The 144,179-nt window shown below is 36.8% G+C and overlaps 1 non-coding gene and 2 pseudogenes across 1 annotated transcript; 2 read left to right on the top strand and 1 right to left on the bottom strand.

Annotated features, from left to right (window-relative positions):
• Positions 1–34,821: 34,821 nt before the first annotated feature.
• LOC118615465 lies at positions 34,822–116,717 on the bottom strand (annotated as a pseudogene).
• A 10,036-nt stretch (positions 116,718–126,753) lies between these two features.
• Positions 126,754–126,833, top strand: LOC118622539. The gene has a single exon (XR_004958082.1). It is a non-coding gene; the product is annotated as a small nucleolar RNA U2-19 (small nucleolar RNA).
• Positions 126,834–126,973: 140 nt separating this feature from the next.
• LOC118622534 lies at positions 126,974–127,038 on the top strand (annotated as a pseudogene).
• Positions 127,039–144,179: the final 17,141 nt, after the last annotated feature.

Here is a 144,179-nt window from a genome sequence, read left to right as displayed (position 1 = left end):
CATAAAGCATACTTACACAAACCTAGATGGTATAGCCTACTGCACACCTATGCTATAGGGTACACCACTATCGAATATGCTGTCCATCATTGACAGAAACGTTGCTATACAGTGTGTGACTGTATACCTCATATATTTATAACCTGCCTGCAAATAACATCTGCAAACAATGATACTCCAGCAACAAGCACACCCAGTGCCCAGATCTCAGTTTCTAAAGGCCATTCTCAAATAAAAGTAGCCAGATTCCTTGGAGAAGTAGTTGGTTCTAGTGCTGAAGCAGGAAAAATACAAGGTGAGCTTTAAGCATCTTAGAAGACTAGAAAGTAAGAAAGGGCTCAAAATACAAAGGACTGAGAGCATGTTATACTAAAAAAAAAGCCAACTGTAAAGAACCCCCACCAGCCCAAACTGGAACAGTATGAGCAGCAAAAGAAATAATGTACTTTAAATTATAACCAAGGTATAAAACAAATATACATGAGTCCATACTGATATAAGTAATGACTGAATAAATAAATGGTGAACAGATGACTCTTACAGAAGAATTCCATTCAATATATGTAGATACTCCAGCTTTCAGAGTTTGGAACTTTTCACACACACACACACACACACACACCCCTTTACAGTGGGCTTGACTTTGGAGTTTTCACACACACACACACACCTTTACAGTGGGCTTGACTTAGTAACTTGCTTCCAAAGGACAGAATAGGTAAGGAGAGAAATAATAACTTCGCATTGGAGAAACCTGGCAAACAATACCTTAACCAAGTGATAAAACAATATCCCCAGTGATGTCTGGTACATATCATTTACCCCCTGATATTGTGTAATGAAATAAGCATGTCACCTCTGTAGTATTCTTCCCATTAACCCATAAACTTAGTCTAACCACCAGAAAAGCATCACAAAAGCCAAAATTAGAGGATGTTCTACTGAATATTTGGTCAGTACTTCTTAACATTAAAGGTCATAAAGGAACAAGACTAAGACATGGTCACTGAGCAGAGGAGACTGAGAAGACAATAACTAAATGCAACATGGTGCTCTGAATTGGATCCTAGAACAGAAACAGAACATTAGTGGGAAAATTGGTAAAATGTTTAAAAGAAAACTGTACTTTAGTTAAAAAATAATGTACCAAGGTCAGTTTCTCAGATTTCACAAATGCACCATGGAAATGTAAAATGTTAACAATAGGGAAAACTGGACAAGGGATACTCTGGACCTCTCTCATTCTTTCCCATTTTTCTGAAAATCAAAAATTATCCCAAAAGAAAAGGTCATTAAAAAATCTATGTAATTGAAAAAATACTCCTCTCAGGATAAAAACATGGATAAAAACATTTAACTGTTACAGGCACCACAGAGATTCCTTCTTTTTCCACTGTTAAAGAGCATATTTTAAAAAGAAGGAAATGTGATAGCCATTAAAACCCAATTGCTCTTCCCCAATAACTATAATTGTATTTTATAGTTTTCCCAAAGCAGCTACTTAAGGACATGTGCTATGCTTGTTTTGGGTATAAATCAAGCATTGAAACTAAAAATCCATTTACATAAATGTTTCTTCAGAGCCTTTTTTTCCCCCTCACTATTCTGCGTATCTGAAAGTCTAAATACATTGAAGCAAAGGAAGTCAGCTGTCTAAATTCTTTGTCTTGTCACGAATTTAATAAATGGAATTTTATTTCTCTCAATATCTCTTGAAACAGATTTTAATTCTGCAGTTTTATTTCTTTAGAAGAAGAGTTTAGCTTAATGTTGCCACTGCTCCAGCATATATTGTTTCTATGAAATTTTACTTAGGTCTTAGAATCTTATTGGGTTAGGAAATGTTCCAGAAATTACATTTCAACTTTAAGTTTTAATTCAACTAAACCACAGTGGACCTAAGAATTGTGTAAGAGACTGCTGCATAACATTTAAGGCTTCAGTAGTCAAGATCTAGATATTAACAGTCAACTAAATGGATTCTCCCATAACTTAAAGCAAGAAGATGCTACAACCACAGGATAGCACAGATGCATATAATTATAATAAATTCAATCTCATAGATATATAATGACTAAACAAAGACAGTCCTCATTTTTATTTTGGTCTTTGAGTGTATGCATGTTTGCAGACTTTCCCACCTCTATCATACTCTCTTTCTTCTTTTTTCTTTAACTTATCTTTATTGTTGAATGTATTACAGATGTTCCTTATTTTTCCCCCACTGACCTCCTCCTCCCCATTTCCAGCCCCCTCCTGCCTTTCCCCACACTGTTGTCTGTGCCCATTTGTTATGCACATACTTATTTTGATGTATTGCTAGATCCCATTTGCTAGTATTTTGTTCAGGATTTTGGCGTCTATGTTCATCAGGGATATTGGCCTGTAGTTTTCTTTCTTTGTAGTGTCTTTTTCTGGTTTTGGAATTAGAATTATGCTGGCTTCATAAAACAAGTTTGGAAGTCTTCCTTCTTCTTGAATTTTTTGAAATAGTTTGAGGAGAATGGGTGTTAGTTCTTTATTGAATGTTCGGTAAAACTCCCCTGTGAAGCCATCCAGGCCTGTTTGTTTGCTGGGAGAGTCTTGATTACATCTTCAATTTCTTCTGTTGTTATTGGTCTGTTCAAGTTTTCTATCTCTTCCAGGTCCAGTTTTGGGAGACTGTGTTTCTAGAAATTTGTCCATTTCGCTTAGATTGTCGAATTTGTTGCCATATAATAGTTCATAGTAGTTGTTGACCATCTTTTGTATTCCTGTGGTGTCAGTTGTTATATCTCCTCTTTCATTTCTGATTTTCTATGTTTGGGTTCTCTCTCTTTGTTTCTTGATGAGTCTAGCTAATGGTCCATCAATCTTGTTTATCTTTTAGAAAAACCAGCTCTTTGTTTCATTGACCTTTGAATTGTTTTTTTTGGAGTCTATGTCATTTATTTCTGCTCTGATCTTTACTATTCCCTTCCTTCTACTTGCTCTACTGCTTTCTTTTTGTTTGCTTTCTAGTTCTTTAAGTTGTGAGGTTAGGTAGTCTATTAGAGATTTTTCTTGCTTCTTGAGGTAGGCCAGTAGTGCTATGAACTTCCCTCTGAGAACTGCTTTCACTGCATCCCATAGGTTTTGTGTTGTTGTGTATTTGTTTTCATTGGATTCGAGGAAGTTTTTAATTTCTTCCTTGATCTCCTCAGTAACCCATTCATTATTAAATGACATGCTATTTAGCTTACATGTGTTCAGATGTCTTTGCATGTTCTTGTTGCAATTGATTCCTAGTTTCATGCCATTATGATCTGAGAAGATGCTTGATATGATTTCAATCTTCTTGAACTTGTAGAGACTTAGTTTGTTTCCTAACATGTGGTCTATCTTTGAGACTGTCCCATGAGCACTTGAGAAGAATATGAATTCTGCAGTTTTGGGGTGTAATTCTCTGTAGATATCTATTAAATCCATTTGGTCTAGTGCTTCATTTAGAGTCTCTGTTTCCTTGCTAATTGATTGTCTAGAGTATCTATCCACTGATGTCAGCAGGGTGTTGAAGTCCCCTGCTATGACTGTATTGCTATAGATTTCTCCTTTGAAGCCTTCCAGAAGATTTTTGATATATTTTGGTACTCCTATATTGGGTGCATATATGTTTATCAAGATTATATCTTCCTGTTGGGTAGATCCTTTCAATATTATGTAGTGGCCTTCTTTGTCTCTAGTTATGATCTTCATTTTGAAATCTAATTTATCAGATATGAGTATTGCTACCCCAGCTTTTTTTTCCTTTTCGTTTGCTTGGAACATTTTTTTCCATTCCTTCACTCTTAACCTATGTGAGTCTTTTGTTGTGAGGTGGGTCTCTTGTAAACAACATATAGATGAGTCATGCTTTCATATCCAATCAGCTACTCTGTGTCTTTTATCGGAGGATTAAATCTATTTACATTTAAGGTGATTATTGATATGTATTGATATATATTTATTGCCATTTCTGTTTAGTGTGGTTTTATTTTTCTTCCCATTTCTCCTGCTTATTACAGCAGTTCTTTTAACATTTCTTGCAGTGCTGGTTTGGTGCTAATATATTCCCTTAGCCTTTTTTTGTCTGGGAAGCTCTTTATTTGACCTTCTATTTTAAATGATAGCCTTGCTGGATAGAGTAGTCTTGGAATCAGATCCTTGTTTTTCATGACTTTGATTACCTCATGCCATTCACTTCTGGCCTGTAGTGTTTCTGTTGAGAAGTCAGCTGAGAGTCTTATGGGGTTTCCTTTATAGGTAACCTGTTGCTTATCTCCAGCTGTTTTTAGGATTCTCTCTTTGTCTATAATTTTTGGCACTTTGATTACTATGTGTCTTGGTGTGGGCCTGTTTGGGTTCTTCTTACTTGGGGCACTCTGTGCTTCTTGAACTTGAATGCCTTCTTCCTTCACCAAATGAGGGAAGTTCTCTGTCACTATTTCTTCAAATATATTCTCTAATCCTTGCTCATTTTCTTCTTCTTTGGGGACTCCCATGATGCGAATGTTATTACGTTTCCAGTTGTCCCACAGTTTTCTTAAGCTGTCTTCCTGTTTTTTCATTGTTTTTTTTTTTTTTTTTTTCCTTTTGGTTTTCTGATTGGTTGATTATTTCTACCCTATCTTCTAAATCACTGATCCGGTACTCAGCTTCCTCTACTCTGCTATTTAGACCTTCCAATGTGTTCTTCATTTCTGATATGTCATTTTTCATTTCTTCTTGGTGGTTTTTAATTTCCAACTGGTTGATTTTCAAGATTTCTATGTCTTTACTCAGGTTGCTCATGTCCTTACACTTGCTGTTGAGTTTCCTCAAGATCATGGCTCTGAACTATAGGTCTGTTAACTTGCTTAACTGCACCACATTTATCTCATATTCGGTAGAAGTCTCTTGTTCTTTCATTTGGCTTTTGTTTCTGTGTTTTACCATTTTGACTATCACAGTGAGCTTTGGAGCCTGCCAAATTTTCCCTGTGGGTGTTGGTGTTCTGCAGTTTGTGGCTCCCTCTTCTGGGTTTGGAAGAGGCAGGGAGGACCCACTTTAAACACCACTGTCAAGTTTTACTTTCCTGGTTAGAGTTGCTAGCCCAGAGAATGGTAGTTATCCTCTAGCTTTTTGCCTGGAGGCTATTAGTAGCAGTCACCTGAAGAATCTAGGTTTCTGAGTTGAATGAAAAACTCCGTCAGGTGATCAGTGTAAGAGGATTTCCCGAGGGTGGGGCAGATGCTGGTTGGTAATGGGCCTCAATTAGCATTTCAATGGCCCCCGGGTGTGGTTGAATCTCCAAGGGAGGGCCCCTGGGAAGGAGTAAGATGACCACAGTCCTGCATGGCTGCAACTCAGCAAAAGCTCTGAGTGCCCTCCAAATCCCGAGTGTCCGCACATAGTTCCATTCCAGTCTGCCCTCCCTCTGCCAGAGCACAAGGTGAGTGGCTGCTGGTATTTTAGCCCCTGTCCCGGCTCTGCGCTGTGGAGCCACTTGGGAGTTTAACCCAAGGGCACCGCTCCCAGCTAAGGCTGTTGCTCCAGGCCGAGTCCGCAGCTTTCAGCAGAGGCCCCAGCTCCCAGCCGAGGGCACTGCCCCTCCCAGCGGAGGGCACAGCTCCCAGCCAAGGGTGCAGCTCCCATGCGAAGTCGCAGCTCCCATCCAAGGCTGCTGCCAACCGTGGGCTCCCGGCCTCCTCTCACATCTCCATAAGCCCACCCGGATTGAGTCAGTTTCCCTGGTTATGTGGTCCTCCAAGCTGATTTTTGGTTGCCTTTTCCTGATGATTTGTCTTTATTTTTGTTGTAATTCCAGTTGGTCCTGGGAGATGGTCTGTGTAGCTTCCATTCACTGTGCCACCATTTTCCAGCTCTCTCCAATTTGTACTTCTTAATCTCTTCACCTTTTTCACCCATTCCCCCAACCCCCCTCCCATCTGGCAACCAACAAAATTTCTCTGTATCTATGAGAATGTTTCTGTTCTGCCTGTTCATTTTGTTTGTAGATTCCATTGTTGATAGATATGTATTCATTGGCATTTTGCTTGTCCATATTTTTTATCTTTTTCTTCAAGAAGACCCTTCAACAGTTCATATAATAATGGTTTGGTGGTGCTGAACTCCGTTAGCTTTTCCTTGTCTAGAAAACTCTTTATATGGCCATCAATTCTAAATGACAGCTTTGCAGGATAGAGTAATCTTGGTTGTAGGTTCTTGTTTTTCATCACTCTGAATATTTCTTGCCACTTCCTTCTGGCCTGCAAAGTTTCTTCTGAGAAATTAGCTGACAGTCTTATGGGAACTCCCTTGTAGGTAACTGGTTTTCTCTTGCTCATTTTTAGACACTCTCTTTGTCTTGAACCTTTTGCATTTTGATGATGATGTGTCTTGGTGTGGGCCTCTTGGGGTTATCTTGTTTGTGCTCTCTGTGCTTCCTGGACTCGTATGTCTGTTTTCTTCACCAAGTTAGGGAAGATTTCTGCCATTATTGTTTCAAATAGGTTTCAATTTCTTGTTCTCTCTCTTCTCCTTCTGGTACCCCCAAGATGAGAATGTTGACATGCTTGAAGTTGTCCCAGAGTCTCCTTACACTATCCTTATTTTGTTGGATCTTTTTTTCTTTTTGCTGTTTCTGATTGGGTGTTTTTTGCTTCCTTATATTCCAAATCGATGGTTTGCTTCTTGACTTTACCTACTCTACTATTGAATCTGTGTAAATTATTCTTTATTTCAGTTAGTGCCTCCTTCATTTCTGACTGCTCCTTTTTTATGCTCTTGAGGCCCTCACTAAGTTCATTGAGGTTCTCATTAAGTTCATTGAGCATCCTTATAAGCAGTGTTTTGAACTCAGCATCTGTTAGGTTGCTTATCTCCATTTCGCTTAGTTCTTTTCTTGGGGTTTTGTTCTGTTCTTTCATTTGGGACCTGTTTCTTTGTCTCATCACTTTGGCTGCCTCCTTGCATTTGTTTCTATGTATTACTTAATGAGAGGTGTGGAGCTAGCTGAGACCAGATACTGCTTGTTTGAAAGAATTTAGGAAAACCTAAAGCAGGATCTACGACAGGACAATCCCATGATAAAGCAACTGGCAGCAGCTTGGGGGGTGGGGGGCTGAAAGTTGGGTGGGGCGGGGCCTCAGTGAATCACCAGGGTGGGGCAAACAGTGTGAGCCAGATTGCTGGTGTCTTAGATATGGCGGCTGTCTGCCGCCCCAGGAAAGGGCTCACCAAAGGAACAAAGGCTTCTGACATGTCTGTTCAGGAGAAAGCTTCTTCTCCAGTCCTTGCTCCAGTGCCAAACAACTCAGTTCTTCCCCATATGACTCTGGTGCCTTTCAAGCTGGCTCCCCTATGCTGGAGCGTGGAAGGTGTGAGTCCAAGTAAGTCCACATGGGGGCCTTTTTAGAGGAGCTGCCTGGGGCTCCAGCCACCTCAGCCTCCCTCAGCCTCAGCTCCTGCTGGTTTTTCCAGCCAGACATCATGGGGACTTCTCTTCCTGGCACTGGAACCCTGAGCTGGGCGCCTGATGTGGGATGGGGACCCCTCAGTGCTCAGGGAGGACCTTCCCAGCTGAGGTATCCTCCTAATTTTTATCCACCCCACGTGGGTGTGGAACCAGCTTGTCATGCCTCCGCCCCTCCTACCAGCCTCCATGTGGCTTCTTCTTTAATTCCATAGTTGTAGGACTTTAATTCAGCTTGATTCCAGGTGGTTTTGAATGATGGTTGTTCTGTAGCTTAGTTGTAACTTTGATGTGGTTGTGGGAGGATGTGATACCTCGTTTACCTACGCCACCATCTTTCCTAGAAGCCCACACTCTCTTTTTATTCATTCTCTTGTGCTGGTTTATATGTCTATTTCAAATAAGAGAACCATTTTTTGTTTGTTTTCTAATAATCAAATAGTTGATAGATAAAAAATAAATAAATGTTAGAAGAGAAATGACAGTTAACTAAAAGGCAAAATCAACTTCTGAGTAACTACCTTCACGTCTCTGAACATGTATGGTGGACTTTTACTTTGGTGATTCCACGTTGCCCAGATTTCAAGCCTTAGGAAACACTCCTCGTACTACTGTGAATGTTTTGTCACAGAAAAAAGCAGTAGAAGTGACACTGTGCCAGTTCTGGGCCTGGCCCTTAATTGCCATGACAACTTTCTACTTTCTCCTCTTTGGAATGCTTGCTCTAAAAAACTGCTTCTTAAAATCTAGCCACCCTACTATGAGGCAGCCCATGCAGCCACGGGGAGGAGAACCGTGGCTCCTGACTGATGTGCCCATCTGAGATGCCAGTTGTCTCCAGATGACTGTAGAAACCCCAACACCCCATCTGGCACTACATGATACAGAACAAACCACAGAAACATGGGGGAATACTAAAATGCTATTTTAAGACACCACATTTTGGAATGGTTTGTTTTACACCAAATAACTAAATACTTAGACTTATGGAAGAGCTATTGTTACACATGGCTTTTAGGATGGTTGCTTCTATTGTCAATGAGTCCTTGAGACCAAAAATAAATGATCATTTGAAAGGAGGCCAGAAAAAGTATACAATATGGTAATTCCTCTTAATATGATTGCTTTTCCAAGTTGTTATAAAAACAGCATTTTAAGCCCCACAGAGACCTTCTAAATTAGAATCTGCATTTTAGCATTATTCCTGGATGACTAGTTTGCACATGGATCTAAGAATACATAATCTGATAAAATTAAATCACATGATTATCTGATAGTATATAAATTTAACTTTCCAATCAAGTGACAATTTGCTTTCTATCCAAACTAATGATTCCTCAAATATAATTTACCAAAGTTAGCCCTGGCCGGTTTGGCTCAGTGGTTGGAACGTCTGCCTGCGGTCCGGAGAGACCTGGGTTCGGTTCCCACTAAGGGCATGTACCTCGGTTGCAGTTTGTCCCCAGCCCTGGTTAGTCGTGCAGGTGGCAGCCACTCGATGTGTCCCTTCACATCGATGTTTCTCCCTCTCTCTCTCTCTCCTCCTCTCTCTCCCTCCCGCTCTGTATGAACCAAAAATGGAAAAATGTCCTCGGGTGAGGATAAAAAAACAATTAAAAAAAAAATATATATATATATATATAATTTACCAAAGTCAGAAACCAATGTAATGACAGACTTCCCTCAGTCTCTCATTTGATGTGAAAACTATTAATTGTATGTCTTATACATGTGTTATATCTTCCGGAGGTCAATATCACCAATTGTTTGATCTATTCCAGTGGTCACTACTACCTTTAAATGGGCAAGTGAGGCCCCTGACCTGGGCCTTATGTCTTAGGAATTCTATGTTTTGAAGTCTTTTCTAAAAATGTTTAAGTCCTCTTCCGTTAACTGGGACAAACAAGGGCTAATAGTGCCATCTAGCAGAGCACGCAGAGATTGACCTATTGCCCACCTAGGGCCCAGTCTGGTCCTCTCCTTCAGTCTATACTTGCTCCTTTCCTTTTCCCCACACCCCTTACCTCAAGGGGTCAGTCAGATACTCCAAGGATTTTTGGAATTCATGCCTCTGGAGTCATCTGGAGCCCTAGTTCTCAAGAACATGTCTCTTGCTGTTAGGGGTGATACTTCTTTCATGGGATTAGGCTGCCAGAAAGGTGCATACATATTTTAGTGATTTATACTTATATTTGACATACAATGAGGTCAGAACCCTAGGCCTTAGATGCTATCACCAGTCCATAAATAACCCTTGGGCTTAACTGAATATGCAGTTCCATGGGTCAGCTTCCTCCTGTCTATCTCCCAACCTGGTGACATGTCCAGTCTACAGCACATAGGGTGGCATCAAGTGTCATTTCCCTACACCCACCTTCCTCACCCTTGCTCTCCCTCCCAGAGAGAGGAGACACACCGCATAAATGACCCCATTTTCTTACTCTACACATAGGCCCCATTTCTATATTCCTCACTGGTAGTACATGGAAAGTAGGGATGACATCAACTTTGATAGAGATTCTATTCTAGTAATCCACTGATTACAGCCTAAGGAGTTTAAGAGAAGACCTAGCTCTACCTTTACACTATAAAATAATAAAACTTGAACTTAAAATGACCAAAAGAAATTATCATTTATATATTAGTATATAGTCTGAGAAAGACTTACATTTGTAGTATTAATTTAGCAGAGTAACAACATTGGAGGGTCTTTGGAAGCAATTCACTGGTAACATGATAGATGATTCAATGTCATGACTAATGATATAACCAATACTAAATGGTTTTGATGATTGGCAGAGACAAGATCTATGCTGAGTCAGTAAACCACGGGAAGAGCTATAGTGTTGAAGCAAAAAGTTTTGCTACTATTTACTTAATGGTGGGAGCAATGAAACTAGTCAGAAATAACACACATGACAATGAAGAATGCAAGGAGGCAGTTCCTGGACCTTAACAGAGAGATATAGTACCCAAACACTGTAAAAAATCTTAGTGTGACTGGCTGGATTAAGTACTTCTTATGTCCCCACAATTATCCCTCCCTGTGGCTTTCCAAGCATCCCTAAATTTCCTGTTTGTCTAATTCTTACTGATTTTTGAAAATCCACATTATGTATCTTCTAATCCAGTAAACATTCCTTAAAAGTATTTAAGAAAAGATACTTCTTTATAAAACAGCCCCTTCATAAATATAGTTATAGATGAGGATATAATCTAGAGGGACATAGATACATATACAGCTGAGATGTGTGCCATATATGTGTCTACCACCCCTTCAGACTACAAGTTCCTTGAGGAACATTACTATGCATTGTTTATCACTTTATTTTCTAGACATGATAACTGATATACAGATAGAGGACAAAAACGAATTTTAAATAAGTGAATACACTTAAGTCTCTGGACCTCCTGTAAATTATTTTTGTAACATTTTGTTTCATTGATAATGCAGGATATACTTACTGTAAAAAAAAAAAAAATACTTGAAAGACATGGCACATTATAAAAAAAATGAAAATCATTCATAATTCTACCATAGTCAGGTTCACATATTTTCTTCTAATTTATTTATTAAAGCAAATATGTTTTTCTAAAATTACAAGGTGATTGCTAGACAACTAGACAGAAATAAAAGTGTACCCTGTTTTCTTTCAACTAGAGATTAGTAAGATTGAAATTAAAGTCATCCTAAAAATATTTTGGGGTTAAAGTTAAAGAGAAAAATGATCTGTTTTAACATTTCTCTTGTTTTTATACTATAAATGGGAGCAATTGTGGGTAGATGGCCCAGCCATGGGTATTGTTTTTAGCCTAGTTTTAATTGCATGGAGGAAAAAAGAGGAATAAGAAAATATCCATGAAATTTCTCTGCATATTAATATAAAATGCTATACTATCATGGGTAGCATAACTTTTTTAAAGATTCTGTTATCTCTTAGAGAAAATTTTACTTTCCTTAACATAAATTTGGACTGTGCCCTGACCGGGAATCGAACTGGTGACCTGTTGGTGCATGGGTCGATGCTCAACCAGTGAGTCACACCAGCCGGGCTCTAGCCTAATTTTAAAATATCACATTTCATTATATTGCTTCATTCATTCTTTATAGAAATAAAATATTACAGATATTTCTAAACCTTTCAGAACTCTCCATTCTACTTCCCATGGGAATAACTCCTCTGCTGAAGTTGTACAAATCATTCTGTGTTGGTTGCTTTTAAATTTTAACTATGCAATTCATTGTGCCTAAAATAAGATGTAGAATTATTTAGTATGTTTTTAAGATTTACTAAAATTATGTGTAATATTTTCTGAGTTGCTGTGTCAACTTGTCGTTATAGTAACTTACATTGCTCTAATTTGGTTTTTATTAGTTTTTAATCCTCACTTGAGTATATGTTTTACTGATTTGAGAGAGAAACATTCATGTATGAGAGAAACATCGATTGGTTGCCTCCTGTTTACACCCGCACCAGAACAAACTCGAAATTTAGGAATATGCCTCGACCGGGAATCAAACCAGCAACCTTTCATTGCACAGGACAGGACCACACATCAACCAATGGAGCCTCACCAGCCAGGTCTATTTAGTTTATTTTAAACACAAGTCTGAGTAGTATTTTGTAAGTACCCTACAATTTATCCATCCCTCACCTGTGAACTGCATCATATTTAATATTTCCCATTGCAAACAGTGTTGAAATAAACATCCCTTTCAGATTACTTTCTCCACATGTAAGATGTTTTTCAAAGCTTATATTTCTAAATAGAATTTCTAAGTTGTTTGTTATGTGCATTTTAAACTTCAGTATTTCTAAATTATTCTCCAAAGAGAAGCAATAGTACTGTGATTGAATGCAGAAGGGGAAAAAATATAATTTTTTTTTCCATTTCCCAAATACACTAGAACAGAGGTTCTCCAATGTGACTGCACATTTGAATAGCCAAGGAACTTTCCAATATTACCTAACATGCCATTATAATTGGGCAGGGGTTGGTCATGGCCATCAGTATGATTTTAAAGCCCTCATTTGAATGATTCCAGTGCAAAATCAGGGTGGAAAACCACTTCACCAGTGGTTCTCCAACATTAGCTTGCTTCAGAATCCCCTGGACCGGAGAGCTTGTTAAAATGTAGACTGCTTGGATCTACCCTCAGAGTTCCTGATCAGCATGTCAGGGGTGGGGCTTGAGAACCTCCCTTTCTAACAAGTTCTCAGGTGCTGCTGATATTACAGTCCAGCGCCCGCACTTTAAGAACTCCACATTGCAGTTTAGAGACAGGGGTAGCCTTGACAACTAGCACTAACAGCTAGGCTATGATGTCCCTATTTGAACAATTTCACACCCACCAAAGTAATTTGAAGTCACTCTGCATCCATAATGAACAAGACCAAAAAAAATTGTATAATTGTGTCTCAGTAGACAAAAACTGGAATTCAGTGCAAAGCACCAAAAATAATCAAGCATCTTCTTCTCTTGACTAACATTAGTGATTGCTTTCTTTATCAATTACAACTTTAGCCTCCTCCTTTCTGCCTCCTATATAAATATTCTTAAATTAATCATGGAATCACTTCACTTTCATACATGAACCAATCCAGCAAAAACTCCTAATACAAACCCAAATCACCTAACCCAAACCCAAATCCTGTAACAAAGCACCACCCATAACCTCTTACTAAGACACTCATGTTTCCCCATAATTCACTGTCTCCCCTTCATCAATAAGTAATAAACCCAAATTTGCTGGACTATAGATGTGTTTCGATTGGTCTTTGTTGCACTCTGATAAAGATTAGCAATAAAGCGGGTATGGGGATATATATATATATATGAAATACTACTGAACATACTTAAAAACATTTTACTTTTATAAATATTAAATAGTAAACGTATTCATAGTAGAATTAAAGAGGAATAATTCAACAGAGAATAAAAAAGAAAAACCATCAATCATATATCTGCTCAAAAATATCAATTGTCAAAGTGAGAATATTATTTTACTGTTTTTTCTCAATGTAACAATTATATAAGCAATTATTATCAAATTATTTATAATACTTAATTTTTTCAAAGTAGTCATAGACGTTTCCTATGTTATTCAATGGGAAATAACTAATTGATAATGTTAATATTAATATTAACTAGTGTTAAAATATACATTACATAATTTAATTGGCTCTAAACTTCAGCTTTCAGAGCAGGATGTCAATAGATTTTTTTCTAAGTATAAATAATTAATTTTAAATGACTAAATTCTTAATTTTTTCATTTTTTTTCTTTACAAAACAATTTTTTTCCATATTGGACTTTAGAAACATATTACTATTAGGAAAAAGAAAAACAACCTGAATTCAAGCCATTCTTCCATTCAAGCTTCTTCCTTCAAATGTAATAAAATAATAAATTTTATTATATAGATTCTGTGATTCCATTACAGAAATGCATCTGTATGTCTCTATGCATACATGCATATATACTTTTTTATACTGGGGATTGCTTGTAATAATATTTTTCTTACGGTTAGATGGTATTTTCATCTAGATGGTAAAGTTCAGACAAAGGCATAGTTTCATTGTTTTTATACATCTACATAATACTGAAATAGACACTCCATGGATTGGTGTAGTCTCATCCTATATTGCTGGGCTTGACTTAATAATTATGTTCAAGCCCTGGCCAGTTTGGCTCAGCGGTTAGAGCGTCGACCTGTGGTCCCGAGAGACCCGGGTTTGGTTCCCACTAAGGGCGCGTACCTCGGTTGCAGTTTGTCCCCGGCCCTGGTTGGTCGTGTGGGTGGCAGCCACTCAATGTGTCCCTTTCACGTCGATGTTTCTCTCTCTCTCTCTCTGTTCTACTCTCTCCCTCCCACTCTACCTGAACAAAAAATAAAAAAATGTCCTCGGGTGAGGATAAAAAAAAAAAAAAGAATTATGTTCAAAATTTTTATAATTATTCATCAGTAAAACTTTTCTAGTTCTTCCTATTTTTTGCTCTTTTGTCATATTTTAATGTGCTCTACTCATTCTGTAAAATGTGTGGGAAGTTTTTATGTCTTTATCATAACTAAACAATTTATGCAATGTAGTTATTTTCTATCATTCAAAGGATAGAAAGAAACCTGCCTTATTATCTTAACTATCTAGGACTAGCAAATTTTTTGGAGGATATTTTTTCACATCTTTAAAAAAATTTTTTCTGACAAAATTAATATATATTTTATAATTTTAAAAATAATGTAAGCACTTTTCCCTAAAGATATTATCTATATTTTACCTTCATTTCATTAATAATGATGAGACATAATAATCATACATGTCAGTAATCCCAGAGGCTTGGATTATTATTTTTTTCTACATTGAATTTATTCCCAAAGAGTTTGAGCGTCCACGCCATGCTGTCACCTAGAGAATAAAGGGCCACATGCGCATTCTTAATAGACTAAGAGCTCCCATGAAGAGAAACCCTTCATCAGTGATCAGAACCATTTAGAAGCTGTTAAGGTTTAGGAGGAGGCAGAAGAGATGATAAAGGGTGACTGAAGGAGACTTGCTTTGGGTGGTGACTACACAATGCCATGTACAGATACTGTATTATATAGTTGGACACTTGAAACCTATATAACTTTATTAACCAATGTCACCCCAATAAATTTAATAAATGTTTTAAATAATAAAAAAAATAAAATAAAATGATGGATTATACAACATCAAAAAAGAAGCTATTAAGGAAAAACAGCAGCACAGAGATTTAAAATTAGGTATTGTTTATGCACTGGCTGGTGTGATTCAGCTGGCTGGAGCACCATCCCATGCACAACAGAAGGTTATAGGTTCAATTCCTGATCAGGGTACATACCTAGGTTTTGGGTTCCATCTTTGGTCAGGGTGCTTGCAGGAGGCAACCAATCAATGTAGCTCTCTCACACTGATGTTTCTCTCTCTCTCTCTCTCTCCCCCCCCCTTGCTCCATGTCTAAAATAAATTTTTAAAAAATAATAATAATGTAGGTGTTGTTTCTAATATAAGACTATATCTAAAAAAGTTCTCTTGCTTCTCTACACTGAAAACAATTGCCCTGAGCCAATAAATTAATTATATATATACACACACATACATACATATATATATATAGCGCCACTGGGATCTTTTTCTAGTCCAAATTAATTGAAGTGTATGCAATTCAGGTATTCACTCCCTGTGGGCATAGGTACAGTTACCTCTTTTCCAATTCCGTTGCAGCCGTCTTCCCTCTGTGGAACCCTTTCTTCTCGACCTTCCATGGACTCCTCAGTCTCATTTGGCTTCTGCTCTCCTTACCTCTGATGGCTCAGCCTGCCCCTACTTCTGGTCAACCAGAGTTTTAGGCATCCTGTTCTATTTATTGTGTCACCTTTATTGACAGAGCTGGAAAAATCTTTTGATGTATGACAGTGGAAGAAAAAATGAAGTAGAGTTTCTTGTTCTTTTTAAAATTCATATTTAAATTCTTGTGAGACAACAATCATTTTTAGTGTGAAGAATGGCAAGTACTAACACCCAACCCCTTAGATCTAGTTTTCCCCTCACTGAGAAAGCTCAAGCATTTCTTTCAGACTTTCCTATTCTAGTCTTGCTTCTTATGTGAATGACATGTATACTAATAATCAGTATTGCACCTGTATTCACTTGAACAACAGTAGTGTGCTCACTGCCGAACACCATATTATTTCAATCTACAAAGTATACTTAAGATATATATGGATTCACAGATAACTACAGAAAGTGCTGTAGGAATATCCATAATAAGGGATTCGCCATAGTAAGAGACTCTCTTCCAATGCTATAACATAAAGGGAAAAGTGGTTGTTTTTCATTTATTCATCATCATCACTCATTCCTTTGCACAGTGGGAAGACACAAGAAGGTTACAGGTTAGCTCTTTCAAAGCTTTTTTCTGTCACGATGACCTCATTTTCATGAATCTTGTTACATTTTTTATAACGTTTCCATTTGTTGAATCGGAAATACAGAATGGTTTTTTGTTTTGTGTTGCTATAAACAAAAGAAATCCATTTCTGACGGTTCTGGAGGCTGCGAGCCCACGATCAAGGGGCCGGCGTGGGTGAGTTCTAATGAGAACCTTCTTCTGCCCTGCTTCTCGCGGTCCTCCCGCATGGCAACGCGGAGGGGTCTCTCTACAGGGGCCCATTTCCTTCACCAGGGCTGCTCTCTCAAGACCTAATCACCTTCTAAAGGTCCACCTCCTAATACCAGCAACTTGGAAATTGGGATTTTAACTTATGAATCAGGTGGGGGTGGGTGCACAAGCATTCAGTCCATAGCAGGCACCTCCATCTAATTGTCTGCCCATACAATCTGACTCAATATTTTAGCGGAAGAAAGATAACCCACAAAAAAGTTCATCCTAGAACCCCAATTTCAACTGCCATGAGCTCTTCAATGCCCTAAGGGTTCAGCTAAGGGCTTTATGCATTCTTGTTCCAACATGGTCATTTTTGCAGAAAAGGAATTAACAAACTTTTTTTAAAGGACATTTCCCCTAAGGCCTTATGACCATAAATTCAGGAGCTGCAGCCTTCCAAAATTGGGGAGGGGGCCAGAGGGAGAGGTCGAAGGGCTGCCACTCTGGGTCCCGGTCTGTGGAAGGTGGCTGAGCCAAGGTCTCTTGTTGCTCCTGTGGTGTTTGCAAAGCTCACCCAGGAACAGGACCTTGTGGTGTTTACAAAACTCACCCAGGAACAAGGCCCTCTGTTGTTTGCAAGGCTCACCCAGGATCCTGCCCAAGGTCTCTTGTTGATTCTGTGTGCTGGCAAGGTCCACGCAAGGAGCATTTTGAGCCGAGGTTAAGAATGTATCAACAGTCTCAACCTTGAGCTCAAAGGCCGGTGGAAACATCTGGCGTTTGAAGATAATGAAGCTATTAAACTCCCCCCTTCATTATTGCTACATAATAAACATGCTGAGCTAGCTCAGGGTCACTGTTCCTCCATCAGAGAGCAGTGTCCCACCTGGCCCCAGCTTTTCTATCTATAATGTCCCTGTGTCTTTCTTAATCTCTGGTCGCCCCGCCTCAGGTCTGGTTCGACTAGCACTAGTCCGCCTACAATCCAGAATGGTTTTTTGATGGTGTTTCTTTGCTTAACTATGCAATTGGTATGCCTCCTTGAGTAGGAAAAACTAAGACCATCTTATAAATATATTAATATTTTACAAGTTTTCAAAGCGGCATTCCAAAAGGGAGGTGAGGAGGTGTTTCATCAGAAATGTAAAATAAATTCTCCGGTAAGGATTTCTCACTTCTTAAATTAGGGGGAAAAAATTAAATATTTGTTACACACATGCCTTTGTTTTCTTCAGTATTTTATTCCTCAGACAGTCTAAGTTCCTCCACTCTGTGATTTGGTTTTATTTTACCCTGTTCAAGAGTTCTTTACTATTACTGTCATCTGGCCCTTTATTTTCTATGGCAAAAAAATTAAATTAATATTCTCTTACTGTTCATTAAGCTAATCTATTTTTCAGAAAAAAGTTTTTAAATACTGGCCTAACATGTTATTTATTTAAGCAATTAAATATTAGTTTAATTGGCTGTTAAGGCTAATAAATTTAGTACCATAAGACCCAGCAATTCCACTTCTGGTATTTATCTGAAGAAAACAATAACAGTAATTGAAAACAATATATGGAAACTTATGTTCAATTTCTTTATTTACAATAACCAAGATATAGAAACAAACTAAGTATCATTAATAGATGAATGGATAAAGAAGAAGTGGTACATATATACAATGAAATATTATTGATCCATAAAAAAAAGAATGAAATCTTACCATTTGCTACAACACAGAGGGCCTGAAGGGTATTATGCTAAGTAAAATAAATCAGACAGAGAAAAACAAAAAACAACCATATGATTTCATTTGTATGTTAGAACTAGAAAACAAATAAACAAAGAAAACAAAACAGAAGCAAACTCATAGATAGACACAGAATAATCTGATAGTTACCAGAGGGGAGGGAGCCGGGGAGATAGGTGAAAAAGGAAGGGGATTAAGAGGTATAAACCTCCAGTTATAAAATAAATTAGTCACAGGGATGCAATGTACAGCGTAGGGAATAAAGTCAATAATATCACAAAAACTTTGTACAGCAACAGATGGTTACTAGACTTGTGGTGATCACTTTGTAATGTATATACATGTTGAATTGCTATGTTGTACACCTGAAACTAATATAATATTGTATGTCAACTATAATTTTTTTTAAAAAAGGAAAGAAAAGGGACAAGTAAATTTTCAGTAAGATGGCTGTCTTTTAATAATTATGAGTATAAGCTTGGCCGAAATCTTGATCCTTTTTGTTTGCTTACTTAAGTGTTTGGTTTTGTACCTGCCAGAGTTTTTGTTGGCAGGAACCATTTGTTTGATTTAATCAGAAAAGGAAGCAATGGAAGGACTACTGGGTAGCTGACATAACCTCTGAGAAAGCAGGCGACCTCCAGGGAAGCTCAGACCAACTGAAAGCCTAGTCAGCCAGGTCTCGAGCTGAACACACTGCTGCCGCCGCCACTCCTCACAGGACCAGACACCAGGCAGGCTTGCTGCCCCACCGGGTTGCAGCTCCTGAAACCTGGGTGCAGCTGCACACGACTGTGTATATCTGAAGTGCAAAGGCTAAGTGCTGAGGAAACATATGAAAATGCACAATAATTTCCTATTCTTCTGGGGAATACACAGTAAGGAATGAAACCCACAAAACAAGTCATTGTATTCACTAGGTCAGGGGTCAGGGTCAGCAAACATTTTCTGTAAAGGTCAGATAGAAAGTGTCTTGGCTTTGCCGGCCATCTAGTCTCTGTCACAGCTACTCGACTGCCTTGAGAGCAATAACAGCCAGAGACAATACACAAATGGATGGGTGTGGCTGTGGGTTAATAAAACTTGATATTTACTGAAATTTGAATTTCACATAATTTTTACATGTCATAAAATAGTCTTTTTTTTTTTTTTTCCCAGTCACATGAAAACGGGCAGTGGACCAGGGATGACCTGCAGACTGTAGATTGTCAACATTTGCATTAGAGCATTGTGACTCCTCTATAGTGAAAAATGTTAAATGCATTTACGTGAAAGGTATATCTCACACTCCAGGCCCAGACTTCTATAGCATTTATGCTCTGGTCTTGTTTGTTCCAAGACTATCATCAACCTCCGAAAACCATCAGTGTGCATAGATACTAACCTCAGGTTAGCTTCATTTTCAAATACTTACAAATATGCTTTGGGTTTAAACAATCTGTTTTCAATTTATTAAAATTACAAATTTTTGAAAGGAATTCTATAGGCTGTTATATTCAGCCAGAATATCTTTTTCTTTTTTCTGTTTACAAGTTATTTTATATTTTAAAAATAACTTTATAGGGACTTTGGTTCCACTTTACATATTAAAGAAATGTCTTCAAATATTTCATAGCACATTCCATTTAAATGAGTTTGTTCATCCAGGAAGAACACAGGTATGATCCCAGTAACAGAAGTTATTTACAATTAAGTTTTATTCAAATATGGGACCTGGAGCTGCTGACATGTAGACTGAGTATTTTCAATGAGCCATTTTAAAACTAATTACATCTTCAGTTACTATAGTCAAAGGCGGATTAATCAGAGACACATATAACATTGATCAGTGGAGTGGAATTTTATTATCTGTTATTCTTAAAATACATTCTTATATTTAATATCCATTTATTTTTAAGGACCCTTAAAGGGTTGATGGGATCCTAAGGTTTATTTTCAACCTAGAAACAAAGACCACTAAATGCCATAAAATATTACATTTTTTTCATACATCTGCTATCAATAAGATCAATTCATATAATATTATTGAATTTGGGGGAGCTCACATTGATTCATCTGACTTGTAGTTTAAATCCTGGAGTCGTTCTACTAAAGCAAGCTAAGATGACTCAGAGGTCTGTGTTCAGTGTAGATTTTTCTTTCCATTCCTGGTCAGAGCCACCTGTGGCCAGTATTTCACACAGAGTCATCTGTGATTCAGGCTCAGTTTCTCCCTCATCTCAGTCAAATGGTCACAGCTAACACTCCTTGAAAGCATAGCTGTGCACAAGGAGAGCCAGCAGTGTGGCAGAGGAGCATTTGGAAGAGCCTGCTTGTGTCAACTACTCACACACAGAGAAGCCCTACAGTGGAGATGCTGGTTAACCAAGTTTATGCCCAGGTGGACATGATAACACGATGAGCCACAAGTGTATCTGCTGCTCTATAGTTAACTCTTTAGTATATCTAAGGTTGCAGCGGTAAGCCATGGTATATTTTGGAAGAGCGGAATTGTTAGTTGCTCAAGAAAGCATGGGCATCATTTCAAAACACCACATCCTTCCAAGGTGATTTTTTCTGTTGCGTTTGCTACCAAGTCTCTACAACACCACAATCAGCCACCGTAAGATCCAGTGGGTCATAATGGATAAATCGGCATAGATTATCATGCAACCTAGAGCCATTAAGGACCCTTCTTAACCCACCAAAGCCAGCAGCATTTTAGAACACTAGCTAAGTTACTGTGAGCAATACACTCAACCCTATTATGTGCTGCACACAATATCAAAGAAATCAACATAACATTGTTTCTCTTCATAAGAGGAAGAACTGGTCACTCACTTTAGTGGTGATATCCTTATATGCCCCATTATAGTGGTCAGCAAAAACTTTACTGAAATATGTCTTACCAAGGAAACTTCATTCCTGCTACTTCATACTCTCCCGTTCCCATGATCAGTATATTATTAAAATAGTGAACCAGCACAATGCCTTGTCCTGAGATGGTGAGAGTGTCAGTGTTACTGAAAACTAAATTGTGGCACAGGAATAGGTGGCAGTTTTGTTCTAAGACATGATGGTGATGGTGTATTTCTACACCTATTGGGTGAAAAATACTTATTTCAGGTAACTGATAATATTGACTTGTTCTAGCAAGAACACTAAATTTGGCACAAGGTGTGCAGTGAAAGTCACCACCACATTAGGTTTAAAACAATCCATCATCAGCCCTGGATGGTTTGGCTCAGAGGTTAGAGCATTGACCTGCGGTCCAGAGAGACCCGGGTTTGGTTCCCAGTAAGGGCGCGTACCTCGGTTGCAGTTTCTCCCCAGCCCTGGTTGGGTTGTGCGGGTGGCACCACTCGATGTGGCCCTTTCACGTCGATGTTTCTCAATCTGAACAGCAAATGGAAAAAAAAATGTCCTCAGGTGAGGATTAAAAAAAAAAAATGTTTAAAAAATAAATAAATAAAAATAAAACAATCCATCATTAGCCCCGGCTGGTGTGGCCCAGTGTTTGGAGCATCAGCCAGCTACTGAAGGGTCATGGGTTGGATTCCCAGTCAAGGACATGTAGCTGGATTGCAGGTTTGATCCCCAGGCCTGGTTCAGGCATGTTCAGAAGTTGACCAATGGATGTGTCTCTCTCACATTGATGTTTCTCTTCCCCCCTCCCTTCCACCCTCTCTAAATATCAGTGGAAAAAACATCCTCGGATGAGGATTAACAACAACAACAAAATAATCCATCATCATTGTCATGTCTCATTTATTGTCTGTCGTCAGCAAAGTGGAGACTTAATGTCAATGTGATATAAATAATCACATCTGAATCTCTCAAGTCTTTGATGATTACACTAATCTCTGTCTTTCCTTCAGGAATGTGATACTAGCTTTTCATTTATTATTTGTTAAAAGGGGAAATCTAGGGATTTTGCCGAAGATCTTCCAACATTATTTACTTTTACTCCTTTGCAACCTATGTAACCAATGGAATAATACTGTTTTTGCCACTTTTTGATGATATATATGAATATCTTATTTTTTGTTGTGTTTTTTTTTAATCCTCACCCAAGGATATTTTTCCATTGATTTTTAGATAGAGTAGGAGGGAGAGAGAGAGACAGAGAGAGAGAGAGAGAGAGAGAGAGAGAGAGAGGGAGGTATCGATTGGTTGCCTCACTCACGACCCCAGCTGGGGCTGGGGATTGAACCTGCAACTGAGGTAATCCCACACTCCTTGGTTCACAGACTAGTGCTCTAACCACTGAGAAAACTGGCCAGGGCCTATTTTTGGATTTTTGACTCTATATTTAGTCAAAAATTCAGAAATAGCAACATTAAAATACCAGACCAATGAAATAGTATTTAGTAAGAATTCAGTGCATGTATAAGAACAGTTTGTGAACTGGAAGCTCTCAAATTAACAGTGGAATGAGGCTCAGAGGCATGCTGTTACAGGACAGCTTATATAGTGAAAATGCAAGGGCTGTTTTTTCCTTAATGACTGGTTATAGCATTAGAGTTTTCTTAGTGATGAGAAAAAGGTTAAAAGTGGTTAAATCAATTTTGGGAACAGCTCAAGTTCCACTTATGATTTTCATTGGTATTTACAAGAAATAATCTATAAGCTAGATTTAGATTTGTTTGCATGGCTTAAATGATTTTGGGTGCTCAGGTAATTTTCAAGGATGGTCTCCATTTTGTGTGCGTGTATGTGTATATATGTGTATATATATATGGTACACACTCAGAAACTGAAAGAATGGTCATAGGAGTCTTTGGTGAAAATAATTCACAGTATGTATCTCTAATGTTATAGCAAGGACTTCCCTCAAGAATAGCTGGTCACTCTTTTAAGGCCTATCACTTGGTAAGGAAACTCAGGTCTTAGAATCAGGTAAACAGCCATGAATTTCAAGTATTATGATACAGCCAACAATAGCTGTAGGTGTGAATGAAACAAAATTACACATTTTTTTTGTCAAATCAGCAAAAAATAGATATTTTTTTGCTGTTCCACACAATTTTAATAATTAGTTTATATGTGTCATGAGATGAAGAAGGTTAGAAATTGCTGCTCTAGAATGTAAATTCAGTGAAGGTAGTGACTATGTCTATCTTTTTTTTTTTTTAAAGAAACATAACATTTTACCAGATGAAATAAATACTTCAGTATATGCAAGGAACGTAAAAACTTGACATTGGGGGAAAAGATCATGCAATGGTGTAAATTAGAAATAAAACACACTCCCAGTAGCTTTCCCCCATTTGCAATGTCTGGAAGTCTGGTTTGACTTGGCCTGTTCTGTCACATGGCCCATTCAGGCCCATGTTCACATTGCATTCCATGTATTTGTTAAATCAATTAATTGGTAAATGAATGAATGGCAGCAGCTGCCTAAATATATTAAGGACTTTCAGAGGCTAGGCAGCCAGAAAAGTGACAACTGTACATGGTGATTTCAGTGTTGCTGTTTTTCCTGTCTTAAGTAGTCTCTGTGAAGTAGGAAACAGATATTTAAAATATTACAGAGAGTTTTAAATAAATAATGTTAGAATCCAGATGAAAACTTTGAAATACTGTGATAAATATTCAATGACTGAGTTGTTTAATACTCAGTTTTTAACATTAACTTCTATTAACGCTACCCAATTCAATTTTGTAAATCAACCCTATTCTTTGTTCCTCAGCTCATTGGGGCTACCCTCTCCACTTATACAAGTTAAGGAGAGGAAAGAACACAGCACACCATTTACATCATCTTGTTTCTGTTGAATCACTAACAAGGAGGGTGAATGGCAGGAGCAAACTGAAAACAACTGGATTAGAGAAAACTCTAATAATAATACCATGTGTTAAGAAAGAGAGAATGTGAAGGTGTGAGTCATTCCATTATGACATGTTCTTATCTCTATTATCTCCCACCAAAGAAATACAGTAAGATCTATGTCATTTGTTAATAAGTTAAATATTTGATGAGGAAATATTAACCTGAGTGTTTTCCTGAAAGCAGAAATAGAAGATCAGAAAGAAAGTTAAGATTAATAAAGTTCTCTCCTCCAAATACATAAAATCAGAAATGAAAGAGGATAGATAACAACTGACACCACAGAAATGTAAAAGATCGTTAACAACTACTATGAACAATTATACGGCAACAAATTCGAAAATCTAAGCGAAATGGACAAATTTCTAGAAACACATAGTTTCCCAAAACTGGATCAGGAAGAGATTGAAAACTTGAACAGAACAATAACAACAGAGAAATTGAAGATGTAATCAAGACTCTTCCAGCAAACAAAAGCCCAGGTCCGGATGGCTTCACGGGGGAGTTTTACCGAACACTCAAAGAAGAACTAATACCCATTCTCCTCAAACTATTTAAAAAAATTCAAGAAGAAGGAAGACTTCCAAACTCGTTTTATGAAGCCAGCATAATTCTAATTCCAAAACCAGAAAAAGATACAACAAAGAAAGAAAACTACAGGCCAATATCCCTGATGAACATAGATACCAAAATCCTGAACAAAATACTAGCAAATCGAATCCAGCAATACACCAGAAAAATTATCCACCATGACCAAGTGGGATTCATCCCAGGGATGCAAGGCTGGTACAATATTCGCAAATCCATAAATGTGATACACCACATAAATAAAATGAAGAATAAAAACCACATGATAATATCAATAGATGCTGAAAAAGCCTTCGACAAAATCCAGCATCCATTTCTGATAAAAACGCTCAGCAGTGTGGGAATAGAGGGATCATATCTAGACATAATAAAGGCCATATATGAAAGACCTAAAGCCAACATCATACTCAATAGGCAAAAACTAAAAGCATTTCCCTTAAGAACAGGAACAAGGCAAGGATGCCCACTTTCACCACTCCTATTTAACATAGTACTGGAAGTCTTAGCCACAGCAATCAGACAGGAAGAAAAAATAAAAGGGATCCAAATTGGAAAGGAGGAAGTGAAATTGTCATTATTTAAAGATGACATGATACTGTACATAGAAAACCCCAAAGACTCCACCAAAAGTTTACTAGACTTAATAAATGAATTTGGCAAAGTAGCAGGATACAAAATTAACATCAAGAAATCGATGGCATTCTTATACACCAATGATGAACTCACAGAAAGAGAAACTAAGCAAACAATCCCATTTACAATTGAGGCAAAAAAATTAAGATACCTAGGAATAAACTTAACCAAAGAAATAAAGGACCTATTCGCAGAAAACTACAGGCCTTTGAAAAAAGAAATAGAGCAAGATATAAAAAAGTGGAAGCACATACCCTGTTCATGGATTGGAAGAATTAACATCATTAAAATGTCCATATTACCCAAAGCAATATATAGATTCAACGCAATCCCCATCAAAATACCAACAGCATACTTCACAGAAATAGAACAATTACTTCAAAAGTTCATATGGAACCGAAAAAGGCCTCAAATAGCCACAGCAATCTTGAAAAGGAAGAACAAAGTTGGAGGGATCACAATACCAGATTTCAGGTTATACTACAAAGCCACTATAATCAGAACAGCCTGGTACTGGCACAAGAACAGGTATATAGACCAGTGGAACAGAATAGAGAACCCAGAAATGGACCCAAGGCAATATGCTCAATTAATATTTGACAAAAGTGACAAGAGCATACAGTGGAGTAAGGACAGCCTCTTTAATAAATGGTGCTGAGAAAATTGGACAGCTACTTGCAGAAAAATGAAACTAGACCATCAACTTACACCCTACCCCAAAATAAACTCAAAATGGATAAAAGACTTAAATGTAACTCATGAATCCATAAAAATCCTAGAGGAGACTGTGGGCAACAAAATCTCAGACATCATACGCAGCAGAATTTTTACTGACACATCACCTAAGGCAATAGAAACAAAGGAGAAAATGAACACATGGGACTACATCAAACTCAAAAGCTTCTGCACAGTGAAAGATACAATCATCAAAACGGAAAGGCTACCCACTGTATGGGAGAGCATAATTGCCAATGATATATCAGATAAGGGGTTAATTTCCAATACATATAGAGTGCTCATACAACTCCACAAAAGGAAGACAAAGAATCCAATTAAAAAATAGGCAGAGGAACTAAATAGACACCTCTCCAAACAGGACATAAAAATGGCTAAGAAACATATGAAGAAATGCCCATCATCACTAATCATCAGAGAGATGCAAATCAAAACAACAATGAGGTATCACCTTACACCTGTCAGAATGGCCGCCATCAACAAATCATCAAACAACAAGTATTGGCGAGGGTGTGGAGAAAAGGGGACTCTAGTACACTGCTGGTGGGAATGCAGACTGGTGCAGCCACTGTGGAAAACAATATGGTGTTACCTCAAAAAATTAAACATTGATCTTCCATTTGACCCAGTGATCCCACTTCTAGGAATATACCCCATGAAGCATAAAACACCAATCAGAAAGAATATATGTACCCCCATCTTTGTAGCAGCACTATTTACAATCGCTAAGATCTGGAAACAGCCCAAGTGCCCATCAGTAGACGAATGGATCAAAAAGCAGTGGTACATATACACAATGGAGTACTACGCAGCGGTAAGAAAGAAAGATCTCTTATCCTTTGAGACTACATGGAGGGACCTGGAAAGTATCATCCTAAGTGAAACAAGCCAAACAGAGAAAGACAAATTTCATATGATCTCACTTATTTGTGGAATATAATGAACATAACTGTTTGAGGAATGGGGTAGTCCCAGAGATGCGGAAGCGGGGTACAGACTGACAATCCCCTAAAAAGTGGGGAGGTGGGGGAGGGATGAACCACAGAACTTATACGCATGTATGCATGAACAGTGGACATGGACAACAATCTGGGGAAGGGGCGGGGAGGGAAGGGGGAGGGGGGAATCAGTGGGGGGGAAAGGAGAATCATCTGTAACAAAAATTAATCAATAAAAAAATAAATAAAAATAAAGTTCTCTCCTAATTCCTGTGCAAATGTTTTGTTATTGCTGTTGTTTTCACCCTACAGTTCCGAATGTCATTCTTTGCACAGACTTTTAGTAAAGGATTTTCTCACCTAACTCTCACAATAACACTGTGAGGTAGGTGCTATTTTCCGCCTGTGTTCCACACATAAAAGCAAAAATTCCTCAGTTAAAATAATGCCTAAGTGCCCCAAAACCAGATGAAACAACATTTCAAATACAGTCATTCTGGCTTTAAAGCTATTTCTATTTACAGATCTAACTTTTAAAAGCATAGCATAAAACTGCACCTTAATTATGCTATTGCAATTATATCTAGAAATCATTGAACCTTACCATGAGTGAGAAAATATGCTAAAAGCTTTATATGGATTTTCTTATTTCATTCTTAAACAAAGCTATAATATTTTTGTCATCATTTTATAGATGAAGTTACTGAATAAAGACTTTGAGAGGTGGACACAAACAAATAATTTTTTGATGTTCATTGAATTAGTTGAGGTCCCTATTAAGGAACAATAGAAGTTCCTTGACTAGGGTGAATACCAGAGTGGGAAGGTGGGAAGTCTTACGGGTGCACAGAGAACAGAGAGGAAGGCAAGAGGTAGGTAGAAAAGGGACAGAATAAATTATCTACATTACAATTATGGTTCACTGCAGTCTGTGTCTAGTCATGCCAAATAACTTTAGCATCCCCCTTTTGAAAGTAAAATTACTGGCCTGCATTCTATTCTATAAGTCACTGATGATTATCAATGTCCAAATACTTGTTTTTGTATTATGTTTTTGTTGTATTATGTTTTAAAGAAAATAGACAGTGACATTTCACAAAGCTTTGTTAAGGAGATTTAAGAGTTCATGTATATTCTCTCATTTTCTCTCAATGCCACTGGAATAACCTTTTTTCTCAAGGTAACATTTATGAATGGTACATCTCTGAAAAGTCCTTAAGAAGATTTAAATGGCACATATCTTTGGCCCTATTTTCACAGCATGTGTCCAGTCAATAAATAAGATAACATACCTAACAAGATAAGATGAATTCTCCCTCCAGAATAATCATCCGCATCTGTGAAAGGCGTGGGTACTCATAATAACCCCATGCCATGTTTAGCATTATTATTACACTTTTCTTAATGCAGCAGTTGAATCTGATACTAACTTGCAGAATATTAGGACAATAATGAATGCAAAGCAAGGGCTTGAACTCTTTTAAAACCCTGTGTTTATGCATCGCATGAAAAATTCACTTCTGAGAGCAGAGAGTGGGCTTAGAGAAATAAATACTGACCTCCCTATCACAGGACGTGTCCAAATACAGACAGAGAGATTTGACAGAGAGCTATAAATGGACTAGATAGTTTCTAAAGCGCCTCTTAACTCTGAGAGGCTGGGTTATGTTAGGCATAGTGTTTCTCTAAATTGTGACTGTCTCAGTCTCAGCTGCATGTTCCATGCCATTGTTGCTGTCAGGTTATTACACTGAATTGCAAACTCAAGGTAATGTAGTAGATCTTCATGCAAATGAGTGGCTTAAATTTTGCTATTATGCTTTAGCGGTTTTAACACATTTTTACATAGGTGATTTCATACCAATTTTGCCACAACTTGTGCAGTAGAGAACACAGCTGTTTTGATTTCTGTATAACACAGTTAAAAAGTAAGTCCCTACAAGGAGGAAAGTGGTTTTTCCAGATTTCCATCATTTATAATTCATAGAACTGGGGCTAGACTTTATTCTCTCCTCTCTGCTTTCTGGCTTTGAGATTTGTACCTAATATAATTCCTTCCAATTCCCCTTAATTTTTCCAGGAATGGAGAAGAAACGTCTTTAATGGCTACATTTCTCTTGAAATGTCCAGTGCCTATTAAATGTCACTTTGTTATCTATAATTTTATGCTTGCTTTACACCAGGAAAATGCAAACATTAAGCAGGTAATGAACTGTTTTATCTCTGATGCCAAATAGCCTATATTCTATTTGCCTCCTTTTAAATTTGCTGCTTCAGTGCTTTGTGGAGAGACCTGGTCTTTATCTATAAGAGCGAGCTGCCAGCAGTTAGTTGGAAAATGATTTGCCTTAGCCTTTGCATGGCTAGTGTTTTCTACTGAAACGGTATTGGCATAACACTTACACCATTTGATAACTCAACTGCACTGACAAGAGAAGCTAACCAAGGACAGCCAACAATGTTGCTGGCAGTGCTATCTAATCAGGTGTTGCTACAGAACAAAGGAGAAGCTTTGTAGAAAGGGAGTTACCTTGCAGAATCAGCTTGCAAGGGATTGGGGAACATCTGTAGCTCTGTGGCCTTTATCACCTTTTATATGTTGCCAGTATTCTCCTACATACTCCGTGATATGTTCCTTGGGGTTAAAAAGACATATGGGCTTTAGACAGAAGCAAAACTAATTCATTGAAACTTCCTTTTCTCTCAGAGTAGAGAATCTGCTCATTGTTCTGAGAGAAAACAATAAGCACAGGAACACAACCTGACTCCTCACCTCCTACCCATGAGCTTCTAATCCTCTTAGCTCTATGGATTCTTTTAATATACCTATATGTAAACTCTACGCAGTGGTGCAATGCCATTGTAACTTAATGAGGGGCAAAAAGTCTACTTTTTATACACAAATGAAATCACCTTTGAGCACTCAAAATTGTAATTGAGCAGATGCCTGGAAACTGCAGGTTGGTAATAAATGTGAACATATGGGCAGTAGCCTCCAGGGATATAAAGCTTCAAATGCTGTGGGGAGTCTTGAGAGCAGAACAAATGCTGTGCGCAGTGGAGGGGCCCAGCGTTGTTCCCTCCTGCACACTGAGTCACATTTCTCTAAGGCTGTTGTGTTGCCTGAAGTTTAATATTTTGCCAACACCTGACCTGATGGAGGGGACAGCGGCGGCGCCCGGGATAAATTGAAAGACTAAACATCAGTAATGTTAAATTGAAGTATGTGTTATTTTAGATACTTTAAACAGTGAGAACTAGAAAACCCAACTCAGTCCTGAAAAATTAGGAAATGCATTGTTTCACAACCTAGAAGTTTAATAGAGGAGGCTGCAGAAGCAGGGCAGTCAGTGGGATCATTCTGCTCCCTACTCCATCTGCCTCAGCATCAGCTTTATCCCAAGTCTGCACCACCCCTCCCCCCAGTGCCTACCACGTGACCCTGTGGCAATCAAGGAATTAGGTAAGCTGAAAAACATGTCATCCTCACTGGAGATCAAAATATTGCTTAGCTGTGAACAACTAAATTGCAATGAATTACTTCAAGGGAACATAAAGAAAAAAACAAACACAATCAATTCCCTAGTCTCTAGTGTGGTCTTGCAAGTGGGAGGGGAACTTTCAAACAGGATTTATTCTATGCAGGCACATTACTGATAGTTTATTATTTAAAACTTGAAATTGTTACCAGACCTTGAATGCCAGGTGCTCGAGTCTCAATATCATAGGAATGTACACTGAACTCAGTTTACTGAAAAGGGCTTGTCCACAAGGGAGTTGACCAGAAAAGAGAAGCTCCCCGAAGGGTTCTTGTGGATGGCTTATACAGGGGACTTGGGGTGGGCACAGTCCTCATCCTCAGAGGATGAAGTCAGTTGTCCCATGATTGTCATCTGCTGGTGGTTGATCCCAGGGTACTCATAAGATTTCCATGGTCAGCAGACCACTCCAAGAGCCTATAAAATAATGCTTACACAAATATTCCAGTTACCATTTAACTGACAAAACAACTATTTTGCAGAACATGCTGTTAAGAAAGGATGTTATTGTCATGTAGTCTTTCCTTTAAAGATGTGGTTAGGTTAATTTCAACGATGGAATTTTACCGAAAGCAAGGAGTCACAGTTTTTTCAGTAAAGTTGGAATCTAGATGTTACCCCTACACTGTCTCAAAATAACCTAGCAGAATAGATACTAACCCAGATTATACAGATAAGACAGCTGAGGTTCAAATGGAATGAGTACCTTGTCACAGATATAATATCATCATGACAAATTTTTACCACCTCATTAATTGGGATAGAATCAAACACTACAAGGAAGAGAAACATATTCTTGTCTTTAACTAAAATTCATTTAAGTAGCACAAACAGAGATGACTGTATTAGGATATAAGAGTTAGGAGGAGGAAATGGCTTCTTATTAATGGAACAAAATCAAGGAAAGATAATATGAACTGGAAATTAAAAGGTAAGTGGGATTCGGATAGGCAAAATGGGAAGAAAGGTACCTGAAAGTCCAGATTAGCTTGATTAAAATAAACAAGTATGAAAGTAATCTGGTCTGTTAAAATGTAGGATACTGACAATGAGCCAGACCCTTCTTACTCACTGCTTCACATTCTCTCCACTCCTCTCTTATTTTGGCAATGACAGCAGCAACTAGCTCTAAGGATTTTGAGCAGCATAGGCCAGCTTCTTGCAGGTGTAACTCAAGTGTGCCTGCCTTTGCTGCCTACTGTGAGTCTCTTTCTGCCCCGAGGTTTCTTGGAGACATGGAAGTCAGATAACTGCAGAATTCCTTGGCACTCAGACGCTTACAACTCAGAGGTCTAGAAGAGTTTACAAGTAGAGTAATCCTTATCAAATGGAGCGTTAAAGATGTTAGCTAAATGTGTATCCCCTTCATTCTTCCGGTTGAGGAAGTTTCACTACATGTCATAATGTTTCTCAGAAGTCCTCTAATCACATGGTCATAGGCTCCAACTCCCATCTGCTTTCATTCTATCTGAGAATTTACACATCTGTTGCTCCCACTAATCCTTTGAGACACATAATCTCAAAATATTTTGGAAAAAAAGTGAACAATTTCAAACAAGACAAATGGTGTCCTATAGAAAACAAAAGTAAGCTAGAAGAATATCAGATATTGAAAAAAATAACAAGTTTGTTTACAGACTTATTAAGTTTCAAAAGTGAATGGGTTATTTACATAAAGCTGTTAATACCAATACAGATTTGCACTTATAATGGAATTTAATAAAATAAAATGTGTCACACAAAATAATAGTTGAAGTGACCTAATCATCAGTAGAAGACTTTAGAAAGAAGATCCAACATAGAATCTGAGCTAAGAGAAAGATTCATCAGAGAGTATGGAGATCTAAACCTGCATGAAACTGGCTTTCAGGAGGGAGAGGGAATCAACAGTACAAATGTTGAACAAAGTCAAAGAAGGAAGGATTACAAAAGATCTTCTATTCTAAGACATAAATAATGATTTGAGAGTTGCATTATAGTTGCATTATAGTGACAAAGAAAATAAGTCATATTACAAAATTTTCAAGAGTTCCTATGAACATGATCAAAAACTTCCATTTTGGAAGACAAGTTAGGCCTTGTCTAGGTCTAACTTTTTCTGTACTTAATACCTACTCACAAATATCTCAAAACTTTGAAGCTATTTTAGATGCCAGTTAATCTTCCCTAATTTCCACTCAAACAGTAAGGCCTCTGAGTAGTTATCCAAAGAAAATGAAAACACTAACTCAAAAAGATTATTCACCCCCCTGTATATTACAGAATTATTTACAACAGTGAAGACATGGGAACAACCTAAGTGTTCATTGATGAATAGTGTCCATTGATAGATAAAGAAAATGTGATACACACACACACATAATGGAATATTATTCAGCCCAAAAAAAAAAAAAAATCTTGACATTTGCTATAACATAGATGGACCTTGGACTATGAGGGCATTATGTACAATTGCCTTAGGATTTTTTTTTTTCTATTCTTGTCTTTATTGTTCAAAGTGATGTGCCTATTTACTCTCATCTATACTATTATTATATCCTCCTGAAAGGTCAATTTACTGTAAGCCTTCTTTTCTAATCCATAAAATGTCAGTAGTAATTTAATACTCCTAAACAGACTATCTTAAATAAAAACTTTCAAAGAGATCCCTCTATAAGAGCCTAACAAATTAAATACATAATCTTTATCCTACTTGAAAAAAATTCCTTATAAAGTAGCCCCCTTAGATTCAAAATCTTGTCTTACATTGCTTTCCGATTTTTATTTCACAAAGTAGGCAAACAGTATGACCAGCTGTTATTTGGAAATATCCAGCAGTTTTCAACAGTTCCTTTTCAGCTCAAGTAAGCATCTTTTCCTGGAGGGCCCTTGTCTCACTCTTACCCTTAATGACTTCCTGTAACAAGTACAGCCTTTCCCCAATCCCTTAAAATCCTTTCCAATAGCTTTCACACTGACACAATTTTTAAACTAGCATGAATTTCACCTTTACATTAAAGAGATTTTTCTTTCCTCTAAATATAAAAAGGACACAGACATTGGACCCTTGCAATAATGATTACTTTGTGCCTTGTATTGAAATTATACATCAAAGTATGAAAACATATTAAATATAAAAGAGTGAACGTTCCTTAAATATCCATTTAGATGGCTACTTCCTTGAGATAAATGTAAGGTCAGGACCTTATCTGTTCCCAATCACAGTGCCTCTTGCACTTAATAATTTAATAAACATATTGTGAATTGAACTGTATTTTACTAAAGAAGAATATGCATGAACACGATCATAGACAAGAACTCTACATACCAAGTAAAATGACAAAATTTAGAGATTCTTCTACACTATCATCTTTTTTACTTAATTTAACATTATTTTATTTTATGTTGTTTTAAACTATAGAAGTGAAACCATCTCAGACCAAAAAAAAAAATTGTTTTTGTTAAATGTACCACAAGTTTAAAATTTGTTTGGCCCAATTTGTTGATTAATTTTTTGCATCTGGACTATAGTTGTTGAGTTATACAATAATAATGATATCGTAAGCTAAATTACTTTTCGAAGTATAAGCTCCATAACAAAATTGCAAATTATAGTCTAGCCTGGCTGGTGTGGCTCAGTGGTTAAGCATCGACCCATGCACCAAGAGGTCGCTGGTTCAATTTCTAGTCAGGACACATGCCCAGGTTGTGGACCAAATTCCCATTTGGGGAGCATGCATATGGCCAATCCATGTTCTTGCTCATCGATGTTTCTGTGTCTGTCTCTCTCTCTTGCTAAACTAAATAAAAATAAAGGTTAAAAAATATTAATAAGTCTATAGCTGAATGAGTCATCACAAAGTGAATAAAATTATGAAACCACTACCCAGTTAAACAAATTGCAACAAGTTTCTTCAGAACTTCCCCTCCTGCACTGTCCCAATTGCCAGGCTCACCCTTTCTTCCCAAGGAAACTATTATTCTGACTTCTTTCAAAATATAAATTGTGTCTGTCTGAGACTTTTTCTTCTCATTTAACAAAAAATTCCATTGTGTTGTAATGGGTCTCGAAATTCTGTTTGCACTAAAAAGTACTGATTTTAAGAACTAATAACTGCCCCCCACCCCTGCCCACACACACAAAGCCAAATGGTCCACAAAACATTTTCCTTTCCTTTTAAAGGTTTTGCTATGCATTGTAATGATTAACTAATCTTTTACTGTTAAACTTAAATGGTCAATTGAGACAAAGAGTCATGAGACCATCCTTACATCACCAATTAAGACTAGGGTAGCAGATAATAGGGATAATACTCATTTAGCCTCTGAGCTTTCTGGCCAGGCTTGGTGACATTGCCAGTTCCAACTGCCATCTTGTCCACTGTTTAATGACACCCACAGCAACTGTCTGTCTCATATCACAAACAGCAAAAGAACCCAGAAGAGGATAGTCAGAGAGGCTCTCAGCACAGATAGGCTTGCCAAAAAACATATCAACAATGGCAGCATCCTCAGATTTCATAAACTTTAGACTATCTTTCAGCTTTTTCCCAGAATGACGATCAGTCTTTTTCAGCTCAGCAAATTTGCGAGCACTGTGGGCTGTGTGACAGTCCAGCACAAGTGCATATCCAGCACTGATTTGGCCTAGATAGTGGAGGATAATCACCTGAGCCGTGAAGCCAGCTGCTTCCATTGGTGGGTCATGTTTTCTGTCACTAGCCACATTGCCATGAGAAACATCCTTGACAGACACGTTCTTGACAATGAAGCCCACATGGTCCCAGAAGAGCTTCTCTGAAAGCTTCATGCTGCATTTCAATAGACTTTTCTTCAGTTGTAATATGAGGCAAAGGTGACCACTATGCTGGGTTTGAGAACACCAGTCTCCACTAGGCTCACAGGCACAATAACAAAAACATCAATTTTGTAGACACCCTTGGAGGGGCAGATGCAGGGGCTTGTCAGTTGAGCTGGTGGTAGGATGCAATCCAGAGCTTCAAGCAGTGTGGTCCCACTGGCACTGCAATTTTTATGGGTGAATTTCCATCCCTTGGACCAAGGCATATTAGCACTTGGCTCCAGCATGTTGTCACCATTCCAATCAGAAATTGACACAAATACTACTCTGTCAGGGTTGTAGCCAATTTTCTTAATATAGGCGCTGACCTCCTTAATGATTTCCTAATATCTCTTCTAGCTATAAGGCAGCTTGGCAGCTTCCTTCTTATGGTTTTTGATGGTTCTTTTGTTTATCCCACCACATTTGTAGATCAGAAGGGCAGTAATGGTAGACATGCCCAAATTTATGTGTCCAATGACAATGATATTGATATGAATCTTTTCCTTTCCCATTTTGGATTCGATTTAGCAGTGGATTTCATAACACCTGCATTCTGGCATCAAACCCATTATAAAAAAGTTGTTTTTGGACTTTATATACGTGGGATTAAACAATATTATACTATTTTGCATTTGCTTCTTTTGCCCAATATTGTACTTGTGAGATTCATCTTTTTTTTTTTTTTTAATTTTCAACAGCTGCAGTGTACTTATTTCATGAATATATAACAATTATTTTATAGGGATGGAAATCTGGATGGTTTCCAGTGTGATGCTATTACAAATAAAACTGCCACAAACATTCTCAAGTACGTATTGTGGGATATATGTGTATGTACTTCTGTGGTATATGTATGCCTGGGAGTGAAATGCTTAAGTAATAAGCTATGTATATTTTCAGTTTTAGAGATAGTGACAATTTTCCAAAGTAGCTGAACCAGTTTACATTATCAGAACTTGCTAGAATTTTGCACCACCTTATAGTAGCGCCTCTAATGTATGACATTTTCCATTGCTTCATATTTGTCAACATTCAGCATTGTCTGTTTTAATTTTTCATGTATTTAATCATGTATATCCACAGTTTAGTCACTAGTTGTGTACTGTGTGTGTGGTGATATTTTTTTGTAAGTTTTACTATGAATTTGTTTAATGACTAAAGGGTGGAACATGTCTTCACATATTTATTGGCTATTAAGTTTTACATGAAGTGACTATTGAATTCTTTTGCCTATTTCTGTGAGATGGTTTGTATCTACTTTTAAATTTATGTAAATTCATTATGTTTTTGAAGGAATAAAATTGCTTTCATATCTTGCAAACATATTCCTGTTATATGGCTTGCAATTTTACCACCATCTTCATGTTGTCAGTTGATGAACACCATATCTTAGTTCCAATATTTCTCTTTTCAGTTCATGCATTTTTGTGTTCTATTTAAGAATATATTCTTATCCAATATTCAACATTCTACTATACGCTTTTAAGTAAATCACTAAAAATGCCCTAGATTTAAAAGTATTTACTTTTTAAAAATATTTTATTGTGTGGTTTTCTGCATAGTTTTTAATACTATCACCCTTTCTTAGTATTTTACAGTTATGCATTTTCATAGAGAAGCCATGATTCTATACCAGGTATTTGCATTGAATTCAGTTATTTTTCCCAAAGCTATTGGTAGAAAATAAAATTTCATAACTATACTTTCAATTTAATTTTAATGATTCTATGTGAATCATTTTCAAAATGTAGATAGTGAAGCATTGGTTAAATAATATAAGTATTTTTTAAAATATTATTTGAGAATTTGACTATTAGGAATTGTTTGCTTTTTCTAGAATTTTATTTTGGCTATATTTACAATTGCTTAATTTTTATTATAACATTACTGCTCAATGTCTTTAAAATCAGAAGTAAGGCCATTATAAATGGAAGGTAGGCATTATCATTTAAATAAAAGTCTATTGAATTAATGAAATGTCAAAACAAATTTGTGACTAATAAAATAAATGGTAATCACAAACGTATGATTTGTTTATTTTCAAACATTCAAATGATGGCATAAATTAATAGCTAATATTGATCACTGACAGAACTAAAACTAATTACCTGAAAAACAGTAAAGTAAATACTGAGAATGTGAGTAGCACACAAAATTCTCATAAACAGTGACTAATTCCAAATGTCCTATCTATTTATTATGTTAATCACTTAGTGCAATGGCTCTCAAAACTTAAGAGTACATAAAAAGTCTAAGGGAGCTGGTTAAAAATATAGATTTCCAAGTCACACACTTAATGATTTTAGTTCCACAGACCTGATATTGAGTTCAGAAATCTGAATATTATCTGGTGCCTCAGAAGATAATGATACAGGCAATGAGTATAAAGTTCACTCAGGGTTAAGCATGTCCTGGGTAAATCTATAAAATAAAAGGAATCTATCACTAATATCCTTACAGTTCCCAAATCTCTCTTGCATTCTTAGTCTGAATACTCATTCTGGTGTTCACACGGACCATACTGAGCAAGGTTTGTTGTGGGGGTGGGGGTGGGGGTCTCTCTTAATCAACAATGGGCTCTTAATTTCACTTTATTTTACTTAACTATGCATTTAAATAGGCATATGTAGCTAGTTGATGCCATACTGTACAGTTCAACATATATAATGAAGAATACAGACATAAAAAATGGTCTCTATTGATACAATCAATTTCTTAACAAATACTTACATATAAACAATATAATGAAAATTTCATAATTTCCAGCTAAGAATGCTATATACCTTCAAAGAATTTAATAATAATAATAATGGCAAGCAGTTATATTCACTTATTTCATGCCATGCACTAATATATCAAATCACGTCTCCGCTATTTACTTGCTGTGTGATAAATCATAGGTACACGGTGTCACAACTCAGTTTTAAAATAAGATTAATGCTAATCCCAGTATCAAAGGTTGCTATAAAGATTAAATGAGTGGGTATATTAGAGCTGCAACCACAGAGGCAACCACAGTCTGATATACATTCTTTCAGCAATCTCTAGAAGATGCTTCAGGTCAGAGTCAACACATTGAAAGGCATTTGTGCATCATTGATCAAATAGGAAGATAAATAACTGAAGAACTGTGCACAAAAAATTTGAGTAACTCAGGCCATTCTTTCTTTGAACTGCCCACACCAAGGCTCAGAAAATATTTTCTAGAGGGTATTAGAAATCTACTGGAGATTCCTATTATGGATATTTGGGGAAGAGGGAGAAATGGAATAGAAAGAAGAAAGAAAATGCAGCTCTAGCCAAAAGTGAAAACTTCAAATATCTCTGCTGTCAAAGTAAAAGCATTTCTTACTTCTGCAACAGTGAGAGAAAAAAAAAAAATCTGCCTGTATGTACTCTACAAAGTTCTCAAAAAAGAATGTAACCACTTAGCATCATCATCTGTGCACTTATGCCAATCTGCAGTCACCCATACAAGTCAAGGAGGAGACCTGCTGAGAAGTCAATCATAACCTTTTATAGATGAAACAGTACCTGCCACTTCTATTAATCAACAGTAATTTGAATATTGAAAAAGAGAGCAGGATTAATATCAACAAACAGAACTAACTCCCAAGATAAAAAGATAAGTAAATGAACTTTTAATTCATTCATATTATTAATATCAGAGATATTTAGAAAGATAACATATCCATAAAATAAGCACAGACTACTTAGAAAAAAAGCATCAGAGAACAAAATATACAAGAAATAAATATATATATATATATTTGCTGAACTAAAATAATTAAATGGTCACAAATGAGAAACAAGCTGGTAACATAAGAGTAATATCAAAAGTCTCTATTATAGCATAAAGCATAAAGATATAAATACAAAATATAAGAGAAAAGCTAATATTCTTGGAGTCCAGCACTGAGTCATTGAGTCCAACATCTGCTAAAAGGTAGTTTCAGCATATTCAGGGGAGGATTTCAGAGAAGAAAGTTCTCAAAGTTAGAAAAAAGATGAACTTGATTGGGCCCACATAGACCAAGCAGAATCAATGACCAGAGCACCATACGGATAAAATGCTATGAAATTTCAATTCTAGCCATTAAGAGAAAAACTTAACATTTTTAATGAAAAAACATTTTCCTGAGAGAAGAAGATTCAAATTAGCACCAGACTTATATTCTTCAAAACTGAACACTAGTTCTGACACAAAATTATATGAAAACCAACATTTCTTACCTGGTCGATCTTCTTATAAGTTTTTTTTGTGTTTTTTTTAAAGAAAAATATGCATAGATTTGTATAAAGCTTCAATTACTCAAAAACAATTTTTTAAAAAGTTATTTATTTATTTATTTATTTTCATCCTCACCCGAGGACTTTTTTTTGTTTTTTGTTCAGATAGAGTAGGAGGGAGAGAGAGGAAGAGAGAGAGAGAGAAACATCGACATGAAAGGGACATATCAAGTGGTTGCCATCTGCATGCCCCAACCAGGGCCGGGAACAAACTGCAACCGAGGTACGTGCCCTTAGCGGGAACCATACCCGGGTCTCTCTGGACCACAGGCCAACGCTCTAACTATTGAACAAAACCAGCCAGGGCTCAAAAACAATTTTTTTTTAAAACAACGGGAAAACCAGGTATTTTGAGAACCTAGAATTAAAAAACTAAAAAAGCTACCGAGTATGTTTTAGAATTGGTGTGGATAGCTGGATGCTGAAAATGGAAATTCTTCTTTAGTCAAAAATATTTACATAATTATAGTATTTCATTCTGTTTATTGATTCTAAATTTTGTCACCAACCTAGATGCAAAATGCAGCTTAAAAACTATATTTTCTAGCAAATAATCAAAATATTATATATCATTTTTACCTCAATTAATATGTTTAAAAATTTTTGAGTAACTAAAATATATAAAACAAATACAACTAATATACAATAAAAGAGACAGTGGGGTAGGATCTGAAAGGAAGAATTAGTCTATTATAGAACATTACAAAGAGGGGAAAATAAAAACTATTTATATTGATAGCAAAGAAATATAGAAATGAAAATATTTAAAGTTACTACAATGTACAGCTACATAAAGCAGAAATTAATAGTTATTTTAAGGAGTGGATCTCTAAGTAAAGGGGGAAAATGTTTCTTATAATTTTACTTTATTTGCTGTCTGAATATTTTAACATGTGTTATTTTCATAATTGTATCTATCATTTACTTATTTTAATTATGCTGGATTGGAGTTGCAGATATGGAATGGAAATTCGGGACACTGGCTCTGATTTTAGCCCTGCTAAAGGCAAAATTGGACTTCTTTCTTGGTGGGACCAAGGGAAATGAAACCTTGGAAACTCGGGGGTTTCATTCCGCAGATATAAAGATTTCTACTTTATCTCATCCTCCCATTCAAGTCTCAGAAATAACTTTTTCTTGGGATGTTGCAAGAATTGCACTCCCGTGAGCAATAGGTGGGGATGAGGACCTCTCTCACCACCAGTAACAGGTCTAAATCATTTACAGATGTAGGCTTCATGCTGAGCACATACAGTTATCCAAGGTTTTTTGTGTTTTTTTTGTTTTTTTTAATGTTAATTTAATATAACTATGACTGTTTCATGATCTAGGTCCTTTATACTGATTAGAAACAGGAAGGTTTCCCACAATGACCCTTGAGAATATGATCCACACTTTTTTCAGGTCATCTATCTGAAAAACACACTTATGTTCAATGCTAATTCCCTAATGCTTATAACGAATGCATTGTGAAGTATTTTTTTTTTTAATACTTCCTACACTAAGCCAAAGAGGATGTGCACTGCAAATCAATAAGGTCACTGACAGAAATGACCTTAATTTCTATTCAGAATGCTCTGTTACACTCTCAGAGGTAAATGAGAAAGAATGGGCCTACAATGAATATTGCCTGTCAGCTTGATAAAACTGACAAGAAGAGGTAAGGAAGTTCTATATCCTCTTCTATTCATGTTTAGCCCTTGGGCTATTTTGTATTAGAGGGTTGTTTTGTCTGGTAAAGCCAGGTTAAAATATTTATGGAAAGACTGTTAGAGGCTCAGAAGGAGACGAATGACAGTAATTTGAGACACACACAATGGAGTTTGAAATCTCTAAACAGAAATTTATGCTGATTCTGGGATTAAAAAAAAAAAAAATCAAGCCATTTGAAATCCACTGATGTTTCGTTTTGATAATACCACACAAAAGAGCACATTATATAATGTGGGCCCTTTCTATTTTTCTCAGAACGAAAAAGGGCATGGGCAGAAAATGTGATGCTGTATTATTGTATGGTTCTGCCCCTCTAAAGCTCAGGAAAGGAATTTGTCCTCAAGTACTGCAAACTTCAGCCTTCACAGAAAGGAAGCTGAGTTCACAGGCGGCAAGATGAGAGCGGAAAGGTCTTGTATTACATCATGCCCATTCCTGTACCCCACCTAAAGCTGGGCTGCAGGCTGAATGTGGCTCCCCGTGATTGAATCCTATCCATGTTTCTTCAACTCCCTTCATTCCTGAAAGCTCCTCACTATGAACGTACAGCCTAAGTAGAAAACGTGTTTTTCTCTCTTTTTGCTCTTCTTGGAAGACTGGTCTCTCTCCACCTTGGGCTAAGCAGGGGTGAGGACTAATGGATCCTAAAATATATATTTAATATTTATGTGTGTACTTTCCTCCCAGGTATTCCTCCCACTGACAGCCCAACATCTGTCTTTTCTTCTTTGAAACCGGGTAACAAATTTCGCTTGGAGATGTTGTAAGGACTGCCACTCGGAGTTTGACCGCAACGCAATCCTTTCTCACAAACCTTTAACCTGGAGAACGGGTGAGTTCTCAAGGAGCAAGCACAGGACGCACATCTTCAATATGGGGAAAGAAAGATATTTAGAGCCACCAGCCACAGGCTTTCTTTTCCACCTCTGAAGCAAGCACTAGACTATCTCATCCTCTAAAACTTCATATTATTTTCTACGTACAGGGTTCTGTGGAATATCAGAGGCAAATGGCCAGCTAATTCTACTGGTCAAATTATGGCCTCTTAGCCATGTTGCGGTCAAATCAGTATTGAAGTCCATTTTCCAGACATTAACTGGCTTTAGGTGCACCTGGTTGGAAATTGTTGATCTCCTATCACTAACTACCCAGTAAAGACTGATTGGGAATTGTTTAGGGGTGTGGGGAGGATTTAAAAGAAAATCTGCCATTTCAGAAAACCTTTCCACAATAGAAGAGAAACAGTTTTATCATTGAATAAGCATTAAATCAGAATGTCATGTCCATCATGGGCAATCACTAAAGTTTACAAACGCAGAAGGAAATTTCATCCTTTTAACCAGATACAAACCATTACATACATGTTGCCAAGAAAACAAGAACTAGTCCTCAAAAGGACTTGCCAGCACCATTTATCACCCAGAGTTCACCTTAAATTTACCTGGCAATTGGACTGGCTGTTTGTTTGCTAAGTGCCTATATCCATAAGAATACTAAAACTTCTCACTCACACCTCCATGAAGTTAGGTAGAATTTTGAGCCAGACGACCTATATTAAATTCTCAGGGGAATGGGGAGGTGGGGGTGCTATCTTCCTTGATAATTACATTTCCAAGTGATGACTCCCAGGTCCTTAAGAAAGACATTTCCCAATTATAAGTCTGACAAAAGGCTTCTATTTAGCATTTTAAAAGGTTTTTATATCAGAGATATTGCAGATTTGATTCCTGATCATCCTTAATAAAGAATATCACAATAAAGCAAGTTGTCATCTTTTTGCTGGTGGAGAGTCTTGCCTTCAATTTGTGCAAAAATGCAACACCTGTGAAGTACAAGGATCCCTGTATATGCAGTGCGACTCGGTTGGGCAGAGAAAGAGCTCACTGTTATACGTTCTACAACATGGAGACGGCCAGAGGGAAGTGGGAGCTGGAGGAGGTGGGCAAAGGGAGAGGAAAAAAGGGAAATCTGCAATCGTGTTAACAATAAAAATAAAGTTTACAAAATAAAGTAAATGTTCTACATAAAGGGAGCTGGGGAAACTTTTCTCCTTCTTGCACCAGGAAAAGTTGTTTTGTTTTGTTATTTTCCTATTTAGATTGGTATTCATACTTGAGAGGGTACCCTAGCATCGGGCACATGCAGCCTCCAGTGTCTGCTCTGGGACCTGATCGTGGTGGAATCGCAAGGTATGCATCTGTTTTCTTCAAATCCCTGAATAAATTCATGTATGTTGAGAATTCATATAGCCCTTCTAAATTAGGATGAACATTATTGATTACTTACTAACTAGATGTGTCTTCTCAAAGTCCCCTAAAACCTCAAAAACTCAGGTTAGCAGCTTTTGAGTTTCCTAACCTCATCTATTATTCCCCAGTACAGAAAATTTTACTAATTTATTAATGTGCCACTTTAATACACATAAATCTCAGTTAGTCACTAATTTAAGGGCAGCATTTTAAAGAACAACTAAGAAATTCCATGAGATATTAAAAAGAAGAAAAACAAGATTTGCAGTACTACTACGGGCAAGTGTAAAACTCTATAAAACAGTTAGTCTACAAAGAAGTTATTACTGCCAGGAACCACTGGGCTTTAAAATAGCTAATCAGTCAGTCAATCAATGCGGATATACTTCCCTATAGATATACATAAATAGAAAACAAACAAATGCAGGGAAACTACTGAAGATAACATACTCGTGTAGTACATTACAGATTAAGCGGCAAAAATTACTAAGAATTGAGGTCATATGAATAAGAAAATTTGTTTTATTAAATAATAATATATCAAACTCTGTCTCTAAGACACAAGGTTAATTTTTCTATATATGTACAATATTGATATAAAGCTGACCGGCTTAAAAAATCAAAAGTAGGGCAAATAATACAAATTAATAGTAAAACTATAAACAGAGAAAAGGAAAATATTTATGGGGGGGAAAATCCATCTAATATCTGGATCAGTGAGTTAAATGCGAACATTAATTGCCCTGGCCAGGTAGCTCTGTTGGTTAGAGCGTTGTCCCCATAGGCCAACGGTTTGGATTTAATATCTGCCAGTCAGGACACATACAAGAATCAACCAATGAATACATAAATAAGTAGAACAATAAATTGATGTTTTTCTCTCTCTCTCTCTCCATTCTTCTCTCTCTCTAAAATCAACAAAAAAATTATTTAAAATTTCAAACATTAATGACAAACTTTTAAAGATCAACAATAATGAGAACAAAACATCAAAACGTATAGAATTTTCCTAAAACTATACTCTGAGAAAATATGTAATATTTAATGATTTGTCTTATTAAACAAGAAACTATAATACATTAGCTAAGATTCAAATTAAAAGTATAAATCCTGATGTAAATTGCAGTTTTAAGAATATAATAAAAAAACATGCCAAAGCTTAGATATTTTCCCCATAACTATATTCAGAGACAAATGCAGTCTTTAATCATTTTTACTATTAAATAAAAATAATAATAACCATAACTAAAACCAAACTTAGTTTTAATATTTATAATTAAACAAATGTAACTGAAGTAGAATTGAGCAATGTTACATTATAGATAGATATGTGGCAGGATAGTAAGAAGCTAGGAAAATCCCTGGGCAAGTGGAATGGGAAAACTGAGACAAGAAAATTAAACAAGGCCACTTTGGGCAGCTTCCAGCCAGCTTGTGAAATGCAAAACCGTATATTCCCCAACCTAGGACACTTGACAGCAAATGGTTAATACCTCCTCTCCCTAACCAGAGAATACAGGAATGGGGTAGGGAGAAAAAGGAGGTAATTTTATCTCACCCATTGAACAAAGAAGTCAGCAGTCTTGGGATTTGCCAAGATGTTTTCATAAATTTTGGGAAAAGCCACAGCAAAGTAAAAAGGGTCTTTGAAATCTACTCTGTTGCCCAAGATATCCAGCAGAGGAACCATGAAACCTGCAGACAGAAGAGTATAAAATCCTTGAACCCCCACCAGGTGGTGTGCTGTATGTCAAGTTTATTTTTAATAAATTTGCTTGCCTTGTTTCCTGTTTTTTTAAAGAAATGTTTTTTCTATTGAATTTTTGGAGGGAGAGGAAAGGAGAGAGAGACACAAACATCAATGTGAGAGAACCATCAATCAGCTGCCTCCTGCACACCCCCTACTGGGGATCCAGCACACAACCCAACCCAGGCATGCGCCCTGACCTGGAATCAGACTGAGATCTCTCAGTCCATGGGACAATTCTCAATTCTCAATCCACTGAGCCACAAGGGCCAGACACCTTGTTTCCTTAACAAATTCATTTACTTTGCTAAAACACTGCTGTTTGTCACGCGTCTGAAATCTCTTAGAAGATTAACAAGAGCTAAGGAGGGGACAGCCCCCCCTTCTGATTTAGGGGGCTGTCAGCTAACAGATACAGATATATTTTTTTATTAAAAAAGAAATAAAGGTAACATCATTGAATTTATGATTGTTTGATATTATGTAACGTACATAAAATTTTTTTCAGCAAGTCTAATCCAAGAAAGCAAAGGTAAAAACAAAAATATACAGATTTAGGACTAAATATTTTAATTCTGAACATAAACAACTTAAAATGTAAAACACACACACTTGAAATATTCATTATATTGGAAATTAATTTGAAAACTATAAAAATTGTAATTTACCCATATATATGTGTGTGTGTGTGTGTATATATACATATGTATATATGTGTGTGTAAACACACACACACACTCACATATTCCCCCAAAACTAGAAAAAAATAAAACAAAAATAAATATAAAATAATAAAGACATTTAAAGATAAGCATCTTTTCATATACTAACTCTAGCACTCATTACTCTATGAGACAAAATTTCCAACTTTAGTTACCAGTCCACAGAGTTTCCTAAAAAATTTAAGCAAAAATAAAACAAAATATGTTATAACCCTCTCAGAAATTAAATAGACATGATTGCCAAACTACTATTGTATAATTCCAATGACAATTTTCAGACCCCCACAATTGTGACAATAGGAAGTACACTGATAATGTGGTGTCACCCAGAAATGAAGTCTTCTAGTGAACAGGACTACCGTCAACTATATATTTGATCAGTGTATTATTCCACTGCCAGAAAAATGATTCTTCTTGTTTCTGACTGGCATATGAGGCAAATGATATGAACAGTCATCATTATGAGTTTTTCCACGTTTGTAAACAGGAAATTTTATATTTACTCTATTTTTAAATGTGTTTTATTGAGAATTTGGGGGTTAGTACATCATTAATTTCTTGGTTTCTAAAAGAGCTGAGTTAAAACATCTCTCTGGTTATGAAGTTCAACCATAAGTTAATGCTTATTATGAAAGACAAGCCAAGATGAAAAGACAGAAAAGAAAAGCCCAAGAGATATTTCTGAGATCAAGGAACAGATGCAGAGGGAGTGAGATTTAAGCAGTTGAACGTTGCTGTAATAGAATAATAAATTTTAATATTTTTATTCTTTTGAATTTTAGATGATAACATCATCGGACCATTACTAAAGCAGAGTTGAATGAAAGTAAGCATTGGATGTGAAGCAATCCAGACACTGTGATGACAGACTGGCTATTCCAGAGCCTATTCATAAAAACAATGTAAGACATTGGAAATAATAAACAAGAAAATCAAGTAAAAATATACTCAATACATTAGCAAGTTAAGAAATAAAGTCATTTGCCCCATTTAAAGCAGAAATGACTAGAGGGATAGAAAATGTAAAATAAAACTGGAGAAATAAAAGAAGAAATGTATTGGGATGACACTCTGACAAACTAAGCTGCCCGGCCAAGGCAGTATATATAATGTTTCAAAGCCCATATGACACATTAAGTATTATTCACTTATATGTATATTTGTAAATAATGGTACAGATGGAGGATTGGCAATTAATGTCCTAATATATTTTTATGATGAGAAGAAATATATCCAAAAATTTGCCAATCTAAAGAATGCTCTTTACTTACTTTCAATTGTCACGAAGAATTAAGGTTTCTAAAAATTAAAAATACTAATTAAGTTGGAAAAAAAGATATGATTTTGGTAATATAGAATTGAAAGTAGATTGTTCTAAAGTTGATTACTTCTGAAAGTATTATTAAGAAGCAAACTAAGAGAAAGTTGGTTTGAGGAACCAGCATAGTTGTTGAAGGACTGAGTAAGTTACAGAGGATTTTTGTGTGTTGCAGAGGGTTTGTGCAAGTTGAACAAGGAGTGTGTACAGGGAACAAGGAGTGTGTACAGGGAAGAAGCAAAATAAGTACAATTACATTATAATCAGATCTATAACTATGTTATTTTAAGTTTGGGTTTTGTTTTTTGGGTTTTTTTTGGTCATTTAGAGACAGTCATTGTTTTTACTCTGATGCATTTGCAAAAAATGTTACATCTTCTGACATGAATTTTGAGGACAAATTTTCAGAACATATCTTAAAAATAGATAAAAATCTATAAAACTCTAAGAAATAACTGGATTCACAGAAATACTGACAAATAATCAGAATAAACAATAATTAAATATTATTGCGGTGAGGGTCTGCAAAATGAACAAAAAACACAAACACACACAAAGACAGACAAGACTGCAGCCCTGAAGTCCTGCAGCAGTTTACTTTTATAGCCAAGGAGATAGGCCACCGTGGTCCCAGTTTCTTTCAAGATAACTGATCTAATTATCACCCCTGCTGGTTCTTATCAACCCCATTCAAAGGTTAGCGCTGATCTTAAGAACAACTGGTTCTTCCTGTTTGCAGGCAAGGAGGAGGAGGGAGCCTGTGTGCAGGACAGGCTCTGAATTGTTGTGAAGAGTTGAGCAGCACTCCAAGGCATCTGTGTGCAGAATAACCTTGTTAACCTTTGTGTGAGTCCATCCGTGTGCGGAATAAACTCACATACAATCTACAAATTATGGGACTGGATAAACTGAAGATAATTATTATTCTTACGATTTTGTTAAAAATATTGCTGATTTTTTAAAAACATGCTTGTTTTCTTAAAGCAATTTGGTAAATTGTACCTTGATAAGCAATATTAAAGCATTTATATTTTTCTCCCTACCTGATCCCTCCAGAATTTAAAAACTCTTAATGAGTATTATTATTTTAAGGCAATATGTTTATTTGCATAAATCCAATAAGAATCTCATTTCTTCATAGCAGGACACATAAAGTCAGTCTCCAATTGTGATTTTCATGAACCAGGACTTTGACTACAATGTCATATTTGAGAAAGACATGCCTAGGCTCTGGATGTCAGCAAAACCTTTACAAAATGAAGATGGTCTTTGAAGTCAATATAAGTCCCTTGGAAAAATGGCCTGGTTTCTTTCTTTTTTACATGGTTCATAGCAGTCTTTCCAAGCAACAGATGAAGGTTGCTTTCCTAGGAGATGAAAACAAAAGAACCTCAAGATATTTTGGGGACCCTGAGAACTGAGGAGCTTACCCAAACTTATAGGTTTTACAGGCAAAGCCTGATGGCAACTTTGTGGTGTGACTTCTTTTCTCTGAGAGGCTAATTAAAGTTCAATCTGAAAATTCCTTATAAGATTCCAGCAAAGCATATTTAAGAAAGCCTAGATGATGAACTGCTATTTTTGTAATATTTATTTATTTATTTTTTTTTCGTACTTTGTTTCTTTTTTTTTATTTTATTTTTTTATTTTTTATTATTTTTTTTTTTATTATGAATTTTTATTTATTTTTTTGTTACAGATATTTTACCTTTTTACCCCATTGGCACCCCCCACCCCACCCCCCCTCCACCCTGTCCCCGGCTTAGTTGTCCATGTCCATTGGTCATGCATACCTGCATATAAGTTCTGTGGTTTATCTCTTCCCACCCCCCACCCCCCATCCCCTCTTCTGAGGGATGTCAGTCTGTGCCCTACTTCCATGTGTCTGGGTCTACTGTATTCCTCAGACTGTTATGTTCATTATATTCCGTATATAAGTGAGATCATGTGGTATTTGTCTTTTTCTGCTTGGCTTCTTTCACTTAGGATAATACTTTCCAGGTCCCTCCATGTCGTCTCAAAGGAAAAGAGATCTTTCTTTCTTACCGCTGCATAGTACTCCATTGTGTATATGTACCACAGCTTTTTTATCCATTCGTCTACTGGTGGACACTTGGGCTGTTTCCAGATCTTAGCTATTGTAAATACTGTTGCTATGAACATGCGGGTACATATATTCTTCCTGATTGGTGTTTCAGGCTTCTTAGGGTATATTCCCAGCAGTGGGATCACTGGGTCAAATGGAAGTTCAATTTTTAATTTTTTGAGGTAACACCATATTGTTTTCCATAGCGGCTGCACCAGTCTGCATTCCCACCAGCAGTGTATTAGAGTCCCCTTTTCTCCACACCCTCACCAACACTTGTTGTTTGATGATTTGTTGATGGCGGCCATTCTGACAGGTGTGAGGTGATACCTCATTGTTGTTTTAATTTGCATCTCTCTGATGATTAGTGATGTTGAGCATTTCTTCATATGTCTCTTGGCCATTTGTATGTCCTGTTTGGAGAGGTGTCTATTCAGCTCCTCTGCCCATTTTTTAATTGGGTTCTTTGTCTTCCTTTTGTGGAGTTGTATGAGCACTCTATATATATTGGAAATTAACCCCTTATCTGATACATCATTGGCAATGATGTTCTCCCATACAGTGGGTTGCCTTTCCATTTTGATGATTGTTTCTTTTGCTGTGCAGAAGCTTTTTAGTTTGATGTAGTCCCATGTGTTCATTTTCTCCTTTATTTCTGTTGCCTTAGGTGATGTATCAGTGAAAATTCTGCTCCGTATGATGTCCTAAATTTTGTTGCCTACATTTTCTTCTAGAAGTTTTATGGATTCACGGGTCACATTTAAGTCTTTTATCCATTTTGAGTTTATTTTTGTGTATGGTGTAAGTTGATGGTCTAGTTTCATTTTTTTGCATGCAGCTGTCCAATTTTCCCAACACCATTTATTAAAGAGGCTGTCTTTACTCCACTGTATGCTCTTGCCACCTTTGTCAAATATTAATTGAGCGTATTGCCTTGGGTCCATTTCTGGGTTTTCAGTTCTGTTCCACTGGTCTATATGCCTGTTCTTGTGCCAGTACCAGGCTGTTTTGGTTACAGTCGCTTTGTAGTATAACCTGATATCTGATATTGTGATCCCACCTACTTTGTTCTTCTTTTTCAAGATTGCTGTGGCTATTCGGGGTCTTTTTTGGTTCCATATGAACTTTTGAAGTATTTGTTCTAGTTCTATGAAATATGTCATTGGTATTTTGATGGGGATTGCATTGAATCTATAGATTCCTTTGGGTAGTATGGACATTTTAATGATGTTAATTCTTCCAATCCATGAACAGGGTATGTGCTTCCACTTTTTTATATCTTCCTCTATTTCTTTTTTCAATGACCTGTAGTTTTCTGGAAATAGGTCCGTTATTTCTTTGGTTAAGTTTATTCCTAGGTATCGTAATTTTTTTGGCGCGATGGTAAATGGGATTGTTTTTTCAGTTTCTCTTTCTATGAGTTCATCATTGATGTACAAGAATGCCGTCGATTTCTTGACGTTAATTTTGTATCCTGCTACTTTGCCAAATTCATTTATTAAGTCTAATAGATTTTTGATGGAGTCTTTAGGGTTTTCTATGTACAATATCATGTCATCTGCAAATAATGACAGTTTCACTTCCTCCTTTCCAATTTGGATTCCTTTTATTTTTTCTTCATGTCTGATTGCTGTGGCTAAGACTTCCAGTACAATGTTAAATAAGAGTGGCGAAAGTGGACATCCCTGTCTTGTTCCTGTTCTTAATGGAAATGTTTTTAGTTTCTGTCCATTGAGTATGATGTTGGCTGTAGGGCTTTCATATATGGGCTTTATTATGTCGAGATATGATCCCTCTATTCCTACATTGCTGAGCGTTTTTATCAGAAATGGATGCTGGATTTTGTCGAATGCTTTTTCAGCATCTATTGATATGATCATGTGGTTTTTATTCTTCATTTTGTTTATGTGGTGTATCACGTTTATTGATTTGCGAATATTGTACCAGCCTTGCATCCCTGGAATGAATCCCACTTGGTCATGGTGAATAATTTTTTTGATGTACTTCTGGATCCGATTTGCTAATATTTTGTTCAGGATTTTGGCGTCTATGTTCATCAGGGATATTGGCCTGTAGTTTTCTTTCTTCGTAGTGTCTTTTTCTGCTTTTGGAATTAGAATTATGCTGGCCTCATAGAACGTGTTTGGAAGTCTTCCTTCTTCTTGAATTTTTTGAAATAGTTTGAGGAGAATGGGTGTTGGTTCTTTTTTGAATGTTCGGTAAAACTCCCCCGTGAAACCATCTGGGCCTGGGCTTTTGTTTGCTGGGAGAGTCTTGATTACCTCTTCAATTTCCTTGGTTGTTATTGGTCTGTTCAAGTTTTCTATCTCTTCCGGGAATAGTTTTGGGAGACTGTGTGTTTCTAGAAATTTGTCCATTTCGCTTAGATTTTTGAATTTGTTGCCATATAGTTGTTTATAGTAGTTGTTAACGATCTTTTGTATTTCCGTGGTGTTGGTTGTTACTTCTCCTCTTTCATTTCTGATTTTGTGTATTTGGGTTCTCTCTCTTTGTTTCTTGGTGAGTCTAGCTAAGGGTCCATCAATCTTGTTTATCTTTTCGAAAAACCAGCTCTTTGTTTCATTGATCCTTTGAATTGTTTTTTTGGTCTCTATGTCATTTATTTCTGCTCTGATCTTTACTATTTCCTTCCTTCTACTTGCTCTGGGGTTTTCTTTTTGTTTGCTTTCTAATTCTTTAAGCTGTGAGGTTAGACAGTCAATTAGAAATTGTTCTTGTTTTTTGAGGTAGGCCTGTAGTGCTATGAACTTCCCTCTCAGAACTGCTTTTGCTGCATCCCATAGATTTTGTGTTGTTGTGTGTTCATTTTCATTGCTTTCCAGGAAGTTTTTAATTTCTTCCTTGATCTCCTCGGTGACCCATTCATTGTTTAATAACATGCTATTTAGCCTCCATGTGTTGAAATGTCTTTGCATGTTCTTGTTGCAATTGATTTCTAGTTTCATGCCATTGTGATCTGAGAAGATGCTTGATATGATTTCAATCTTCTTGAACTTGTAGAGATTTAGTTTGTGTCCTATCATGTGGTCTATCTTTGAGAATGTCCCATGTGCACTTGAGAAGAATGTGTATTCTGTAGTTTTGGGGTGTAATTCTCTGTAGATATCTATTAAGTCCATTTGGTCTAGTGCTTCATTTAGAGTCTCTGTTTCCTTGCTAATTTTTTGCCTAGAGGATCTATCCAGTGCTGTCAACGGGGTGTTGAAGTCCCCTGCTATGATTGTATTGTTGTCGATTTCTCCTTGGAAGTCCTCCAGAAGATTTTTAATATATTTTGGTGCTCCTATATTGGGTGCATATATGTTTATCAAGGTTATATCTTCCTGTTGGATAGATCCTTTCAATATTATGTAGTGGCCGTCTTTGTCTCTAGTTATAATCTTCATTTTGAAATCTATTTTATCAGATATGAGAATTGCTACCCCAGCTTTTTTTTGCTTTCCATTTGCTTGGAAAATTTTTTTCCATCCCTTCACTTTCAACCTATGTGAGTCTTTTGTTGAGAGGTGGGTCTCTTGTAAACAAATTATAGATGAGTCATGCTTTCTTATCCAATCAGCTACTCTTGTCTCTTTATGGGAGCATTCAATCCATTAACGTTTAAGGTGATTATTGATATGTACTTATTTATTGCCATTTTTGTTTAGTGTGGTTCTATTTTTCTTCCCATTTCTACTGCTATTTACAGCAGTCCTTTTAACATTTCTTGCAGTGCTGGTTTGGTGCTAATGTATTCCCTTAGCCTTTTTTTGTCTGGGAAGCTCTTTATTTGACCTTCTATTTTGAATGATAGCCTTGCTGGGTAGAGTAGTCTTGGATTCAGATTCTTGTTTTTCATGACTTTGATTACTTCATGCCATTCTCTTCTGGCCTGTAGTGTTTCTTGTGAGAAGTCAGCTGAGAGCCTTATGGGGTTCCCTTTGTAGGTAACCTGTTGCTTATCTCTTGCTGCTTTTAGGATTCTCTCTTTGTCTTTAATTTGTGGCATTTTAATTACTATGTGTCTTGGTGTGGGCCTGTTTGGGTTCTTCTTACTTGGGACTCTCTGTGCTTCTTGAACTTGAATGCCTTCTTCCTTCACCAAATTAGGGAAGTTTTCTCTCACTATTTTTTTGAATATATTCTCTATCCCTTGCTCCTTTTCTTCTTCTTCGGGGACTCCTATGATGCGAATATTATTACGTTTCCAGTTGTCCCATAGTTCTCTTAAGCTGTCTTCCTGTTTTTTAATAGTTTTTTCCTTTTGTTTTTCTGATTGGTTGATTTTTTCTACCCTGTCTTCTAATTCACTGATCCGGTCCTCAGCTTCCCCTACTCTGCTTTTTAAACCTTCCAATGTGTTTTTCATTTCGGATATGTCATTTTTTATCTCTTCTTGTTGGTTTTCAATTTCCAATTGGCTTATTTTCAGTGTCTCTATGTCCTTACTCATGCTGTTCAGCTTCCTCAAGATCATGGCTCTGAATTCTAGCTCTGTTAACATGCCTAATTGCTCTGCATTGATCTCATCTTCGGTGGAGGTGTCTTGCTCTTTCATTTGGCTTCTGTTTCTGTGTTTCACCATTTTAGCTATCACTGTGGGCTTTGGAGCCTGTCAAGTTCTCCCTGTGGGTGTTGGTGTTCTGCTGTTTGTGGCTCTCTCTCCTGTGTTTAGATGAGCGAGGGAGGACCCAGGTTGAACACCACTGTCAAGTCTTACTTTCCTGGTTAAAGTTGCCAGCCCAGGAAACGTACTGTTATCCTCTAGCTTTTTGCCTGGAGGCTAGCAGTCTAGGTTAATTGATGAGTTTTTGTTGTCAGTTGATTGAAAAACTCCCTCTGGTGCTCAGCCAAGGGGCTTTCATGAGGGTGGGGCAGATGCTGGTTGTTAGTGAGCCTCAATTAGCACTTCAATGGCCCACAGGGTGGGGTTGGGTCTCCGAGGGAGGGACTGCTGCCTCTCCTCAGAGCCCTGGGAAGGAGCAATGTGGCCACCGTCCTGAGTGGCTGCACTCAGCCAAAGCTCTGAGCGCCCTCCAAACCCCGAGTGTCCCGACACAGTTCCAGTCCAGTCCGCCCTCCCTCCGCCGGAGCCCAAGGTGAGTGGCTGTGGCTGTTTTAGCCTCTGTCCCGGCTGCGCTGTGGAGCCACCTGGGAGTGTAACCCGAGGGCGCTGCTGCCGAGCTGCCGACCGTGGGCTCCCAGCCCCGTCTCGCGCCTTCGCAAGCCTACCGGGATCGAGTCGGTGTCCCTCATTGTATGGTCCCCCAAGCTGCTTTTCTGTTGTTTTTTCCTGTCGATTTGTCTGTGTTATAGTTGTAATTCCAGTTTGGTTCTGGGAGATGGTCTGTGTAGCTCCGTTCACTCCGCCGCCATTTTTTCGATTCCCTGTAATATTTATTTAAATAATCAGGCCAAATTAAAACTGGACTTAATGCAGTAAATGAACTGGTGTTGATTTGGCTCTTTGATAAAAACAAGGGTAATTTTAGGGGGGGAAATTGTGTGTTGATATGATCGATAACACACAGTAATGGATATTAAACTTGTTCAGTTAATTGCCTGTAAAATTTAATTTTTTCACCTATGAACTAGATGGGATTCTGAATTTTTCTAGTTTTCTGAAATATTTTGGCTACAACCCCCTAAATTCCATGAAAATGGAAGAGAAATCGACAGTGGGGAGTTGTAATAGTGGAAATTGTAACCTACCCCATCATTGTTTTTACATTATTTCTGTAAATGCTGACTCTGACTAATATGTAGCTTGCAGATAAACAGCATGTTTGTGTGAGAATACTAGGAACTGACTTTAGAAGATATCAACTCCAACGTCCAATCATCCGAGCTCTAGGAGAATTTCTGACCTTGAAGCACAAAATCACGATGACGTAAAACCAGGATGATGCACAGCAGACCCTCACTTGACCAGTTTCAAGGTCCTTATCGGAATGGACCGTGCTGGTTTGCAAGTAGAGCACTTTTCAATCCTCTTCCCTTGATCTCTTTGTTCTGCTTTCTCTCTCCATCTTTATAAAAAACTCTGCTTCCATTGAGATGTTAAGTTGGTCTTTTAGGCATGAGCCAGGGCACCTGAGTAAATTACTTTTCTTTTCACCTGCAAGCTGTCTCACAAGGCTGGCTTTCATGGTGACAGACAGCTGAACCTGGGTTTTGGTTACAGTATTAAAATGGAAAACTTTTTTTAAATGAAAGAAAAAAAATGAGGTCTCAACTAAGGGGAATGATAGGGTAAATCAACCTCAATCTGTGCACCTAAGATCAATGATGAAATAAATAATTCAAATGATAAAAATACAAAATATGAGCATATCATATAATTAAAGGCCCTGGGTTTTGTTTTCTGTTTCTATCAACCTATGAAATCATAGTGAATATGACATTGATCAGAATGTGTGTGTGTGTGTGTGTGTGTGTGTGAAAATTTTTGCATCTCATATCAAACAAATGTAACCAAATTGATGTGTTGGTATCTCCTTATGTTTATAAAGTATACCAGCTGGCTTGTTCAAGGCTCAGTTGATAATTGTGAATAAGAGACTTGTTGCCCTTGGACATCAAAATGTAGAAATTTTACTTTTTCAGATAAGTAATTCCCAAGAACACAGTGGAAATTTGAATCGACACACTAAAATACAAAAGAAAAACTTCATTCAAATAAATTGAATTGAATGTTTTAAGGCAATGTAGTAACATTTCTAAGTGAATCACTGTAACAGTTTTCAAGAAAAACTTTCCATGAGGGAATGAATTGTGTACTGCACTGCAGAGGATTTGATTAAATATTATGATAATGTGCTTTATTAATTACATACAGACAGGTGCTGAGAATAATTAAAAAACAGAACAACTTTCAAGATTCTTGTAGATTAAGGTTTAACTAATATATTAGTATTATTGAAATAAATATATTATAGTCATCCTGTGTACTCCAAATAATTAATAAATAAATGGTCCCATTTCCATAAGCTTCCCTGGTCAAATTCTCTCTGTTTCTTTTTGTTAAATCCTCACCCAGATATATTTTTATTAAATTTAGACAGAGAGGAATGAAGAGAAAGAAAGAGAAAAAAGAAACATCAGTATGAGAGAGAAACATTGATCAGCCACCTACCATACATGTCCCAATCGGGGATCGAACCTACAACCTAGCAACCTAGATATGTACCCTGACCAGGAACTGAACCCAAAACCTCTTGACGTATGGGACAATGCTCTAACCAACTGAGCAACCTGGCTAAGGCTCTCTGCTTTTTCCTGTGCCTTTGGCTAGGGACACCTCTGGTCACTTACTCTCTTCTCCTGAGCTTAGATGTTGCTTCTCTTGTTGCCTTATAAGAAAACTCTTCCAGGTACCCTTGACTTGGCATACCTGCTCAATGCAGACTTGAAAATGTCAAAATCCCATCTTCTGATTCAATATTTACAATATTTTTCTTACTGAACTGAAATATATATCAAAATTCATTTAATAAGACAGAAATAGGTTCTCACTATCTCTTATTAGTTCCTTATAATTTCTTATATAACTCTTGTATATTTTTTTACTTTATTTGGTCCTCATTATATAAATTTTTTATTCAAATTCTTCCAGAGACTGTGTCAAAGAAAACTGTAATTAGCATCACATGGGACATCCCAAATCATCTATTCTCATTAGCAGTTTCATGTGCTCCTAAACCCACTTGAAGGACTCTTGCTGTTCTTCCCCTAAGTGAGTCTCTTTCACTTCAGATAAATTGCTTTGGATCTTAAATATTGTATTTTCCCATGCCCTCTTGCCCACCAGTTCCTGTGTAGTTCTGATTGGCAGGTATCAGTTGAAATTGGCATAACTGACTGAGTGGCATAATTGGTGGAAAGGTAATATTTATCATAATACCTTTCCACCAAATTCCTGAAGTAACACATAAACAATAAACACTTTAACTTCACCATGCTGTTAAATTTTAACTTTTATGTGTAACTGAAGAAAAGTGCAGCCTATAATGTGGCAAGAGAAACATCATGTTCTATCGACAAAAACAAATTTCACATGTGCAAATTCACTAAAGAGCATTTAAAACATTACATTCTGGAGCTTCTACATACAACTGCCCTTTCTTATTTCCCTAACACATACTCTATAATCCAGGCAAACCAAACTGTAGTTAATTGTATATGGTACCTTATTTTATTTCTCTATGCTTTGCGTCTGCTATTTCTTATTCCATTAATGCAACTAAATATGTGTTTGGGGTTTTGTTTTGTTTTACTTTGAGGATACATTAATTAAAGCTGGGGATAGTGAAACAAGAAAGGGCCTACTTAGCATAGAAGAAGCAACTGGAGAGATGTGGGTAGTGCTTCTTTAACTCACTAGGAAGTCAGAGAAATAGGGGGCCTTGGAGACAGGTTTAGGGGTTAGCTCAGGACAAGCTGCTGCTGCCCACTGCCCATTGCTCCTCTGGTTGCAAGTTTTATGGGGGCCCTTCGAGTTTAGGAGATGTGTGCCCATGGGGAGAAGATGGGGAAGGAAAAGGTGCAGGGGTGCTCTTGAGAAGGAGACTGTGTGTTTGAATCTTTGTTTTGAGAATTTTTAAATTGTGAAAGTTTAGAGGAGGTCTTAGGAAAGGATCTCAGTAGAATAGTCATCAAGTTTATGCTGATGTGCCAAAATGAGATGTATTCCTTTAATTTTTTCTGTTCTTGGGTGTGGTTGGCACAAATAGCACTAATTGGATTTCTACTATTGATCTCCCTGATGAGGGTGATTTAAACTATTTATCCTCTGGTTGGGGAGGAGAAGTGTAAACCATTTATGCTTAAGTGTCCTTGATTTAGGTGAGATAGGATTTACTACATGGCTATAAACTGCTTGGTTATTTAACTTTCTCAGTTTCCCTATTCCACTTGCCAAGAAATTTTTCTAGCTTCTTACTATTCTGACTCATTGAGCCCCCCCCCCCCTGAGAATTCCACCCCTGAAATGTTTTATAGGTGATGAGTGAAGAGGGTCTGTTTTAAGTAAATGTCTCCTGCTGACAAGGGTGGTGGTCCCTTACTATGTAGGGTATGAATGTCTCGCCCTCTCTGATCTACGGGGAACAAAGGGATGGGATTCGAGACGGGAACGGAGACGCTGTTAGCTGATTCTTCCAAAGTAGGGATAGGCCAGAATTCCCAAACCATCATCATCTTGATATGGAATTACTGTATCATTCCAGAATTGGCGTTGGTATGTTGCATCATATTGCATTGACTCAATGATCAAGTCCTAAAAATAAGTCAGTTTAGTTAAACTGTTGAGTCTCATTTCAGAAGGTGGTGATGCAGATGACTCCCAAAGTGAAATCTATCTTGTGTAGTTAAGCAATCAGGTACTTGATAAGGTGTATGCATTATGAAAACAGAAGGGGAAAAAAGGTTAATAATAAGAGCAAATTACAATCCAGTTTCTGAGTCTCTAAGGCTTGAAACTTTTGAAATGTTGACTCAAAAAAAAAAGGGGGGGGTACTTTAAAGACCAGCCAAGTACAGAAATAAGTGCATGTATGTTTTTGTATATACAAATAAGAAAAAAAAAATAGTTTCACATAAAAATCCTTAATTTGGCTATATGAGATATATCTCATAATTTCTATTAATATATTTATTTTCTTTAAAATACTGATCATAAGTTATTGGACTGATGCTATGAATCCTTAAAGTATCATGACTACAAACTTAGAAGGGAAAAACCCAACAGAATTCTCTCCTCTTTCAACGTAGGTAGATCGCTCTCTTTTTCACCATCACTGTACTTATAGAATATATTAAAATTTACTTGACCATGATCACCATATGCTCTTTAGATTAGGAACCTTTTAATTCATCTTTGTATCCCCAGGCCTTAGCACAGTGTTTGGCATACAGGAGGTATTTAATAAATATTTCTTTATTTAATTTGATAAAACTTACATTAAACAGTCCCTCAAACATACTATTTCCAAAGCCTGAAATGGAAAAAGTTACACTACCAATATTTAGTTCAGGTGAGATAAGAGGCAGTAGAATGGTGGAAAGATACGCCATGATTCACTACAATACATTCTCAGATTAGACACATGAAACAACGCTGACCTATTTAAGGGCCACCTAATGTTATGAACTGAAAGTTTGTGTCCCCCCAAATCCAGATGTTGAAACCATACTCCTTGATTTAATATCAGGAGGCGGGGCCTCTGAGAGGTAGTTAGGATTAGATAAGGTTGCGAAGGCAGAGTCTTCACGAAGGAGATCAGTACCTTAATAGGAGTCATGAGAGAGGCTGCTTCCCCTCTCTACTCTCTGCCACGTGAGGATACAAGAAGTTGTTAGCCTGCAACTTTTAAAACAGAGTTGTCACCAGAATAAGACTGTATTGACACCCTGATCATGGACTCTAAAACTATGAGAAATCAATTTCTGTTGTTTATTAAGCCACCCAGTCTGTGGTGTTTGGTTATAGCAGCATAAGATGTCTGAGACACCTAAAATGGCCATACTCCTGTGAATTATAGATGAATGATTTGTGAACTCTGTAAATTCTATAATCCTTGGAGAAATTTTAACTCTTAGAAGCAGGACATAAGTTCCTTAAAATGAGTCCACTGAAGTGCAATTTACCTGTCACCAAGTGTCAGATATAAACATAAATGGACTAAGAAAGTGTGCTAGAAATGACATGAATCCTTTCTGCTAATATCTTAGCTGTGAGAGGAGCATGGCATAGAAAACAATACTTCTAAAAAGTTATAACCCAGATTCAAAATGTTTCATGGGTACTTGATGCAACTCCACCAAGTGGAAGGGAGAGAGAGAGAAACATCGATGTGAAGGGACACATCGAGTGGCTGCCACCCGCACGACCAACCAGGGCCGGGGACAAACTGCAACCGAAGTACATGCCCTTAGCAGGAACCGAACCCGGGTCTCTCCGGACCGCAGGCCGACGCTCTAACCGCTGAGCCAAACTGGCCAGGGCAAGTGACATCTTTCTTGATTAGAGATGTGCTTCATTGATGGACAAACTAATCAGAATTACAAAAACCTTAAACTCAAAGTTAACTTTGAAATTTGATTTAAATTAAATGTGCATGTAGTCAACTTGAAGACATTACATATATTGACATGGAGAATTTCTTAGACACATATTGCTTTTATCTTGGGGGAAAAAGAATGAAATTAATACATCGTAATACCCATGTGCCCACAAATACAATGCACCTTGGAGTACATTTCTTGAAATTACTATTAGCATCAAGGTCCAGGCTGACAAGAGGCCTCTCACTGTCACAATTTTAATTGAATAATTTGTAGTCACGTCATGTACTCTCTAGTCTACTTCTAGTAACGCAAGGCTTGATTTTAGTTTTAAGGTATAAATAAATGCACTAACAGATAACTTACTTTAGTTATTGCAATTAATTATAAATTTTGAAGCATGTGTAAATTTAATGCAGATTAAAAGTTAAGTAACATGACCTAAATCCTACCCTACAAAGTTGAAGATTACTTTTGCAAGACAGTACTTATTTAAATATATAGTGAGAAAGGCACAAAGCACAGATGTACAGTTCAACAAATTTTTACAACCTGCATATACTTGTGTAACCATGACCCAGGCTTCCTTAGCACAGAGCTCGCAGATGATCCTCCCAGTTTCTTATCCTCAGTCACCATGAGTAATCTCTATCCTGATTTTTCTCATAATCAGTAAGATGTTCCTGTTTTTAATTCATAGAAATTGAATCATAGAAGAATTTATGCTCTTGCCTATGGTTTTGGAGGGCTCAATGTCTATGAGATTCATCATTTTTCTTGAATGTATCAATAGCTCATGAATTCTTATTGCTCCAGCATTCCATTATATAATACCATAATTTACTTATCCCTGTATACTGATTGTTAAACATTTGCATTTATTTCCAAATCAGGGCAAATGTAAATAGTGTTGCTACAAATATTCTCCATATCTTTTGATGCATATTTTAGGGTAAATTCCTAGAAGTGGCATACCTCACTAATAAGGTTTGCATTTGATCAGCTTTTGTAGACACAATTATGCTTTCTTTTAAAAACATTTTTTTCTTTATTGTTTTCAGAGAGAGAGGAAGGGAGAGGGAGAGAGAGATGGAAACATCGATGAGAGAGAACATCAACTGTCCGCCTCCTGCATGCCCGACACTGGGTATTTGGCCCACAACCTGAGCATGTGCCCTGACTGGGAATTGAACTGGCAGCCTATTGGCCATTCTGGTGGATGTGTAGTGGTATAATATTGTGGGTTTAATTTACATATTGTGAATAATTAATCAGTTTAACAATATTTTCATGTGTATTGTCTACTTAGATATTCCTTTTTGTTATACTCCAAAAGTCTACTACACAATTTTTTTTTTAAATGGAGATACATATGTTTTCTTACTGGTTTGCAAAGTTATTGATATATAGAATACAAGAGTTCTTTGTCAGCCCAGCTGGTGTGGGTCAGTGGTTGAGCATGGACCCATGCACCAAGAGGTCACAAGTTTCAATTCCCGGTCAGAGCACATGCACAGGTTGTGGGTCAGATCTCCGGGGGGGCATGCAGGAGGCGGCCAATCAATGTTCTCTCTCATTGATGTTTCTATCTCTCTCTCCCTTCCTCTCTCTCTAAAATCAATTTAAAAAAGAAAGAGTTCTTTGTCATATATACAGGGTGTGTTTAGATTCTATTACATTTTGAAAATAAAATATATGTTAATAAACACTGGCTTCAGAGTTACATTTTTTTGGTGTATACATATTTTGTGGGAACCCTATATGCTGAAAATATCTTCTAACCTGTGCATTGTACTTGCACTTTCCAATGGTACTTTTGACAAAATAATTTATTAATTTAAAATAGCCATATTTATCAACGTTTTGTGATTAATGTTTTTTTGTTGTTTTATTTCCAAAATGTCTTTTCTTATCTCAAGGTCCCAAAGATACATGTGTTATTTTCTATAAATTTTGTTTTTATTACCCAGTTGACACAACAATCTTTAATGAAGATAACATCTTTTCTCAATCTACTACATTGTTATTAAACCAAATAGCAGTTTTTATGTGTGTGGGCATTTCTTGTAGATTGACTTTCTTCTATTACTATATTTGTCTATCCTTGAACCAATAATAGGCATTATTAAACAGTTTTATTATTAGCCTTATGACTGGTAGTATAGGTCCTCCAATTGTGATTCATAGGGTATACTGTGACAGACAGAATTCTAAGATGGTCTTGCCCTGGCCAGTTTAGCTCAGAGGTTAGAGCATTGGCCTGCGGTCTGGAGAGACCCGGGTTCGGTTCCCACTAAGGGCATGTACCTCGATTGCAGTTTGTCCCGGGCCCTGGTTGGGTCATGTGGGTGGCAACCACTCGATGTGTCCCTTTCACGTCGATGTTTCTCTCTCTCTCTCTCCCTCCTACTCTATCTGAACAAAATGTCCTCGGGTGAGGATAAAAAAAAAAGACAAAAAAAAATAATAACAATTCTAAGATGGTCTTGAGTGTCTGGGCCTCTAGTATATACACACTGCACAGTCCCCTCCCTTTGAGTATGGGCAGTACCTAGGGAATTGATGGAAACATTGCTTCCTTGATTAGTTTATGATATACAGACAAAGAGGTGGTATTGTCACTCCTGCGATTGCATTACATTTTGTAAGACTATCAGGTAGCAAACTGGAAAAAAAAAAAATTCTCCTCCTGCCTTTGAGGAAATATGTTGTCATATTATGTGAGGGTCATGTGACTAGTACATGAAGCCAACCTCTGGGAATTTAGAGTCATCCTTCACTGACAGTCCCCCAAAAAAGCAGAGGCCTCATCCTCATGGGTGCAAGGAACAAAATTCTACCAACAACCTGAGTGAGTCTGGAAATGGATTATTTCCTGGTCAGTCTTCCAGATGAGCATGCATCCTGGTTGACACCTTAATTACATCCATGTAAGACTCTGTGGAAGAAATCCACCTGAGCTGTGCCTGGTCTTTGATCTATAGTAATTGTGAGGTAAAAACTGGATTATCTTTTAGGCAGCAAAGTTTGTAATAACTATCATGCAGCAATAGAAAACTAATTAAAATTATGGCTTTTCTATCATTTTCATGTTCACATATATTCTAAAATTATCTTGTCAATTTCCAATTTAAAAGCCTGTTGAAAATTTGAATGGAAAGGTATTGAACTTGTAAATAAAAGAGAGGAGACTTATTTGGTATTTTTTTAGTTCCTCTCAGTACAATTTTGATTTTTTCAGCCCAGAGGATTTAGCTTGTGTTAGACTTATGCCAAGTTATTTAATTTTCTTCAGATGCTTGATGTTGAATATTTTAGCTTTAATTTCTAATTTTTTTGTTGAGAGTATATAGAAAAATACTAATTAAATTTTGGATACCAAATTTATTAAGAAATATTAACTCCACCATTGATTTAAAAAAATAGAGTCTGTAGAATCTTTTGGGTTTTCTGTATACTTTAAGATGTCATGTTCATCAGTTAGTTATTTCCTTATGATGTTTATATTTTTTGTCTCCTAGCTTACTGCAATGACTAATACAGTACTGAATACTGCATACCTCACCTTAGCAGATATCCTTTCCATTTTCCTAGTCTTATTATAAAAATTTCAGTAAAGAGCCATTAAGAATAATGGCTGCCCTACATGTTTTTTACTAAAATATGTCAAATTAAGACAGTTCCAATTTACTCCAAATTTTCTACATTTCTAAACATCTTTGTGTATGGGTTGACTTTATCAGATGCTGCTTCTGCATCTATTGAGATAACCATTTGAATTTTCTCTTTTATTCTTTTAATGAGTTAGATGTGATTATTACTTTTCAAATACTAAATCAGCCTTGCATTTTTGTTATAGGTCCCACTTTGTCATAATATATTATCCTCTTTATATATTGCTAGAATTTATTTGAAACATTTTGTTTAACCTATCTGCATATATGTTCAAATGCAGAAAGAGATGAACTTATAATTTCTCTTTCTGTAAAGTTCTTATCATGATTTGGTATGAAAATTATAATGACCTCTAAAAGGAATTAGAAATTGTTTCTTTTTTCTATTTTCAAGAAAAAATCATATAAAAAGTTATTTTGTTTAGCCCTTCACTATTTAGAATAATTTGCTAGTAAATCTCCATGAACTTTACTTTTATGAGGGAAGGAATTTTTAGAGTTTCAATTTCTTTAACAAATATAAACCTTTAGTAGGCATAAATTTTTAAATTTCAACTAGTGTCACTTTGGGTATACATATATATATATTAATAAAAATATGCATCATAATATAATTTTATTATCTTTAATATGGTTTATTAGGCTTTCGTTGCCTTGTTAATATCTGTAGAATATCTTAAGTCATTACCTTTTTACCCACTAAAATGATATATGATACATACAAATTACTATATATAATACATATATTTTTATTAGTCATATCAATCTTATCAGGATGTCATGAATTTTATAAAACATTTCAATAAGCCAACTGTTAGCTTTGTTGATTTTCTTTATTGCATGTTGGTTTTCTATTTCACTTATTTCTGTTCCTAGCTTTATAATTTGTTTTCTTCTTGAATTTGCTATTATTTTGCTAGCGTTTTAAAAAAGAGAGATGATTATATAACTAAAACTCAGGATATTAAACTTTCTAATACAGTGATACCTCGGTTCTCGAACGCCTCGGTTTTCGACCAAATCAGGATTCGAGAAACTTTTGTCTCGGAATCCGAACAAATGTTTGGAACTTGAACTTCCGAGTTGAGCCGAATGGCGTTCATTCGGCCCAGCGCGCCTTGCTTGCGTCATCAGTGTGAGTGCAGAGAGAGAGTCACGCTTTGTGGAGTCCGCTTTCCTATTGGTTTCATTGCTTCGGTTCTCGAACAATTCGGTTCTCGACCATCCTCCTGGAACGAATTATGTTCGAGAACCGAGGTATCACTGTATGTCTTTAGGGCTATACTTTTCCTCTGAAATGCAAAAAAAATAATACAGGCAAAATGAAAATGAAGGAAGGTTTAGAGAATGCAGAGTTTTCTAGTTTTACTTGAGGATGGTGCATGTCAAAGGAAACAGAAAGAATCTCCTCCAGAAATGTTGGTTGAAATCACAGCATAATAAGACTCAAATATTTTATTAAGAAATTGTACTTAATTCTAATGGGAACTAGTTGGCCCTAGAAAACATATCATCAGCTATTTTCATAAGTCTACTTTTAGCAGTATGCAGACTACATTGGGACACAGGGGTAACTAATTTTAATTTCCCATGCAAGATGTACTGCTGATTTGTATTATTACAAATGCCTCTTATGGGCATAATACCATGAATGAGGTCATATGTGAGAAGGATGACAAGCTGTGAAGCTATTAATTAGATTTTAAAACAAAGTAAAAGGCAAAGTCAACAATATCCCTAAAGTTTTAGACTGAAGAATGAGGGTGGAATGGGGTACCTATGTCATTAAAGGAAAGAGAGACTTCTAAAGAACAATTGACTTGAAAGAGGCTAAGAATAGTGGAAGCAAGAAGTAAGAGAGTTAAGGATTCAAAAGTCTCTGCTACCCATTCCATTTAGTTTGGGATTGATTCCTTGAATTGTAAGTAAAGAGCAGGAATTACTCTTACTAGCGATTACTCTGAAATTAACCAGATGCCAAAGATAAGAAAGTGGGTACCATAAGGATGTTATAGTAAAATGCAACTACAAAAAGCAGGTTGTTTTTCCACAAATCTAGATAGAGAGATGAAGTCAAGATTCAGATTGGAAATATTCGTCAACGAGGAATCAAGAAAGCTAAAGATAAAAGTTAGTAGCCAGCAATGGAAATTTATTGAAATACACTTTGGTAAAAAAATAAGCTTCCTCTAAGTCTTCTTAAAAGCAAATTTCTTTATTCAAAAAAAAATTAAGTCTCTCTTTTTATTATTGGTGCAAGTGGAGTTCTTGGGGTGCCATGAGGAAAGGAATTTTCTGAGACCCCCATGGGAGGATGAAGTTTTGTGAAAAGCTTTGTTGATGTAAAATTGAGGGGGCTCTCTTCCAAGATCTCATCTCTGTGTGTCTCACCACAGAAGTTTAATCTTGTCTTCTGTAGGACCAGAATTAAATCCACTGCCCAGAATTTCTGTTCCATATTAAAGTACAGTCCAATCCAGCATCTGCCTAGCTTCGCTTGTATTCCAAGCTGCAGTTCATTGCATGTGGAGTCTGTATGGCCATGGGCCACATGGCTCCTTAAGGCCACATGGCTATGGAGAGAGAACAGAAAAGCTCATGGGCAAGTGCAGGTCACGGAGCAAGAGAGAAGAGATCAAAAACACACACAAGAGAGAGAGGAAACTCTTTTGGGGAGGTTAACTTTCCAAGATTTTGCAGGCTTGCATTGGGATCCACCCTCTTGCCAATCCACTGTGCCCCAGGCTAGACTGGTAGCCAAGAACCTTCCCTACTCACTCTGTCTACATTGTGCATGTGCCCACCTCCAGCTTTGTTGGAGCTCTTCCCCCAGTGATCTGAAGGGAATGGACCGGTGGTTTCCTGGGGAGTGTGAAGCTGTCACTTCCTGAGGACACTGCCCAGATGACTGTGCTTATAAGTCTGGCCTCCTCTTTGCTCTCTTCCTAACCTTGTTTTAGAATTATGAATATTTCTCTAGTTAAAGCTATTGCATTTTCAAGTACTTCTGGAGCTATTTTATTTGGTCTAGAATTAACCAAATAAATAAATATATTCGCCAAATAAGGAAAAAGAAGCCAAGTGTCTCACGGTCAGAGAAACAAGTTACATATAAGAATAGGCGAAAGTCTAAAATGCACCTAGTGGCGTTAAAACAATTATAGATGTCTCTGTGTTCCTAAATTAGAATACATACATAAATTTCCTAGTTCTGTAGCTCTGTCTGATAAGAGTGCCTAGAGGCAAAGATACCCTAGTAGCAATGAGCACACCAAATGCCCAAATCATGGGGTGGGGTGGGGGGGATATATACATATGAAACTATATATGCATGTGGATGAAAAAGAGCCATGTATTAAACATGACCAGCTCAGGGGAGGCCTGCATGGCAGCCTTACAAACTCAGAGATCTAAACTAAGCACTTAGGATGGTCTGAAATTAAAACTTTTAAACTAAAAGCAGGTCATGGTGGGAAGTCATTGTCCTAGGACAGTATTTTTCCCTAACAAAGGTCAATCTTCACCTTAACTAAACCTGTCTGTTTGCATCTAGGATAACATACTTGATAAACATGCCTTTGCAATAACAAATAATTTCCATTTTCCAGACCCCTCAAAGCACAACCACCTCACCAGAGGGGAAACCACAAATCCCCTCATTGTTATTGTTATCATATTAATTGTTGACTGTTAACAATCCTGTACCCACCTATGTAAAAAAAAGTGTCTATCATTTTACTTTTTATCCAATCCCAAAGGTTCTCCCCACTCTCCTATACCCCTACCCCTTTTTGCTTTCTCTCATCTTCATAATCTATCACCAATGGATTTTATGTAACCTACTTAACATCTCCTCTTTTAATTGCAATGTATAAAATAAGACGCAAAACTGCCATTTTCCAGAGCATTTTCTTAGTCCATTGAGGTTTTTGCTTCCTGGCAATTGTCGTCAGTTTGGTTCAAATAAACTCATAAAAATTCTCTACAGGTTTGAATGCTTCTTACATTGACATACATAATCATTTAGGAAACTAGAAATACATATCCAACATAAGGCAAGCACAGCCTTGATTCTCTTTGTTTTAAAGTCTTTAGGGTGACCTATACATTGTGATTCAGTCTACCTATCTTATCTATCTATCTATCTATCTATCTATTTATCTATCGATTGTATCTATAAAATCCCAGGTATGTGTTATATTCCTGTTCTATAATCATGCACAATACAGAAGAGCTTTCTTTCCTCCTGCCTCTTATGAGGAGGAAATACATATTAAATAATAGAAATAAAATATATCTTCAGATTGTGATAATTTGAGAAAAAAAAATGGAAACGTATCATGAGACAGTAAATTGACTGGGTTGATAGGGATAAAGAGTGGTCTCTTAAATAGGATGTTGAGGAATGACAAACCTCTCCTGCTTGCATACCTAAAGGAAGTTAGTCAGTAAAGTTTCTCCAGCTCTGAAAGTGCATTTAAGCCCTTTGTGAACAAAGGCTCAGAAAAGATTTTGGCATATTGGACAAATAGTAAAGAAACTGGACAATAAATGGGTCTGGGCTGCCTGTCACTACTTGAGCCAATTAAGCAGAGACAAGGCAGAATATACGAGCATTTATTCCAGTATTGCCGACAGTATGGGAGAGCAGACAGGTCATCCTTCTCTGCCCACCCACCCTGTCACTAGCCAGCTGTTTTAATGAGTAACTATGTGAGGAAGGACAGGTAGGCAAAAGGGAAAAAAAAAAAAAAAAGGGTGAAGTGATTACAAGCGATAACAAGCAGGGGAAGGAATGTGGACTGGGGACTGCAAAGGTTAGTCACCAGCGAGTCGCCTCCAGGTTTCCATTGCTCCTGTAACCAGGTTGTTAATCTTTCCATGATGTCAAGCAGTTCCCCCTTGTTCTCAGATTAGGAGAATGGACCCCATTGCTGAGGTAAACTCCCAAGGCAGACAACTCCCAGCCAGGTCAGAATGGGTTTTTCTTTCATCAGAACAAGGCAATCAAGATTAACATTGCAAAGGATGGTTAACATTTCTTGTAACTATAGCAAGTGCCCCCACTATAATTTGTCCTCTATTATTCTCTCCCGCCCTTTTCAAAACCACTATGCCTGGGTTTTAAAGGGTGGGGAAGGGTGTGGATTATGAAATTTAGAGGTAGGCAGAAATAATTGTGTGATTCGGATTTGGACTTTACTTCAAAACTAGCATGAGTTCAAAATAACCCCCCCAAAAATAAAAAATTTTCAACTTAGCACATGCTGCAGAGGGTAAAAATTTTATTTCCATCCTAAAATTAGAATCACCTTTTATTACATGCAGGGATATTTTACTTTGGGGAATTAAATTTCAAGTATTAAAACTGAGCAAAAGCATATAAAAATTTCTCCAATTTGGGTTACATGGGAATTAAGCCCCTGCCCCATCCCCAACTGAGCCTGCCTCTCTTTTTTTCCACATAACTTTTTGGACACAAATAGATATATCCAGGAAAGTGGACATATAAATATTCTCTGGCTGCAGAAAATCAATACTATTGCCAAAAACATGATTTATCTATCATGTTGGACACTATTTTTGCTTTAATTTAAAAAGAGAATAGGAACACATTAAATGAGTATTTCCCAAAGGCTCTTAATTGTACTCTACTTTTATGATAGTTGTTGGTATTGATATCGTCATAATACTCTGGTTATTATTTAACGGGAAAGGAGTGAAAGAGAAGACCAGACAATATAGGCATGCTTTGGTTTAATACTCCAGGTCTATTCCTCGCCAATAGATGGGGAAAGGGAATTGGACATAGGCAGCTTAGAACCAAGCCCAGTAAGGTCTGAGTGACATGGGAGGTGCCTAAATGTCCATCACACCAGGGAGAGAATCAGTGGCCAGAATAGGCCTGCCCACTGCAAGCCTGGGAAATCTAAGTATTTAATCTCCTAGAACAAGGAAAGCTCTCTCTGCTTGTTCTCTTGCTCTCTCCCTTGCTTCCTGCAACAGACTGCCTGTGGGGCTCTCATTCCCTGCATTCCCTGAAGCCACGTGGGATCCATAAAATGATTAATGGACTGAATCTAGCCTGATGCCTGTTGCCCGATCTGGACCTAGCTGCATCATGGAGTGGACACTGAACCCTGGCCTTATTTCTGGCCTTAATAAATCCACAACTGCCCCTCTTCCAGGACTGGACAGAGGGAAATGCATTACTACCAACCCAGAAATATAACTCCACACCAATAAAAACCATCCACTCTCTCATGCGGGCTTCTGAATATACCTATTCTGACTGCACCCCAAGAACCTCCTATCCATGAGTCCTGGAGGGATCTGGCCCCTTTATCCCTCTGGCAACAGTACGACCTTTAACTTTATAAAGGGGTATTCCAGTTCTTGCAGTCCTTAATGATGACTTCATTGTTCATGGTTCTCTAGGAATAGCAGGTATTAGTTAATAAATAAATGTACTCCGTAACTCTGTTGCCTTTTGTGCCTTTCTTCATGAGCTAATTTTGGAAAGGCTATGATAAATGGTTATCTGTTTCTATTCCTCATTAGGTTATCTCTGAATTCACTGTCTCCTGGTCTCAAGGATGATTTCAGAAATATGACCATAAAACAGTAGCTTCTCATTACACCTGGAAGCAGTAGGAGTATAGTATTTATAATCTCATTATCTCAGTGGATAGTTGTGGCTGTGCATATGCTCTCATTATCTCTATTGGGGACTGTAATGATACATATATCGTTTCATTTACTGTGCTGTGGTATTGGAGAGTTACACACCAAACAGAGTGTTCAGCACCATAAATAATATGAGGTGGGTGGATAACTGGTTGAAAGTACATCTCCCTTTTTTTCCTCAGAGTTTCCATTTTTCCTTTCTATCTGATATTTGCTCCTCAAAATTTTACAATTAGAAAATTCTGGTAATAGTAGACAAATAAGGAAAGAAAATCAATAAAAATATTGAAGAAAACACGAGTTTAGGAAAAAAAGAGTAGACAAACTATCAATATTACAGGTGACACACTCTTCCTTCCCCTACTCTTCCACCTATGAGATGATCGTTCAAGTTAAATATAAATGAGAGATAATATGGTAACAAGTTCACATGACAAATAAATAACATGTTAGTGTTGAACTTCCCTGTTCTCATTTCAATCTGTTAGATATCAGCTTTGTTACACAAGGAATTGTGGAAAATACCCTTATCTTATTATAATGCTAAGTGAGACAGTTTGGTTTAACAACCTCATAGCAATTTCAGAGTGGTAAGTAAAGTTCAGAGAGAAGGACAAAGAAAAACCCATAGTTCGCATAGCTTATAAATTATGTTCCAAATAAACTGCACCAAAATGAAACCAAAAGCAAGGGTAAAATTTTAGCCCTCAAAGAGTAAATGGTGATATATATTTCCAAGCAGCATGCTAATGTGTTATACAAACAAATCTCCTAACCTCAATTTTCCCTACTTTTTATTGAGAAATTTAATAATTACTTAGACGCATGGCTTTAAATAAAGAAGAAGCACATACACAAATGTAGACAACTTCAGTATTACTGGTAGGTTCAAACTCACTAGCCTTGGGAATAAATAAACCAACTCCAGTTTACATCAAAATCTGGGGTCTTCATCAGCTCATGTTAGCAGGACATCCAATTTCTTTGTCTTGGAACTTACCACCTCATTTTTGTTCTTATAAAAATCCTAAGAGACTAATCCTCTTTCTAGATTCATGGCAAAGACAGAACTAGAGAATTAAACATGTGTGGCTGCTACTCTCCGATGCAAGTTTTGCTACAGGAAATACCACTACTAAGTTGGTCTTGTTAGTCCAAGTCTCTGTGCAGGGTGCAGAGTTCCTGTCTTGCATTCAACCAACAGTGGCTATCTGAGCAGTCCCCTAAATTAATAGGTCTTTAGTTTACTTTCAAATGGAAATATCACTCAGTGTTCTATTCAGTGACCAGCAGTACCAGACTCAACCCTCCTCTACCTGCTTTCATCCACTGGTAATACCCACAACAACTTGAGCTTAAAGTTATGCCCAAGACAAATTCCCATTTCCAGGCTCTAGGACTTCATTCCTGATCCTCATCCATCAAAGAGTTCCGAATAATACTGAACCCCATTGAGGGGTTCCTACTTTTCAACTCTCTCCTCCCAGTGGGCACCTAGGTAAATACCTTTAACCCTTTTCAGGAGATTAGGTAGTGTTAAGAATGGTAGCAATTTTAATTACCATAAAAAGCTTTTTTTTTTTTTTTAATCCTCACCCGAGGATATTTTCCATTTTTTGTACAGATAGAGTGGGAGGGAGAGAGAGGAAGGGAGAGAGAGAGAGAGAAACATCGACGTGAAAGGGACACATCGAGTGGCTGCCACCCGCACGACCAACCAGGGCCAGGGACAAACTGCAACCGAAGTACGTGCCCTTAGCGGGAACCGAACCCGGGTCTCTCCGGACCGCAGGCCGAGGGCCAGGGCCATAAAAAGCTTTTTATACCTCTCTTCCAGCCCAATGACTGCTTTCAGATCTTGTATTTATATAACTGAGTGATCCTTTACAGACTGCAGGAAATCCCTCTCCTAGTAACATTCTAATAAAAATTTGGTAGTTTAAATGGTGATTTTTCCACATCAGACTACACTAAACAGATATTACTCCTTATTAAATTATTTCTCTAATGGAGAATTAAGAAGTGATGAGAAGTGATAGGATCAACAAATAATCCAACTTTATCTTTAAAATGTATTCTAATATTAACGGTACAGTGTATCGTTCGTTCACAAGTCAAACACTCGTTGGTTAACACTAGATACACACAGTAGTGAATAAAACAGCCAAAAGCTGTCATCTTGGAGCTTACATTATGTGATTTAAACTATAGGAAGGTAGTCTGAGTAGATTTCCTTAAGAGGCAGGCCCGAGGATGGTGAGGGAATGAATTAGCCACAGTTCTAGCGGATGAAATAGGAGCTCTCAGAAAAGAGGCTCTTTATTTTACAACTCTTAAATGCCACATAAGGAATGTATAGCATTCAAATATGTACAATAAAGTGCAGAGCTCTGGTCATGGGATTTGGGGAAGCTATTTATAAATCTATCACCCAAATTTTAAAATCTTGCCTTCAGAATCTTCCACAATCTTATTGTTCCCAAAAACAATACTTTGTAAAATGGGCACTATTAATATTTGTTAAACAATATTAGTTGCTTTATTCACATTTCAAGCAATGAAATCTGGGTCCCAGGACATTTAGAAATCTGAACAGCATCTACATTTTTTATATAATTAGTCTATTTATAATAAAATTGTAATCTTTATATGCTCAAGCAATTTAAAATTTCCACTTGTCTCATTTTGTCTCTACATAGCAATATTATCACAATTTATTAATTTTACTATAAACTTTTAAACTGTATATTTCAATGAAATATTATATCAGGTAACTTTGGTTTATTCTGCCAATATAACAGAATACTATTTTACTGTACTTCTTGCTAACTCTGGATGGCTAGCCAGTTTATTAGTAAACAGCTTTTAGTGAATATTGACCAGACATTGGATTTCTAAGTGGGGTCTATCCATGCTTAGTTGCATAACCACAGACCATACCATTAGTTAACTGAGAAGGCTTTGCTCCTCTACACAAAAATAATCACCACTTTGAAATTTGTGCCCGTCATTCTCACACATTTCTATAGTTGTATGTGCTATAGTTTTATATGACTAACAACACAGATTTGTTTACACTAGCATCACCACAAACACATAACTAATGTGTTGCACTATGACGTTATGACAAATGTAGAATCAAAGGCAGTAGGGATTTTTCAGCTCCACTATAATCTTATGGGACCACACTGTATATGCAGTCCTTTATTCATAAAACATCACTATGGGGTCCATGACTATACATCATAATGATTTGATACATATATATATATATATATATATATATATATATACACATTAAGAAATGATCCCCATGATAAATCTAGTTACTATCTGACCCCATACAAAGTTATTACAATGTTATTCACTATTTTCCCTAGGTGGTACATTACATCCTCATGACTTATTTAATAGCTAGAAATTCATACCTCTTAAACCTCTTCATCTATTTTTTGCACCCTCTAAACTCCCCCCTCTCTGTATCTATTTTTTTTTTCTTATATCTATGAATCAATTTCTCTTTTTTTTATTTTTTTAGGTTCCACATATAAGTAAAATCATATGGTATTTGTCTTTCTCCATCTGATTTATTTCACTTAGCATAATACCCTTTAGGTCTAAACATGTTGTCACAAAGAGCAAGATTTTTTCTTTTGTATGGCTAAGTAATATTCCTTTGTGTACATAGAACACGTCTTTACCCATTCATCTACCTGTGGGAACCTAGGTTGCTTCCAAATCTTGACTATTTTAAATAATGCTGAAATGAAATAGGGGTGAATATATCTCTTTGAATTAGTGTTTTTGTTTTCTTTGACTAAATACCCATAAGAAAAATTGTTGGATCATAAATTAGTTTTATTTTGAATTTTTTGAGGAACCTCCATACTGTTTTCCATAGTACTTGAAACATTTTACAATCCTATCAACAGTGTACAGGGTTCCCTTTTCTCCAAGTCTTTGCCAACACTTTTTACACTTTGTCTTTGTGATAATAGCCATCCTGACAGGTGGGATGTGAGATCTCATTGTGGTTTTGATTTTCATTTCATGATGATTAGTTATGCTGAATATCTTTTCATGTGCATGTTGGCCATCTGTATGTCTTCTTTGAAAAAACTGTATATTTTTAATTGCTCTGTCCATCTCTGAATAGTTACTTGTATTTTTTATATTAAGTTGGGTAAGATTTTTTTTTTTTTAGTTTTTTATTTATTTTTTTGTTACAGATATTTTACCTTTTTTACCCCATTGGCACCCCCCTCCCCACCCCACCCTTGCCGCGTCCCCAGATTAGTTGTCCATGTCCATTGATCATGCATACATGCATATAAGTTCTGTGGTTTATCTCTTCCCACCACCCCCCACACCCTCTTCTGAGGGATGTCAGTCTGTACCCTACTTCCATGTTTCTGGGTCTACTGTATTCCTCAGACTGTTATGTTCATTATATTTCGTATATAAGTGAGATCATGTGGTATTTGTCTTTTTCTGCTTGGCATATTTCACTTAGGATAATACTTTCCAGGTCCCTCCCTGTCATCTCAAAGGATAAGAGATCTTTCCTTCTTACCGCTGCATAGTACTCCATTGTGTATATGTACCACAGCTTTTTTATCCATTCATCTACTGGTGGACACTTGGGCTGTTTCCAGATCTTAGCTATTGTAAATAGTGCTGCTATGAACATGAATATATGTACATATATTCTTCCTGATTGGTGTTTCAGGCTTCTTAGGGTATATTCCCAGCAGTGGGATCACTGGGTCAAATGGAAGTTCAATTTTTAATTTTTTGAGGAAACACCATATTGTTTTCCACAGCGGCTGCACCAGTCTGCATTCCCACCAGCAGTGTATTAGAGTCCCCTTTTCTCCACACCCTCGCCAACACTTGTTGTTTGATGATTTGTTGATGGCGGCCATTCTGACAGGTGTGAGGTGATACCTCATTGTTGTTTTAATTTGCATCTCTCTGATGATTAGTGATGTTGAGCATTTCTTCATATGTCTCTTGGCCATTTGTATGTCCTGTTTGGAGAGGTGTCTATTCAGCTCCTCTGCCCATTTTTTAATTGGGTTCTTTGTCTTCCTTTTGTGGAGTTGTATGAGCACTCTATATATATTGGAAATTAACCCCTTATCTGATACATCATTGGCAATGATGTTCTCCCATACAGTGGGTTGCCTTTCCATTTTGATGACTGTTTCTTTTGCTGTGCAGAAGCTTTTTAGTTTGATGTAGTCCCATGTGTTCATTTTCTCCTTTATTTCTGTTGCCTTAGGTGATGTATCAGTGAAAATTCTGCTCCGTATGATGTCCGAAATTTTGTTGCCTACATTTTCTTCTAGAATTTTTATGGATTCACGGGTCACATTTAAGTCTTTTATCCATTTTGAGTTTATTTTTGTGTATGGTGTAAGTTGATGGTCTAGTTTCATTTTTTTGCATGTAGCTGTCCAATTTTCCCAACACCATTTATTAAAGAGGCTGTCTTTACTCCACTGTATGCTCTTGCCACCTTTGTCAAATATTAATTGAGCGTATTGCTTTGGGTCCATTTCTGGGTTTTCAGTTCTGTTCCACTGGTCTATATGCCTGTTCTTGTGCCAGTACCAGGCTGTTTTGGTTACAGTCGCTTTGTAGTATAACCTGATATCTGGTATTGTGATCCCACCTACTTTCTTCTTCTTTTCCAAGATTGCTGTGGCTATTCGGGGTCTTTTTTGGTTCCATGTGAACTTTTGAAGTATTTGTTCTAGTTCTATGAAATATGTCGTTGGTATTTTGATGGGGATTGCATTGAATCTATAGATTGCTTTGGGTAGTATAGACATTTTAATGATGTTAATTCTTCCAGTCCATGAACAGGGTATGTGCTTCCACTTTTTTATATCTTCCTCTATTTCTTTTTTCAATGAGCTGTAGGTTTCTGCAAATAGGTCCTTTACTTCTTTGGTTAAGTTTATTCCTAGGTATCGTAATTTTTTTGGCGCGATGGTAAATGGGATTGTTTTTTCAGTTTCTCTTTCTGTGAGTTCATCATTGGTGTACAAGAATGCTGTCGAAATTGAAGAGGTAATCAAGACTCTCCCAGCAAACAAAAGCCCAGGCCCAGATGGCTTCACGGGGGAGTTTTACCGAACATTCAAAAAAGAAATAACACCCATTCTCCTCAAACTATTTCAAAAAATTCAAGAAGAAGGAAGACTTCCAAACTCATTTTATGAAGCCAGCATAATTCTAATTCCAAAACCAGAAAAAGACACTACGAAGAAAGAAAACTACAGGCCGATATCCCTGATGAACATAGACGCCAAAATCCTGAACAAAATATTAGCAAATCAGATCCACAAATACATCAAAAAAATTATTCACTATGACCAAGTGGGATTCATTCCAGGGATGCAAGGCTGGTACAATAATCGCAAATCAATAAATGTGATACACCACATAAACAAAATGAAGAATCAAAACCACATGATCATATCAATAGATGCTGAAAAAGCATTTGACACAATCCAGCATCCATTTCTGATAAAAACGCTCAGCAGTGTGGGAATAGAGGGATCATATCTCGACATAATAAAGGCCATATATGAAAGACCTACAGCCAACATCATACTCAATGGACAGAAACTAAAAACATTTCCATTAAGAACAGGAACAAGACAGGGATGTCCACTTTCACCACTCTTATTTAACATTGTACTGGAAGTCTTAGCCACAGCAATCAGACATGAAGAAAAAATAAAAGGGATCCAAATTGGAAAGGAGGAAGTGAAACTGTCATTATTTGCAGATGACATGATATTATACATAGAAAACCCTAAAGACTCCATCAAAAATCTACTAGACTTAATAAATGAATTTGGCAAAGTAGCAGGATACAAAATTATCGTCAAGAAATCGACAGCATTCTTGTACACCAATGATGAACTCACAGAAAGAGAAACTGAAAGTTGGGTAAGTTTTTTAATATATTTTATATGTTAACCAGTTTTTAAATGTATGATTTACAAATATCGTCTCCCATTCAGTAGATTGCCTTTTTATCGTGTTAATGGTTTCCTCTGCTGTCAAAAACTATTCATTTTGATGTAGTACTATTTGCTATTGGCTTTTCTTGCCCTTGCCTGAGAACACTGGTCCAAAAAGGAATTACTAAGATCAATGTCAAAGAGCTTACAGTCTAGGTTTTTTTCTAGGAGCTTTTGGTTTTAGGTCTTATATTCAAGTCTTTAATCCATTCTAAATTTATTTCTGTAGATGATATGACAGTGGTCCAGTTACATTCTTTTGCTTGTGGCTGTTCATTTGTTGAGGGGAATGTCTTCTCCCCATCACATATTCTTGCCCCCTATGTTATAGTTTAATTTACCATGTATGCATAGGTTTATTTCTGCTTTCTTTATTCCACTCCATTAATTTATGTGTGTGTACTCATTTGATTACTGTAGCTTTAGAGTACAGCTTGAAATCAGGAAGTGTGATGACTTCAGTTTTCTTTTTCTTTCTCAAGACTCCTTTGGCTATAGGGAGTCTTCTTAGTGGTTCCATGAAAATTTTAGAATTCTTTGTTCTAGTTCTGTGAAAAATGTCCTTGGTATTCTGATAATGATTGCATTGAAGCTGTAGATTGCTTTGAATAGAATTAACAATATTAATTCTTCCAATCGGTGAACATGGTATATCTTCCATTTTATTTATATTGTCTTCAATTTCTTTCATCACTGTCTTATAGTTCTCAGAGTGCAGGCCTTTTACTGCCTTGGTTAAACTTACTTCCAGGTATTGTCTTTAATTCATTTTGAGGCAATTTTAAATGGGACTCTTCTTAATTTCTCTTTCTGATAACTTGTTATTAGCATATAGAAACACAATTGATTTATGTATATTAATTCTGTATCCAGTAACTCCACTACTGAAATTACTTACTAGTTCTGACGGGTTTTTGATTAGAGTACATAGGATTTTCTCTATATAGTGCCATTTATCTGTAAATAGTTAAACTTTTAGTTCTTCCTTTCCAATTTGGAGGCCTTTTATTTCTTTTTCATAACTTAAATTGATAAAGACTAAGTTAATAAGAGAAACGTTTTATTTGAAAGGTAATGGATAGCTAAAAAATATCTAAAAGGAATGCTTTCTAACTGATTAGAAGGAAACCAAGGGCAATTAAGTAAGTAATAACCAATTAAGGTACCAAAAATTAGTATACGTAAATTAAGTTCAAATATTGCTAAGTCATTTTAATTGTTTGCTCAAAGTTCAAATTCCCAAAGAAGAAGGTCAGCTTGGCCCAATTTGGATTTCATTCCTGTTCTTTGGATGAGACAAGACTTGAAAAAATTCACTAGATCAAGTGGAAGAAGAAGAATTTCCCACACAAAACAATCAGAGTGCTATTTTAAGAAAGCTAACTAGATGCCCAGCATAAAAAACAACAGATGTCTATTGTAAGAGGAGAGCTTGGACAAGGAAAATTTCTCAATCTCTTTCTTCCTTTGAAAAATGTCCATACTGATCATCCTTAACATAATGCTGCTGTCACTTCCTCTAGGCCAAAAGATACAGTTCCACATCAGAGAGCAAGTAGAAATAAAGACTATTCTACAGTTAACACATTTTGTTTTCCTAATCATTTTAGTTGATGCTAAGGGAACTCATAAACACTAGGGTTCAATAAAATAGCACAATTACAAAACATATACAAGATATGGATTTAGTTTTAGGAGCATTTCACCACTATCATTTAAAAATAAACACATATTACTTATTTACCTTGTGGGTAAAGAAGCAAAAATTTTCAGTGTCAGTTACATAACTAATAGAGAATTATGGCAATAGAGTTTAAAGAACTTGGGCCTGTTACTTGACAATCCTTGACTCAGTTTCCTAATATGTTACATTGAGACATAATTGTATTTTTCTAAATTATCTTATAGGAATTAGGGTAAAACAAATAAGACAGTAAAAATAACATATTTTAGAGTACAAACTATGCTCCTTACCTTCAATACTAAAGTATGCATTAAATTCATGTTAGATATATGAAGACTTTCATCAAAAAATAATACACTTGCCCTCCCTGGCCGGTTTGGTTCAGCGGTTAGAGCATCCACCTGCACTCCAGAAAGACCCAGGTTTGGTACCCGCTAAGGGCACGTATCTCAGTTGCAGTTTGTCCCCGGCCCTGCTTGGGTCATGTGGGTGGCAACCACTCGATGTGTCCCTTTCACGTCAATGTTTCTCTTTTTCTCTCTCTTCCTCTCTCTTTCTCACACTCTATTTGAACAAAAAAAAATGGAAAAATGTCCTCAGGTGAGGATAAAAATAAATAAATAAGTAAATAAGTAAATAAGTAAATACATAAATAAATAAATAAATAAATAAATAAATAAATAAATAAATAAATATTAAAAAAATAATAATAATAATATACTGCCCAGATCATGTGGCTCAGAGGTTGAGTGTCAACCCATACACCAAGAGGTCGCCAGTTTGATTCCCAGTCAGGGCACGTGCCCAGGTTGTGGGCCAAATCCTGGTGGGGGATGTGCAGGAAGTAGCCTATCGATGTTCTCTCATCAATGTTTCTCTCTCCATCTCTCTCTCCCTTCATCCTTCTCTAGAAATCAATAAAGAAAAAAGAAATAATACACTAAATACGGCTTATACAAAATACTTATAAAGTGAATCTTTCACAGACAAACAACTTTTGAATCAATATTTATTCATAACTCTCTCAAGGCTTACTTCAAAGTATTAAATTGAATCAGTAATTTTACTCATTTCCCAGAAAAGTCAACATTTAGTAAACTTCAAAAAATATATTTTTCTCTTCCTGAAAGATGATCAACTACCAAAGATGCAAAAACATAAGACATATCAAAGATGTGTTTCAACACACCGAAAAGAGAAAAATAGTATTTTCCCTCTTCTATAATTCAGCATTAGTCAAACTTTATATAATCATGAGTAAAATAAACTTTGATATTTTGCTGCCAATATTTCATAAAGAATATAAAGGGATTTTCTCCTTGCTCATACAAATGTTTGGCAGAAGAAATTTCTACAATAGTATGAAGAGTCCTTAAATTACATTCCAAGGCAAAACAGATCTCTCTAGAGTATGTGATGTTCTAGGATCTCAGAAATTTACAGTTTTAAGAAGTTCTACCTTAGAGTATCCATTTTTCAGTCTGTCCCTAATGTCAATATATAAGACACAGGCAATTTATAATGCAGTAAACAGACACTCATATTGGCCTTTTTTGCTGAGCAGTTTAAACAAGGCCACTAAAACAATGACACCCTGAAAATAACCTCTTTCATCTTGTGTATAAGCAATCAATATTAAGACACTAAAATGACTATAACACCAAGATAAGTAGTGTGAAATACCTTGCTCTACTTGCTCTAGAAATAGCAGCATAAATAATAATCTAGAGTGTGGAAATATATTACAGATACTGTATATGAAATACTAAAATGGATATATCCTCATATGAGATAAAATGCAAATTAATTAATGAAATGATGATTGTGCTTTCAGTCATATGACAAACACTACCTGAACAAATAAATAAATAACTAAATAGGTCAACTAGTTGCTTTGGCTAGTCAAAATCAAGCAATCTCTTTTTCCATTGATTTATTTTTAAAAAAGTGATTTTTGGAATACATTTATTATTTATATGTGTGTGTATAATATACAAATCATAAATCTTATGAAACTTATGTTCATTTTTTTCTAAAATAAATGAGACCTACTTCATTAAAATATGATGTAATTATACTTTAGTTCAGATGAATTAAATATATTGTTGACTAAATATCTTCTAAGGATAGCATGAGTTATATTTAGATTTGCAACACAACAAACTCATTAGAAAGGAGTCATAGCTTTAAACATAATCAATTCTCAAAAAAACAATATTCAGAAAATCTTTTTTATATATGAAGATAACACTATTATTATTTATGGGTGTGATATAAATCTGCAGCTAGCGAGATATTAAATCACATTCCCAAGGAGTAGAAAAGAGTGCCCTATTTTAAATTAGGACTTTATCTAGAATTTTAAAAGCTGGTACAATTTGCATACATGCTGTATACTCAAAAAATGAAAAAACTGATATCCAAGGAGTAGCAAAATGTCATTAGTCTATACCTTAGCATAGGTGCATGTAAGTTTTTGTAAATAGCTGCTTTTTTTATTAATCTAAATGTAACTATTAGCTACTTTTATTCATCTAAATGTAACTATTAGTAATTCTCAATTTATGGTCAATAAAATAATATCAGCAGCTCTCATTTACTGAATATCTAATATTTACCAAACATTATGCTAGTTACTCATAACATGAATATATTATTTCATTTAAAAGTTATAAAAATACAGTGACTTAGATAATTCCCATATACTGATAGGTACTTAAGATTGACAGAAACTAACAATTTTTTCACTCTAATAACCTATAGTAATTAGCATATTTAACTACAGTAAATAATAGTTTCTTCTATTTTTTTGAAAACAGAATTACTGCCCTGGCCGGTTTGGCTTAGCGGTTAGAGCGTCGGCCTGCGGTCCGGAGAGACCCGGGTTCGGTTCCCGCTAAGGGCACGTACTTCGGTTGCAGTTTGTCCCCGGCCCTGGTTGGTGGTGCGGTGGCAGCCACTCGATGTGTCCCTTCATGTCGATGTTTCTCTCTCTCTCTCCCTCCCACTCTATCTGTACAAAAAATGGAAAAATATCCTCGGGTGAGGATAAAAAAAAAAAAAAAAAAGAAAGAAAGAAAACAGAATTACTAGCTAGTTCCCATTCAATTTATTATCTAGTTCAAACTCCAATCCAGTCAGTAGTTTAACTTTTCTCAAGACAGGTAAAAATAAGCAAAATTAGGAAGGAAAGTACAGTTGACATGTTATTTTATTTGTGTGTGTGTGTGTGTGTGTGTGTGTGTATAATCTCTGCAGAAAATAAAGAGAGCAAGAAAATGTAAATGTAGGCCATGGTATGGAAGAAAAAGAATGGACCCAAATACACAAAATCAGAAATGAAAGAGGAGAAAGTAACAACCAACACCACGGAAATACAAAAGATCGTTAACAACTACTATGAACAACTATATGGCAACAAATTCGACAATCTAAGCGAAATGGACAAATTTCTAGAAACACACAGTCTCCCAAAACTATTCCCGGAAGAGATAGAAAACTTGAACAGACCAATAACAACTAAGGAAATTGAAGAGGTAATCAAGACTCTCCCAGCAAACAAAAGCCCAGGCCCAGATGGTTTCACGGGGGAGTTTTACCGAACATTCAAAAAAGAACTAACACCCATTCTCCTCAAACTATTTCAAAAAATTCAAGAAGAAGGAAGACTTCCAATCACGTTCTATGAGGCCAGCATAATTCTAATTCCAAAACCAGAAAAAGACACTACGAAGAAAGAAAACTACAGGCCGATATCCCTGATGAACATAGACGCCAAAATCCTGAACAAAATATTAGCAAATCGGATCCACAAATACATCAAAAAAATTATTCACCATGACCAAGTGGGATTCATTCCAGGGATGCAAGGCTGGTACAATATTCGCAAATCAATAAACGTGATACACCACATAAACAAAATGAAGAATCAAAACCACATGATCATATCAATAGATGCTGAAAAAGGATTCGACAAAATCCAGCATCCATTTCTGATAAAAACGCTCAGCAGTGTGGGAATAGAGGGATCGTATCTCGACATAATAAAGGCCATATATGAAAGACCTACAGCCAACATCATACTCAATGGACAGAAACTAAAAACATTTCCATTAAGAACAGGAACAAGACAGGGATGTCCACTTTCGCCACTCTTATTTAACATTGTACTGGAAGTCTTAGCCACAGCAATCAGACATGAAGAAAAAATAAAAGGGATCCAAATTGAAAAGGAGGAAGTGAAACTGTCATTATTTGCAGATGACATGATATTGTACATAGAAAACCCTAAAGACTCCATCAAAAATCTATTAGATTTAATAAATGAATTTGGCAAAGTAGCAGGATACAAAATTAACGTCAAGAAGTCGACGGCATTCTTGTACATCAATGATGAACTCACAGAAAGAGAAACTGAAAAAACAATCCCATTTACCATCGCTCCAAAAAAATTACAATACCTAGGAATAAACTTAACCAAAGAAGTAAAGGACCTATTTGCAGAAAACTACAGGTCATTGAAAAAAGAAATAGAGGAAGATATAAAAAAGTGGAAGCACATACCCTGTTCATGGATTGGAAGAATTAACATCATTAAAATGTCCATACTACCCAAAGCAATCTATAGATTCAATGCAATCCCTATCAAAATACCAACGACATATTTCATAGAACTAGAACAAATACTTCAAAAGTTCACATGGAACCAAAAAAGACCCCGAATAGCCACAGCAATCTTGAAAAAGAAGAACAAAGTAGGTGGGATCACAATACCAGATATCAGGTTATACTACAAAGCGACTGTAACCAAAACAGCCTGGTACTGGCACAAGAACAGGCATATAGACCAGTGGAACAGAACTGAAAACCCAGAAATGGACCCAAGGCAATACGCTCAATTAATATTTGACAAAGGTGGCAAAAGCATACAGTGGAGTAAAGACAGCCTCTTTAATAAATGGTGTTGGGAAAATTGGACAGCTACATGCAAAAAAATGAAACTAGACCATCAACTTACACCATACACAAAAATAAACTCAAAATGGATAAAAGACTTAAATGTGACCCGTGAATCCATAAAAATTCTAGAAGAAAATGTAGGCAACAAAATTTCGGACATCATACGGAGCAGAATTTTCATTGATACATCACCTAAGGCAACAGAAATAAAGGAGAAAATGAACACATGGGACTACATCAAACTAAAAAGCTTCTGCACAGCAAAAGAAACAGTCATCAAAATGGAAAGGCAACCCACTGTATGGGAGAACATCATTGCCAATGATGTATCAGATAAGGGGTTAATTTCCAATATATATAGAGTGCTCATACAACTCCACAAAAGGAAGACAAAGAACCCAATTAAAAAATGGACAGAGGAGCTGAATAGACACCTCTCCAAACAGGACATACAAATGGCCAAGAGACATATGAAGAAATGCTCAACATCACTAATCATCAGAGAGATGCAAATTAAAACAACAATGAGGTATCACCTCACACCTGTCAGAATGGCCGCCATCAACAAATCATCAAACAACAAGTGTTGGCGAGGGTGTGGAGAAAAGGGGACTCTAATACACTGCTGGTGGGAATGCAGACTGGTGCAGCCGCTATGGAAAACAATATGGTGTTACCTCAAAAAATTAAAAATTGAACTTCCATTTGACCCAGTGATCCCACTGCTGGGAATATACCCTAAGAAGCCTGAAACACCAATCAGGAAGAATATATGTACCCCCATGTTCATAGCAGCACTATTTACAATAGCTAAGATCTGGAAACAGCCCAAGTGTCCACCAGTAGACGAATGGATAAAAAAGCAGTGGTACGTATACACAATGGAGTACTATGCAGCGGTAAGAAAGAAAGATCTCTTATCCTTTGAGACGACATGGAGGGACCTGGAAAGTATTATCCTAAGTGAAAGAAGCCAAGCAGAAAAAGACAAATACCACATGATGTCACTTATATACGGAATATAATGAACATAACAGTCTGAGGAATACAGTAGAACCAGAAACATGGAAGTAGGACACAGACTGACATCCCTCAGAAGAGGGGACTGGGGGTGGGGGGGTGGGAAGAGATAAACCACAGAACTTATATGCATGTATGCATGACCAATGGACAACTAAGCCGGGGACAGGGTGGAGGGGGGGTGGGGTGGGGGGTGCCAATGGAGTAAAAAGGTAAAATATCTGTAACAAAAAAATAAATAAAAATTCATAAAAAAAAAAAAAAAAAAAAAAAGAATGGAACACTAACCACCTTTGTTTACCTTTGTGGTTATTTCTACAAAGTTTGGATTAACCATTTTCAGTTAACTTAATTTAATATAAATTACATGATAGTTAAGTTCTGCATAGCATTTTAGTGTAAGGACTAGAAAAACCTCCCATGGGCCTGACCGGTGTGGCTCAATGGTTGGGTGTCGACTCATACTCCAAGAGGTCGCCAGTTCGATTCCTGGTTGGGGTACATGCCCAGGTTGTGGGCCCAATCCCCAGTGAGGGGCTTGCAGGAGGCGGCCAATCAATGTTCTCTCTCATCACTGTTTCCATCTCTCTCTCCCTCTCCCGTCTTCTCTCTCTAAAATCAATTAAAAAGATTTTTTTTTGAAAAAAAAAGAAAAAGAAAAATCTCCCATGGACATAGTTAAGAAATTTGGGAATTACCTATTTCATTTTTGCTTCACAGCAATTAGAAACTGAGTAGAAGAGGTATGCCATGTACTTAGAGTTCTTAAAATAGTTTTAATGTGTTTTCACAACTATTTATTTTTAGCCTCTTCTTGGAGGATGCAAATTCAGATAGAACTCCAATTTATAAAAAAAATAATAATAATCAAGAATATAATGAAAATTCACATGGCTTGATCCTGTTGTTTCTTGTACACAATTACATATGTAATTCAAGGTTTTTACTTGTCATTTCATTTGGCTTTTCAAATGTCAGTGGAAAGATACTCATCAGAGTATTGAATTTAAAACACCATAAAATTTGACAAGCCATTTTGATCAACTGATATAATAGTCTATTTTACTTAGTTTACCTAAATGTCTCCAAATAAGACATATGATTGCATATCATCAATGTCCTCTCAACAACTAATTCTAAAAACTTTTTTCTTGAAGTTCTTTCTCTTCAGCCTTCAAATCATGTGAACACTTTTCCCACAGAAACTCTAATCCCTTGAGTTTCATGATGCTGTTTATCCCCTTATCTCCTGGGTTGCGTCTCCCTTGTCTCCAAAGCTATACTGTTATTGTTTATACTGTTCTCCTTGTATATAAATTCACAGCTTTATTCAGAGAATATCTTCTTTTTCCACAGCCTCATAAATTCTCACAGACTGCCCCAGCACCTTCATGCAGGTTGACTCCAAACTTTTCTTTAGCAATGGTGAGTTGTGTTTTATAAATATTTCATTCTTTTCTTACATAATTATATTTCTCTATGCTTCCTGCCTTGAATTTTGTACCCCAAAAAAAAGGCATTTCAAATATAAGGTTTGATAAATATTGGCAGGAACATTCTTCTACAAACCTTTTTTTTTTTTCTTTCTTTTAACATATGTTTCACCTGGAGTATATTTTTATTAACAGGTGTGAGGTAAAAGAGCTTTGGTGAGTTCATTCAATAAAGCAACGTATATCTATTTCTAAGTTATGATCTTAGTGACACTTGAACTTGGGATAATAATGCAGTCGTCCCTCACCACTTCTCGCTTCGACTTCCACGGCTTCACGCTGTCACAGTTTTTTCACATATAGTATAGTATAGTATTTTAAAAAACCGTGACAGAGTGAAGCCGCAAAAGTCGGGAGCCCCGAGTGGCGAGGGACGACTGCATAAATAAAGAATCCTACTTCGTGGAAATTCATTTACCGCAGTAGAGTCGGGAACTGATGAACCACGATAAATGAAGGCTGACTGTAGATGTGTTTTGAGTCCATGGTTGATACCACCATTCAGTATCATGACATAATGACATATGCACTCAGTTTAACAAAAAAATCTTTGATAGTCATGGCCAGTGGATAGGAACCATTTACTTTCCAATAGTATATCAATGTATCCTATTTTCATATTACTTTATTACAATATTATTGCATACAATCCTTTCAACAAGCTTATGTGTGGGTGTTATTATTCACATTTTAATATAAAAATTAACTGAAACTCAATGTGGCTGAGTAAGATGCTCTAGGACATAGAACTGAGAAGTGGCAAAATGAGAGTGTGCACCTGGCCTGTATGGCCCCTTCTTTACACATCTCTAGTCCTTTATGAGATACTACCTGCCACACATATTTTGAAAAAAGAGAAGAGTGCATCATTGAAAAAAAACTGCTGTGGTAGACAAATTTTATTTGTAAATATCTGCTTAGGCCCTCATAGTTTATGTAATTTTAGTCCCTTTTAGACTTAATTTATCCTCTATAACACAGGCAAATTATCAGGATGAATTCAAGAGTTCTCTGACAGACACCACCACCTGAAAATCAGAATATCGAAATAAACAATTTCTCCTTTAAAATCTGCTCTTCATTTTTCTTCCAGTTTTTTAAGGCATAACAGCCCCAATGATCAAAGTTTGAAGCCAATTATCTTTGAATCTTTTCTTACCTTCATGTTTAATGTTACCCAAAATTATTGATTCTAACTCTAAAATGCCTATCACGATATTCTAGTTTTTTAAATTTATATTGCCAAAATGAATGTCCTATTCCCTGGTTATCTGTAATTACCTCTTTACTGCTCCCAGGCCAGAAATACTTCCAAAATAATGTTTCTAAATTCTGAAGCCATTTCTTCAATAAACAGGCCATAGCCAAGTTTCAATTCTAATTCTAGTGACCATGTAACTTCCATGAAGCAAAAACAAGGTGTTCTCTGTCACTGAGAAAATGTTCACATTCTAATTCTGTGTGCTCTCTGCCCTTTCGGCCTCTACTGCTTTCCTGCATGTCTGCCCACATGAAACTTTGAGGTCAGGACTCAGCTGCCACTTCTTCATAGAGAGTGTTATCAATCAGTTCAGCTAGAGACAACCTGCTCTTCTACTGTGCTATTTCACTGTATTATAAAAATTGATTTTTACTAATTGTATTAAAACATTACTAAACCCTGCTTTGAACTAAAATGATCTGACTATAAACTACTAAGCAAAGAACACCATAAATAGCACTGCATTACTGTTTCTCGAAGTCCTTACAGATCATGTGAGTTCAAATTTGTTGACTATTTTCCTCCATAATTGTTATCTTTGGCATATATTTTCATTTCCGAACCCTTTTTTTAAAGTCCTGTCTGGTCTTCTTATCCTGGAAAGATTTACATTCAAGACTGCACGTACGAATACAAGGATGCATCAAGCAATTGCCAGTGAAGCCCAGGAAACAAATCAAGAGTTGACTTTGAGAAACAGCACAAGTCAAACACAATTCCAAACAAGATACTTTGCGTTTCTTTGGGGAGACGCTCATTGCCAAGCCTCAACATGATGAAGTGTTGGTCTCTGTTAAAGAAGCTCATGCATCTTGAGTTTTAGGTGGAAAGTGGCCTGCATCAACTTAGTCATCTGCATGCATCAACTTAGTCATAATTTCCTATTTAACTACAGCACATACAACTTATTATGTGTTACCCCTTTGGGTTTTTATAATGAGTGTCCAGCATTTTTGTTCAGTATGTCTACAACCTAAGTCATAAATCAAAGCATATGTGCTTCTTTATAAAAATATTGTGGTATTACAGCTCTGGCTGGTTTTGCTCAGCGGTTAGAGCGTCGGCCTGTGTTCCAGAGAGACCCGGGTTCGGTTCCCACTAAGGGCACGTACCTCGATTGCAGTTTGTCCTCAGCCCTGGTGGGTCGTGCAGGTGGCAACCACTTGATGTGTCCCTTTTAGATTGATGTTTCTCTCTCTCTCTCCCTCCTTCCCACTCTATCTGAACAGAGAATGGAAAAATGTCCTCGGGTGAGGGAAAAAAAAAAAAATTTAGTGCCATTACAAAAACTGAGATAATCCAAGAAATTATAAACTTTTTATCAAAGTAATAAATGGTTAGTAGTTTTGAAAATCTTTATAATATTTAATTAATTTAATAATTACTATTTATTACTTTCATACAAGTTAGGTTTTCATTAGGATTTTCTTCTTATGATACCCTAATGATTTAATATTATAAACCAATTAGCAATTTACACTAAAAAAATCTAGCTCAACTAGATTCTAAATTGTACTGGAACCATGTCAGACATAGATCATAATACACTGTTAAAATGAAATTGGGTGTTTTAAAATAGGATACTTTTAAAAATGATATTTGAATGATATTTCTAAAGTCATAGGAAAATGAAATTGAAATGTAGGCAAGGTATAATATACGAGTAGAAAAAATATTATTTGATAATGCAATTATTCCACATACTTTAAAATAAAATTTTTAAGTGGGAGTGGGGAAGGTGGGGAGTGGGAAAAGAATAACCAAAAAATTTATATGCAGACATGCAAAACCCATGGACACAGTAGTGTGGTGAAGGTGGGGCAGAGGGCGTGGGAGAAGGGTGGAGAAGGTCAGTGGAGGAAAAAGGAGGGACATCTGTAATACTTTCAACAATAAAGATAAATTTTTAAAATATTTTTTAAGATTTTTAAAAAGAGTATGTCTGTGTACACTCGATTATTTATAGTACCCGCATTGATAATTTCTCAAATCATTAATGTAGTTTAAATCTATTTGTTAAAATATAATAAATAAAATCAACATCATGAGATGCTACTGTAATTTGGTACTAGTTTGTGGCCGATTCTATTTGTGGCTCCATTTACTTGTGAAACCTATAGAATCAGCACCTGTAATTCACCCTAGAAGTCTCTAACTTGTACAACGGCAGAATGAATAGAATTTGCTGCAGATTCAGTTATAGTGTCACAATGATTAATTTTCCCTTTTAACATAAAATTTTTATTTTTACATGAGCAAAACCTTTAAAAGAAAAAGAAAATAAGCTGTCATGCCTTGTGGTCAATGCCTAAAGTATTAATGGGATATCTAGATGTTCTCCTTAAAGGAGCAGACCCAGGAAACTTCAATGCCTCTGCTTCCTTAGACTACTAGCATTTCAAACCAACATCACTTAGCCCTTATTTGGAAAGGGGTTAATAACACTTCAGCAAAGTCCTCAAGGATTTAATAAAGCTGTATTCAAGTAAAGTATAGCTAATTGTTATAGCATATACCCAAAAAGTGTGTCTAATGCACTAAACCAAGCATGTTTTGCATACATATTTGTAATATTTGTGGAAGAATTCAAAACATTCACTAGATATCTTTGAACATTTTAGCATGAATTTCTATTTAAGATTTTATCCGAATGTTAGCAGAAGTGTGCCCCAAAATATTTAATGCAAAAATTAGACCACTACATCACACTTGAAACTGTTCAAGTATTGTGAACTCAAGTAAGTTGAGATAGCAATGCTTAGACATTTAAAATACCTAAAATCAGTTTTAAAAAATTAGGAAAAAAGGCATGGTAGGACTTCCACTTTCAGTTCCAAAATAGAAAGAGCTTAGAAGTGGTCACTCTCATCCTTACAATGAGGAAAAACCTGAGAAACTGAAAATCAGTGATGTTTCTTGGACACATTAGAGAACTGAGGTCCTGGGAGCAAACTGCCACTCTGAACTATGGAGAGAAAGGTGAATCACAACTAACTGAGATCTGCTTACCTATAGCAAAAGCTGCTAGACCCATCAGTTGGCAAGAACACTAAATGACAATTTTGACGAATAGCTACACACTGAATGTAGACTAACATGAGAGTGAAAAACTTCTGGTGGCCTCAGGATTATGGGGCCCACACTTTCTTTTTTTAAAAATTATTTGTATTAATTTGTTTTTGTTACAGATGTTTCTTTTTCCCCCACTGACACCCTCCTTCCCATCCCCCCCCACCCTGCCCCAGGAACCCACACTCTCATGAGCTTTCTTTCCATAAACCCCGTCACATGGTTATGGTGAAGATCTAAAAAGACCCACTGTAGCCATGACTAGGCAAGGAGGAGCAATAACACTGTGAAACATGCCCAGAGCATTCTCCATAACAAAGGCCTCCCCTCCATGGATATACTGTCAGAGGACAATTTTGAAATTTTGAACCCGTACTCCCAAGTACAGTCCCCACTAGATTTATTATCTCACCTAAGGGGGGGAAAACAGCATGGTTCAGGGTGTCAAGAACACAGACTGAGAAAACTGCAATCAGGAAAGTGGGCAGGGGTGGGAGACAGAAACACTTGTAAAAGCCAGAGCCCTGAGAGGTAGACCCTGAAAGATGGACACTTGATTGGATTATAGGATGCTCCCCCTACCCCCTTCTCTAACACCATACTAATGCTGCTCCAGTAGAGTGCAGCTGAAAGAGCTACAAGGTGCATGCTCTCCCTGAGCAGCAGTCTATGGTGAAGCCCCAAAGTCCAGAGGTGAAATTAAATAGGATACTACAGGAATTTTAAGCCTCTAGCATGTAGAGCTCCAGGAAACATTAAACACAACCCAACTCCTAACCATATTAACATAAACATTCACAATAAAAGCCTATTTATTTCAGTTCCTAATATCCTATATAAACCTGTCTGGTCCATAACAAAAAATGAAAAGATCTACCAAAAGGCAAGAACAAATGTTGTCTGAAGAGACAAAGCAATCATCAGAACCAGACTCTGATATGACACAGATGCTGGACTTAGGGGATTTAAAATAACAACAATTAATATTTTAAAGGCTCCAGTGGAAAAAGTAGACAACATGGAAAAATAGATGGGTAATATTAACAGAAAAATTAAAACTATGACAAAGAATCAAAACCAAATGCTAGAAATCAGAAACACAGTAAAAGAATGAAAAATGCCTTAGATGGGCTCATCAATAGACAACACAACCGAGGAATCAGTGAACTTAAAGGTATTCTGATAAGAACTCTCGGACTACCAAGAGTTAATTGTAGTGTAAGGTACAGATTTTGGGTAATGATGTATAATGTGGGTTCAAAGATTACAACAAATGGACCACTCTGGTGTGTGATATAGATTGTGAGGAAGGTTGTATGCGTGTAAAGTAGGGGTATGTGGGAACTCTATGTACCTTCTTCAACCTTTTGCTGTGAAACTAAAATTGCTCTAAAAAATAAAGTCTATATATAAACAACTTCCCAAATTGAAGTGCAAAATGAAAATTAAAAATACCGTGGGACAATTTCAAAACTTGCAACATACCTATAATTGGAATGATAGATGACAAAAAGAATGAAACAGAAAAAATATTTTAAGTAACAATGACTGAGCACCTATTAAAATTAATGGCAGTCACCAAAACACATATTATAAAAGCTCAGAGAACACCAAGCAGAATAAATATAAAACTAACAAGCAAAAATCCACCCAGGTATACTATCACATTTAAACTATATAACACCAAACAAAAAAAAAAAAAAAAAGAAAATAGTGAAAGAATCAAGACATAAACAAATAACAATAATTATAGTAGATTGTTCATTAGAAACCATGCAAGAACAGAGCTGGGAAAAATATGTAAATAGTTAAAGAAAAATATGCCAACCTGAAATTGTATATCCTGTGAAATTACCTTCAAACCTGAAGGAGAAATGAAGACATTCTCAGACTAATCAGAAACATGAAATCCATTGCCAGCCATATATATACAAGTGAGAAAGAAAGTTCTCACCAGAAATCAAATTGGCTTGCACCTTGTTCTTGGACTTTCCAACCTCCAGAACCTGGAGAAAACAAACTTCCGTTGTTTAAGCTACCCAATTTGTGATATTCAGTTATAGCAGCCCGAGCAGGCCAACCCAGTTAATATCATAAGCAACAACAGGAATTGGGAATATTCTGTGTACCTGTTCTGCATTTGAAGGGCACAGCACTTTCTCAAGTTGGACTTTAAAACATACCTTGTAAAAACCAGGGAAGCAACTAGAAAATAGGTTTTTTAAAGTACAATTGATCTACTTACTAAGAAATGAGATACAATTGAATCATATAAGAACTCAAAACCAGGGAAGACAGAAAAAGTGATGGTGGTAGTGGTGGTGGGGACAAAGAGCAAGTGCAATGAATAAAACTGGTTACAAAGAGTAGATAATAATAAATTCTAACAATGAACAATAATCACTTTCATTTTTTCCTCGTAAAAGCAGCACCTTTTATTTTTTTTATAATTTATTTTCTATTATTATTATCTTTATTGTTGAAAGTGTTACAGATATGCTGATACCAATCCAAGGAAAGCTTGAATAGCTGTATTAATTTCACATAAAGAAGATTCAGAAGATTATCATGGATAAGAAAGAGCACTGCATTTTGGTGAAAGGGTCAATTCTCCAAAAGACATAAAAATCCTAAATGCATATGTACCTAACAATAAAGCATCAAAATGCAGAAAGAAAAAAAACTGATATTACTGAAAAGAGAAATAGATAAATTCACTATTATAGTCAGAAACATCAACATCTCTCTGTCAGTAGTTGATAGATTAATTCAGTTGATGTGTATGACCTGAACAGCGATAAACTTGATCTAATCGACATCTTTAGAATACTTTACTCAATAGCAGCAAAATCAGTATTTTTCTCTAGCTCACATGAATATTCACCAAGATAGACCACATTCCCAGCAATTAAACAGATCTTAATTTTAAAAGAATAGGAATTATATAAAGTATAGTCTCAGTTAACAATGAAATTAATTTATAAATCAATAACAGAGATAGATGAAAATCCCCAATTTTCTAATTAAACAACACAATTCTAAATAACTCACAAGTCAAAGAAGAAGCCCCAGGAGAAAATTTTAAATATTTTGACTGAATAAAAATCAAATACAACTTACTATAATTTGCAAAATGCAGCTAAAGTGTGGCTTAAAGGGAAATGTATAGGAATTTAGGGGATGTCTTGAAAATCAAGTGACATCTCCAGGACAAATGTCTAATAGCTGTGAGGGAGATTTGGAGGAAACTGTTTGTTCTTATTCCCTACAGAAAAGTATTACATCTACCTCCAGAATCCTAGGAGACTCTCCCAGGATCACATCTCAAGACAGAAGGACCTTCACAGAGCAGCTGGAGGAAGCTCCCACTGGGAGCTTCACAGTTTCCTGACTGGCTCTCTGAATGCTGGAGGGGCCATGTCTCCAAAGCCTCAGAAGATTTAGCCATTGGGATTCCAAGGCCAGAATTTGACTTCTCTGATGATGCTACCAGCAAAAGGCCTCCCCCACCAAGGAAATGGGGAAAGCAATCCAGTGTGAAAGCACCCTGAGACCAGAGGCAACACAGGAAAAGGCTTCCAAGGAGGTGTGAGGGTCCCATTCCCCCTCCCAGGCAGGCTTATAACCTGGACAGGACAATCCTGAGGAAGGAGCACATGTGCTTCCTGGCTGGAGAAGACCACTGCACAGAGACAGAAGAAAACAATGAACTGACCAGAATTGGTGACAACTTCATTTCCAAGATGGAGAAGATCTGATGTAGAAGTCAGGAACTGGGAAAGATGAGCAAAAGTTAACTCCTAACTAATCTGTGCATATAGAGACAGAAAAAGTATGACTATACTTGTGTGTGTGTGTGTGTACACACACACACATATATATTTGTTTTAAATAGACAATAATATAGTTCTTGACAGTGTATTATGGTTTATCTTAAATATCAGAGAGATGCTATGAGATCTAGATCTCATGTACTTTGCTGTACATTATTATGAAAGTCAGGGTATGGGGCAGAATTTTAGTAAGTATTAAAATAATAAACACGCTTGCCCCTTGGCTTAGACCAAGATCCTAATATTTTCACAAATTTTCTTTATATTAATTTTAAAATGGAACAGTAAAAAGGAGGGAGATGCAAACAAATATAAATAACAAAAAGCTTACAATCAATTCTTTAAATAATAATAAAAAGCAGAACAAATTTAGAACTGAGAAAACAAGAATCCTTTAAGCATAGAATTTAAATCTGTCACATGTGCACCATATAATATCTTTTAATGACTTTAGAGGCCCAGGAAAATACAGCATACTTCTGCTAATCTGAACCAACAATTTAAAACCATCCATTATGGTGGCAGGTGGGTACTTGAAATAGCAAGGGGCCAGGACAGCGTGTCTCAGTTGGTTGAGCATTTTTCATGCACCAGGAGGTCCCCAGTTCAATTCCCAGTCAGGGCTCCTGCCCCGGTTGCAGCTCCATCCCCAGTAGGGGGCATGCAGGAGGCAGCTGAGGAATGTTTGTCTTACCAATGATTCTCCCTCTCTTTCCCTATGACTTCTTCTCTCTGAAATCAATTAAAAAAGGAAGGAAGGAAGGAAGGAAGGAAGGAAGGAAGGAAGGAAGGAAGGAAGGGAGGGAGGGAGGGAGGGAGGGAGGGAGGGAGGGAGGGAAGGAGGGAGGAAGGGAAGGAAGAATTGAGGGGATCACTATGTAAAGTATATGATTGTGCAACCACCATGCTGTACATCTGAAACAAATACAAAATAATATCAACAATAAACTGTAATTGAAAAATAAAATTTAAATAAAAAAAAATAATCAAGGTGAGGGGCTTACTTATTTGTCTAATAAGCACTGAAAAGACACTTTTTTTTGTTTTGTTTTGTTTCATAAAATGAACCTTGGCAAAGTTAAGCTATTTGCCAAGATCCAAGTGCAGTGGAAAAGCTGATTGAGTAGATGCATATCTTGATCAGAAGCTACCCTTTGACCTACGTAATGAGCTACTAGTAAAAAGGTACATCTTATTGCAGAAAAATATATATTTGAGACTTTTAGTAAGGAAATATTTAATATGAGTACAAATCATAAAATCAAGCCTCATATACCCATCATATAGTTCAATATTATCAAATCATGGGACTCATTAACTCATCCATTTCCCAAACTCCATGTCAATCTGAAGCAAATCTAAGACAATGTGTCATTTCCATCCATAAATATTTTACTATATCTCTTAATGATAGTTTTTAAAAGCATTATCATAATACTGTGTCATTATTAGAAGAAAAAGTTGATTATTAGAAGGGTTATTATCTTTAAATACCTGACCAGTAAGTCCAATTTCCAATTGTCTCATAAATGTCATATATTTTGAGAGTTTTTCTTAAAAATTAGAATCCAAATAAAGTCCATATTTTGTGATTGTTTGACATGCTTCATATTTCTTTAATTTTTCTTTTCTTTGTTTCCTTTGCCATTTATTTGTTGAGGAAACCAGGTCATTTATCCTATTGAATTTTCCTTCATCTAGATTTTGCTCTTTGCGTTCCCACAGTATATACATCTTCCTCTACCCTCTAGATTTTCAATGAAATATACATTCAGTTTAGACCAAACTCTAATACAATTGTGGAGACAGAGGAATGGACTACTTTATAGGTAATGATTGATGATTAATACTTAGATTCAATAAATTAATTAGGGTTTGCAAAATGTTGGTATTACAATCTTACCATCCCTTATTATTACCTGGAAATTTTCCAAAAAGAAAAGTCTCCCCCTCATCTATTTTTCTTGCTTAATTCTTTTACTTTATTTACAAAATCTTTCAAAATAATGCACTGGCTTACTAATATTCTACAACATTGAACATTACTATTTTTAAAGCATCATTATGACAAATATATTTTATACACTTTAGGATTTTAAAATGTGTTATTTTCTTTTATTTATTTTATTTTTTAATTATTTTATTATTTACAGTATTATAGATGTCTCCCAATTTTTCCTCAGTTTATTACCCTCCTCCCATTACCTGCCCTTCACCATACTATTGTCTGTGTCCATTGGTTATGCATATGTGTATGTAAGTTCTTTGGTTAATCTCTTCCCATCTACACCTCACCCCCTCTGAGATGTGTCAGTCTGTTCTGTGTCTCCATGCCTCTGGATCTATTTTGTTCATCAGTTTATTAGGTTCATTAGATTCCACTTACAAGTGAGATGATGTGATATTTGTCTTTCTCTGACTGGCTTATCTCACTTAGCATCATATTCTCCAGGTACATCTTGTAACAAAGGGTATGAGATCCTTTTTTATAGCTGCATAGTATTCAATTGTGTGAATGTACCATAGCTTTTTTATCAACTCATCTACTGATGGGCACTTGGGCTGTTTCCAGATTTTAGTTACTGTAAATAACACTGCTATGAACATAGGGGTGCATAGTGTTTTGGGCTTCTTAGGATATGTTCCTAGAAGTAGGATTGCTAGGTGAAACATTAGTTCCATTTTTAATTTTTTTTGTAAACTCTCTACTGTTTTTCACAGTGGCTGAACCAATCTGCATTCCAACAAGCAATGTACTATGTTCCCTTTTCTCCACATCTCTGCCATCAATGTATTGATGATAGCCATTCTGGCAGGTGTGAGGCAATATCTTATTGTCATTTTACTTTCCATCTCTCTGAATGATTGACATTGAGCATTTTTAAATATGTTTCTTGACCAACTATATGTCCTCTTTGGAGAAGTGCCTATTCAGGTCCTGTGCCTATTTTTTAACTGGGTTATTTGTCTTCATTTAGTTGAGCTGTATGAGTTCTTTATATATTTTAGAAATTAACTACTTATTAGATGTATCATTGGCAAATATGTTTTCCAATACAGTGGGTTCCCTTTTCATTTTGTTGATAGTTCTTTTTGCTGTGCAGCTTTTCAGTTTTATGTAGTTGCATTCGTTTATTTTATCCTTTGTCTCTTGCCCTAGGAAATATATCAGTGAAAATTCTACTACATGAGACATCTGAGTTTTTGTTGCCCAGGTTTTCTTCTAGGACTTTTATGGTTTCACAACTTACACTTAAGTGGTTCATCTATTTTGAGTTTATTCTAGTATACGGTGTAAGTCGGTGATCTAGTTTTGTTTTTTTGCATATACCTGTCCTATCTTCCCAACACCATTTATTGAATAGACTGTCTTTACTCCATTGTATGTTTTTGTCTCCTTTGTCAAATATTAATTGACCATAATGATGTGGGTTGATTTCTAGGGTTTCTTCTTTTGCACTGATCTATATGCCTGTTTTTGTGCCAGTATCAGGCTGGTGATGATAGTTTGATATCTGGTATTGTGACCCCTCTAACTTTGTTCTGTTCTTCTTTCTCAAAATTGTTGTGGCTATTTAAGGTCTTTTTTGGTTCCATATAAATTTTTGGAATATTTGTTCTAGATCTGTGAAATATGCCATTGGTATTTTAATAGGAATTGCACTAAATTTATAGATTGCTTTGGGTAGTATGGACATTTTAATGATGCTAATTCTTCCAATCAGTGAACACTGTATATGCTTCCACTTGTTTGTATCTTCCTCTATTTCTTTTTTCAACATTCTCTAGTTTTCTGTGTACAAGTCTTTTACCTCACTGGTTAAGTTTATTCTAAGGTATCATATTTTTGTTGTTGTTGCAATGGTAAACACAATGGGATTTTTTTTTTAGTTTCTCTTTCTGAAAGTTAATTATTGATGTATAAAAATGCCATCAATTTCTGAATGTTGATTTTGATCCTGCTACTTAACTGAATTCATTGATTAAATCTAGTAGTTTTTATTGTTTTTGTTTTTGGTGAAGTCTTTAGGGTTTCCTATGTACAATATCATGTCATCTGCAAATAATGACACTTTTACTTCTTCCTTTCCAATTGGATGCCTTTGATTTTTTCTTCTTGTCTGCTCACTGTGGCTAAGACTTCCAGTACTATGCTGAATAAGAGTGGTTAAAGCAGACATCCCTGTCTTGTTCTTGTTCGTAAGGGAAACACTTTTATTTTTTGCCCATTGAGTATGATGTTGGCTCTAGGTTTTTCATGTATGGCTTTTATTATATTGAGGTAGTATCCCTCTATTCCCACTTTTCTGAGAGTTTTATCAAAAATGGTTCCTGGTGCCCAGCCACTATGGCTCAGTGGTTGGGCATCGACCCATGCACCAAGAGGTTGATGGTTTGATTCCCAGTCAGGGAACATGCCCAGATTGTGGGCCAAATCCCCAATGGGGGGCACGCAGGAGGCAGCCAATCAATGTTCTTTCTTATCGGTGTTTCTATCTCTCTCTCCCTCTCCCTTAATGGTTGCTGGATATTGTGAATGCTTTATCTGCAACTACTGAAATGATCATGTAATTTTTATCCTTATTTTGTTTATGTAATGTATCACATTTATTGATTTTCAAATATTGTATTAGCCTTGCATTCCCAGAATAAATCTCACTTGATCGTGGTGCATGATCTTTTTAATGTATTGTTGGATCCAATTTGCAATATTTTTTTTTCTTTATTGATGTAAGAGAAAGAGGAAGGGAGATGGAGAGAGACAGAAACATTGATGAGAGAGAACATTGATTGGCTGCCTCCTACATGGCCCCACTGGGGATCAGGCCCACATCCTGGGCATGTGCCCTGACCAGGAACTGAACAAGCGACCTCTTGGTACATGAGATCGACGCTCAACCACTGAACCACACCGGCCGGGCCGATTTGCTAATATTTTGTTGAGGATTTCAGCACCTATGTTCATTAGGGATATTGCCCTGTAATTTTCTTTCTTTGTAGTGTTTTTACCTGGTTTTGGAATTAGGATAATGCTGGCCTCAAAAAAAGAGCTTGGAAGTTTTCCTTCCTCTTGGATTTTTCAGAATAGTCAACTGAAACCACAGTAAGTCAAAGGATTGTTTAAAGAAAAAAAATACTGCAAACAACTATTTGCCAACAACCTGGACAAAATAGACAAATTTATAGAAAAATATTGTTCTCCAAAACTGAATTAAGAAGAATCAGAAAACCTAAATAGGCCTATACCATCTGATGAAATTGAAGCAGTAATAAAAAAAAAAATTTAAAAAAACTCCCAGCAAATAAAATTTCTGGACTGGATGTCTTCATAAATGAGTTTTACCAAATATTCAAAGAAGAACTAATACCTATTTTCCCCAAACTATTCCATAGATGTTATTTTCAATCAAGGACAATTAATTTTTATCATTGTTGATCAAACTGTCATATATTTGTTCAATGGGATTCCCTTTATTTTGGCTTGAGTCCTTTTGAAACAATCATGATAGTTTTCATAGTTTCCTAGATTTCTTGTATAACAAAATGCTTCAGAATCATTTGCATTTCTTGTTCCGGAACTACTGAACTCGGCTATTTCTCCAAAAATTACTGTCGTCTTTTTTTTTTTCAGATGGTTCTTGTTGCTACTGGATTGGTCACTATCTCTTTAGGCCTTGTTTCAAATCTGTTAGTACACAGTTAAATAACTACAAGTTGACAGGCCTAGAGTGGGTACAGATTTTTGTTTTCTATCATGCTGAGAAATTGAGGACCTTAACAATTGACCCTAGATGGTCTGCAGGAAATGCTGACATCATTTTTATAACCCTTCCCAAACTTGCTAACTTTGATTGAAAACACTAAAACCTGAAGAAGAAAAATGAAGCTATATGAAGTAAGTACACAAATTACATAAATTCACTTAAATTGTCTAAGTTTTTAAACCTCAGCAATTTTTGAATTGCATAAAACCTCTGACAGGAGGAAATAAATGTATTGAAATTCATTGATTAAAAGCAAAATTATTTTGCCCTAGAAGAAATCATTCATTTTAATATGCACACTTTATAGATAAAGGATATGCACAAATGACTTAGTAACTTTTCTCCATGAAGGTGACAAAACTCGAAGTTATTAAAGAGGGTGCCAGATGTCTCCTCTCTGACTCCAGTGCTTCCTTTGTTTCTCTAGACCACCCACGGTACACCACACACTTTTTATTTACTTTTAAATGTTGAAATTCATGAATTCCTGTATGCTATAAAAATGTAAAAATGCAACAAAGAAATGTATTATTTTTCCATGAGGTACATATTAGTAATAAAGGAGGGGAAATATAATTAATAATTATTGGTGGGTCTGTTTTAAGCACTTGAAATATTGTCTTTCAGTCAATGGTTTTCAAATCATTTTGCCTTGATATTTGTTCAAATAAAACTTAAAAAGATCCTTCAGACTCTACAGAGAACACTGAAAGACATTTTTCTAACTATTAACCTCCAGAGATTACTTGGACAGAATTTTCTTCTGCGATCACGTTAAAACCACTCTACAACTCTCTAATGTTATAACAACTCTTGAATGGGGAAACTTAACAGAACTTCATTCCTTGTTTCTGAAACTTTTATTAATTGCGGTGAGCCTCCTCAGGTCAGAGGAATACATTTTGTCCATTAGTTTCAACATTTCAAAGGCAAAAAAAATGCTTCTAGGCATATCATTACATATTGGTGCACCTACTCATTTTCTCCTGTCACCAGAAATACTTGATCCCCTGTCAGCACTTTAGTCTCTTTTCCATTCAACATATGATTAGTGAGGCGATGGGTCAGAGATACACAGCTGAATGAAATTGTACAATATATGCATCTGCACTGATTTTTCAGAGCATGGATTTTTGCTGTCCAATAAATCAAGTCCATGAAGCAATCCCAATTTCAAAATGAACATGATACTCTGATGCCCCTGTGTATTAGAAAATAAATACTTTCTGTCAATAATTAGGCCTTTTTCAAGTTGACTTCTTAAATTTTAACAACTGTACCCATATGAAAGCAAGGTTTTTAGCCTCTAGAGAGAGTACTATAATGAATAATGCAAGTACTGAAAAGGACACATTAAATTAGACACGGAGATGAGAATTTTACATTTTGAAATTCAGGGCATTTTCTATATTTATAATATTTTTCATTAAAAAATGTCATCTTACATTTTTATTTTACAGTTTTAATTTATAATACATACATTGTTTCTAATTTCTAACATGTGAAGGATATAATTACAGGCTGTCATAAGGAATGGTATCAATGCTTAACATGAATTAATTAGCACCGCTGCTACATATTCATTCTGAAATATTTTTATATACAGGGATTGAAATTGTGGATGTTTGATTTATTCTCCACTTCTTTTTTTTATGTTTTATTTTTGACACTCAATGTTATTTTGTATTAGTTTCAGGTATACAGACTAGTGGGCAGACAATTATGTAATTTAGGAAATGACCTCCCTGATAATTCTAGTACCCACAATGTTATGGACTGTGCAATATTCCCTATGCTGTATTGTATATCCCCATGACTCTTCTGTAACTACTAATGTGTACTTTTTAATCCCTTCAGCATAGTCACCCAATCCCCAAACCCTTATTCCATCTGGCAACCATCAGTTTGTACTCTGTATCTATGAGTCTGTTTCCGTTTTGTTTGTTCATTTATTTTGTTCATTAAAATTTCACATATAAGTGAAATCATATGCTATATGTTTTTCTGTTTGATTTATTTCACTTAGTATGTAATACCCTGTAGGTTTATCCATGTTGTTACAAATTGTAAGATTTCCTTCTTTTTATGGCTAATATTCTATTGTAAATATGTACTATTTTTTTTATCCAGTCATCTATTGTTGAGCACTTGGGTTGCTTCCATATCTTGGTTAATGTAAATAATGCTACAATGAACATAGGAGTGCATATATCTTTTTAAATTAGTTTTTGATTTTTTTTTAATATATGCCTAAAAGTAGAATTGCTGGGTCATAAGTTTCTATTTTTAATTTTATGAGGATCCTCTGTATAGTTTTCCATAATGGCAGCATCGGTTTGCAATTCCACGCATGAGGATTCTCTTTTTCTCCACATCTGCACCAACACTTGCTTATTAATTTATTGATGATAGCCATTCTGATGGGTGAGAGATATCTTGTTGTGGTTTTCATTTGCATTTCTCTGATGATTAGTGATGTTGAGTATCTTTTTATATGTCTATTGGTCATTGTATGTCCTCTTTGGAGATGTGTCTATTCAGGTCCTATACCCTCTTTTTTAATTGGATTCTTTGGCTTTTGGTGTTGAGTTGTATGAATTTTTTAATAAATTTTGTATATCAAGCTCTTATCAGATGTATCATTGGTGAATATATTCTCTCATTCAATAGGTTGTCTTTTTGTTTTGTTGATGGTTTCCTTTGCTGGGCAAAAACTTTTTGTTTTGATGTAGTCCCATTTGTTTATTTTCTCTTGTTTCCCTTGTCCCAGAAGATACATGAGAAAAACTATTACTGAGAGCAATGTCAAAGGCTTTACTTTCTGGTTTTTTTTAGAAGTTTCATGGTTTCGGGTCTTATTAACTTCTTTTAATTATATTTTTAAAGTATATTGGTATATGGTTTAGTCATTAGATTCATATAAATCTTTTTTATTTTATAATATTTTGCATTATTCTATTTTCATTGTAAATTTAGTTAATAACACCCATTATTAGGCTAAAGTAAGTCAGAATGCTTATAATCACAAAATACTTTGCTTTCTATATCTCCTGATAAGTTTAGCTTATACATTTTTGGTAGATTTTCACTGAAGGAACATGCTTTTTATTTTATTTTTTCCAAATGTCTGCACATAAAGTTATATAATATTAAAAATATAACTACAACATTTTGAAGTTGAATCTATAAGACACTGAAATACGTATTGACTCAAAAACCTAGGCAACTCTAAATAAATATATAAATTAATAAACTGAAAAAATATCTGATAAAAATATATAATTTGATCGATAGTTAAGATAATCCACAAGAATGTTCAACCAGCTTGCCCAGTAGGAAACAGCTTGAGGTATACTGACACATAAAAGCACAAAAACAACAAATGTGATGGTCAATTTTTAAAGTCTATTCCTTGTGATCAATAAAACTAAAACTTATCTAGATAAAAGATTTTCTTTTAACTAATAGTACATTAGCAATCTTGGATTTTCAGCAAAGGTATTTGTAGGCACTTGCTTTGTAGAAATAAGATTGTTCTACTTGTTTTATTCAGAGTCCATTCAATAATCTAAAAATGTTTTACTATATCAAATATTTCTTATGGATGTTCAAGGTAGCATTTCTTATGGATGTTCAAGGTAGCATTGACAGTGCATTTATTTTTTTTCTACTCCTCTGAAACATATGTACTCTATTTCTGATATTCTAGTAATTTTTATAGAAATGTTGGCATGCCCTTCAAGCTTATCAAACTCTAAAATTATTCAGTCAAAGTTACATATTTACCCTTTTACTGAGTACTTGTGTGCTTATAATTCCCTTTCTGATTTTCGTGGTGTTATTTTTTGCATAATTGAGTTCTATCTTGTGTTTACCCACAGAAAACTTATTGCTTCGGATAATGAATATTTGTACAGACTTATAACTATATTTGACACTTTCTTTTTTTCATCATATCTTCATGTTTTTCAGGCCTCCTAGTTAGGTTCAAGTTTCTGCTGCCTAAATAACATTCTTTTGAATTTTATTTAGTGAGGTTCTCTTGGTAATAAACTCAGTTATATTGTTGTGTTGTTTGAAAAATGGGATTGGTTATTTAGTTCTATGTTGACAATTTAGTTTTGTTTTATGGTAGATCATGTAGGTTAATTGCTGCCTCCTCTCCACTGGCACCAAAGAAGTCAGCTCTTTGCTATTGCCACTCCTTTAAAGTGAACTGGCTTTACTTTCAGGCTGCTTATGAGATTCTTCTTTGTCTTTGGTGTTGCAGTTTCATTTTGATATATGTCTGGGTGCAACTTTCTTTACATTCTTCCATCTTGGAATCCAATTGTCTGTCTGAGAGCCAATGACTTTGTTGCGAGGCAATTCTCAATGGGTCTCTCTTACATTTCTGTACATCCTATGAAGAGATATTGACTTTATTCTATATTGTCTTTTTAAGGATGTCTGCATCGAAAACAGCCTTGGAATATACAGAATGTCTTCCTCCAGATCAAATGACAAATTTGTTTTTTGACCAGGATAATAAAAAATACTGTGTCCCTGCAGGCAAACACTGGGCAGCATTACTAACATTACCTTTAAAATTTTGTGTTCCCTAAGCTTAGAGTTCCTCAACTGACACACAATCCACTATGCATACTGTCTTCCTAGTCCTTCGTCCACATCACCTTTGTCAGATTTGGAGGTCAAGAACTTCAGCAAACATCAAGCTCAAGAGTCCTACCATTCCATGAGTAATCAAGTCCTCTTTCTCTGGTCCAGGTATCTTGTGTCCTCTACCAACCTCTGTAAAACTGTGACAAACTAACTTATTAGCTTGCAAATAGTGTAAAATCTCAAATCCTTTAAAGCTCTTGACAGATTTATATTAATACTGCAGAATTCTTAGCCATTATTTATTTTTATATCTCCCTTATCACATGCTCTGTTTTCCTCTCCTTCGGGTACCCCAATTAAATAGTCTTAGTATTTTTTATTCTATTTTTTCCCTTGACATTTCTTTTATGTCTTTTATCTTTTTCTTTGCCACATTCCAATTAATGTCTTCTGATATATCTTTCTAGTTCATTAAAACTATAATCTATTGTATTAGTCTGCTAGGGCTGTCATAACAGAATACCATAGACAGGGTGGCTTAAACAACAGAAATTTATTTTTTCACAGTTCTGGAAGCTAGAAGCTCAAGACAATGGTGTCATTTTGTTACAGAATTTAATTTCTCCATCACTATTGGGAGTAAGGTTCTTGGGGCGCTACTGGAATAAGCATTTCCAGAGACCCCCTGGAGAGAATAAGATGTGGTAAAATGACTTTACTTCTGTGGAGTTATATCCTTCAGTTTCTAAAGTCCCAGTCCCCTTAAGTTCCAGGGGTCAGAACCTTTTTTCTGCCATAGGTCATTTGGATATTTATAACATCATTTGAGGGCTGTACAAAATTATCAACTTAAAAATTAGCCTTCTATATTTGGTCAGGCTAATTTGGTGAGGTATGTGATGTTAACTGGTACTGACTTCATGGGCCTCATATGGTCCACAGGCCAGAAATTCCCCACCCTTGCAAGCCAGTCCTCGGAGATATGCAGCTGGGGTTTCAGCAGAGCTGGAAGTAAAGACAGTGTCCAGAGTTTCCATTCCATGGTGAAGCTGGGTCCAATGTAGCATCAGGTTAGATTCAGCCCATTAGTCCATTGTTTGGATCCACATGGCCGTAAGCCACATAGGCAAATGTAGAGTGTGGGATCCCTGCAAGCCAGGAGTCAGATGCCAGCAGTGAGAGAGAAACTTTCTTTTTTGGGGGAATCTAAACATCTCAGATTTTGTGCCTTTTCAGCGGCCACACCTATTCTGGCCAATTACCTGTTTCCAGATGTGACTGACAGGCAAGTACCTTCCCACGTCGCCCATACTTTAACAGGCATGCACCCGCTGTCCAGTCCCTTCCTCCAGCGATCTGCAAGGAGTAGCCCTGAAGAGTATTAGCTGCAGCTTCTGGGCAAAGCTGTATAAATGGTATGCCCATATTATCTGGCCATCTACTTGCTCATTCCTGTTATTTAATAACCAGATTAGTATAACAGTATCATTAGTGCTGGTTTCTGGTGAGACCTTTCTTGGCTTACAGACTGTTGCTTTACATGGTACCATCACATGGCCCTTTTTGTTGTTGTTGTTAGTCCTAACCTGAGGATATTTTCCCATTGATTTTTTTAGATATAGTGGAAGGGAGAGAAAAATGGAGGGAGGGAGGGAGAGAGAGACGTTGATTGGTTGCCTCCTGCATAACCCTGACCAGAGCCAGGGATCAAACCTGAAACCAATGTACGTGCCCTTGATCAGGTATCAAACCCACAGCCAACACTCTAACCACTGAGCCAAACAGGCCAGAGCAACCGTGACCTTTTGTCTGTGCATATATATTCCTTCTTCTTCTCATAAGGACACCAGACCTATTGAATTAGAGCTCCGGCTTATGACTTTATTTCATCTTAATTTCCTCCTTATCTCCACATATGGGCTCTATTTCCAAATACAGTTACATTGGGTATTAGAGCTTAAACATATAAATTTGGTGTGGTAGGTAAGGGAGGACACCTTTAAGCCCATAACATCTACTAATGGCTTCTTTTTTTTTTTTTTCTTTATAAAAAGACAGCAGAGGCCCGGCCTGTGTGGCTCAGTGTTGAGCATCGACCCATGCACCAAGAGGTTGCCAGTTCGATTTCCGGCCAGGGCATATGCCCAGGTTGTGGGCCAAATCTCCACTGGAGGACATGCAGGAGGTGGCCAATTGATGTTCTCTCTCATCAATGTTTCTATCACTCTCTCCCTCTCCCTTCCTCTCTCTCTAAAATCAATAAAGAAAAGAATGAAAAAAAATATTTACAGCTATATTTTAAATACACACACACACACAGCAGAGTAGTTGGTGGTATGGGGGGTGGAAGGACACAAAAGAAATTCATATATGTAGATACGATTGAGAAGAACAAATTACTTTTCAGTTTATTTTATGCACTTCATGTTATATATTTCTGCATGGCTTTAATTTTTACCATATGATACACAGATTCTAGGTGACTCCGCATTATGTCTGTGTCCTAGTACTAATACCCTGCCTAATTCCTTGCTCTTGTATAATTCCTTCCCCTTGAGTGTGGGGCTTGTGACTTGCTTCTAACCAATGGAATAGGACAAAGGTGATGAAATGCCATTTCCATGCTTATATTATGTTAAAATAAGAGATTTCATCTTGCTTGAAGACTCACTCTAGTGTCTTTCTCTCCTGACTGGCTTGATAAAATGAGGGACTATGTTGGAGGCTCATGTGGGAAGGAGTTGAGGGCCATCTTTAGACAACAGTCAGGGCCTTCAGTCTCACAATTGCAAGAAAATAATTTCTGCAAAAACTGGGGTCAACTTGAAAGCAAATTCATTCTCTATCAAGTTTCCAATGGGAACCCAGTCCTGGCCAACACCTTGATTGCAGCCTTGCAGAGTCCCTGGACAGACTCCTGACCCACAAAAACTATCAGTCTTAAATGTGTGTTATTTCGCAATGCTATTTGTAATAATTTGTTATGCAGCATGAAAACTAATGCATGTCATATGCATACAAAACTTTAAAATACAAAATACATTCTCAATCCTCCCCTGAGGATATGTTTATTTATTTATTTTTTAATTTTTTATTTTTTTTTTTGTTACAGATAGTTACCGTTTTTACCCCATTGGCACCCCCCTCCCCACCCCACCCCCGCCCCATCCCTGGCTTAGTTGTCCATGTCCATTGGTCATGCATACATGCATATAAGTTCTGTGGTTTATCTCTTCCCACCCCCCCACCCCCTCTTCTGAGGGATGTCGGTCTGTGCCCTACTTCCATGTTTCTGGGTCTACTGTATTCCTCAGACTGTTATGTATGTTAATTGATTTTAGAGAAAAAGAAAGGGAGAGAGAGAGAAACATTGATGTGAGAGAGAAACTTTGTTGGTTGCCTTCTGTGAACCCTCAACTAGGTATGTGTCCTGACTAGAAATTGAACAGGCAAACTTTTTGTTGTACAGGATAACACTCCAACCAACTGAGCCTTTAATTTTTTTTCAAAGAAAAGTCCTGATTGAGATGTCATATATGCACAGAATATAACTTTATTTTATTATCATTATTGATTGATTGCTTTTGAAAGAGAGAGAGATAAAGAAACATCAATTTGCTGTTCCACTTATTTATACATTCATTGGTTGACTCTATTATGTGCCCTGACCAGGGACCGAACCCCCAACCTAGGTGTATGGGAACAATGCTTCAACTGACTGAGCCACCTGATCAGGGCCTAAAGTATAAAATACATTTGTCAAAAAGTTATAACTTCATGTTTTAAAAGGACAAATATGCACAATATAATAATTTAAGGTTTTTTTTTAAATTATTTTATCATTTCTGAAATTTTTATTTTCTTCTGTTTCACATATGCTTTGTCATTTAATAATCTGTTTCTGCTTGTTCTATTTTTAATTTCTCCTGCCATTCCCTTAAGAAGTACTTCTTTTGGAACTTCCAGTCAAGACGGTGGCATAGGTAAATGCGGTATTGCGTCCTCCCACAACCACATCAAAGTTACAACTAAACTACAGAACAACCATTATTCAAAACCGCCTGAAATCAAGCTGAATGGAAGTCCTACAACTACGGAATTAAAGCAGCAGCCACATCCAGACTGGTAGGAGGGGCGGAGGCAGACAGTCTGGTCCCACACCCACGTGTGGCGGATAAAAATCAGGAGGATACCTTGGCTGGGAAGGTCCTCCCTGAGGACTGAGGGGGTCCCCATCCCACACCAGGCACCCCGCTCAGGGTTTCAGTGCCAGGAAGAGAAGTCCCCATAACTTCTGACTGGGAAAACCAGTGGGAACTGAGAATGAGGCAACTGGAGCCCCAGGCAGCTCCTCTTAAAGGGCCCGCACATGGACTTATCGGACTCACTCCCTCTAAGCTTGGAGGGGAGGCAGCTCGAGGGGTGCCAGAGACATACAGGGAAGAACTGAGCTGTTTGGCATTGGAGCGAGGGCTGGAGAGGGGGCTTTCTCCAGGACAAATGTGCTGACAGAGGCCTTTGTTCCTTTGGTGAGCCCTTCCTTGGAGCAGCAGACAGCCGCCGTATCTAAGACTCCAACAACTTGGCTCATACTGGTTGCCCCACCCTGGTGATTCCCTGAGGCCCTGCCCTACCCAACTTTCAGGCCCACCCAAACTATTGCCAGTTGCTTAACCATAGGATTGGCCTGTCTTGGATCCTGCATCAGGTTTTCCTAAATTCTTTCAAATGAGCAGCATCTGGTCTCAGCTAGGCCCACACCTCTCATTAAGTAATGCATAGAAACAAACACAGCAAGGACGCCAAAATGAGGAGACAAAGAAACAGGTCCCAAATGAAAGAACAGAACAAAACTGCAAGAAAAGAACTAAGCAAAATGGAGATAAGCAACCTAACAGATACTAGTTCAAAATACTGCTTATAAATATGCTCAATGAACTTAGTGACAACCTCAGCAAACTTAGTGAGGGCCTCAAGAGCATAAAAAAGGACCATTCAGAAATGAAGGATGCACAGTCAGAAATGAAGGAGGCACTAACTGAAATAAAGAATACTTTACACAGATTCAATAGTAGAGTAGGTAAAGCCAAGAAGCAAACCATTGATTTGGAATATAAGGAAGCAAAAAATACCCAATTAGAATAGCAACAAGAAAAAAGGATCCAAAAAGTGAGGATAGTGTAAGGAGCCTCTGGCACAACTTCAAGCATGCCAACATTCACATCTTGGGGGTGCCAGAAGGAGAAAAGGGAGAACAAGAAATCAAAAACGTATTTGAAACAATAATGGCAGAAAAATTCCCTAACTTGGTGAAGGAAACAGACATACAAGTCCAGGAAGCACAGAGAGTCCCAAACAAGATGAACCCCAAGAAGCCCACACCAAGACACATCATCATCAAAATGAAAAAGGTTCAAGACAAAGAAAGAATCTTAAAAGCAGCCAGAGAAAAGCAGTTAGTTACCTACAAGGGAGTTTCCATAAGACTGTCCGCTGAATTCTCAAAAGAAACTTTGCAGGCCAGAAGGAAGTGGCAAGAAATATTCAGAATGATGAAAAGCAAGAACCTATAACCAAGATTACTCTATCCTGCAAAGCTGTCATTTTGAATCGATGGCCATATAAAGAGTTTCCCAGACAAGAAAAAGTTAAAGGAGTTCATCACTATAAACTGTTATTATATGAAATGATGAAAGGTCTTTTTGAAGAAAAAGATAAAATATATGAACAAACAAAATGGCAATGAATACATATCTATTGACAATGGAATCCACAAACAAAATGAACAGGCAGAAACAGTAACATTCTCATAGATACAGAGAACATTTTGTTTGTTGCCAAATGGAATGGGGTGTTGGGGGAATGGGTGAAAAAGGTGAAGGGATTAAGAAGAACAAATTGGTTGCTAGACTGACAAACCTCAAGGGGAAGGGGGGTTTTTGGAGGGTGGGAAGAAATAAACCAAAGAACCTATATGCATATATGCATAACCAATGGACACAGACAACAGTGTGGGAAAAGGCAAGAGGGGGGCGGGAGTGGGGAGGACGAGGTCAGTGGGAGAAAAATGAGGAACATCTGTAATACACTCAACAATAAAGATAAAAAAATAAGTAAATAAACCTGTATATATATAAAAAAAAAGTACTTCTTTTAAACACTGTGATAAATCCAGTGTCTCACATTATTATGTTTCTGAGCCTTCTTTGCCTTGCTTCTACTTAATCTAATTTATGATACATTGTTATGAGTTTTCTGGTTTCCTGTGCAAAGGCAGACTTTTTCTGGAGTGGTGAGTATGTGAGTTACTTGAGATCTATGTAGAAATGGGTTTCACTAGGCAGGCTCTGCTGTTGCTTCTCCCAGACTATTGAGGCCACTGTCACCAGCCACTTCAAACTAAATACAGAGCTTGAGGTTTTGAAGACAATCAGATGGTGAAGTTCCCTGGTATGGCTGGCTTGTGGTTATTGCTCCCCTTCTATATTTTTTTTAATCAAGATTTGAGGTCAGCCTGATCACCTAAATTTTTGACGTTATTCTAAAACGTTTCCTCTACTTCAGGTCACATTTAGTCTCTAATTTATTAGAATCTGTGTCTTTCTTTTCCCCAAATTCTTCTAAAACTACACTCAAGAGATACCAATAAATGTTATGTTCAAAGCCACTGGCTTCTTTTTGCTGTCATTCTTTCATGTAATTTAACACTGTGTATCATTTTCCCCATGTCTTCTGTATAGTGGTCTTTATTGCTCCTCCTCCCATCTCCTCTTCTCTACCCAGTATCCTCCACACCCCTTGCTCTTTTCTTGACAACATTCTTTTAATGCACAATATTTGTCCTAACTCTCTTAATTTTTTGGTGCTTTTTCTCAAATTCCCCCTTCATTTCTTGGCTTCAAACACTAACTATATAGTATGTTGCTACCCCAAACTGTTAACTCCAATAATCCTGATATACCCATGACTATAGACCCATCATAATAGCACTGTATATTTTAACTAGTCATTATATTTCTAACTAGCAGTCAAACTACACCAATACACTATGTTTTTCAAAGTCTTTCTGTTCTCCTTACTTTCATGACACTAATAGTAATAACTGACACCTATGTAGAGCATATGATCTGCCAAATATTACTCTCAGTGTTTCACATACATTAAGCTATTTAACACTTAAAAGAACCCTACAATGTAGGGGTTATCATTATTTTCTCTTTACAAAATGGTGGCACTGAGACACAGAGAAGTTAAATTATTTGCCTTAGGTCACACAGCCATTTAGTGGATGATCACTATGACTCCAGAATCCTGTCTTGATTGATACTCCTATAGACAGCCAGTTAATACTTTCTTCTTCCTAGAAACATATATACAAATGTGAATTCTATGTCTAAACTCTCCCATTAGCCAACCTGTCACTTATCATAATAATCAATGGAAATAAATTAAGTTCAAATAAACCCTAAGTCCTTAGTTCTTACTGCTAGATTAATTAATGTGCTAGAGGTAATTAAATCAGCATAAATATCATAGCTGAATTTCATGAAAAAGATCAGAAAATGTTATGCCCATTAATAACCTCTGTAGCTATTCAAGCAAATATAAAGCAATAAGGATAATTAAATCTTTTGCTTCAGGGAGCAAGTAGCTTTGCTTAAGGAACAGGACGGAAAATATGCCTCCATTGTCTTCCCTGGGGACAATAGTGGAAAAACTGACTAGGTATATTAATGGGGTACTAGAAAGGGTAACATCTGCTGTTTTCTGAAATATCAGTGCTTTGGCTGAGGTAGAATTAACTGATTCATATCTGATATTGAATTATAATAACTTTCATATACAACATGGTGGAAACAAGCTGTTTTAATTTCATTTTAGTTTTAATTTACTAACTACAGTACAAAAAATGCTATCTTGTAAGTGCACCAAATATTACATCTTAGAAGTGCCTGACAGGAAATGCCTCTAATGATTTTTAATTTTTGTTTTCAAAATTAATTTTAATAAAATTGAGTTCTCAGAGCAAAAGTTTGCTTTTTTCCCCCCATGGTTCCCACACTGGCCTGAAGCTGAATTATCAGTGGACTATTGCAGGCAGCAGAAATAAACATGATGAGTCTGAAATACCAAACCAGTTACAGAGCAAAATGCTTAAGATTATAATTTATTTTCTTTAAAAAGCTGTACTATTTCTAATTCTTTAAGAATAAAGATGAAAAAAAAATAAAAAAAATTAAAAAAAAAGAATAAAGATGCTCTAATATTGGCTACAATTACCTTAGCGAACTATACAGAAAATTCAAGTTTAATGCCTGAAAAAAAATTCTAAATTTAAATAAATGCTTGCAAAGTTACTATCTACCTACCTTAGTGGTCTCATATACTCAGCAGTAAGTTTTCACAGGTGAAGAACTCTAATTTCAGTTCTCAATTTCAGGTTGTGAGTATATTTTTATTTTAATACCTTCCTAAAATTTAATTTTATCCCTATCTGCTCTCAATTTTTTTCATGGCTGGGCCTCTGAGCTTTGCCAATTTGCATATTTGAATTAATGCACCAAATAATGTTTGAAAGTCTAATCTTATTAAATGTCTTTAAATCCAACACTTTCCCTGACCAGTTAGACCTTATTAATTAACCCATATGTTATCAAAACCTCATGCTGGCTTCACTTGGTTGTCTCTAGGGGTCAAATGGACCAACTGGTTTCCTTAAATAAACACAGTATTGAAACCAAGAAATTATATGAGTTAGACCTCTAAAATAACTCATTTTTTCCACTAACATAAGACTCCATGCATTATAGAATTTACTGGTACTAATTGCTTAAGAGCTAACAGTTGTTGAGCTAAGGATTTTTCATCTCATTTTTCCTCCTCTGCATAAATCTTTGTCATAAGCAAGTTTAAAGAGGAGAGTAAAATGATTTATATGTTCCATATGCTATAGTTGCACTAATGGTAATTTCATTGAGCAGTAATGGGCCTAAGGAAAAAGGAAGGAAAAAAATAACTGACAGTTAACTGTAATAACATATTAAAATATTAACAGTATTCCTTTCAATAAATAAAGACCAAAAAATACTAGTTGCTTTACATGAGCAAGAAGGAAAAAAATGTCAAAAGTGTAAATATACTATAAACGGCATGGAATATATTTATATATATTTAAAAATACAAATATATTAAAGAACTGTCTGTGACTTGTCCTGTCATTTATATATAGGACATAATTCGTGTTAAAATTAGGCAACAAACTACTATTATTTATATGGCAGAAGTCTCAGGGGATACTCTATTTCTCAGCATTACATTGGAGGAGCTCAAGATGGAAGATAATTTTCATAGATATCCGAGGTTAAAAAAATGGAAGTTGGGCCAAGGGCTACAGTTATTCTAAAAGAAAGGATTACAGAAGAGATCTTCTGAGTAAAACAGTCAAAATAAAACATGATCATCTCCCCAAGGGACAAGACCTTGTGTATCCCTGTACCCTGCACATCCAGATAAACACATTTATGGAATAATGTACTAGCCTTTACCATTGATGAAGTTCTTTTATGCATGAAGCCACAAAAGAGCATTTGGAGCAAGCCCACTTGTCTATCCATTCTTCTTTTTTTCTCATTACGCTTTGTTTTAATGGGTCTAAAAATTCTGGGACAGATTTTTTTATCAAGTTGTTTCCACTAAAAAGTACTGATTTAAAAAAACAAATAACTTACAAACTGCCCCCCCACACACACACACACACAAAAATTGATCCATAAAACATTCTCCTTTTCTTCTGAAGGTTTTATGATGTACTGTAATCATTAACCAGTCTTACTAGTAATTGTCAATGGTCGATTGAGACAAAGAATTCTGAGACCATTCTTCTACCGCTGATTGAGACTGGGGTGGCTGGATTTGGGGATAATATTCATTTACCCTGCTGAGCTTTTTATACAGACTTGGTGACTTTGCCAGCTCCAGCTTCCTTCTTGTCCACTGCTATGATGACACCCACAACAACTGTCTGTCGTATGTCACAAACAGCTAAATGGCCCGGACAAGAATAGTCAGATGGTTTAGGATAATCACCTGAGCCATGAAGCCAGCTTCTTTCATTGGTGGGTCATTTTTGCTGTCACCACTCACATCTTTGACAGACACATTCTTGACAATGGAGGCCACATAGAGTTTCTCTGAAAGCTTTATGGTGCATTTCAGTAGACTTTTCTTCAGTTGTAACATTGACTGCAACAAAGGTGACCACTATGCTGGGTTTGAGGACACCAGTCTCCACTAGGTTCACAGGCATAGTAATAAAAACATTAATTTTGTAGACATCCTGGAGGGGCAGACACAGGGGCTTGTCAGTTGATGAGTTGGTGGTAGGATGCAATCTGGAACTTCAGGTGACATGGTTGCACGCACGGGCCCTGCCATCTTTATGGATGACTTTCCATCCTTTGGACAGGCACATGAGCACTTGACTCCAGTATGCTGTCACCATTCCAATCAGAAATTGGCACAAATGCTACTGTGTCAGGGTTGTAGTCAATTTTCTTAATGATTTCCTTATATCTCTCCTGGCTATAAGGCAGCTCAGTGGAATCCATTTTGTTAACACCAACAATCAGTGGTTTTACACCCAGTGTGGAAGCCAGAGGGCATGCTCAGGGGTCTGCCCATTCCTGGAAACATCTGCTTCAAATTCACCAACACTAGCAGCAGCAATAAGGACAGCACAGTCATCTTGAGACATGCCTGTAATCATGTTTTTGATTAAGTGTCTGTGTCCTGGGGCATCAATCTTGGTCACATAATACTTGCTGGTCTTGAATTTCCATAAGGAGCTACCAGTGGTGATACACACTCACATTCAGCTTCCAATTTATCCAAGACCCAGGCATACTTGAGCCCTTGGCTATCTCAGCAGCCTCCTTCTCAAATTTTTCAATGCTTCTTTCTTCGATCTCACCACATTTGTAGATCAGATGGCCAGTGGTGATAGACTTGTCAGAATCTACATGTCCAATGACGTCTATGTTGAGATGAGTCTTTTCCTTTCTCATTCTGCGTTTGATTTAGTGGTGGTTTTCACAATACCTATGCTCTGGCAGGAAATATGTTGCAAAAAAAAGCTCCCATTTGTTCTTAATAGATAGAAATTAATTCAAGGCTCTCTTCTGCCATGGCATAGATAGGAATACTTGGCAATAGGGATTCCAAAACCACTTTAAACCTCTGAACATGAATATTAAGAAGAGACAGTCCAGTGCAAGTTTTGTGCGTTTTCATAATTGCTCAGTAATACTTATCTACTAAAATTCATTTTTTCTTATTTTAGTAGCAGAAGTAACCAAAAATATGTATTTATTTGTAAAAGTTAATAATAGCTTATTATGTATAATCAGGGTTGATGATACAGACTTGCACTTCACCCCCTAACCTTGAGTGTGTTTGTGGCTGTTTGTGTGGTAAAAGGAAGGATCAGGCCCTAGCTGGTGTGGCTCAAGTTGTTGCAGCATTTTCCTGTGCCCCAGAAGGTTGTGGGTTTGATTTATGATAAGGGCACATGCCTGGGTTGTGGGTTTGAGCCCTAGTCAAGGTGGGATCAGGATAAGTATGAGAGGCAACCAATTACATTGATGTTTTTCTCTCTCTCCCTTCCTCTCTGTCTAAAATTATATATATATATATATATATATATATATATATATATATGAAAAGGAATGATCAGGTCCCTTTTAAAACTTGTGATATAGTTTTGAAGAAAGTCCAATGTTGGCTAAATGGGAGTGTCGTAATAATTACAATAGAGTGATTAATAGGACATTACAAGTGCTGTTACAGCATTTTGTTGTACAAAAGAATGGTTGAACAATTATTTCCAAAAATTAAAAATAGAAAACTAAAATTAATATTGCAAAATTAACTACTGTATCTGCTTAGCAAATGGAAATTCTTAACAAATGGATATTTTCAAGAAACATTTTAAAGAGGAAAGCTTGCCTAAAACCTTGTATTAAATATACTATAGCAATTAATATGCTCTTTTCTTAGCAATTTATATTATGTTCTTCTTACAACTAGTAATACCAAAGTTTAATAACCAGAATTTATAGTTGAAATTAGTAGATATCACTAGCATAGCTGTACAAGTAGATCATTATGTCATTAAAAATAGGATATTCTAATAGCCTAAATTTCTGTTAATGGTGGAATTATAAGTAAGAACAAAATTATAGTTGGAATATTTCATCAGCTTTCAAAATCTTTGTGTGTCATCATGGCTATTTATTGCATCAATTAAATTGTTGTTTTTTTAATATGCCAAAAATAGGTATAAATAAATTAAAACTGGAAGTCAGTTGAAAATAACATGGACCACAATATATTTAGTCATTACATTGTGCCAAATCTGTGTTAGAGATCTGTATATAATACACTATACTAATTACAACAATGTTAGGTACATATTATTATTATCATTTAAAATATAAAGTACAGCCCAGCTAGTATGGCTCAGTGGTTGACCAAGAGGTCACCGGTTCAATTCCCGGTCAGGGCACATGCCCAGGTTGTGGGCCCGATCCTCAGTGTGGGGGCATGCAGGAGGCAGCCAATCAATGTTCTTTCTCATCAATGTTACTATCTCTCTCCCTCTCCTTCCTCTCTCTCTAAAAATAAAGAAAATTTTTTTAAAAATATAAAATAAAATATAAAGTATGACCAAGAGTTAGATAATATTTAAAATCTGGTTTAGCTACTCAATATACTCTTAACCAGTAGGTTATGATTTCTTGTCCAGCTACGTATTTAGGAGTTAAGATCATGTCTTCCTGCAAGCATCCATTTCTTTCTCCCTTTGTTATCATAGGAATTGCAAACATTTCACCCAATTATGTAATAAGACACAAAGTCCAGGATCTCATGACTTGCATGAGGTCTAAAAGCAGTATGTCTTGATCTGAAGACCTATGAACTAAAAAGTCAAATTGTCTATTATATAATGGTCATATAGAGAGAGACAGGATAACTTCAACAAATACTCCCACTTAAAAAGGGAAGAAAGGGAGATATTAGGACTCGCTTCTCCATGGCAATTCTAAAATCCCACTTGTTTTTTTTTTTTTTTTCAAATCTTTATTATTGGATGTAAAATGTATTACAGATGTTCCACATTTTCCCCCCATTGACCCCCTCCTCCCCACTCCCGCCCCCCTCCCACCTTTTCCCACACTATTGTCTGTGTCCATTGGTTATGCATATAAGTTCTTTGGTTTATTTCTTCCCACCCCCCCCAACCCCCTTCCCTTTGAGGTTTGTCAGTCTAGCAATGAATTTGTGCTTCTTAATCCCTTCACCTTTTTCACCCATTCCCCCAACCCCCTTCCCAACTGGCAACCAACACAATGTTCTCTGTATCTATGAGAATGTTTCTGTTCTTCCTGTTCATTTTGTTTGTAGATTCCATTGTTGGTAGATATGTATTCATTGCCATTTTGTTTGTTCATACATTTTATCTTTTTCTTCAAAAAGACCCTTCATCATTTCATATAATAATGGTTTGGTAGTGATGAACTCCTTTAACTTTTTCTTGTCTGGGAAAGTTTTTACATGTCCATCGATTCTAAATGACAGCTTTGTGGGATAGAGTAATTTTGGTTGTAGGTTCTTGGTTTTCATCACTCTGAATATTTCTTGCCACTCCCTTCTGGCCTGCAAAGTTTCTTTTGAGAAATCAGCTGACAGCCTAATGGGAACTCCCTTGTAGGTAACTAGCTGCCTTTCTCTTGCTGCTTTTAAGATTCTCTCTTTGTCTTGAACCTTTTGCATTTTGATGATTATGTGTCTTGGTGTGGGCCTCTTGGGGTTCATCTTGTTTGGGACTCTCTGTGCTTCCTGGACTTGTATGTCTGTTTCCTTCACCAAGTTAGGAAAGTTTTCTGCCATTATTGTTTCAAACAGGTTTTCGATTTCTTGTTCTCTCTCTTCTCCTTCCAGCATCCCCACAATGCGAATGTTGGCACGCTTGAAGTGTCCCAGAGGCTCCTTACACTATCCTCATTTTTTTTGGATTTTTTTTTTTCTTTTTGTTGTTCTGATTGGGGATTTTTTGCTTCCTTATATTCCAAATCGATGGTTTACTCCTTGGATTTACATACTCTATTATTGAGACTGTGTAAATTATTCTTTATTTCAGTTAATGCCTCCTTTAATTCTAACTGTGTATCCATGATTTCTACTGGTCCTTTTTTATGCTCTTGAGGCCCTCCTTAAGTTCACTGAGGTTCTCACTAAGTTCACTGAGCATCCTTATAAGCAGTATTTTGAACTCAGTATCTGTTAGGTTGCTTATCTCCCTTTCGCTTAGTTCTTTTATTGGAGTTTTGTTCTGTTCTTTCATTTGGGACCTGTTTCTTTGTATGCTCATTTTGGTTGCCTCTCTGTGTTTGTTTCTGTGTATTACTTAATGAGAGGTATGGGGCTCGCTGAGACCCGATGTTGCTCGTTTGAAAGAATTTAGGGAAAACCTGAAGCAGGATCCAAGACCGGCCAATCCTATGGTTAAGCAAGTGGCAACAGCTTGGGTGGGCTTGAAAGTTGTGTGGGGCGGTGTGGGGCGGGGCCTCAGGGAGTCAGCAGGGCGGGGCTACCAGTGTGAGCCAGGTTGCTGGAGTCCCAGATATGGCTTCTGTCTGCCGCCCCCGGGAAGGGCTCACCAAAGGAACAAAGGCCTCTTACAGCACGTTTGTCCCCGAGGAAGCCCCCTCTCCAGCCCTTGCTCCAGTGCCAAACAGCTCAGTTCTTCCCTGTATGTCTCTGGTGCCCCACGAGCTGCCTCCCCTCCAAGCTTAGAGGGAGAGAGTCCGATAAGTCTGTGTGCGGGCCCTTTAGGGAGCTGCCTGGGGCTCCAGCCGCTTCAGCCTCCCTGAGCCTCAGTTTCCACTGGTTTTTCCATCCCGAAGTTATGGGGACTTCTCTTCCTGGCACTGGAACCCTGAGCGGGGTACCTGGTGTGGGACGGGGACCCCTCAGTCCTCAGGAAGGACCTTCCCAGTCGCGGGAGACTCCTGATTTTTATCCGCCACACTTGGGTGTGGGACCAGCCCGTCTCGCCACCGCGCCGCCACCACACCCCTCACGCCGCTGCCTCTCCTACCAGTCTGGATGTAGCTGCTTTTTTAAATTCCATAGTTGTAGGACTTCCATTCAGCTTGATTTCAGGCGGTTTTGAATGATGGTTGTTCTGTAGTTTAGTTGTAACTTTGATGTGGTTGTGGGAGGACGCGATACCGTGTTTACCTACGCCGCCATCTTGACCGGAAGTCTCCTAAAATCCCACTTGTTTTACTTGGGGATAGAAAATATTTCTTGACATAAGTTCTGGGATAGGTCCATAGACCATTGTTCTCAGCTCCAACTTTTGAGAGTTTTGGTGTTATTGTGGTTGTTTGTTTTTTAAATCATCTTCATTGACCAATCATGAAGAGAGGATTGGAGAATATGTCCCTTTAGGCAATCTGTTAATTATATGCTAAAATTTGAGCCAATATAACAACTCAAGAACTTTCAACGCCTTCCAGCCTAAGGTGGTGGTACTTTTTGCTAACACAGCTTTATTTTATAATATTATGAGTTTTCTATGCATTCTTCCAAAATCTATGTCCATCATTTTCTGCACAAGCCTCTCTCTCTACATTTAATTATGAATATTTTGGAAGTATACATTTCAGTAAAAATACTACTTTATTCATTATAACATCACATCTCTTCTGCTGAATGATATATTAGTTATTTTTAGAAGCATGATCTACAAGGCATAGTAATTATTTTAGAAGTTTTAACAGAAGGCTTGCTGACAATGCTCCTCATTGGATCTTTACCCTCAGGTAATTTTTCAGGTAATCTCTGACATAAGCCTTTTCTTCGAGGCTGTATCTTAATGGCTATATCTTTAATTTGGTGAAAAATTATTTTATTTAGTCACTCTGCAATTCTGAACTGTCTCTATTACTTTTAACTACAGCTTGAAAACTAGGTATTTCTTTTCGTATTTCATGATTTTCTATTAATAGCTATATGTTTATCTGGTACATAATCTTCCAATTTTAGGCAATACTTTCAGTGTTTCAATATTACATACCATAAGTCACAATTTTTCTAGTGTCCCTCAATAGTTTCCTCACTGATTTTCTGGCCTTTTATGTTAGTGTTTTTATAGCCTATAGCCTTGATCAAAATCATATTTTAGGTTATTGTTGCAGTGGCACCTCATTCCTGGTATCAACCTCCGTGATTGTCAGCTATTGCCATAATAAAGCTGCATACTCTATTACTCCACAACTCAGTGGCTTGAAATAACAATTATTTATTTTTATTCATGTGTCTGTAAGTCTTCTGAGAGTGTCTCTGCAGGTTACCAGAAAGACCTAATTAGGCTAGTTGCCTGCTGTGTATTAGGTTTAGTCTGTTCTGTATATATTTCATTCTTCTGAAACCAGTGGACTTCCTGAGGTCATTTGTTCTCATAGTGTCCAGAGCATAACAGGGCAAGTTTAACCACACAAGCAAATTCCAATCTTCTGCTTAAGTAGCATCTGCTAACATCACATTGTCAAAACAAATTAAATGGCCAAGTTCACAGTCAAGAGGCAGAGAAGCATACCTTGAATTAGGATGTGCAAAGCCACATAGCAAAGATGCAATCAAAAGAATGGATGAAGAATCGGGGCCCAACATTTTGTCTAGAACAGCAGGTCTTCACATTCTTAGTTCTGGCCACAATATTTCTAGTAAAAGAGAGTGAGGCTTGCATTGTTTATTTTGTTAGCAATTCTACAATGTTTACCCGTGGTGACACGATTGTTAAGTCTTGTTTCTTTTGGGTTGTGACTAAATCAGTCTGGAAAAATGTATATAAAGAAATCATATCATAGGTCTTCAAACCATTCCACTCTTTTAAAAACACCAGGGAAATCCCAGTATGTTCAGATCATACTGTCAGGTAAGCTGCCTTGACAGATTCATGGCCTTGCTTGGCATTCTGTGAAAACATCACCATGAGCAGGTATCTTTCTATAAGCAACAGATCATGTACTATGTCAAACACTACCTCATATCACTGGGAAGTTTTGACTTTGACTCTAATTGGTGATCATGTTAATAATTTGATCAGCCATGGTGCCTTTGAAATGACCATGTGTGAAATGACCATGACTCTCAAGGCAGTGAATTTTTATGGAAAGAATAGTATCTATGCTGCATGTGGAAGGTGCAGCTAGAGTTTCATAACCAATTCTTCTGAGTGTGGAAAAAGAGGATGACAGCTCTTTCCTGATAGCATAATCCAAATCACGTGTGTATGTGTTCAGATGCTGTTCAGCTCAATGTATTGGTGACAGATAGACACATGCATCTTGTTGATTGTGAGGTGTGAGACCTTGTGTAAAAATCTACTGTAAAAGATGGCTCTGGACAGCATATTGGTGATATAAAAGTCCTCTATAGTTTGTGTCAAGCAAAGGTAAGATGTGTAATGGATCTTCTAATGTCATTCTTATGTATCACATTATTCTTCATCAAAAAGATATTTTGAAGAAATTACTTAATGCCAAGGACTGAAATTGGAGAGAATAGGTTTTTCCCAGTTCATCTGTCAGTGACAGCTGTCAAAGTTATAAATCACCATTTACCCAATGATCATCTTTTTAGCTGCTTGGTTGTCAAGCAGAAACCAAAAATAGGGACTTCTCACTTTCACTCTCTTGTGTCTGCTCTTATACACATGGGTCATTTTGCAGGTGCAACTACAGAAGCCATCGTTAGCCTAGCAGTGATCTCAGGATCTCAGACCGTCTGGAGGCACATAATCATTTACCAACAGAGAAGGAAAAGTAGCAATGAATGGTGCTAGAGTAACAGAGTAATGGTCATGGTTACCTGGAGCCTTAAAACGCTATTCTAGATCTTTAGACATATATTCTCATATATTGGGAACACAAGTGGAAGCTGTGCGTGGTAGAATTGGGCAGAATATCAAGCAAATAGCTATAAGTGTGTGACACATGACAGAGAGATAAAAAGTGAGTTATCTTTTTCAGCAAAGTGAAGAATCCCTTTAATTATGGAGTAGACACTTTGAAAGAGCATCAAATTCCCTAAAGGACTGTAGTGTATGTATGCCAAATTTGTGATCTGATACATCTATTTAAGAAATAAAAGTGCTTCATAAACTAGTTAAATATATCCTTCAGTCATGAGGAAATGGATCTAAAGGCTTCTACACTCATTTCAAATTTTTAAAAAATGTTTTGTTCTTAATTTTTATATTCCTTTAGGGGGAAAAACATTTCAGTAAAACTTCAGGCAGTGATAGGAGGGTCCCAGGAAATAGTGCATTAAATACTAGAGAGTTAGCAGCAGATTGAACGGAAGCGCTGCGGGAGAAGAAAATCATTGCCTTGTGTCTCTCACAGTAACACCCTCTGCTGCCTCTGGGCCGTAGGTAAAAAGGAAAGGTCTGAGAAAATGCAGTTTATGTATTACTAGGGTATTTCGGTTCTGAGGCAGGTACTGTGGATTGGGCCCTTTTTCTGTTACTATTGTCTGAATTTGGGTAAATCTCATAAATTACAAAATCTTGATTTTCTTGTTTTAAAATGGTTATCATAGTAGTACCTATTGCATAGGGTCATTGAGAACTTTAAATGACATTATACATACAATGGCATCACCCTTGTACCCAGTAAAAAGCAAATATTGAAAAAGAATACCACTCCTCTTTTCTCCCTCTCTTTCCTCTTCTTCATTTTTTTTTCTTCTACCCATTCCAGGACCTCTTCCTCTCCTTTGTATTTCCCCTGCCCCCTCATATCCCCAAGAATCTAGGGGATACAAGACATTAGATAGAATAATTATTTGATGAGTGCACAAAATTAAACCCAGAAGGAAAATAATAAACACAATACTCATCAGAGACTTAAACACAAATACCTGCAGATTTATATATAAGGCTGAACAAATCTTAATATCTGTTCAATGGACTCTTTCTTGTGGGCATGCAAATAATCTTAGAGTCAAACATCAGCGAACAAAGCTGTGCAACATCTTGGTATTAACGGCTTAACTTTGAATGGATGTTCTAGTAGACATTCGTCTAATTAGAACACAATTTACAAAGAAATATATAACTTTAAATAATATCTCGTATTTAATTTATTGCCCACTTTTATCCTAGGTGCTCTATTATTTAAGCAGCTAGAGAGATATATCATAGAAAAATATTGGACTATGTGCCCAATGCCAAAAGTACAAATTATAGCCAGTCTATTTCAAATCTTTTTCTTCCTAGCTGAAGTACAAGTGAAAGAAATAGATACATTTTGTTAACATTCAGTTCTATAAAATGCAGATTTGAGAGTGCTTTATGGAAAAGAGAATATTGTGCAGTGCTTTCTCCTTATTCAATGCAGATTTTTTTTTCAAATATGTTTTTACTGATTTTTTTAGAGAGAGGGGAAGGGAGAGAAAGAGAGAAACATCGATGTGAGAGAGAAACATTGATGGGTTACCTTCTGCACACCTCCCACTGGGGATTGAGCCCATAACCCAGGGCATGTGCCCTGACCAAGAATTGAACCGAGACCTCTCAGTTCATGAGAGGATGCTCAATCCACTGAGCCACACCAGCCAGGCTACAGTGCAGATTTTAAACTGTGGGCTTTACCTATAAGGGAAAGAGATCATTGTATAGAGCTTTAAACAACCTAAAGCCTTATTTTCCCATGTTACAAGAAGCTAGGCAGTTTCTGGCATTTATATCAACTGGTTAAGGCTGTCAGGGCCCAGGAGTAAGGTCATCGTGGCTTTACCTTCATAATGTAAGAATAGTGAGGAAGATGCTACAGCTCCAGTTCTCACATTAGTATCTGAAGCAAGAATAAAGAGAAAGGGCAAAAGAACAAAACAGGACCTGTACCAGCTGGTTTCCCCCCTATTTTAAGGTCCTTTCTTAGAAGCTCTACTCAATGATGTCTACGTGTGTGCCATTTAGTAGAACTGAGTCAATGCTATCTGTCTGCAAGGAAGCTTGGGAAACGTAAATTTTTAGAGGTTCTTGGGCTTCTTACACCAAAGTGAAGATTGATTACTAAAGAACAAACTAAGGCCACTTATTATATAGACAATAACCAATCTCTCCTGCAGTGTACACTGCCTCCACGACATTCACACATATGTCTTCCTGTGCACGAGAGAATATATCCACAAAGCCCTATCCCTTGGCATTCATGTCAAAATATAAGATCTCTGGGTAATCTTTTATCTTTCCCATCAAGGATGGATATGACTCCTGTGGATTCATGAGGTTAAACTAAATTATAAGTCACCTTCTCAAGACATATTTAAAAATAATCCAAGAGAACAAGATAAATAAAATTAAACTACCACAGAGAATGAAGGATGATGGGAAATGCACCTCGTTGGTCTCCAGCAATTATAAATCCTACTAGGGAGAATATAGAGGATTTTCTGCCTCTTCGGTGGATAAATTTTCTTGATTAAACAAACTAGCGATTCCTTATTCTATGTACTAAAAATATCGCTTTAAGCATTGTCCTCAAAGGCTACAGTGGAAGAGGTATTAAAGAGAATTGTCTTTATATAGAGGCTGAGCTGTTTTACAGACTACCCTCTGTTGGTACAAGTACAGAGACCCAGACTGTACTCCAGATTTTAAAATCACTGGTTCTCTGCTGTTATTAGAGAAGATTGTATCAGACGAACACTCTCAGCGAATACAAATTTAAATTGTGGATTTAAAACAACAAACTTCTGCCCTGGCCAGTTTGGCTCAGCGGTTAGAGCGTCGGCCTGCGGTCCGGAGAGACCCGGGTTCGGTTCCTGCTAAGGGCACGTACTTCGGTTGCAGTTTGTCCCCAGCCCTGGTTGGTTGTGCGGGTGGCAGCCACTCGATGTGTCCCTTCACGTCGATGTTTCTCTCTCTCTCTCTCTTCCTCTCTCTCCCTCCCACTCTATCTGTACAAAAAAATGGAAAAATATCCTCGGGTGAGGATAAAAAAAAAAAAAAAAAAAAAAACAACAAACTTCTGATGAAAATAGCCAAATCTGAGCATCAGAAGACCTTCCTGTCTACCTGATGCATGATCTCTATAGTTCTGAGAAGCAAAAGTATTTTAAAACAATACTCTGTGTGTGTGTGTGTGTGTGTGTGTGTGTTTATAAAAGTGACAGTGGATAACTGAGGTCTTGCAGATGGGTGAATGAGGCGGTGGGGAATGTGTATGAAAGGCTGATTAGTTCTGAGCAATGATGAAAAGGTTTAATTTCTGACCTTTGTAATTATGAAGGTTTCTACATTTGATCTCAGAATTGAAAAAATAAATGAATTAGTTAATTAATGAATGAAAAAAATAAAACAACAAACTTCAAGATTTGAGTGACCAAGATCCAACAAAGAAGGGAAGGACATTGAGGTGTGGACCCTTTTTTCTCCGGGGAATCTGTACATTTCTTGAGCTGTAAGGAGAGGTCAAATGTAGTATAGGTGGCTAGGTACCTATGGGAGTTTCAGTGTACTGTAGAGGCAAAGACTGGAGTTTGGGAATGGCCGAAATGAAGCCACAATCCCAGAGAAAAGACAATTAGGGATGTGAGCCTCAAATTCTTCATTCAATTTCTCCTCAAAGTATTTGCCAAATCCTAAACCTCTAATGCAATAAAATAATCCTGAAAAATAAATAAAATAAGCAGAAAGCAGCCCTGGGAGGCTAAAAATATAAGCAGAGCTTTTGACAGTCTCATAGAGGTAGGATGAGAGTAGTCAGAGTATATAACTCAAAAGGTAGAAGGACTTTGTTGAAAACCCCGAGAGTTTCAAAGGACACCACATGAGAGCTATGCCTTAGATGTAAATGTTATCCCCAGGAGTAAGCACAAAGAAGAAACAGACCAGCCCCAGGGGAGCCTAAATTCATTCTCAACTCCATCAAGGTAATCTGCATGCAATCTCTCCCTCTGCCAGAAGAAAACCCAATCTTTTCATAGCAGTAAGAAGTTAACATCATTCAGAGTCTTCATGTTTTTCACATGCAATATCAGGAAGTCTGTAAAAAATGCCAGGTATGCCAATAAAAAAGTTTCAAGAGGTTCCATGAACTTTACATGAATCTGATATTAGTCTATAGACTGAATTTTCATTTTCAAGTATTTGATTTTGAAGTTTCACATTCATGGGAGGTTTATGGAGTCTCTTTTCCTTTGTTTTATAAACATCCTAACCATGCTACTTTGATCCCAATTTCATGTGTGTTAGTCCTTTCCAATCACATAATTGGTCTGCATTTTCCATTGCTTTTTTCTCTGTTTTTTTTTATTTTATTTTAATTTTCTTATTGAATAATACCTTTTTATTTTCTAACACAATTCTATAAATTAGGTGTCATTATTATTCCCTCTTTATACATTCAGGATCTGAGAATGAGAGGTTAAATAACCAGTAGCCAGCCCAATACTGTAACACTGTGATTCACATTTGAGCAATCTAGTTCCAGAATCCATGAACCTAACGTTTATCTTATGCTTCCTCACACAAAGTAAAGTGCTGAGACCCTCATCATATACAACAGAGACAGAAGGGAAATCTTTCAAAATATTAACATTGATTATGTGTGTGGGTTTTGTGTGTGTGGGTAAAATTATTAATGCTTTACCTTCATTTTCATTTGTATTTTTTAAATGTTTCAGAATTTATAAAAGCATTACCTAAAAAAATGTTTTGTTAATATGTTTTCATTGCTTTTTTTAGAGAGGAAGGGAGAGAGAGAGAGAAACATCCATCCGCTGCCTCTGCACACCCCCCACTGGGGATCGATCCCACAACCTGGGCATGTGCCTTGACTAGGAATCAAACCAGAACCTCTCAGTCCACGAGTCATGGCTCAGTGGCCAGGCAAAAAGATTACTTTTATAGTTGAATATATTTACAAGAAAAAGAAACTGAACACGAAGAGTGGTATAAAATTATCCTATTCTACTAGCAATAACTATAAATAACTATTTTCTAGTTACAATTACTATAAATGCCAGTGGTTACTTTGGGACTAAGCATGTACTTCTATGGTAGTTCATTCCATCAAATGCAAATATAATTTTATAAATATTCTATAATTTTTGGTTAAATACAAATTGATTTTTGAAAAATTTGCAAGTATATATACGATAGCTGTCTATCCAGCAGGAAATAGTTATTTTTGAAATTTACCAAACATTTCAAGACACCATATTGTGATAAATTTTGCCAGAATCAGCAATATTCTCACTGCAATTCAATGGCCTGAGTGAACAGTTCTAGTGCATAAACAGTGTACTCCTATCACACTGTTAGAAATGAATTAAATATCAGGGGGTAGAATACTTCCCCCAAATGCAATTTTAACAGGCTTTTACTTCAACATGTTTAGTAAATCATTTGAATGTATAATGGCAATAGTACTAAACATTTGGTGAGAATGCTTGGTAACTTAAACGACAGCAAAACTGGAAGTAGATAAAAATGCACTGTATTTTATAAAAAGAACAAAATCTATCAGCATGCATAGCAGAAAAAGAAGTTGTCTGAGCATGAAATCACATAATAGTATGAACAGTAACTGGTACCACAGGAGAGAAGTCACTGGGGATGAAAAGACTGCACATAGATCACTCACACAGTTCATGTCTACAGCTGCATTGCTTTTCTAAATGGTTCCTGCCATAACTCAGTCACACTGATGAGGTACACATCTTCTCCTTGAGCCTACACTATGCAGACATGCATTAGTCATTCTGATTATGACAGAAAAAGAAAGCTTTTGTCCAAAGAACTCCTGATTAATAACCCTAGCAATCACCGTTTTTTTAGATGGATTGTTTCATAAGTATTACAAATACTAATCCACCCAAACTGTACATATGTTGCAATTTGTAATTATCAGACCAAAATAATAGGTAAACAAGTAAGTGGCTATATGATGTATATAGCCGACACAACTTTTATTTCTAACGTAAATTTTCCAGTTTTCACGGATCTAATTACAGGATCAGGACTGGAGAGGCATGGATGGAACCTGGGCACTGATCAAGGTTCACTTGCTTCTTTGGAAGCACATTGCCTGTCCATTTCTTTAATGATTTTTAAGTGATGTTTGTATCTAGTTTGGGGACTCTTTCTACAACCTCATACAGGGATATTGTATTTTTAAATGATCAGAAAATTCTATAGTCATATTAGAGTGTTGACATATTATTTCCAAGGGGATTATGAAATACTTCTGATAAATCTCTCTCTCAAAGAGAAAAACGAAGGTTGCGGATATAAAATAAAACATACATTACTTCTTTGACTCACTAGTCTTTTAAATATAAAATGTCCACATATACATTGAATATGTGTGTGTGTTCTTTACAGTGAGACTGGGGCCCTACAGTCATTATCTTTGAAGTTAGCAGTCAGTGATTATCTCTAGGCTGATTTATGGATGACTTTTATTTTCTTCATTGACTTTACTGTATTTAAATATTTTTACATAATGGGTATATGTAATTAGAAAATAGTTGAACTAAGACTACAACAATTTCACTTATTTGCATGTAAATATTCAGTTTAACCAAAACCATTCATTGAAGAGACTATCCTTGAGTATTCTCGGTTCCATTGTCAAAATTAGTTGACTGAATATGTGAGGCTATATTTCTGGACTCTCTATTCTGTTCCATTGGTCTGTGTGTCTGTTTTCATGCCAGTATCATGCTGTTTGATTACTATAGCCTTGTGGGATAGTTTGAAATCAGGAAGAATGATTCTTCCTCAAAATTGCTTTGGTTATTGGAGGTTGTTAATGATTCCATTCGAATTTTAGGAATGTTCCCTTCTATTTCTGTGAAAAATGCCATTAGAATTTTGATTGGATTGCACTGAACCTGGAGGGCATCTGCATTGTGACTGCAGGGGATAACCACAGGTGTGTTCTCAGTGGTGGGTGCCAATGATAGGATTCGGGGCCAGCAGCAAGCAAGTGTGCCCAGGCCAGCTGTCTGCACACATGGTGGGTGGTACAGAAGACTGCAGGGGCCAGCTGTCCACACACATGGTGGTACACAAGCCTGCAGGGGCCAGCTGTGGGCATATGTAGCAGCTCAAGCCAGTGACATGAATCAGGGCTGGGCCCAGGCCTACGAGAGGTAAAGGGGCTTTGGCGGTCGGCGTATACTTGAGTGATTACAGGGGCTTGCCATGGGTACACACAGTGTAGTAGAGGCTGGTGACAGGAGTCAGGACTGGAGGCATACAAGGACACAAGTACAGGAGCTATCTATAGGTACACATAACATGTAGGCCAATAACAGGACCCAGGGCCAGACAGGGCACACAAACATGAAGCCACTTCTTAATGATGGACATACCTTCTTTCTTCATGAGAAGCCAAACTGGCTTGCAAAATAGCTAATATAGTACAGTACAAAAATTTAATGAAAAAGAAAAATACAGTCAATACTAACTGGAAAACAGCACCACAAAGGGATGATAAAGTTACATAAAAGTGAAAAAATGCAAAAATAGAGGCAGAATTTTAAAAAATAAAAAGACTACATTTTCTAAATTTTACTCTGCCTAAAGACATTACTTTTGGCTTTTTGTCTAGGACACAGGGTACTAGGCTGAAATAGGATGGATATCTAGGAAAGTTTTTATTCTGGTGAAGCCATCTGGTCATTAATTTGCCTGGAGATTTCTGTGAGGTGCTGACAGCAAAGCGGTAGATGTCGTCAATGAACTGTGCAGAGACAATAATCAAATCACCTCCTCCTGCCTTAACACATGACACAAAGAGAACGGCATAAACCCAGGAAGAGGAATTTAAATTTCCTCATAATTTTAACTTAAAAGTGAAGAAGATTATGTGGTTGAGCTCTAGACTTGAATTTATTTCCACAAGAGTTATTAAAATTGAGAAATGTCTACTAAATAAGAACAAATAAAGTATGTTGATTTCCATTGAAATACAGAGTCTTATAGATAGTCATATCCACAGAGGTCTCCAATGTGGACATTTTTTATAATGTCATGTATTAATAATGGTAATGAAATATTTTCTTTTAAAGCAGTGGTTCTCAATAGAGGACGAATTTACCCCCAAGTGGATATTTGTCAGAGGACATTTGTCAAAAATGGGGACATTTTTGGTTGTCACAACTAAGGGGTGCTAATGGCATCTATTGGGTAGAGGCCAGGGATGCTGCTAAACATCTCAAAGTGCACAGGACAGCCTCCTACAGGCCAAAATGTTGATGTTACCAAGTTCAGAAATTCTGCTTTAATTAAAACATTGCATTTTTATTATTTTAAAATTACATGGGACTATAACACAATTCAGAATTTTTTTTTTTTTTTTAATCCTCACCCGAGGACATTTTTCCATTTTTCACTCAGATAGAGCGGGAAGGAGAGAGAGGAAGAGAGCGAAACATCAATGTGAAAGGGACACATCGAGTGGCCGCCACCCACACGACCCAACCAGGGCCGGGGACAAACTGCAGCCAAGGTACATGCCCTTAGCGGGAACCGAACCCAGGTCTCTGTGGACCGCAGGCTGACGCTCCAACCGCTGAGCCAAACCGGCCAGGGCACAATTCAGAATTTTTGAGTTATAAGAATTAAGATTTAGGTCATTATAAAAAAAAAATAAAGAAAACCTTTTGGCAGAATTCCTTCTATAGAAACCAATAAATTACAAAAATGTGGAAAGTGCTATATTACACAGTAATACTTTATTTATTTATTTATTTTATCCTCACCCGAGGACATTTTTCCATTTTTTATTCAGGTAGAGTGGGAGGGAGAGAGAGGAAGAGAGAGAGAGAAAAACATCAACATGAAAGGGACACATGGAGTGGCTGCCACCCGCATGACCCACCAGGGCCGGGGACAAACTGTAACCGAGGTATGTGCCCTCAGCGGGAACCAAACCTGGGTCTCTCTGGACCGCAGGCCGGTGCTCCAACCGCTGAGCCAAACCGGCCAAGGCCACAGTGATACTTTAGACACTTGTAAGTCAATGTGATATATTTTTGTGCTTTCAATCTGTTTAAATGCCTTTTAAAATATTTTCCCCAACAAATTCATATAAATGCATATAAAGTATATAATTATGATTGATTTATATTATAATATCAATATACTTAAGTAGTGAAGAGAAACTTTTGCCCTTGAGAGTAATTAGACCCTCAGAGACCTAAAAGAGGCAAATATTTGGGGGTGGGGGGAGCACATAAAATCTATAGCTACACAGACATAAATGTACAAGAAGTGTACTCCTTAGGAAGAGTTAAAGTACGATTCAACTTTGAAAGATGAACATGGAGTTAATGAAAGAATTCTGGGACAGGGAATTTAGGCTTTGGGTTATCAGATTTTAACCTATCCCATGTCTATCTCTACAGGATCATAAATATTCAATGAAAACCTTAAAGTAATGGCAAAAATGTTGTCATTTTGCTTTCTGCACGGTGATTAATTTCTGTAAACAATATCTAGAATCTAAAGGACTGACTTGAGAATTGGCTGGTTCCATTCTTTTGCTATTCCTGCTTCTACTCTTCTTGTCTGATTGCAATCGGTCCTCTTAATTATTTGTGAAGAATCAAAAAATATTCCGAAGAATTACTCATTTTCTCCTTACAAAGAGGACCTACCTCCTTGTGACAAAGACTATGTTGGGAAGTGCTTTAAGTGTATCAGCAGGGGGATGTATGAAGTCCTGTGGTATATCAGGCATTTAAAATACTGCTATGAAATATTCTGCCAATCTATATATTCTCAGAAGGTTTCAAAAAGGAAACATCAGCTTCTTATAAAACTGCTTGAATTAATTATACAGATGCCAATAAATACCATATGAACCATTTTTCTTTTATTATCCATAATGCTAAGACAGAAGTATTTAGCGCTACTCACATTTGATTGATTAAAATAACTTTGCAATTAAAATGTATTGCTTTGAAACAATAAGAAGCCTCTGTGGCATCAATTTTGAAAAATGTGGTTTAGAACCGTTATCACAGGAGAGTAGTTTCTGAACACAATCTGATCAATCAAGAGCAAACTCAAGAGTTTGCTTTTGGTGACTGGGGAGTGAAAGGCAGCAGAATCTCAATAGAGTAGTCTCATTTATCCCTTATATTACTTTGCACTTTTTTTGTGTCTGTGTTTTTGTCATTAGATGACCTAAATATTTTTAAGAAAAACTTTATATTTTCAAGGAGAGAGTCTGGTTAGAATTTGAAGATTCAACAAGTTATAATATTGGAGAACAACACAGAATTTTAACTTAAATGTAGACTAATATAGTGGAAATGTTCCTAGTTTAAATGTTTGTGCATCTTTGCTTGTGATTTAATAAACCATGAAAAGGTGCTAAGAATTTGTGTTCCCTTAACTGTCAAACAGGCTATAGTGTTTCTTGAGCACTGAAAAATCACTGAGTGGTGGAAGGCAGAACATGTTTCAACATGAAAACCTAGACACTTCCCTATGCTCATGTCTCCCTCAGAATAAGCAGCCTTCCTTCCCCAATATAGGGAATGAGAGCCATTCAGAGAGCTCAGTGATATCAGAGGGATCCCAGGTGCTTTTCAATGCTCACATGTTATTTTATACACACACACGCACACACCCACACACACACAGAGACAGACAGAGAGAGAGAGAGAGAGAGAGAGAAGTATGGATAGCAGGTATCTGAGAGAATGTGGATCAGGAGCGAGACTGAAACACACAGGCTCATAAGGTGAGTGGTTTGGTAAGTAGACCAGAGTGAGAGTCACAGTGAGCCCATCTGAAAGAGTATAAGACTGCAGGACACTTGGCGAGGGAAGGTAAGAGGATTTACATAACTCATGCTGTGAGCTGTAAGTTAGCCTTAAGTGGACTTGGGCAAATGAAAGTACATAGTTTACTTCTTGACTGCATAGTGTTTCTCTAAATTCAATACTGCAGTAAGATTGAAACATAAGAAGGAGTTCCAGAATTAATTCAAGTACAGTTGCAACCACTTAATTATTTAAATTCTAAAAAGTAGATAGTCCGGTCCTTGCATACAAATGCAATTCAGCTATCACTTCTGTATTTGTAAATTAACATAGAAAGACTATATTAACCAAATTTATCAGAAGAAATATTTGGGATTCTATATCATCTTAATATTTTCCTGAATAACCCATTTTATTGCATGTGTAGGATACCTTAATTATTGTGCTGATTAAAAAAAAAAAAAAAAAAAAAAGCACACGGTTCTTATTTACTGTTAAAGTCCAAATAAATATAATGCCATGATATAAAATTCCTAGAAAGATAGATGGTTGTGGTAAAAAATGTGTGTTACAGATTTCACTTTTTCTTTCTGAATGTAGAGTATAATTTTTCTTTGTTTCTTCTGTAGGCTAAACATGCACTGGCTATCAATCTAGAAGATTCCTATAAACTGGTTTGAATTTCATGAAGAGAAGATGTCCCCAAGAATCTATAACATGATGTACAAAAAAAATATGGCTTACAACAAATATGTTCCCAAAGACACCCACACTCCTATGCTGAATCAGAATGCTAATGTCTGAGCAACAGCCAGATCTCTAAGTGTGTGGTTTCAATGTGCTTTTTTTGTCAAGTCAAGAGGTGTTATTTACAAAATGCAAGTAAGTGTTGTTAACAAAGATCTACTGGAAATCGCCACTGAATTGTGTTCCCCAACATTCAAATGTTGAGGCCCAATTAGTCTTTATTTGAAAATAGGGCTTTTGGGTGGTAATTAAGGTTAAATAAAATCATAAGAGTAAAGTCCTGACCTAAAAGGATTAGAGCCCTTATAAGAAGAAACAAAAGGTCTCTCCCCCCCACCACCAATGCACACTCACGCCACACACACATTCTGAGAATAGACCATGTGACAACACAGGAATGGGTGGGCATCTGCAAGTCAGAAGAATAGCTCTTTTTTAAAAAAAATGTTCTCCTTTATTGATCTTTAAGAGAGAGAAATGGAAACATTGATGAGAAAGAACACCAACTGAACGCCTCCTGCATGCCCCCCACTGGGGATTTGGCCCACAACCTGGATATGTGCCCTGACCAGGAATCGAACCGGCGACCTCTTGGTGCATGGGTTGACACTCAACCACTGAGCCACACTGGCTGGGCAGAAGAAGAACTCTTACCAGAAACCAACTTGGCCAGCAGTTCAATCTTGGACTTCTCAGCTCCCAGAACTGTTGTTTAAGCTACCAGTCTGTGGTATTTTGTTATGACAGCCTGAGCAGACAAATGCAAATGTTGGTACTAAGCAGCGAGGTGCTACTGTAACAAATATCTAAAAATAAGGAAGGAACTTTGAAACTAAGTGATGGGTAGAAAGGCTGGAAGAGTTTTGAGGTGAATGGTGAAAATGTGAATGTTAAAGGTGATTCTGGTGAGAGCTCAGAAAAAAAAAAAAAAGAAGAGATGGAGAGAAATCGTCTGTCTACTTAGAAAATACATGAACAATCATGAACAGAATGTAGAAATATGGACTTCAGGGCTATTTTGGTGAGCTCTCGAGAAAAACAACAAACGTGTACTGGAAACTAGAAGAAAGGTGATCCTTGTTATAAAGCGGCAAAGAACTCAGCTGAATTGTGTTGTGTTTTGTGGAAGGCAGAACTTGCGATAAAATTGAGATTTCTAAGCAAAGTGTTGAAGAAGGAGCTTGGTTCCTTCTGACAGCTAATAGTAAAATTTGATAAGAGAGAGATAAATTGAACACAAATTGTTAATCAAAAAAGAACAAGAACTTGAAACTTTGTAAAAGTCTCAGTCTATCCTTATTGCAAAAATTGAGGAAAGCTTGCTCTGAAGAGAACACTAAGGGTGGAGCTAAATAACAATTTGATAAAGACATCATGGGTGTGAACTCAGGGACTTAATTAGCCATCTCAGCAGAAGCCAGGAATAGAGATGGAATCATACCAGCAGATATACTGCCTTTTTGCATTAAGTGGGAAAAAAATCAAAATGAAAGAAGGCTTTCTGACTTTATTTGGACTATATTTGGAGATGGGGCTTTTAGGAGGAAATTAAGGCTCTATGAGGTCATAAGGGTAAAGTTCTGACCCAAAAGGATTAGTACACTTAAAAGAAGAGGACACACCAGAGCTTTTCTTCTCTGCCATGTAAAAACTCAGTAAGTTTTGCCAACCAGGGTAACAGCTGTCACCAGAAATCAAATTGGCCTCACCTTGATTTTGGACTTTGCAGTGTTAAGAATTTTGAAACAATAACTTTCCACTGTTTATTTTTGTTTTTTTGTGTGTTTTTGTTTTTTTTCCTTGTGGTACATGCCCCTAGTGGGAACCAAAGCTGGGACGCTCTGGTCCACAGGCCAACACTCAACCACTGAGCCAAACTGGCCTGGGCTAACTTTCCACTGTTTAAACAACCCAATCTATGGTATTTTGTTATGGCAGCCCAAGCTGATTAATAAAGAAATGTACAAAAATTCACTATCACTTTCAAGATTTATTTACAATAACCTAAATATGAAAGCAACCCAAGTGCCCATCAATAGATGAGTGGATAAAAAAGTTGTAATGGTACATGTATATAATGGAATATGACTTGGCCATAAAAAGAATAAAATCTTACCATGGACCTAGAGGGTATTGTGCTAAATGAAACAAGTCTGTCAGAAAAAGACAAATACCATACGATTTCACTTATACATATGTGGAATCTAAAGAACAAAATGAACAAACAAAATGTAATCAGATTTAGAGATATGGAGAACAAACCGAGAGAAGCCAGAGGGGAAGGTGGTAGGGGACTGAGAAAAAAGGTGAAGGAATTAAGAAGTACAAGCTGGTAGTTAAAAAAGAGTCATGGGGCTACAAAGTACAGCATAGGTAATACAGTCAATAATATTCTTTTTTTATATTATTTAATTATTTATTTATTTATTTTTTATTTTTATTATTTTTGTTACAGATGTTTCTCCTTTTTCCCCTACTGATTCCCCCCTCCCCCTCCCTCCCAGCCCTGTCCTCAGATTTGTTGTCTATGTCCATTGTTCATGCATACATGTATATAAGTTCTGTGGTTGATCTCTCCCCCAAAACCTCTTCTGGGGATTGTCAGTCTGTACCTCACTTCCACGTCTCTGAGACTACCCCATTCCTCAAACTGTTATGTTCATTATATTCCACAAATAAGTGAGATCATATGATACTTATCCTTCTCTGTTTGGCTTGTTTCACTTAGGATGATACTTTCCAGGTCCCTCCATGTAGTCTCAAAGGATAAGAGATCTTTCTTTCTTACAGCTGCATAGTACTCCATTGTATATATGTACCACCACTTTATTATCCATTTGTCTACTGATGGACCCTTGGGCTGTTTCCAGATTTTAATTATTGTAAATAGTGCTGCTACAAACATGGGGGTACATATTGGTGTTTCAGGCTTCTTAGTGTATATTCCTAGAAGTGGGATCACTGGGTCAAATGGAAGTTCAATTTTTAATTTTTTGAGGTAACACCATATTGTTTTCCACAGTGGCTGCACCAGTCTGCATTCCCACCAGCAGTGTACTAGAGTCCCCTTTTCTCCACACCCTCGCCAACACTTGTTGTTTGATAATTTGTTGACGGCGGCCATTCTGACAGGTGTGAGGTGATACCTCATTGTTGTTTTAATTTGCATCTCTCTGATGATTGGTGATGCTGAGTATTTTTTCATATGTCTCTTAGCCATTTGTATGTCCTGTTTGGAGAGGTGTCTATTCAGCTCCTCTGCCCATTTTTTAATTGGGTTCTTTGTCTTTTGTTTGTTTAGTTGTATGAGCACTCTATATATATTGGAAATTAACCCCTTATCTGATATATCATTGGCAATTATGCTCTCCCATACAGAGGGTAGCCTTTTCGTTTTGATGATTATATCTTTCGCTGTGCAGAAGCTTTTGAGTTTGATGTAGTCCCATGTGTTCGTTTTCGCCTTTGTTTCTATTGCCTTAGGTGATGTATCAGTGAAAATTCTGCTGTGTATGCTGTCTGAAATTTTGTTGCCTACATTTTCTTCTAGGATTTTTATGGATTCATGAGTCACATTTAAGTCTTTTATCCATTTTGTGTTTATTCTTGTGTAGGGTGTAAGTTGATGGTCTAGTTTAATATTTTTGCATCTAGCTGTCCAATTTTCCCAACATCATTTATTAAAGAGGCTGTCCTTATTCCACTCTATGCTCTTACATCGTTGTCAAATATTAATTGAGCATATTGCCTTGGGTCCATTTCCTGGTTCTCTGTTCTGTTCCACTTGTCTATATGCCTGTTCTTGTACCAGTACCAGGCTGTTTTGATTACAGTGGCTTTGTAGTATAACCTGAAATCTGGTAATGTGATCCTTCCAACTTTGTTCTTCCTTTTCAAGATTGCTGTGGCTATTTGAGGTCTTTTTTTGGTTCCATATGAACTTTGAAGTACTTGTTCTAATTCTGTGAAGTATGTCGTTGGTATTTTGATGGGGATTGTATTGAATCAATAGATTGCTTTGGGTAATATGGACATTTTAATGATGTTAATTCTTCCAATCCATGAACAGGGTATGTGCTTCCACTTTTTTATATCTTCCTCTATTTCTTTTTTCAATGACCTGTAGTTTTCTGCGAATAGGTCCTTTATTTCTTTGGTTAAGTTTATTCCTAGGTATCTTAGTTTTTTTTGCCGCAATGGTAAATGGGATTGTTTTCTTAGTTTCTCTTTCTGTGAGTTCATCATTGGTGTATAAGAATGCCATCGATTTCTCGACATTAATTTTGTATCCTGCTACTTTGCCAAATTCATTTATTAAGTCTAGTAAATTTTTGATGGAGTCTTTGGAGTTTTCTACATATACTATCATGTCATCTGCAAATAATGACAGTTTCATATCCTCCTTTCCAATTTGGATCCCTTTTATTTTTTCTTCCTGTCTGATTGCTGTGACTTCCAGTACTATGTTAAATAAGAGTGGCGAAAGCGGGCATCCTTGCCTTGTTCCTCTTCTTAAGGAAAATGCTTTTAGTTTTTGCCCATTGAGTATGATGTTGGCTGTAGGTCTTTCATATATTCCCATTATTATGTCGAGATATGATCCCTCTATTCCCACATTGCTGAGCATTTTTATCAGAAATGGATGCTGAATTTTGTTGGAGGCTTTTTTGGCATCTATTGATATGATCATGTGGTTTTTATTCTTCATTTAATTTATGCGGTGTATCACATTTATTGATTTGCGAATATTGTACCAGGCTTACATCCCTGGGATGAATCCCACTTGGTCATGGTGGAAAATTTTTTTGGTGTATTGCTGGATCCGATTTGCTAGTATTTTGTTCAGGATCTTGGCGTCTATGTTCATCAGATATATTGGCCTGTAGTTTTCTTTCATTGTAGTGTCTTTTTCTGATTTTGGAATTAGAATTATGCTGGCTTCATTGAACAAGTTTGGAAGTCTTCCTTGTTCTTGAATTTCTTGAAATAGTTTGAGGAGAATGGGTGTTACATCTTCTTTGAATGTTTGGTAAAACTCCCCCGTGAAGCCATCGGGCCTGGGCTTTTGTTTGCTGGGAGTCTTGATTACATCTTCAATTTCTTCTGTTCTTATTGGTCTGTTCAAGTTTTCTATCTCTTCCTGGTCCAGTTTTGGGAGACTATGTGTTTCTATAAATTTGTCCATTTTGCTTAGATTGTCGAATTTGTTGCCATATAATTGTTCATAATAGTTGTTAATGATCTTTTGCATTTCTGTGGTGTCAGTTGTTACTTTTCTTTCATTTCTGATTTTGTGTATTCGGGTTCTCTCTCTTTGTTTCTTGGTGAATCTAGCTAAGGGTCCATCAATCTTGTTTATCTTTTTGAAAAACCAGCTCTTTATTTCATTGATCCTTTGAATTGTTTTTTTTTAGACTCTATGTGGTTTATTTCTGCTTTGATCTTTACTATTTCCTTCCTTCTACTTGCTCTAAAGTTTTCTTTTTGTTTGCTCTCCAGTTCTTTAAGTTGTGAGGTTAGATAGTCTATTAGAGATTTTTTTGTTTTTTGGAGGTAGGCCTATAGTGCTATGAACTTCCCTCTCAGAACTGCTTTTGCTGCATCCCATAGATTTTGTGGTGTTGTGTCTTTATTTTTATTGGTTTCCAGAAAGTTTTAATTTCTTCCTTGATCTCCTCGGTAACCCATTCATGGTGTAATAACATGCAATTTAGCTTCCATGTGTTCAAGTGTCTTTGTATGTTCTTGTTGCAATTGATTTCTAGTTTCATGCCATTGTGATCTGAGAAGATGCGTGATATGATTTCCGTCTTCTTGAACTTGTAGAGACTTAGTTTGTGCCCTAACATGTGGTCTTTCTTTGAGAATGTCCCATGTGCACTTGAGAAGAATGTGAATTATGTAGTTTGGGGGTGTAATTCTCTGTAGATATCTATTCAATCCATTTGATCTAGTGCTTCATTTAGAGTCTCTGTTTCCTTGCTAATTTTTTTTTGTCTAGAGGATCTATCCAGTGATGTCAGTGGGGTGTTGAAGTCCCCTGCTATGATTGTATTGCTATCGATGTCTCCTTTGAAGTCCTCCAGAACATTTTTAGTATATGTTGGTGCTCCTATATTGGGTGCATATATGTTTATCAAGGTTATATCTTTCTGTTGGATAGATTCTTTCAATATTATGTAGTGGCCTTCTTTGTCTCTAGTTATGGCCTTCATTTTGAAATCTATTTTATCAGATATGAGTATTGCTACCCCAGCTTTTTTTTCCTTTCCGTTTGCTTGGAAGATTTTTTTCCATCCCTTCACTTTCAACTTATGTGAGTCTTTTGTTGTGAGGTGGGTCCCTTGTAAACAACATATAGGTGAGTCATGCTTTCTTATCCAATCAGCTACTCTGTATCTTTTTATGGGAGCATTCAATCCATTTACATTTAAGGTTATTATTGATATGTACTTATTTATTCCCATTTTTGTTTAGTGTGGATATATTTTTCTTCCTATTTCTCCTGCTAATTACAGCAGTCCTTTTAACATTTCTTGCAGTGTTGGTTGGTGCTAATGTATTCCCTTACCTTTTTTTTTTTTTTTTTTTGTCTGGGAAGCTCTTTATTTGACCTTCTATTTTGAATGATAGCCTTGCTGGATAGAAAAGTCTTGGATCCAGATACTTTTTTTTTCATGACCTTGATCACTTCATGCCATTTTCTTCTGGCCTGTAATGTTTCTTGTGAGATGTCAGCTCAGAGCCTTATGAGGTTTCCTTTGTAGGTAAGCTGTTGCTTATCTCTTGCTGCTTTTAGGATTCTCTTTGTCTTGAATTTTTGGCACTTTGATTACTATGTGTCTTGGTGTGGTCTTCTTGGGGTTCTTGTTACTTTGGGCTCTCTGTGCTTCTTAAACTTGAATACCTTCTTCCTTCACCAAATTAGGGAATTTTTCTGTCACTATTTCTTCACATATATTCTCTAACCCTTGCTCATTTTCTTCTTCTTCAGGGACTCCTATGATGCAAATGTGTTTACGTTTCCAGTTGTCCCACCGTTCTCTTAAGCTGTTCTCCTGTTTTTCAATTATTTTTTTCTTTTGGTTTTCTGATTGGTTGATTTTTTCTACCCTATCTGCTAATTCACTGATCTGGTCCTCAGCTTCCTGTACTCTGCTATTTAAACTTTCCAATGTGTTTTTTATTTTTGATATGTCATTCTTCATTTCTTTTTGGTGGTTTTTAATGTCGAGCTGGTTGATTTTCAGCATTTCTATGTCTTTACTCATTGTGTTCATGTCCTTACACATGCTGTTGAGCTTCCTCAAGATCATGGCTCTGAATTCTACTTCTGTTAACTTGCTTAACTGCACCTCATTTATGTCATCTTCGGTAGAGGTCTCTTGTTCTTTCATTTGGCTTTTGTTTCTGTGTTTCACCATTTTGGCTATCACAATGGGCTTTGGAGTCTGCCAAATTTTCCCTGTGGCTGTTGGTGTTCTGCTGTTTGTGGCTCCCTCACCTGGGTTTGGATGAGGCAGGGAGGACCCACTTTAAACACCACTGTCAAGTCTTAACTTTCCTGGTTAGAGTTGCTAGCCCAGGGAATGGTAATTATCCTCTAGCTTTTTTGCCTGGAAGCTATTAGTAGCAGTCACCTGAAGAACCTTGGTTTCTGAGTTGACTGAAAAACTTCCTCAGGTGTTCAGTGTAAGAGAAGTTCCTGAGGGTGGCGCAGATGCTGGTTGTTAATGGACCTCAATTAGCATTTCAATGGCCACCGGGTGGGGTTGAATCTCCAAGGGAGGGGCTGCTGCCTCTCCCCAGGGCCCTGAGAAGGAGTAAGATGACCACAGTCCTGCGTGGCTACACGCAGCAAAAGTTCTGAGCACCCTCCAAATCCCAAGTGTCCCCACACAGTTCCAGTCCAGTCTGCCCTCCCTTTGCCAGAGCCCAAGGGAAGTGGCTGCTGCCAATTTAGCCTCTGTCCAGGCTCTGCACTGTGGAGCTGCTTGGGACTTTAACCCTAGGGCGCTGCTTCCAGGTAAGGGCAGCTGAGGGGGGCTGTGGCAGCTCCAAGCCTAGAGTTTAGCACCCAGCCGTGGTCGCAGGACCTACCCAAGGGGGCCGCAGGTCCCAGCCGAGGCAGCTGCTGGTCCCAGCCAAGGCCACAAGACCCAGCCGAAGGCGCAGCTTCCAACCAAGGCCGCTGGTCCCAGCCAAGGCCACAGCAGGTCCCAGTGGGGGCCACAGGTCCAAGCCTAGTCCGCTGGTCCCAGCCAGGGCCGCAGCAGGTCCCAGCCCAGGCCACTGCGGACCGTGGGCTCCCGGCCCTGTCTTGCCTCCTCGCAAGCCTACCAGCATTGAGTCAGTATCCCTGGTTATGTGGTCCTCCAAGCTGCCTTTTGGTTGCCCCTTCCTGACGATTTATCTTTATTTTTGTTGTAATTCCAGTTTGGTCCTGGGAAATGGTCTGTGTAGCTTCCATTCACTCCACCGCCACTTTTTTGATCCCAGTCAATAATATTTTAATAACTATGTATAGTGCCAGATGAGTACTGGAAATATTGGGGGAAACATTCTCTAAAGTATATGATTGTCTAACCATTATACTGTACACTTGAAACTAATATAAAATAATACTGACTGTAAACTGTAATCGAAAAATAAAAATATTAACATTTTAAAATAAAATGTGAAGAAAAATTGTGTGGAGATAGATATACATAGATATATGAAAATTAGAAAAATAATCTAATATATCACATACCATAAAAAAGTGCAAATAAGGTATGTCAAAGTTGTCAACTTTTCATAATTTTTTATTTTATTATTTAAATATTAAATTTTTAGAGAGAGAGGAAGGGAGAGAGAAATAGAAACATCTATGTGAGAGAAAAACCTCGATTGGCTGCCTCTTGCATGCCTGCTAC

This window comes from Molossus molossus, unplaced genomic scaffold, assembly GCF_014108415.1.
Source record: "Molossus molossus isolate mMolMol1 unplaced genomic scaffold, mMolMol1.p scaffold_m16_p_1, whole genome shotgun sequence".
Taxonomy (NCBI): domain Eukaryota; kingdom Metazoa; phylum Chordata; class Mammalia; order Chiroptera; family Molossidae; genus Molossus; species Molossus molossus.
Note: the sequence above shows the minus strand (reverse complement) of the source record. Positions and strands in the feature narration are given on the sequence as shown.